The sequence below is a fragment of the Periophthalmus magnuspinnatus genome, chromosome 8 (assembly GCF_009829125.3).
Source record: "Periophthalmus magnuspinnatus isolate fPerMag1 chromosome 8, fPerMag1.2.pri, whole genome shotgun sequence".
NCBI lineage: Eukaryota > Metazoa > Chordata > Actinopteri > Gobiiformes > Gobiidae > Periophthalmus > Periophthalmus magnuspinnatus.
Window position 1 is genome coordinate 8,693,132 of NC_047133.1, and position 123,146 is coordinate 8,816,277.

A 123,146-nucleotide genomic window follows, 5' to 3' on the forward strand; every position below is an offset into this window, starting at 1 on the left:
AGAGGAAGAGAAATGAGGAGGGGGAAAGAGAAGGAAAAGAGAAGATAGGGGGCAAAAGAGAGAGATGAGAAAACGATGAGTGGACAGACTGAGAAAAGAAAGGAAGAAGAAAGAGAGGAAGAAACGAGAGAGCGAAAGGCCATGAGTCACCGGGACACAGAGAGAGGGTGAGAGAAAAGAGGGGAGAGGAAGAGAGGACGGTGAAGGAAGGAGAGAGAGAGGGGTAGAGTAGAGAGAGGAGGTGAGAAGGAGAGGAAGAGAGGAGAACAGAGGTGATGAAAAAGAGAGGAGGGAGGAGAGAAAGAGAGCAGGAGGTGAGAGGGAAGAGGAGAGAGAGGAAACTATGATAGAGAAGACAGGGGTCAAAAGAGAGAGAGGAGGAAACGATGAATGGACAGAACGAGAAAAGAAAGGGATGAGAGGAAAGAGAGAGAGGGGCCATGTACGAGTCAGCCCCCTGCAGCTCTGCGTGACATATACGAGCTCCGTTCCTCTGGTCTGACACAAACAAACACGCAGATCTCACATGTGCCGGAGAGGGAAATGTATGCTAACATATGCTAACGTATGCTAACGCTCATAACACGCAGGGCGCGACGTGTGCAGACGCATCCATGCATCCGCGCTAATGGCTACGTGCTCAGACTGGACAATAATAGACTTATATGGACACGGTGTAGCATGTGCATGGACACGTTTGGGTTATGCTAAGTCCACAACGGGGCTTTTTTTCAAAATCTGCTCAAAAATCTGATTCATTTGGTTAGATAAAGCTGCTGTACCTGATTTTTACTTTTCTTCACTTTCCGTATGCATTCTGAACATCCTAGTTATTCACCATGATGAGTTTATGAGCTCTTTTGACAACTTTCAGAGACCAGAGTGAAGTTTTGTCATATTCAAGCTAACTAGCATGCTAACTAGCTGCTTCTCGGACAATAAAATGCTTTCTAATTAGATGCAGACAGAACACATTGGACTTATTTTGACCTCCAGAGCTGCTTATACAATATATCTGTACTGCGGCAAGAACATTCTGCTCAAATACACGAGGAAACAAGTACAGGGGCTTTAACCACTTAGCGTTCCGACGGCCCATCGCGTTTACGTTACAACTTTACAGCAATGTACGTGTATTTCTGCGTCACCCACACAAACAATCTACACATCAAATGAAAGCTACAGCATTCATCTTTCTGAATATGTAAACCATTTACACCTTGAATCACCACAGTGCTGACAGGAAAGACGTTTTTACAGAGAAGTCAGAAATGTGGATTTGGACTTCACTTACCTTTGAGCGCTCTGGTTCTGTCAAACATCAACATATTCACACAAAGTTGGTCTCATTCGTTCCGTAAAGGTCCAGAGAATATAATCCAGTCAAGAAATTATGTCCACAAAAGAAGTTAGATCCTCCATGTCCAATCTGCTGCAGGAAAGTGAAATCTGTTCCGTCACTTCTCTGCATTTCTTTTGTCAGTTTCAGGCATAATAAACTTCTGACAGCGCCAACTTTGTTCCTCAGAGCAAAACAAACTTGTTAGCTTGTGATTGACACCAAAGTTGGCCAATAAGGTGGGGGCTGTGGGTTACTGGAGCCGCGGACAGTGAATGAGAGCTACAGATGACTGGAAGAGTACGCCCCACTCTCCCCCTTGTAGAATCAAGCTGTTACATTACACACGTTTAGTGATGTTTTCCCCTTAAAGCCCATGAACAGCGGAACACGCCGATGCGTGACATGCAGTGGTTTACTGTAAACAGACGGAGTTTGCTGCGCATGTAAAAAGACGAGACTGGAGATAAAGATCCACGCGTAAAATTACGCGCGCGTGTTGCGTAATTTTACGCAGCAGTTTTGCGTTTTAAACATGACGAAACGGACAAAACAAAGGAAGTACGCGACCGAGGACACTGTGGATGTTTGTACAAGTTAAACTAGAGGCATCTCGGACCCGGAGCGGTTCGTGGAACCGAGTGAAGATCTCATGGTGTAAGTGTGGTTTATTCTGCTAATAACTTAATTGTGGGTCAAATGTGTATTGTGTGTAATCATAATGCCAATCTACGCCCCCCCCCATGTTTTTTTTAATATGTGTTCCAAAGTGTATAAATGCTCAGAAGACAAACTTACAGTGATTCTGACACCTGTGGGTAAAACTATAGGGTGTTACCTTTACAAAGACCCCAAAGGTGTGCATTTACTACTGAGGGTTCAATAATGGTGATCATTTTAATTTGGAGAGGTCAGAACAAAGGCAATTTCACCAAAATGACCCGGAATGCTACTAAGTTATGTAATCATGTGTGTTTTTCTAGGGACTTGTGAAGCAAAATCCATTTTTGTAACGTTCTGTGGCTCCCTCAAAAACACGTCTGAAGAGGTTTTCGATGTCATCCATGCATGTTTGAGTAATTTAGCAATCTCTTCTGGGCCCTATTCGAACCCTCTTTACGTTTAGCTGTAAGATTCTGTGCAAGGCTCCGCCCACAAGCCTAAAACACTCATGCTCCCACACGACAATTCTCCATAAATATACAAAAACGTGACACAAAACTGTAAACAGCAATTTGACAAACCTGATGTGATGTGCAGCATTGATTGTGTTGTGATAGCGCTCTGAAGGGGGAGTGACTTAACACAGAGAGCAAAGGGAGGGGAGAAATGAAAGTGAAACTTATACAACATATTAATACGTCATTTTGGCTGAATATAACAATTTCAAAACCATAAACGGTAACATGGTGATCTAAATATGTGTTAGCAGTTAATGCCCCATAGAAGTAAAATACCCCTCTTTAATACCCCATACAAGTAAAATACCCCTTTTTAATACCCCATAGAAATAAAATACCCCATAGAAGTAAAATACTCCTTTTAATACCCCATAGAAGAAAATACTCCTCTTTAATACCCCATAGAAGTAAAATACCCCTCTTTAATACCCCATACAAGTAAAATACCCCTTTTTAATACCCCATAGAAATAAAATACCCCATAGAAGTAAAATACTCCTTTTAATACCCCATAGAAGAAAATACTCCTCTTTAATACCCCATAGAAGTAAAATACTCCTTTTAATACCCCATAGAAGAAAATACTCCTCTTTAATACCCCATAGAAGTAAAATACCCCTCTTTAATACCCCATAGAAGTAAAATACTCCTTTTTAATACCCCACAGAAGTAAAATACTCCTCTTTAATACCCCATAGAAGTAAAATACTCCACTTTAATACCCCATAGAAGTAAAATACTCCACTTTAATACCCCATAGAAGTAAAATACTCCTTTTAATACCCCATAGAAGTAAAATACTCCACTTTAACATAAACACTGAACAGCCTCTGCATTGAATTGTTCGGTAGCTGCACCTGACAAATCCTATAATGGACTAACATCATAACACAGAGGTCGTTTTTCACTCCACTGCGGGCTTTTCATCTTCGTGTCACAAGTCAGACCCTACATTACGAAGTCGGAAATATCCCCAGGAATCTATCGTGGAAAACAGAACAAACAAGTCATTTTGCCAGTACATTCTTCCCACACTCGCACCGGCACAGCTCCCAGGCTGACGTGTTCTGACAGGGTTCTCCTCATGTGTGTGCGGCGGCACTTTTGCACTGTTTCGGTCCCGTGTTAGCCGTACTTTGGGCCTGCGGCGGAGAGAGGGCGAGCGGGAGCGGGAGAGGAGGAGGTCAGGGGTCGCCCGGAGATGCCCTGGGGCGACCATAGCTGAAGCACTAAAAGGTTCTACATTTAAAATGTCTGTAAATACGAATGTACTAGAGAACAGGAGCAGACAGGAGCGGACAGGAGCAGACAGGTGTAGACAGGAGCAGACAGGAGCGGACAGGTGTAGACAGGAGCGGACAGGTGCAGACAGGAGCAGACAGGAGCAGACAGGACGGACAGGAGCGGACAGGAGCAGACAGGACGGACAGGAGCGGACAGGAGCAGACAGGACGGACAGGAGCGGACAGGAGCAGACAGGTGTGGACAGGAGAGGACAGGAGAGGACAGGAGCGGACAGGTGTAGACAGGAGAGGACAGGAGCAGACAGGTGTAGACAGGAGCGGACAGGTGTAGACAGGAGCAGACAGGAGAGGACAGGAGCAGACAGGTGTAGACAGGAGCGGACAGGTGTAGACAGGAGCAGACAGGTGTAGACAGGGGCAGACAGGTGTAGACAGGAGCAGACAGGTGTAGACAGGGAAAGTTTGAAGTTTGTGGAGCTTTAGGCTTCAATACATTTACATTGCCACACAAATCCACTCATTTTAAAGGTTCTATATTACAAAAAAACTACTTTTGTGAGCTTTAAGCCGTGTTATAATGTCGTTACCTCCTCAAAAACATACCTTGAGTTGTGTTTTGTTTCATTCACACATGTTTGAGTAATCTTTTATTATTAGTCTGTCTACATCTCCAAAGCTTAAGATGCTTTGTTCCACCTTGTGATGTCATGAAGTGGTAGTTTTCAAGTTAACAGCTCCTTTTACCTTTTTGTTCAGTAGAAATCATCAATTCCAAGGCTGAAATCATCCAAATTATTTTAGTGGGGGTGTGTGGAGTTTAAAAACACAGTGGAGCACTTCCTGTATTACCACGTGACATCACATGGTGGGACAGGGCGTTTTCTGTTTGAGAGAAGAACTCAGCCAAAATATGCAGGGTTTGTGTGTTAAACATGTGTGAATGAAGCAAAACACAACTCCAGGTCTGTTTGCGATGAGGAAACAACATTATAACATAGATCAGAAAATGGAGTAACGTGGGCCCTTTAAACTACACTGAACATTTCGGGTTTTTTGCAGTGCGGTGGTGACACTTTGGAAAATCAGCTTTAAAACTGGAGAACTAGTTTTTCTAACCAAACGAATAAATAGGTATGTAGTCTTTGCAGTATCAGCTATGGTTTTGTATTGCTTCTTACATAAATAGACAATTTTAATTTTGAAAAAAAAAACAAAAAACAAACATTTAAAGACTCAATATATATGTTACACAGTGGATTTTACAGTCACCATAGAGACAGTCCAAAGCCAGTGCAGCGTCTGAGGACAGGATGTTGATCATGAGGATTAACCTATTGATACTTTGACATCACACTGGAGTGTTCAGCAGTTACCATGGTGACACAATGCACACATTAGTAAACAGTGCCAAAAAAGATTAAAGACCGGCTGAAAACTCAAGAAAAAATACAAAATGGATTTAAACAGCACTTTTTCAGGAGCTTGTGATCAATACGAGTGTCCATGGTCCTGTTTAAGTGTTTGATTTTGAACAAAACGGTGACAGCGACTAAAAAAAAAGCTGTCGGCTAATGCTAGCTAGCTTGTGACTGTGATATTATATGAGCGGGACTTGTTTAATAGTACAACATCAGCTCGCCCATTGTAGTTTCAGCTAAATCAGTTCTTTATGGTCAGATTGTATTGAAATGAAGATTAAAGTCTAACAGAGCTGCTGACAGAGTAGTGCCTTCTGTTAGCAACACACTTCCAGGGAATGTTGATGACATCAGCTGCAAAGTATTAACTGTGCATATTTTATTGGTAATTTCAACTTACAGTATTTGAATAGTACTGACATGCACATTTTACCGTATTGATAATCGTTATGAATTAAGTCATCCTCTCTCCTCAGACAGAGCAGTGCCTCCAGGTAGCATCACACCTCCAGGGAATTTTGATGACACCCCCCCGCGAAGTATCAATACTGTATATATGTTTGTATATGTTGAAATAGAGTAGTTATTATGAAGTGTTCCCCCGTACATCAGATCCAGGAGAGTCTTTGCACCATTGACCACACATGAAATCGATAAGTCCCATAAAAGTGTATATGATATCGACCCGCGTTTACGGCTCTTTCATTTCGCAGTCGAAGCGAATTTGAATACAGTACAGAAATAGAAAGAGATTACGCGTCTCACCTCGCCGACCCAGACAGGAGTGCGACCTTTGACCCCCCGTGTAAAACATCAAACTCATTAGTATTAACCTCGGCGGTGTCTGCAGCGCTCCCGCCTAGTTCAAGGACACGGGAGGTAGTGGGTTAGTATTTTAACTAGAGGAGAGGGGCGGAAAGAGGAGGGAGACAAGAGGAGAGAAGCAGGTTTAAAAAAGGGGTAAGGAGAGAAAGAGAGAGAGAGAGAGAGAGATGGGGGTGGGAGGTGGGTGCAGACTCGGCAGTTCTTTTAATAGCTCCTACGGCAGCGTGAGCATGCACCACGGGGAAAAGAAAAATCACGGACAATGTATTTATGTTATGACTAGCTAATGAATATCTAATTTATGGTTAGGTATAATGTTATTTACGTTTCCCCTATTTTGACATTTTGACCGTATACTTATTAACTCAGGAGTCCCACATCAAATTAACATGTCAATCACGTGTACATTACGAGGTAGGATCCGTACGAGCCTTGATCTAAAAAAAAAAACAACAGTCATTGAATAAATAACCGTTGTATCGTTCTGTTGTTTCCGTGTATTTGAGCCCGATGTGTCTTACTCCAGACATATTATATAAGCAGCTCTAAATAAGTCTGCAGCGTCCTGTCTGAATATAACTAGACAGCATTTTATTGTTTGATTTTAAGGAAGTTTGTGTTAGCGTGCTAGCATTTGCCTCATATCAAACATAAAATACAGCGGTTCTTTGTTTATCGCAGGGGTTACGTTCTAAAAATAACCCGCAATAGGCGAAATCCGTGAAGTATCAACTTTATTTTTTACAATTATGTATGTTTTAAGGCTGTAAAACCCCTCACCACACACTTTATACACTTTTCTCACACAGGAATGAACATTTTCTCACATTTCTCTCAAAGTTTAAACCTTCGTAGGCGTCTTTGTCGGTGCAGAACGTTTCATCGACATTGTGGGTTTTGTCGGGGAGGAAACTTGCAAACGTACAGCACTTCAGAGTCACACTGCGATCCAACGTTTATGTAAATTTGTCTGAACACATTCTGCACTGTACAGGAGACACGGCACAGAGGAGACTGATGGACAATGGTCTACAGTCCCTCAGCCAATCAGGACGCAGAACACAATGCACGCTCATATGCTGTAAAGAATGTACAACTGCACAAAAAAAGGTGAACCGCGTTATAGCGAGGGACAACTGTAGACATAGGAAAAGAAAAAAATCAATTCTGTTACTGGATAAAGTTTTAAAGTGATGATATTTGGCTCCTCATGCAAGACACTTCTTCAGTTGTGGTCAGATCGCTGGTGAATACTGCCTCATCTTGTCAGGATTTGGGTTGTTTTGTGTGTTCTGTGCTCTTTTCCCCCCTCTCTTCTGTGTTTGAGCCTGGAACTGGGTGGAGACTCTGGCACCACCTCCACACACCTGCTTCTGTTCACGCAATCAAGCCTCCACCTTTGAGTACTAAAGGACTGAGGACCCGACACTCTGGGCCAGATCGTCTTGTCACCTTCCAGCATTTTCTTGTCATCTCCCGGTATTTCCCCTAGTGGTTCTTCATGTCACGCTCCGCTTTATTTCTTCATGTATCCACCGCAATCCCGCTCCTCGGAACCACTCTGCACCTCCGTCTCTGACCCAGCTTTCCATGACCGGTACGAACACCTCAGCCTCCGACCCTGCGACCCACGACCTGCTCCGAGACTACGGCCTACGACACCGCTCTCAACTGTCTGCTCTGTCTACCTTCATTCACATTCATGTATCTGCAAATAAACTTCAAACTGTTTCCCGAGTCTGTATCTTTGGTCCCTCCGTCAGTCTTTACGACATATCTGAAGGGAGGAGCCAAACACTGAAACTTACACACCCGTTTGTTTGCAGTTTCTGTTTGTGGCTAGGTCTATTGAGCTACACAAGTGTGACCTGTGCCCGAGTCATATTTTGTGTAATTATTCAGGCCCCTAATGGGGACTCTCACACCTATTAGCATACAGGCTAGCACTATTGTTTTCCTTGTTTAGGTTTGGGTCTGGCTGGAATAGTAAATAGGCGATAAATGATGTCTAAGGCTCCCATTTCTATTCACAAAGATGGATTGTCTTTCCTAACAAAAATTCCCTTTTTAACTCCCCTCTCAAACCATTTCTTTTCTTCGGCTAAGATCTGCACCTCACTATCTTCAAACGAGCGGTTAGTGGTTTATAACTGCGGGTTTGTGCTGCAGTGGATGGTGTGAATCGAAAAAACAGGACAACAGAGAATCATAACCAAGGAGACAAGGTGTAACTACTCCCTACTATATCTACTGTGTATTTGTATCAGGGCTGTAAACATAGACTGTATATATAAATGGACTTAGCTAACCTGCTAGCACTTCCAGCTCTAATCGACTCTGGCTGCAGTTCACTTTCGTCGGCTCTCTCTCTGTAACTGCTGCTGTCACACTCATTATCCTGACCTTAAAATGTTCGCATCAACCCGTCCTACACGATCCTGGTGTTTTTATGGAACTATTTTGTCCCTAAATTAAGATATGAACATTAATAACAGACCAATCTGGTGCCTGCTTTCCTCGAGGTTGCTCCCGGTAACGTTAGCAACAGGTTTGATTGACATTGTTGCTAAGTGGGATGGGGCGTTACCTTCAACAGCCTCACTCCACACTTCCTTAGTCCACTTCTTTATACAATCTATGCCGTACATAAATAGGACAAAATGGGACCTTTCCGGAAAACTCTTTTGGTTCTAGGACTTAGGATGATTATATTAAACAAATACCTATTTTGCATTGAAATATATATTCAAGTGTTACTTTCCTTGTAGAGTTTTCCCTGTTGTCTCTATGGAGATGTTTTCATGCCACAGTGTTGAATTAACCTTATCTATAACCACGGAGAGAAGCAGGTTACAGGTCAGATCTGTGGAGTGGCGACCCCGCGTAGCATCTATGGGCCTATGCATGAATATTAGTGTTTATATTCTTACACTGTGGCCTATATATAACCCATCCACGTGTATCAATAATGCAAAGAGCTGTCAGGAGCAGGACTCACACGGCTGAACTTAACCAGGACTGACTCTACGGGCCTGTCCATAAAAGTGTGCAGGGAACGAGTGTGGGATCAGAATATTTCACATTATAATTACTATTCAGGTGAATTGTAGTGCTTGCAGTGGTGGAAGAAGTTCTCCATTTTGTTACTTAAGTAAAAGTAGAGATACCAGATCAAAAAAATGCTCAAGTAAAAGTATCACGTGAAAAGATCTATTTAAAAAACTGTAAGTATCTGTTTAAAAATGTACTTAGAGTAAAAAGTAAAAGTATTTCACAGAGATTTTGAGATCTAATGAAGCTTCAGATGTAGTGATTTTGATACAGATTTGTGAAGTGAAGTAAAAGTAAAAAGTATCCATAGTAAAATGTGCTTAAGTGAAGTACAGATACCTAAAATGTGTACTTAAGTGTAGTACTTTACTCCATTACGTTTCACTACTGCTTGGATGTATGGAGTTTGTTGTATTGTTGTTGCCTTATCTGACCTGTAACTTGGCCTGTGTAAAGCCATAATATGTAATGTTCCAGGCTAAGCAATAGCATCTCCATGGCGACAAGCAGGTGGCATGCCCTTCACCTGAAAAGTTACATGCTAAATAACATGTTTTCCAGACTGTAGGTCACACTTCTTTTCATAGTTTGGCCAGGGGTGTGACTTATACTCAGATATGACTTCATGTGAATTTATTAAAATATATAATTTCACATCTGTTATTGTCAGAGTTGTTCAGAAGCGACACAGAGGATGAAGAATTCAATTGATTTAGTGATTTGGAGTGAGATCCAGAGTAAACGTGTTAGCTTGTTTTTTATGCTTTAGTTATTTGATAAACTATTAATATCTTATGTAAACATACCGGACACGTGTTCAGTTCAGTCTATGCTTCATGTCGCTGAATAAATATAATTGTGTTACGTTAGCGTGCTGTACTGATATTCAGCCTGTTGTTCTCCATTTTATTGTTAATATTATAATTTGCCTTTAAAGATAAAATGTCTGTTCTTGGTCTCGGATTTTGTAAAATAAATTTACCCCAAAAATGCAACTTACATATGTTTTTTTCTTCACTATTATGCATTTTTTGGCTGGTGCGACTTATACTCCAGAGCGACGTACAGTCCAGAAAATACAGTATATACAAATTAACGTTGACGGTTACATTGCACAAAATGGACTCTTGCGAACTTTAATCCATGTTATATTGCTGTTACCTCCTCAAAACACATCCAGGGTTTTGTTTCATTCACACACGTTTGAGTAATCTTTATTATGACTCTGTCTACATCTCCAAAATGCTCTGTTCCACCTTGTGATGTCATGAAGTGATAGTTTTCAAGTTAACAGCTACTTTTTACATTTAGTTCAGCAGAGATCGGCAATTCCAGGGCTGAAATGATCCAAATGATTCTAGCGAAGGAGTATAGAGTTTAAAAACACAGTGGAGCACTTCCTGTATTACCACATGATGACATCACAAGGTGGAACAGCTAATCTGGATAACAGCGAAATAAATAATAAAATAAAAATAAAACTAGCTCCCAGAATCCTCCATCCTAGACACTTTAGTACAATGTGAGAAATGCACCTTTGTTCCATTCTTTGCCATACACACTTTTGATATTTTAACCCGGCCTATACACTTAAATGTATTCATAAAAACCCCATACATTTTACTACCTCCTCCTAAAAACCGCCACTTTAAACCCATCGTTAAACTTAAGTCCAGAAGTCCCCAGCTCAGCGATTAGTGAAAGCTGCAGACGCACATTAAAAAACACTTATTCTCACACAACAGGTGCTAGCAGCTATTAGTATTAGCACGGCCGCGCCAAAACAATCAACACAATGGGAAGTGGCTGATAGACTGTTACACAAGGGACCGGGACTCTTCTGCGGTCTGCTTTAGAAGAAGTCCCTGGAGTTAGACAATAGTTATGTAAAATTCATTCTGTTTGCTTTGTGGAAATAAATAATAAAAACAAGATCCAGTTTTATGATTCAATTCGATGGGGAAAAAAAATGTACAGCTTCAGTTTTAAAGGTCCTATATTACACAGAATTGACTCTTGTGAGCTTTAAGACGTGTTATGATGTTGTTACGTCATCAAAAACATACCTGGAGTTGTGCACAAAATGCTCTGTTCCACCTTGTGATGTCATGAAGTGGTAGTTTTCAAGTTAACAGCTACATTTTACCGTTTGTTTAGTAGAAATGGGCAATTCCAGAGCTGAAATGATTGAAGTGAAGGTGTATGGAGTTTAAAAACACACTGGAGCACTTCCTGTATTGGCACATGATGACATCACAAGGTGGAACAGAGTGTTTTCTGTGTGAGAGAAGAACTCAGCCTAAATATACAGGGTTTGTGCGTTAACTCCAGGTCTGTTTGTGATGAGGAAACAACATTATAACATAGATCAGAAAACAGGGTAATATGGCCCCTTTAAGGATTTGATAATATAATGTACTGGTTGCCATAGAAACAAACCTTGGTGTGTTTTGTTTGATTTGCGGTGGTTTTCAGTAATATTGCATTTAGTATTGCATTTATTTTCTTGAAAGCGTTCACAGGCACCTCGTGATGTCGTCTAGTGGTAATTTAGAAGAGCTCCTCTGTGTTTTTAAAGTTTGATTCTTTTATATCGTGCTTTTTTTTGCTTTTGACTGTGTTTGGGTTTAACCTGAGAGTACTGTACATTTATCAGGTGAAATCATGATCACAGCAGGTTAGGGTCTTGGTTGGATTCTGAAAATGTTTTGTCTTGATGTTGCAAAAAAAGTGAAGTGAAATGAGTCTTACAGTAAAAACACGACAAATCTCAGATGTTCTGTGTTAGTAGGACACAATTTACTTTTCCTTGAAGTGAAAGACGAAGTTTAAATCTGTCAACTGGACAAGTCGTTGTAAGAGTGAAGACATTTCGCTGCTCATCCAAGCCGCTTCTTCATTTCTGGTCAGATTACTGGTGGACACTGCTTTATATCTGTCTGAAGGGAGGGACTAACTACACTGAAACTGGAAACAGCTATTGTCTCCAGTTTCATCCTTAACGACCGTGTTCAACCTTTAATGGCCCTACTATTGTTCTCATTTGTTTCTTTTTTTTTGCTTAAAGCTGAAACTGGAGACAATAGCTGTTTCCAGTTTCAATGTAGTTAGCCCCTCCCTTCAGACAGATATAAGGAAACGCAAAACGTCTTCACTCCTACACGATTTGTCCAGTTGACAGATTTAAACTTGGTCTTTTGTTTTAGATCAGACCTGGATGACTGAGAGATTACACAGACATTTTCCTTGAAGTATTTATTTCACTGTTCTGTCCTGCTGTATTGTTGTTATTATTAGTTTAATGTGAATCAGCTGCACATACAGACAGTATTTACACCTCTATTTCCTCCTTTAGTGATGAAAATGTGCCAGCTCCGCCTAATTTCAGTCAAATCCTCCATGTCACTTCCTGTTTTGGATCCTGTGGGCGGAGCCGCTTTGGAAATCCCTTTTTCCATGGAAGCTTTAAAATACTGCCCCCTGTAACCATTGCCCCGCCTTTAATTTAATGTCATACTTTTGAACATTTCAGGCAAAGCAATGACATCTCCATGGCGACAAGCAGGTGGCAGACCCTCCTCCAGAAAAGTTACACAGTGCACCTTTAACAATACGCATTCATTTTATTAACACTAAATAAAACTGAGCAAAAGGTTTGAGCTGTTGGGGAAAAAAACAACAAAAAAACAAAACATTTGCCTCAGTGTTTTCCACGAGTTTCAGAACGATGAGAAAGTAAGACTGTTGCCATAGCGATGAGCAATTTAAAAACTAAATATTTTATCTTTTGAATGGGAACAAAAGCCTCGAAAACGTTGTGTCTAACAAGAAGCTGAAACCCATGAATAAATACAAGTCCAAAGATAGATTAACCTCTTTTACATACACATTATTTCACGTTACAACACGAAGAACCGTGTCAAAACGAAAAAAAGTGTGCGTCGTATTCGCTCAAAGCCCACGCGGCTCGTCCTCTCTCCTGTCTGTATCCGATGACACCTCTGTTCTCTTTACTCTCACTGTCCTTTCTCTGCGTGTGACTCAGATCCTGCAGCAGACTCAGCCTCTGACACACTCGCAGTTAAACATGGCGTCATTCTATCCACTCAACACGCAACTACTTTTATCTGACCACAGTTACACGCTCCTGTTGTACTTTTAAATACTTTCACCTGCGTACTGTATTTTAAACATCCACTACAGGACTTTTCTAGGGGGAGGGCCTGCTGCTGCTGCCTGTCTGAATCCACAGAGAGGTTATTGCTTTGCCTGGAATATTCCACAGCATGGCATTGAACTTATATCTCCATGGAGACAAGCGGGTCTTAATTAAAGGAATTTGATTGTGTTTTTACTATGAGTGGGCGAGGCAGACAAGTTCAATGCCATGCTGTGGGACATTTCAGGCAGAGCAATAACATCTCCGTGGAAACAGACAGGGAACCTCAACTAGAAGTTACATAGTGCATCTTTAAGTTATTTTGTACTGTTAAAGGGCACATATTACGCTATTTTCTATGTTATAATGTTGTTTTCTCGACGCAAACAGACCTGGAGTTGTGTTTTTTGTTTCATTCACGTATAATCCTGCATATTTAGTCTGAGTTCTTCTCTTAAACACAAAACACTCTGTTCCACCTTGTGATGTCATCATGTGGTAATACAGGAAGTGCTCCAGTGTGTTTTTAAACTCCAGACACCTTCACTAGAATCATTTTTATGACTTCAGCCCTGGAATTGCCAATCTGTAGTTGAATTAAAGGTAAAAAAGCAGCTGTAAACTTGAAAACTACCACTTTATGACATCACAAGGTGGAACAGAGCATTTTTAGCTTGCTCAAACAGGTTTGTTTTTGAGGAGGTAACATTATTATAACATGACCTAAAACTCATGAGTCCATTTTGTGTAATATAGGACCTTTAAATGGGGGAATATGGGAGTTTTATTTGCGTATTCAGTTTATTTGCGTGTTAACTGTATTTGCGTGTTTTATATAATTGGGGTTGTTTGTGATGTCTTGTGAAAGCGGTGGCAGAGGCTGAGACTAGGGTGTGAGAGTAGTAGCGCCGCCTTCAGGGTTGTTTTAGTCTTTGCACTGCGTATAAAATATATCAGCACTGTTAAACTAAAAGAATACCTCATGAATATTCACAAACTTTCCCAGCGTCTACGCCAGTGTCAGTTCCTTTTCTCAGCATATGGTCCAAGTCTTCACCAGAAACACGCTCGAACAAATGAGGCACGCCCCATTAGCATGAACGCACAGCCCAAAACTCTCACCAGGATGAATAGTTTTACATGTAATCATTCATTTCTTATCCTATCTTCAGACACATGGAGTTTGTTTAAACAGTACAGATCCAAATCGGCAGCATCTCGCATGTTTCCAGTGAGTCAAATATATCAAACAGATTCATCCCGCTGCAGATATTTTCAATTCAATTCAATTCATTTATTTTTGTAACGCCCAAAATCACAACAACAGTTGTCTCGAAGGGCGTTCATGTTTTGGTTGATGGGGGAAACCGGAGTACCCGGAGGAAACCCATCCAGACACGGGGAGAAACATGAAAAACTCCACACAGAAAGGCCTGGTGACCCGGGGATCGAACCAACCTTCTTGCTGTGAGACATGAGTGATGGCACTCAGTCACCGTGCCGCCAAGACACAAAAAACAAAACAACAGGAAGAATCAGACACAACAAGAAAAATCAGACACAACAGGAAAAATCAGACACAACAGGAAAAATCAGACAACATAAGAAATCGGCCAGGAGACCAGACGAGGAGGAGGAGAGCCGGGCGAGGAGGAGGAGAGCCAGGCAAGGAGGAGGTCCAACTGTCATCGGGGCATCTGAAAGAGATACACTCCACAGGGGGAGTGGGACAGGGGACAACATGTGAATAGCATTGCTGATGAGAAAATAGGGCAAAGTAGAGGATAGTGCTCAGGTTGCCATACTTCCCCCAGCTAGTTACTCCTACTGCAGCTTATCTTATCCCGGGTTTTAATAACCCTAACTCCCTCACTAAGTAACCTGGTCATACGCTATACCGAAGAGGAAGGTTTTAAGCCTGGTCTTAAATACAGAGACTGTGGGGGCCTGTTTAACATCAGCAGGGAGTTGATTCCATAGCACAGGAGCTTGGTAACTGAATGCTCTCCCTCCCACTGTACTTTTGGACACTCTAGGAACCACTAATAGTCCTGCATTCTGAGAGCGGAGTGCTCTGTTTGGCTGGTACGGGACAATAGCATCTTGCAGATAGGATGGGGCCATACCGTTTAGGGCTTTGTATGTCAGGAGGAGGACTTTGAATTTGATTCTAAGCTCGACAGGAAGCCAGTGCAGATATTTTAGTACAGGACTGATGTGGTCTCTTCTTTTAGTTCCTGTTAGGACTCTGGCCGCTGCATTTTGGACCAACTGGAGGCTCCTTATAGTACTTTTGGGGCAGGCGGCAAGCAGGGAATTACAGTAATCAAGTCTGGAAGTAACAAATGCATGGATGAGTTTTTCAGCATCGTTTTTAGGTAAAATATTTCTAATTTTAGTTATATTTCGCAGGTGAAAGTATGCGGTTTTACAAGCTAGGTTTATATGGGCTGTGAATGAGAGATTTTGATCAAATAGGACTCCAAGATTTTTTACAGTAGGGCTAGAAGCTATATTCACATTGTCGAGTGAGAATATCTGGTCTGACAGAGAATCTCTTTGACCTTTGGGACCAACGACAATGACCTCTGTTTTTTCAGGATTTAAGAGCAGGTAATTCAAGGTCATCCAGGTTTTGATGTCCTTCACACAGGCACTGAGTTTATCTATTTGATCAGTCTGATTTGGTTTCATTGATAAGTACAGCGTAGCAGTGAAAATTAATGCCATGTTTTCTGATAATGTTACCCAATGGCAACATATACAGAGTAAATAGGATTGGACCAAGCACAGATCCTTGTGGAACACCACAGGCTACTTTAGAACAGGGAGAGGTGCTCTGGTTTATACTAACAAACTGGTACCTATCTGATAGATAGGATTTAAACCATTTGAGGGCGGTCCCTCTGATTCCAATGTCACATTCTAACCTCTGCAGTAGAATGTTGTGATCAATGGTGTCAAACGCTGCACTGAGGTCCAGTAGGACCAGGACTGAAGCCAGCCCGTTATCAGCAGCTAGTAGTAAATCATTTGTTACTTTAAGCAGTGCAGTCTCTGTGCTGTGGTGAGCTCTGAATCCAGATTGAAATTTTTCAAATATATTATTGTCCTGCAGGTGGCGGCAGAGCTGTTTCACCACAACTCGTTCTAGAATTTTTGAGAGGAAGGGAAGATTAGAGATAGGTCTATAGTTGACTAATTCATCAGGATTTAGGTTAGGTTTTTTCAAAAGGGGTTTAATCACAGCATACTTAAAGGACTGAGGAACGTAGCCATTTTCTAACGACATATTTAATATGTTATGGATGGAATCTATTATTAGGGGGAGGGCTTCTTTGAGGAGTCTGATTGGAATAGGGTCGAGCAAACAGGTTGATGGTTTTGACGACATGATGACTGAGGTAATCTCCACCTCATCAACAGGAGTAAATTTATCTAATATTATTAGAGGGTCCATATGGGATATTGGCATTACAGACTGGATTTGCTCAGAGCTGATTTTTGGAGTAGCTTTGTTAATTTTGTCTCTAATGGTTGTGATTTTGTAATCAAAGAAGTGAAGAAAGTCATCACAACTAATGTTCGAGGGGATAAGAGACTCATTGGCAGTGTGGGAGTTTGTCAGCCTGGCTACAGTGCTGAACAAAAATCTGGGGTTATTTTTGTTTACTTCTATTAGATTTGAATAGTATCTAGTTCGGGCTTTCCGCAGAGCGGCCTTATAAGTGAGCAGGCAGAGCTTCCATGCCTTCAGAGACTGCTCAGAGCGCGAGCGGCGCCAAAGCTTCTCTGTGCGTCTTACATGTTGTTTGAGTGTCCTGAGCTGTAACGTGTACCATGGAGCCGGAGGTCTTGGTTTAATGTTTTTCTGTTTTAGCGGAGCTACAACATCGAGAGCAGATTTTAAGGTGAGCATTGTTCTGTCAACCAATCGATCAGTGACAATTGGATTAAAATTATTGCCATTGTCACATGACATATCTTTCAGTAATGGCTCAATAATTTCTTTAAACTCTGTAACCGATTTATCTGATAATGTTCTTTTCATTATAGTTTTTTTCTGTGGGGCTGGATAGTCTTTTAGTATAAATTGAAAGGTAATTAAGAAATGGTCAGAGAGTATAGGGTTTTGAGGAAGGACAATTAGATCATTAATCTCAATACCATAGGTTAGAACGAGATCTAGAGTGTGATTGTGACAGTGAGTCGGCTTATTCACACTCTGGGTGAAACCGATCCCATCCAGGAGTGCACCAAAAGCATTACTGAGGCAATCACTGCCGTTATCTACATGAATGTTGAAATCTCCGACTATAACAATCCTTTCCCAGTTCAAGACTAAACTTGAGATGAAATCAGAAAACTCTGTCAGGAAGTCGGCATATGGACCAGGAGGTCGATAAATTATTATAAATATAACAGCTTTTTGGTTTTTCCAATTGGGGCACGTAATGGAGAGTGCGAGGCTTTCAAAGGAGAGGTAAGTATAGTTGGGTTTGGGGCTGAGAATTAGACTAGAATGAGAGATGACGGCCACACCACCACCTCGACCTGTGCTCCGGGCACTCTGAAAGTTCATGTGACTTGATGGTGTAGATTCGTTTAGTCTAACATAATCATTTTCCTGAAGCCATGTTTCAGTTAGGGCTAACAGATCAATATTAAGGTCGCCAATTAGTTCATTTATTAAAAGAGATTTGGAGGAAAGAGACCTGATGTTTAGCAGTCCACATTTTACACACTTATCATTTTGTTTATTCGCGGCACATTTATTTATTTTTGTTAAGTTATGAGATCTGACAGCTTCCTTGTCAGAGTTTAGGGGTGTTTTATTTGTGCTTTTTGTACGTGGGGCACACACAGTCTCTGTCTGTTTGGAGCTGTTCCCTCTGACTGAGTTGTGCTTCACTGGTCTAAACTGCTCCCTAACGTCACTATCACTGTCACTGTGCTTCCCTGAGCTATTCTGCGTGCTAGTCTTACCTGGTCAATCTAGACTAGCAATCATATTCTGAGCTAACAGGGCGGAGCCAGCCTGCGTGGGATGGATGCCGTCTCTACGTATAAGCCTAGGCTTCCCCTCAAATGCCCTCCAATTATCTATGAAGACGACACCATTCTGCGGGCACCAATTGGTCAACCACTGGTTGACTGCTGAAAAGCGGCTGTACATTTCACAATTGGTATAGGTTGGGAGGGGGCCAGAGAAGTACACGGACTCCGACATCGACTTAGCCAATTGACAGACTGCAGCTATCTGTAACTTAACCACCTCTGACTGACCGCGCCGAGTATCGTTACCCCCCGCGTGTATAACGATCCGGCGGTACCTATTCTTACTTTTCTTTAAAAGCCTAAGATTCCCCTCGATGTCACCCAGTCTGGCTCCAGGGTAACACCGCGTGGAAGCTGCAGGCAGTTCCACGTCCCTGACTATGGAGCTCCCTATGACTAAAGTGTCCCGGGTCCAGTTCAGGGGAGCAAACCTGTTCTGGACGGGGAGCTCTCTACTCTCAACCCTGTGTCCCTGGTCTGCTACAGTCCTATTCTCAGCCCTGTGTCCCTGGCCTGTCCTACGCTTTCTTCTAACCGTCACAAACCTGTCCTGGTCTGATCCCGGCTGCACGGGTTGCGCTGGGGGGCTAGTCTCACTAGTTACGCTAAAGCTACTGCGGTCCGCGGTCCCTACTGCTGCTACCTGACTGTAACTCGGGGTCAGAGCCTCCAATGAGCGGATCCGCGTTTCTAACTCTGAGACCCTGGCCTGCAGGGCTGCCACTACACTACACTTAACGCAACTGTCCCTATCATCATCAAATAAGCCAGGGTCATCACTCCACATATGGCAACCAGGGCAGGGAAAAGCGAGAGAAGAGGGGGAAGGTTTAGCCATGATGCTAGTCGGCTAGGCTAGTTCAGGCTGAACCGAGAGATAGAGGGGATTAATCCACGAAGTGCGGAGCAATAGATGCTGAATGAAACTTCGGTGGTTTAGCGAAGTATTCAGGCACTAGTGTAGATGTTAGAAACTGCTTTTTAAAATTGTAAAGATTCGTGGATTAACAATTTCAGGAGAGAGACGCTAGATACGCTAGATATACAACTCGCAAAACAGAATGCACTCACCCGGAAATGACGTCAGCCAAGCAGAGTCGTATATTTTTCCCCAGACTCAAATAAATGCACTTTTGATCTCAGTACCATTTTCTCTTTCATTTATAAATGTTTAGATGACCTCACTAAATGTCTAAGTTACAACATTTACACCTCTAAATAAACCGAAATAGGGACCATCTGCACCTCCCTCATGGTGAAGGGTCTTATCAGCGCCTCTCCCTCGGTGTTTGATCATTTCGGACGACACTCCCCCTTTGCAGGAACGCACAAAACCAAGTGGAAGTGCACGGGGAGGCGAGGAAGGTGCTGTTTGTGCGTACGTCTGACCCTGACTGCACTCACAAGACGACACCTGCACGAGTGTTCAGGCAAAAACAGCTATTTATGCAGGAAAAAAAAAGTAGGCCTGCTAGGAAACAGGTGGGTGAACTTTTAATTTGAGTGTTTGGTTGTGTGCAGTTGTGTTTAATTATAGATGTGTGTTTGCCCCCACCCCACTGTTACCGTGACGACATCCCAGAGCCTATCTGTTGGCGGGGCAGTCAGTACACCTGTGCGCTGGAGGGAAGAGACAGAGGTAAAAGTGAGACGAGGTGAGGATGGAGCCGCCAGAGGAACACAGCCGGAGGTCGTGGGTCGAGGGTCGGCGTCCGGAGAGGCGGGCGAGAGACGGATGGACGAGGCGCAGAAGAGAGCATCAGGGGGAGAGCGTCATGAAGCGGAATACGAGCAACGGCGGAGTGGGGACGCCCTGTTTCCTGTTTTGAGAGTAAGAACTGTGTACGAGGAAGTTAGTGCTCAAACGTGGCACGAGGAGTGTCGCAGAGGACGATCCCAGCAGCACTAGGACCATGAAGGAAGGAACGATCAGGTGGTTCTCCCTGCTGGACAACTGGACTTGGATGAAGAGCTCACAGTAGCTACTAAGGTTCAGACTGCTTGGGTATTTCTTTTACATTGCATTTTAAAATACCTTTTAGCTGGGCCTGGCTTTAGAATTAGTTTTAACCTGTTTTTTTTTTTACTTTTTACTGCATATTTCTGAAAATCTACTTCAACAAGCCTATATCAAATACTTAATGTGTTCCAGTGAGGATGTAAGTATGAATAAAGGTCTAGTGGTTCAGTCTAACTTGTAATAATAACGCAGATTTGAAGTATTTACCGTATTGGTGACCAGTCTATGGCCCTGAATCGGCCCTCAGCTTTGTCTGTGTTTTTATATGTGGCCCTTAATGAGAAAAGTTTGGACATTCCCGCTCTAGCCTATTTAAAATTGATTTAACCATCTATAATAAATTTGCTTTTGGTCTTTTACACATATTTTTAAGCTTTCACTCAAATTTGGTTTATAGTTAAATCTCATTTTGCTCACAGCCTCTCCATAACCACACCCCGTGACATATTTTTACATATAAATACAAAAACATATCAAGTCTTAGATAATGCACTCAGTAATTTCCCCTTTCTGCTGTTGTCCCAGATAAATCCTAATAATCTAAATAAATGCTAAGACATATTTTGGTCGCCTAAGACACCATCTACAGCCCTGGATCATAGTTTTTTCGAATCCTTCGGCCTTCTAAATAGTGTTTTAACAGCCCCTTATCAGTCAAGCATATGATCATTTGTGTGTTATTTGCACACAGCCAAATGAATATGTAGATGAGTGGAAAGGGGAAGCAGGATCCCTTGTGATGTTGGCGATATGGAAATGCTGGTTACAGTGTTAATCACAACACTGGGCTGAATTAATGGAGTGGTGAGCGGCTATGGTAATGAAATGCATAGGGGACGGCAGCATATTTAGTCTTATAAGCAAGAAGAGGGCTGCGGGTATATGAGAAAATGAGGAAATTATATGCAAAAATACTTCTGATTATCTTGACCAAAAACTGCGGAGCACATGTCGCTAAGTGATTAATTATCGGCCATTTTAGACGGTTGGGGTTGCTCCAGTTTCTTGTCACTCTGCAGGTAAATATTGACGGTAAATGCTGGAATTCAAAAATACTTAGATGGGATATTATGCAGAGTAGATTGTTTTTAGCTTTTTACCATGTTGTAACGTTCCGTCATCAAAAACATGCCAGTCTGTGGTGTATTAACTGCTAACACATAACATATTTAGATCACCGTGTTACCTTTTATTGTTTTAAAAATGCTATATTTTCCATTTTGTTTTTGACACTCTCCATGCTAAGTTGCTCCCCCTTCAGGGCACTAGCACAACACGATCAGCTGCATCCCGCTAATGAAACTACTGCACATCACATCAGGTTTGTCAAGTCGCTGTGTACAGTTTTGTATCACATTTTTGTATATTTATGGAGAATTGTCGTGTGGGAGCATGGGTGACGTAGGTTTGTGGGCGGAGCCTCGTGCAGAATCTTACAGCTAACAGTAAGGAGGGTTCGAATAGGGCCCGGGAGAGATCGCTAAATGACCGTAACATGCATGGATGACATCTAAAACAACTTCAGGCATGTTTTTGATGAGGGAATGTCATAACATGGTAGAAGCTCAACTAATACTCCCTCTTTAACAGAAAAAAAAACATACACATCCACCCAAAACTTTATCATATTACATCTTTATCATAGTATCACTCAGCCCAATCCGTTTGCATATATCGTTCGATTCTCAATCATAACAGCCCTTAAACCCTCCTCTGTTCCATTGTTCCAGAGCAGCATTAGGTAAGGTGCTGTAAGTCTTGCTGCAGCCATCTACTTAGCATTCGAAGCCCAAATCAAGGCGCTGTGATAAGGCCTGTCGCAGCGGCAACAGTTGCTATGGGAAACCTGAGGTAGGATGCTGAGGAGAAGGAGCGGGGAAGCGTCTGGGGAGAGGGAGGGGGAAGCGGCAGCGGCAGACAGACTATGCAGGGGACTGGAGGACAATTCTCTGGACTGAGTTGTCTTAAAATGACCTCTCTTTTGTTGGGTTTCAGATGACATCATGGCGCTCGGTCTACTGTGAAATTAGGATAACGGCAGACGTATTGTTCAGTTGGATCAGATTTTTTTTTTTTCCCCCATGTATTTGAGCATCTAATTAGAAAGCATTTTGAGAGAGAGTGAGAGAATCAGGAAGTGCACGTTAGCATGTGCTAGTTGTCGTTAGCTTTACAGTGATGGCAAAACTCTGCTCTGGGGAATTGCGGTTATCATGGTGAGTAATTAGCATGTTCTGAATGCGTAAGGTAAGTGAGGAATAACTTTGCAAACGGTTGAAAATGAACTAGTTTGTTTTTTCTTTTTTAAATAGATAAATAAATCAAACCAGGAAGTGCACGTTAGCATGTGTTAAACCTGTTTGTACTATAAATACTGCCCATTCTGGTGTATAATATAACCTTTTATAAGGGCCTGCGTGCCTCCGTGGAGATATTACTGCTTTACCCTGAATGTTCCACAGTACCAGTTCAAGTGACAGGTCAGATCTGTGGAGAGGCGCCCCCAGTCAAAGTAAGAATGCATGTTTTTTTAAGGTGTTTTTGAGCAACACCTGTAATAGACTAAACGCAGGACAAATTTAAGTAAGTGGTACATTTCAAGGAAAGCAGTAACATAAACATACCCTCCACTAGCAAAGTTACATAGTGCACCTTTAACGATATTTGTATTTCTCTAAATGCCCCTATGGATGCTGTGGTGTCACTTAAAGCAATGACAAAAGACAGATTTAAATTAAAAATATATGTATGGTGGGTTTTGATTGACAGGCGGCGACAGGAGCGGTGGAGAGAGGAGCTGATGAGGGGAGGAATGATCAACGCAGTGACGCAGGTGGGTTTGGGCCAAAGAGAGAGAGAGAGAGAGAGAGAAAGGAGGAGGGAGGGAAAGTGGAGAGGGAGAGGTGAGGAGGAGAGCGTCGCTATAGAAACGAGGTGTTGACTTAGCGCAGTTTCGAGAATCTAGTGACGTATGGGAGGAAGAGAGAGATGGAAGGGGGGGAGGGAGGGAAAGAAGAGATGAAGAAAGAGGATGAGGAGAGAGAGAGAGGAGAGGGTCAGTCGGATGTGTGAAGGTGCAGTATTATGAAACTGGAGAGAGAAGGAAAGAGATGAGGGGAGGAGAGAGGGTCAGTCGAATGTGTGAAGGTGCAGTGTTATGAAACGAGACACAGCGAGAGAAAGAGAATACATTTGGACAAATATTAACGCAATCGGGGAAGGCGATGAGGGAAGAACGTGTAAAGGCATAAAGCGGAGGTATTATAATGTATACGGAGGAGATAGAAGAGAGAACACAGACACAATGTTGCCGTGTCTGTGTTTTTAATGCAAAAATGTCATTCGTTGAAGTAACTTTTAATCTGAAAATGAATCTTGAATGAAGAGATGAGCAACAGGATATGGACAAATATGGATGTTGAGATATTTTGCCGGATTATCTCTTTAACTATGCATCAGGAGTGAGTTTAAACAGGCCTCAAACATGTTTCAGTGTCAGGCTGGTTCATGGTCCAGCGTAAAATCAACGTGGACGTCCCGCAAAGCTCCCTGACGCTCTTCACAGCCAATCAGAAAGCTTGCTGTGTATGTGTACTTTGACCGAAAAGTACCTATGCCTCGAATTTTCACCGAACGCAAAGGCTGTGATTGGACAACTGATTAAAAACAACTCGGAGAAGATCAAGTTTGGTACAGAAGTTTGGATTCCCACAATGCACCTGGACCTTAATTAGCGTCGGAGAAACTCGTCTGGACGGCGTCTGGACTATACATCAGCGTTTAGTTAAGGTTCAAGTATTGCACAAAACATAAATGGAGCATAAAAGTAAGAATATGTGCAGAAATATCACTGTATATAATATTTTGGCAAATTAGATTTTTAAAGAACTTTATAAACAGTATACTATCTCGATATACCATATAAAGCTTGAAAAAGTACACAGTCTCGTACCTTGGACATTGATTTTTACATGATCTTATTTGAGCCTCTGTGACTGAAAAAGGGGGAGCTCTAGTCTCCACTTGTCCCTTTTATAAATTTTTGTTTCGTTTTTAGTCAAGCACAATAACAGCTTTTAGTCATAGTTTTAGTCATCACGGATTTACTTTTTAATGTGTTTTTCAGAAAACACAATTAACACTGATGCATGGTCACTTTTTCTGTAGTGATTTTTTCAGACGTCAGATATGGCAGATATGGGAGTCCCTGCTTAGACTGCTGCCCCCGCGACCCGGCTCTGGATAAGTGGAAGAAAATGGATGGATGGAGATATGGCATTTTACTGTGTGTACTGTTTAAATAGGGTTTATTAAACAAAAAACATTTTTAAAGCTTTCTACCATATTACAACATTGATCCCTCATCAAAACTTGACTGAAGAGGTTTTAGATGTCATCCATGCATGTCTGAGTAATTTAGCGATCTCTCCCGGGCCCTATTCTCATTCCAACCCTCCGTACTGTTAGCTGTAAAATTCTGTACAAAGCTCCGCCCACAAGCCTACGTCACCCATGCTCCCACACGACAATTCTCCATAAATATACAAAAACATGATACAAAACTGTACACAGCAACTTGACAAACCTGATGTGATGTGCAGTAGTTTCATTAGTGGGATGCAGCTGATTGTGTTGTGATAGTGCTCTGAAGGGGGAGTGACTTAGAGCTGAGAGCAAAGGGAGGGGAGACTCAGAGCATCAAAAATGAAAGTGAAACTTATAAATTTATAAAGCATGTTAATATGTTGTTTATTATTTATTTGATTAGATTTTTATATGCCTCTCTTTATCTCATTATTTGTCTATTTTATGCCTTATTTATATATATATTTTTTGTTATATACTTTGGCATCCAGTGTGGGCAGCAAAGTAAGAATTTCATTGCATAGGGAAACATTTTTCTTACTGTGCATATGACAATAAAAGCTTTGAATCTCTTGAACCTCTTTTCGGCAAATATAGCATTTTTAAAACAATAAAAAATAACATAATGATCTAAATATGTTATGTCTTACTAGTTAATACACCATAGAAGTAAAATACCCAATTTTTAAGGACTGGAAAGAAACAAGTATTCAGCTGTTGAATCTAACATTATCGTGCGTAGCTAAAATAAATGTTAGCATTTAGCATTTACCCTGTACAGTCTAAAAGTATTCTCAAGAACTGCTCTAAAACCCACTCAAAGGCAACTGTGACACCCCTAAGCAGGATTATACTAAAATAAAAAAATAAATATACATAAATAAAAACTCAAGACAGCAGTTTTTCCACAGACTTTCACTGCCATTTTATGTGCCAGGTTTTTTAATGTTCATTGTGACCTCTCTAACAGAAAAGCTCTCATAATGATAACCAGTGTAGTGAGCTAATCATAATAACAATTACAATAAAGGTAACACTTGATTTGAAAATAAAAAATGAACAAAAATTAAATCCAAACTAGATAAAAATCCCCAAAAATAAAATAAAAAAACACTTAGAGTAGTTTAATTTTTTCAAAAGTGATCTATAAGTTTCTATATTTTTTCATTAACTTGTCTTCAGGATAAAAAATATTCACGACTGCACTTCAAGTCTCTCTGAAAAGCGAACGTTAGCTTACCTTCGTCAAAATGGCAATGTCTCTCTTCCTCCACACAGATCCAATCGCACACGAAAAACACGGAAATACAGCTGTGAATTATTCCTCTGTCAATGATAAGTCTTTGTCCAAAAGTTTTTCCTCAATCCAATTTCTGCGTGTTGAGGACAGAGGAAGCCATTTTGAATTTTATTTCCTGTTTTGCGGTGTGGAGTTCTGACAGCATCCTTTTTGTCCTTTGAGGTCCGTTAACTGCAAAACTCTATAAAACCATCTTTAACAATGAAAAGAGGTGGGTTTTCCAATCATTCATAGGCACTAGTGTTAACAATAGCAGCTAGCTTAACGCTAATAGTGGTAGCATTGTGTTGTTGTCTTGTCCAATTCGAATACTGATTTTATTGACGAAAACAGATAGCTTTCTGTACCGCTAGCTTTCTTTACTGCTAGCGTTCTGTACCGGTAGCTTCCCGTACCGCTAGCTTTCCATAGCGCTATTAGCTTTCCTTGCTATTATTAACACTAGCAAAGTTACATCCTGATTCAAAGTTGTATAATCCGTAATCCCATTTCTTCCTTGTCAACAGCAGACGAAAAACATTTTGCATGGCTACAAAATAGAACAAAATACTTTCACTCCCGTACGTTTACATATATATCCCGTATTATTTATTTTTTTTGTTTTAGCTTTTCCTCAATCCCCTGAAAATACTGTATGTCTTTAGCAGCACAGTCAGAGCGGCCATGTTGAAAAATCGCAAAGGCGGGCCACCACGTAATACCTCTCTTTTGTATATATTCTTCAGATGTCCCCAAAGCTCATTAAAGACTTTATAATTTTTTATAATTTACTTCTTTGAATGAAAATATATTTACGGTATATATAATATGTACTTTCTGTCCTTTTATATCAATATAGCTTTCCGTTGTCCATTGCATTTTCCATCAGAAGAAGACAGTAGCCACAAAATGGGTGAAAAAAGTTGAAAAAGTGATTTGTTGTCCTGTTATGAAAATCCAGGTCAGAAACGCATTCCTCGAAGCATCATTAGTTATGCAGTGTCCTTGCCAAAACATTATAGCAAACATTATTAAGTCTTTCTCCAAATATATACACTGAGTGGATATATTGTAATTCAGATAGCATCGCTCATAGCTTTTTCTTGATATTGTGGTCACAGATGATAAAAATTGGCTTGGTTTTCGTCCGACTTTGGCAAACAGTGATTGCAACAGATTGTACATGTAACTGAATGATTGTGGCGTTTACATAATACCCAAGCTGGTCTTACTTCCTCTTTCTGGTCGTTTCTTCTCATCAACAATTTAGTGATGGGAAAAATACACGTTGAATCCTTTTCAATTAGCTACAACCAGTCCCTCAAAAACATTTTTCGAATTTAGATTTGAGTCTCTTGTACATTTTCTTTCGAACCGCTTTTAAAAAGTAGTGGTTCGTTCTGGCCTTTACCCATGAGGCCTTTCAGCGAACTGTGTAGGCCCAGCTGAGGCAACGGGACCGGGGTGGGAAGGGTCCCGCAAGTGGGAATCCCTCCTCCCATCGAAGTTGGAATTTGGGTGCACGATATGGACTGTGCCTGCGAACAAGGGGATGGGTTGTTGTTGTTATTCAAACCAGAGCCCATCCCGAGGCTCATCATATTATTGTTAAAATGGTGCGTTTTGTAATAGTGATTCATATGCTCCGTTCGCGCCAGATTTGGTAAGTTGACGATTTCCGGATGGTGTAGCCTTAAACTCTGCCCACCTCCTATCCCGCTACTACCACTCTGCGATATGGTCGACCCCCCGGAAATGCCGCTACCCCTTCCGCTAGCTCCGGCCCCTAGCTCATCCTCAACATTGATAATTTCGATGGCTCTAGCCGGACCGTGGTGCTTATGTAGCTGATGTTGCTTTCTCAACTTGTAAAAAACCACTAGCATCACCGCAGCCATGAAGGTTATCGCGACAAAGCAACCGATTATTATTTTTGTGGTTTTCATAACGTCATCCAAGCCGGAATATCCCGGTTCTGTGATTGGGACGGTGAATGTAGGGCGCGTAGCTTTCGGGGATAAGGAGGACCAACCCGCGGATAGAGAAGAGACAGTAGTCGGGACGCCGTCTGGGATAAAATTTCCAGAAGATGTCGGACCAGGGTGTATGCGAATTAACGTTTCATTGATAACCACCCGCGCTGGTTCCTCCTCTCCGTTCGTCTCCATGGTTTCAACCGTTACCGTGGTGAAATATGTATAATTGACACTAGCATCCGCCGCGGTTACGTTGAGAACCGCGGTTGCCGTAGTGTTACCCGCGGCGTTGGTTACCATGCACGTGTACTGTCCGGTATCGCGTAGAGTAACATTCGTGAAGTTAAGCGTGCCATCGTGTAGGACGGATATCCGGACTTTATACGAACCGTGGGTCATTAGGGTACCGTTTGGCGTAATCCAGTTGACAGAAGTTGTCGACGTGCTTGTACGGCACTTTAGCTCGGCGGCCATCCCTTCGGTAACGTTTAGATCGGTTGGTGGTTCGACAATAACGGGAGCGTAGCATGTAAAGTGGCTCTGATCCAACTCGCCTATATACTTCCCCTTCAAAAATGGCGGCGCGTGACATCGTGCGCAACATGTGGTATTGCTCGGAACGGTTTCTTTAAGCCACCAGCTGAGCCAAAGTATGTCGCAGTTGCACACCCATGGATTGTGATTCAAATGTACACGCTCAAGTTGGTGTAACGGCGTGAAGAGATCGTGAGGCAAAGAATGCAAGGAATTATGGGATAGATTAAGCTCCTCCAGGTTTTTAAGATCATCAAATGCGTTGCGTTCTATGACAGAAACTTGTGAATGCATCAGCCACAGTTTACGCAAAGCAATCAAGCCTTGAAATGAACCAGGTCGGATAATTTCCAAGCGATTTCCAGAAAGCTCCAGCTCCTCCAGTCTCACCAGGGCGGTCAGTTTGGGAATGTCTTTTAGTCCGCACATTCCGAGATTCAGATACCGTAGATTGACCAGACCGACAAATGCGGCGTCTGAAATGAAATCCAGTTTTTTGAGTTCGCCCAAGTCTAGTCTGCGGAGGGAGGGCACGCGCTGGAAAGCGTAGCCGGGCAGTGTTTCGATCGGGTTGTTGCGTAGCCAGAGCTCACGGAGTTTGCTGAGGTACTCGAAGGCGTGGGAGGGCACCAGGGTGAGTCGGTTGTCGAAGAGCTCCAGCGTGTTGAGGTTGGGGAGGCCATTGAACGCGCCCACTTCAATCTGACGGATCTGGTTCTTGGACAGTTGAAGGATCTCCAGGTGCCGCAGGTGTTTGAATGTGTCCGACTTGATCACCTGCGACGAGAAACAGAAAACAGAGAGGTTGGTTAAAGATTGTTTATGATGCAAAATTGACTTTTGTGAGCTTTTACCCATGTTGGAATGTTATTACCTCATCAAAAACAAACTGGAGCTGTGTTTGTTTCATTCACACATGATTGAGTAACTCTTTATTATTAGTCTGTAACATCTCCAAAGCTTAAAATTCTCAGTTCCACATTTTCAGGTAATGAAGCAGTAGTTTTCAAGTTAACAGTTACGTTTTACCTTTTTATTCAGTAGAGACAGGCCATTCCAGAGCTAAAATCATCCAAATGATTCAAGTGGAAGTGTATGGAGTTTAAAAACCTGGTGGAGCACTTCCTGTATTACCACATGATGACATCACAAGGTGGAACAGAGTGTTTTCTGTTTGAGAGAAAGAGCCTAAATATGCAGGATTTGTGTGTTAAACATGTGTCAATGAAACAAAACACAGCTCCAGGTCTGTTTGTGATGAGGAAACTTTAAACAAATGTAGATCAGTAATATCTATAAAGGTTCACTATGCAACCTTTCTACTGTAGAGCACTGCTGAGAAGTTTGTCAAGGTATTTTTAGTGATGAAAAAACACTTTTAAATGAAGAGGTTACATAGGTAAGTTTAATGCCATTCTGTGTAACAATCCAGACAAAACAATAATATCTCCATAGAGACGAGCTTGAATGAATTACTATTTATATATTTTATAAATAATTATTGTTTTGATAAATGTACTAAACAGATGTACATTACTTGAACTACTCTGAAACATTTCCAACTAGTTTCAATGTTTTATTTCTTTTAATCTGCCAGTGGAGGAAGAAAACTGCACTTTCATCACCAGCAAGTGATTAGTAGTTACATGATTTATCTAAGTCAAATAAAGTAAAAAAAAAAAAAAAGAGGCACAATAACAAGATTCAATTTAATTTAAGCCCTGGGAGGGGGGAAGACCCAGGACACGCTGGAAGGACTATGTTTCTTGGCAGGAGTCCCACCAGAGGAGCTGGTGGAAGTGTTTCTTCTGCATTACTTCCTCAGTAGGAGCTGCACCATATCAGAGTCAGAGCGACAGCTGCTAGAGCGGAGCTAACACGAGCTCAGAGCGGGGCTAAAGTTTACAAAGCTAACTTTTAGGCACTTTGAAGATTTAAAATGTTTTAAATCTTCATGTTGTGAAAATAGAGAAGAATCTGTACAAATTCTGACCTTTGTGAAACCTGTCAGGACACGGGCAGTTTGAATTCCTAAAAATTGCATTGTGTCTTTGGGAGAATTCTTTGTGGGCCCAAGCTCCTGGGAGCTGCAGCACTTATGGAGCGGCCAGTAGTCGATCTACCCTGGGTCAGACGGGGAGTGTCATATCCAGTTATTATGATAGATCCATGCAGGTTTTAGATCGCATCTGTTGGAAAGGAGCCAAGAAAAGGATGATTTATTTTTTGTTTTTTCAGTTCATTCTAGTCACTTTTTAAAAGTTTAGCTTCCACTGTTGAGCTGTGTTCACTACTGTCCCTAGTGGTTAGCTCATGTACTGATCCTTCCATTCCACATGTTCTCCAGAGATGGACGGAAATACAGACAGAACAACAGACAGACAGAAGCCTCCGTGTGTTTCTATAGGTACTGCAGCTCCCAGGAGCTCCGGCCCAGAAAGAATTCTCCCATAGAGCACAATGCATGTTTGGGGGAATTCAAACTGCCCGTGTTCGGCTGACAGGGCATCCACGGCTCTCACTCTTCTGTATTTCTACAACATGAACATGAACACTTCCTCCATGCGCCTAAAATCCGACTTTGTAAGATTGAGCGTAGCCCTGCTCTGAGCCCACACTAGCTCAGCTCTGGCAGCTCCCGCTCTGATTGGTCAAACCTGATCACATGGTGTATGTTTCTGATGGTGCGCAGCGCTAGGCCAATCTCAGGAAGTGATGTGGAAGAAAAAATCTTTTGTAGCATTTTGCGCCAATGAGCTCAGGCCACTGAAACAACCCAACGCCATCTTTGTTCATCTTCCAGATTTTATTTTACTTCATGTACTCCATGTGTATCCAAATGTGTCGAGAACATAGATCATAAATGAGCCTTCAGTCTGCAGCATCTGCTACACCCAAGTGAATGTAAACTCCAAACAGGAGCTGAACAGCTGAAAACTTACCGTTTCAATTATTCAACACTTAAAAATCAAGAAAAGTGTGTTAAAAATAAACAAAGCATAAAGATGAATTATTCATTTTAAAGCTTGTAAAACTAGCATAACATTAGATAGCATCAGATGGTTCTCGCGGCTTCTCTAATTGTACTCGTTTACTATTTAGGCTCATTATGCAGTAAACCAGTCCCAGTCCTGCACTCTTATGTTTTTATGGCCCTCCTGACTCAGAACAGCTGCCTTCACCAGAATATTACACTTTAATGTCCTCAGATAAACTTCATTTGTGCAGGTCTGCGGAAAAGCGAGCTGTGCATGTTGGGTAATTTCAGTATCAAAATTAATATAGATAATCATATGGTTCAGAGGAAAATGAAACTAAAATAAATTCAACAATCTCGTACAAATGTGTCTGGCTTAGAGAAGAAGAAGACGTACTGCGCTTTTTCTGTTATCTAGTTATAGTCTATGCCAACAGGGGATCATTATATTATATTTTGGACATTTTAAAACCTAATATTGATCTAAAACAGTTTAATAAAAGAAATAAGTCTGGAAATTGCAGATTAAGAAAATAAAACTGAGGAACGAAGTTTTTATAACAGGTGATGGATTTGAACCCCGTCGCTGTTCTCTGTGGAAAAGTGGGTTGGCCGTCACAGTTTATTAGAAGAAAACAGCACTTTATGAAACGTTTCTATAAAAGACGACTTCAAAAACTGCAAGAATACCTCACCTGCTTGTTAATCATTGATATGGAAACATTTGATAACAGATCGAATGACCAAAACTGAGACAAGAAAGTGGCTTCACCAAAATGGGACCCCAAAGAAAAGCAAATTTTGGTGACACAATTGCAAATAATCTGGTAACAAACTTTTATACGCACACCTGCACCTGTTTGTGATGTTTTATATAGACTTGTTGGACTTGCTTTGCTCGTGTTTCTGCTTGTATTGTATTTTAAACAGGGCGCCCATAAAAAAAGAGCTCAAGTGCTCTCGTGGGGTTCCCCTGTATAAATAAAGATAAAGAAAAGAATGAAGTACACAGCAGTGGGCGTGTACCAACGGCGGTACTGGAGCATAGACGTTTTGAATGCAGGAGAATAAAGATCACTCAGACATAAGTGAATCACTGTCTGAGTGGGTAAATAAGAAACGATTATAACACGGTAACAAGTTTCTTTAAAGAACGGGTATTTTACTTCTACGGGGTGTTAACTGCTAAAACATGACATATTTAGATCACCATGTTTCCTTTTGTTGCTTTGAAAATGCAAAATTTATACGATAACATATACCTTTTTGTTTTTTAAGTTTCTATTTCGTTTTTGGCGCTCTGAGTTTGCCCTCTCTCTGCTCTCTGTGTTAAGTCACTTCCCCTTCAGAGCGCTATCACAACACAATCAGCGTGCAGCGGATAGGGCTCAGGAGAGATCGCTAAATTACTCAAACATGCATGGATGACGTCTAAAACTCTCTCCAGGCATGTTTTTGATGAGGGAACATAATTATAACATGGTAGAGAGCTAAAAAAAATTAATAAAAAAAAATAAAAAAATTGCATAAATCCCCCTCTTTAAATTTTGCAAACCAACCACTGCAGATGATTATTTATTTGTTTATTTATTTTGCACGTATATAACATGTAACAATAAAAAGGCCACAATAGATAAAAAGGAGGCGCAGGAACCTCCGGAGAGCTCCTTTCCGCCCGCTGTCAATCAAACCTGTTGCTAACGCTAGCGGGAGTGATCAAGGGGAAAGAAAGCACCTAATTTGTCTGATATTAATGCTCATATGTTGATTTACAGACACAATAGTGAAATAAAAACACCAGGATCATGTAGAGCGGGTTAATACAAACATTTTAAGAGCAAAATGACGAGTCTGACAGCAGCAGGTACAGAGAGAGGCGACAGTTTTTCAATAGAAAGTGAACTGGAGCCACAGTCGATGGAGCTGGAAGTGCACTCCTGATCACTTCCTATTTGGAACGCAGCGGTTAGCAGGTTAGCTATGTCCATTTATATATACAGTCTATGCTCAGTGCTGCCATCTTGAGATCGTGTCTATCTCTGGACACTAAGAGGCTCAGTGCGAATTCAAACTTTCCTTTTGGATGAGAGGACGGTGGAGGGAGATAGAACTATTTTCCAACAGTCACAAGACCACGTAATTTTAATTTAGCATTTTAATAACTGTTTTAATAACTCTTAATTGTACTTCTTGTATATTTATTAAAGGAAGGGAAAAAAACAGATTAGAAACAGATAACTTCTTCCTAACAGATGTGATATTGTATTAAAAACCTCAATTGTTCACTTGAAACGTGTATATATATAAAAAATAAAAATAAAAAAAAATTGAAAACTATAGAAATATATAAATTAAAATTGCAAACGATGAGTATGAGGAGAAAAAAAACAAAAAATAAAAAATAGACGTTTTGTCATATTGTTGGAAAATTGCCGTGGCAGATGGTTGTCTAATTATTACTGAGTGTGTCTTTCTTTCTCGGTTAAGGGGCATGTTTAATAAAACTAGGTCCTATTCCGAGATGTATTCAGATTGTTTTTTTCATGTTTGAACTCTTGGCAACACGGCTGAGACACGTGTAAGAATAAAAATACATTCACTGATTGTTCCTGTACCAGTTCCTGTTTTTTTCTATGTATTTGAGCAAAATGTGTCTTGCTCATAGACTGTATATATAAATAGACAAAGCTAACGTGCTAGCTGCCGCGTTACAAATAGGAAGTGATCATGGGCCCACTTCTTGCTCCATCGACTCTGGCTCCAATTCACTTTACATTGAAAAATTGTCGCCCCTTTTTCTGTAACTGCTGCTGTCAGCCTTGTCATTTTGCTCTTAAAATGTTTGTATTAACCCGCTCTACATGAACCTGGTGTTTTTATTTCACTATTTTGTCTGCGATTCAAGATATGAACATAGCAACAGGTTTGATTGACAGCGTCGCTAAGTATCCGCTTCATTCCTAACCAATGGTGCGGGCGGGAAGGGTTGTTACCTTCAACAGCCTCACTTTGGATTGGCTCTTTGGTTGCTATGATACTTGCGGTTGGACTTCCAAATATGACACTCGGCTCCAAATTCGCCCTGTAACCGCTAGCCTCAGTGAGCGTCATTTGGCTGGAGCTGAACGCCATGGGTGACGTCACACTCACTTAGTCCACGTCTTTATACAGTCTATGGTCTAGTACAGATGCATCGTATAAACAGCTCTTCACTATAAGAAATGTCCTTAAACAGAAAAAACAGAACTTTTTATTGTATATATTGAAGGATTTCGCTGTAATTTGCTTTTACTGTGAATTTCCATAAATCTACTGCACATACGCTTCATAATTCAGCTGGACTTGAAACTGTTATTATAAAGAACTGTTCTGTTTTTTTATTTTTATTTTACAGAATGTTCAGTATTTCCTGACATGGACGCATTGCAGAAACAGGAAACGCCTTTGAGCAGAGCCTTGCACCTGCACCAGGACGATCAAAGACTATTGATAAAACTAACCCTGCGTTAACGAATCACCGTCGCTTTAACTTTTAGCTGTAAAAGGTTTTCAGACTTTCAGATAATGCTCTTCTACGGTGCTCCTGATTATGCTTCTTTTCTCCTTTAATGTTAATTTTATGATGATTATTTGTGATAGTTTATGTTTTGATTTGTTGTATTGTGATTTTAACGTCTTTCTTATTCTGTAAAGCACTTTGAATTACCTTGTGTACGAATTGCGCTATACTGTACAAATAAACTTGCGTAGCCTTTAACTTGTTGCTAATGCTAACGGGCGCGACCTCAGGGAAAGAAGACGCCGGATTTGTCTGTTATTAATGTTCATATCTAGAGCGACAAACACAATAACGGTTAATACGAACATTTTAAGACCAAAATGACGAGTCTGACTGCAGTAGATACAGAGAGAGGGGCGATAGTTTTTCAATAGAAAGTGAATTGGAGCCAGAGTTGATAGAGCTGGAGGGGCGTTGCCTTCAACAACATGGCTCTAGATTGGCTCTTTGGTTGCTATGATACCACTAGCCTCAATGAACTTAATTTGACTGGAACTGAACAGTCTTATGTGTTTTACAAAAAAGGCAGTTTAAAGTTATTAGCGCTTAAGTTTTTCTCCTGAATGAAATTTGCAGAATACTTTAAAGAATTACAGAGATTTTGCTGTTCATTTTCTGCCAGATAATTTTGTGTTATTTTACCAAAAAAATGTAAAATAAATCCGCAGTGCACTGTCCGCATCTAATTATAATGCGTTTTATTGTCTGATAATCTGGAGTAAACAGTGAAAATCAAGTACTGTTGCTTTAAACCTGCTCACTGTACAGGAGTGACAGCAGTACAATAGAAATAGGAGTTGTTACTGTGTTTTTAGAAATGCAGGAGCAGACAACAGACGTATTTTGTATTATTTTAACTGATTACGTCCCTGTTTCCCTCTTTAAACAGAGTCCTGTACATATAAGGAGGCTGCAGGAACCAGCTGTGGACTCAGAGCTACTGTGTTATATCTGTCCATGATTTACACGCACCAGAGGAGACTACAGCTAAGTTATACATGTACGGTTAAATGTGAGAGTGTGCGCTCATGTTAGCAATGACACTTTTTATATTCAAATTTTCTAGTCTTATATTACACAAAATTGACTCTTGTGAGCTTTAAGTTGTTTCCTCGTCAAAAATATACCTAGAGTTGTGTTTTGTTTCATTCACACATGTTTAAAACGCACAAACCCTGCGTATTCAGGCTGAGTTTTTCTCTCAAACATAAAACACTCTGTTCCACCTTGTGATGTCATCAAGTGGTAATACAGGAAGTGCTCCACTGTGTTTTTATACGTCATACATCTTCACTAGAATCATTTTGATGATTTCAGCCCCTGGAGTCGCCTATATCTGCTGAACTAAAGGTAAAAGGTAGATGTTAACTTGAAAACTACCACCTCGTGACATCACAAGGTGGAACAGAGCAGCAAAGTGTTACTCAAACTCAAACGTGTGTGAATGAAACAAAAAACAACTGCAGGTTTTTCAAGAGGTAACAACATTATTGCATAAGTCTGTTTTGCATAATATAGGACCTTTAAGAGCAGGAAGGAGGGAAAAGAGTAGGATAGAGAGGGAGAGATGGGTGGAGGGATAGAAAGAAGGGTTTAGAGCGGGGAGAGCAAGAAAGAGAAAGGAGGAGAAAGAAACGAGGGAGACAGGGATAAGAAATTAGGGTCAAAAGATGGAGAGGGAGAGGACGGAGGGGTAAACAGAAGAGGGTAGAGAGAGACAAAGATGGGGAGGAAAAAGGATGGAGACAGGGGAAAGGAGTGAGAGAGAGAGAGAGGGGGTGGTGGAGATGGAGGGATAAACAGAAAAGGGTAATGAGGGAAGCGAGAGAGAGATTTAAGAACCAAGAGTAAGAGAGGGGAAAGGGAGAAGTACAAAGGATGTTAAAGAGACAAAGAGGAATCGAGGATGGTTAGAGGGAATGGAGGGATGGAGATATGGAGGGAGAGATAAAGAAAGAAGGAGGGTCATTGTTAAGGCTTTACTCAGAGGAGGTAAAAACATAAGAAATCTAGGATGCCTTCAGGTGATAAAACATTTTTAGATTTTCAATTATTCCAAGAGCGGTGGCAGCGGCGGCGGCAGATACACAGAGCTAATCAGAAGAGGCAGACGTTATTTTTATTTTGTCTCTTGAAGGCTTCCGTAGCTCTGTTTAGACTGAAGGGAGTCTGCACAGGCCAAGTCATGAGGCCTCTGGGGCCAGACCTGGTTTGACCCTGGTTCAGTTCTGATCTTGTGTTAAGTTTATTTTTGGATTTGAGAGATTATTGTTGTTTTAAAGGAGCTGTACCTGATTTTTTACCTTCTTAACGACGTGGAAAACAGAACTAGTTCATTTTAAACGGTTTATAGTGCTCGAAAGTTATTCCTCGTTTATCTTATGCATTCAGAGCATCCTAATGATTCACCATGATGACTTTTTAAGTGCTTTTCATAACTCTTAATGACCGGTCTAAGAACAACTAGCACGCTAACCACACACTCCCTGCTTATCAAACATTAAGACAGATTATAATTAGATGCAGACAACACACCGCAAGACCAGAGAGGAGTTTTGGCAAAAAAAAAATAGCATGCTAACCACTCACTTCCTGCTTATCAGACACTAAAACAGATTAAAATTAGATGCGAACAACACACCACGAGATCAGAGCATAGTTTTGGCTGAGAACAAATAGCATGCTAACCCCTCACTCCCTGCTTATCAGACAATAAAGCTGAACTGGCAACAACTAGCATGTGAACAACACACTCCCTGCTTATCAGACAGTAAAACATACACAGTAATTAGATGCAAACTGCACACCCTGAGACCAGCGCATAGTTTTGGCTAAACACAACTAGCATGCTAACCACTCACTCCCTGCTTATCAGACAATAAATCTGTACTGGCAATAACTAGCATGCTAACAACACACTCCCTGCTTATAAGACAGTAAAACATATATAGTAATTAGATGTAAACTGCACACCACAAGACCAGAGCAGAGTTTTGGCTAAGAAGAGCTAGCATACTAACCACGCATTTCCTGCTTATCAGACAATAAATCTGTACTGGGAATAACTAGCATGCTAACAACGCACTCCCTGCTTATCAGACAATAAAAAACTTAATAATTAGATGCAGAGAGAACACCACGAGATCAGAGCATTGTTTTGGCTGAGAACAACTAGTATGCTAACCACGCACTTTGCTTACCAGGCCATAAAACACACAGCGGTTTTATTTTGACCTCAGGAGCTAATTAATGAGCTAATACAATATATCTGTACTGGGGCAGGACACGTTTTGCTCAAATACAAGGAAAAATGTGGTAGAGGTCCTTTAATGTGGCGTTTCCTTAGAGGACATAAGGACACTGCTTTGACTCTGATCTAAGCTGATCTAACCACGTTTAGCAAACCTGCTCTCTGCATTCAACGCTCTCAAATGAATATGAAAAATGGCCCAAGAACAAAGCGCTGTCAGCATCACCAGGATAGATCCAATTACCGTAAAAAGCCAACGGTAAAATGAATCCTAGTGGTGGGTTTTTTACGGCGGCTCTTTGTGCGTTTAATACGGAGGATTGTGCTTAAATGATGCTCCCTTTCACAGGTAAGGCCTCAAACCTGCGCCGAGGGACCGCAGACGGAGCGCTAATGCAAAACGAAGCCAGCGCTCGGGTGAAAAATAACACACTTTGGTCTATAATATATACTTTAGTTGTTCCGGGGCCTGAGCCGTTGTCGACATTATCACTGCGCAACTGTGGTTCTTCCATATGAAAGTTACTATAGAGCTGCAGCAACAAGTGGCGTGTTCAGTCGAATGATAAAAACGAGGGCTGTTGTCGTAGCAACTAACAATTTAAAGGTGTGTTCTGTAACTTTTTGAGTGGAGGGGCTGTCATATTGCGCGCTCATACGGAGATGTCATTGCTTTGCTACTGTAATAATGGATTTTTGAGCGATGAAAATACCTGTAATTGAATAAATGCAGCATAGATCATTTTAACAACATGGAGAGAAGCATAAAAGTTACGTAGTGCAGCTTTAAATCAAAATATAGCTTTTAAATGGTTAAAAAAAAAATGTAAACGCGAGCTGAAATCCATGAATCAAAAGTGGAGTAGTCAATATGTGTAATAGTTTTAAGTCGTATTACTTAGAGGAGCACCATGTAGCTTTTCTGGGGGATGGTTTCCATGGAGACAAGCAGGCCACGGAAAGTTAAAAGGGCAGAAAGTTTAAATACGTGGAAAAAGTTATGAAGTGAAAGCAACTCTAGTACTATTTGACTAATTGAGTATATTTTTTTATGTTAATGTAAATTTTAAGACAGTTCGCATAACTTAAGTGTTCTATGCCATACTGTGGAACATTTCAGCCAAAATAACGGCCCCATGGAGACAAGTAGGCGCACTCGTTTTGAAAAGATACTTAATGCTCCTTTAAAAGTCCTATATTACACAAAATAGACCCCTGTGAGCTTTAAACCATGTTATAATATTGTTACGTCATCAAAAACAGACCTGGACTTGTGTTTTTTTCATTCACACATGTTTGAGTAACACTTTATTATTAGTCTGTCACATCTACAAAGCTCAAAATGCTCTGTTCCACCTTGTGAGGTCATGAAGTGGTAGTTTTCAAGTTAACAGCTATTTTTTTTTTTTATCTTTGTTTCAACAGAGATTGGCAATTCCAGGGCTGAAATATTCCAAATGATTCTAATGAAGATGTGTGGAGTTTAAAAACACAGTGGAGCACTTCCTGTATTACCACATGATGACATCACAAGGTGGAACAGAGTGTTTTCTGTTTGAGAGAAGAACTCAGCCTAAATATGAGTATTGTGTGTTAAACATGTGAGTGAAACAAAACACAACTCCAGGTCTGTTTGTGATGAGGAAACAACAATATTAATATAGATCAGAAAATTGTTATCAGTAAAAACAATATTTAATTTGATTATCTGGAGACACACTGTTGCCACATTTATGTCATTTAAAATCGAAAACAAACTCATCCTTTTGGTCTTAAAATATTCTACATGATCCTCATATTTTTACTTCACTATTTTATCCCTAAATTAAGATATGAACATGAATAATAGACCAATCCAGTGAATGTTTTCCCGCTAGCGTTAGCAACAGGTTGAGTGACAGCCACGTTGCTAGGCGCACACCCTTTGCCAAACCAAGTGTACAAACGGGAAGAGGCGGGAAGTACTTTCAACAGCCTCGCTCCTGATTGGCTCTTTGGTTTTTGCGCTCACATTTCCAAATATGGTCGCTGGTTGCAGATTAGCCGCTGTAACCGCTAGCGTCAATGAGCTTCGTTTGGCTAGCAGTTACAGCATTTTTCATCTTTGGTATTGCATTTTATATCAAAACGATGCCGTGTTTGATGGTCTAAACGTGATTTTGTGACGTGAATTTACCTGTATGGAGTTCTCCTGCAGGTTGAGGTATCTGGTGTTGACCGAGATGCTCTGCGGGACCTGGATCAAACTCTGGCGCGTGCAGATGACCCGGCTGGCCTGGTTTGAGCACGTGCACAAGGTGGGACACGACTGGCTCGACGCAGAGGGGGAGGAGCCTGTACCCCCCACCGACTCGGGACCGGGAAGCAGGAGGAGCCCCGAGAAGAGATGGGCCAGTAGAAATAGCAGGGGGGCGGGGCCGGGCAGGCAGGTCAACGTGCTGGTGCGCATGGTAAATGGAACATGTCCCTACCCTGTAATCCGAATGGACAGAAGAGGGCAGCACTGGGGCGAGAAAACAACACACTCCTAATGGGACGTCCAGTGAAGAAGAGGGGAGAGGTTTGAAAACATCCTCAAAAATAATCCAGGGATGAAATTAATCCACACGTCTGGGGAAAATCACAGGGAAGAGACGGTATTCCTGTTTGTAAGTCCGATGGTTGGGTTTGGAGCCGACGAGGAGTCCAGGAGTCGCTGTAAGAAACAAGGAAAGATGTTGATTAAAATATGACTTTTATAAATTTTCTTATAACTTATAACTTTTTAACCATGTCATAGTTGTTTTTACCCATCTGAAGTCGTATTTGGAGTGATTCGTGCACGTTTGAGGAATATTTAATCGCCATTTTCCCGATCAACACCAGTTTTCACCTCCACCTGTACACGCCCAATGTGACGTACTTACTTCCTTCTCCAATTTTATTTTCTTAAACTGTGATACGTGTAGGATTTGTCTCTGTCGGGTAGTTATTTTGGTACAAATGGAAAAAAAAATCAGCTAACTAGTGTAATGTGCAGCTACCCATAGGAGGCGCCAACACTGCAGTTTTCTAACGTGGAAGTCAGCGAGCGCGTTTCTTTTATTAAGTTGTTTTAGTTGCAAATAATAACATAATGATCCACGAGTGTCATAGATTATAGTTATAGAGCGACACACAAGCACAATAGATTTATTATAGAGGAATAAACGTAGAAATAGATTTTATTTTGATTTAAAGCAGAGGTTGCAATATCTGTCGTAGTAGTTTACCTTATACAATATGTAAAGTGAAAGAGAGCGATAAAGATTCAATTATTATCGTCCACCTATACACAAACTCATACACACACGTACATATACTCAACAAAAACACACATGTACACATACTCAACAAAGTACACACATGTACACATACCAAACAAAGTACACATACTCAACAAAGTACACACATGTACACATACTCAACAAATACACACATGTACACATACTCTACAATGTACATATACCCAACAAAGTACACATAATCCACAAAGTACACAGATGTCCACATACTCAACAAATACACATATGTATACATACTCAACAAACACACACATACTCAATAAATACACACATGTACATATACCAAAGTACACATATTCAATAAAGTAGACACATGTACATATACTCAACAAATACACAGATGTTCACATACTCAACAAATACACATATGTACACATACTCAACAAATACACACATACACATACTCAATAAATACACACATGTACGCATACTGAACAAAAGTGCACATGTCCAAATCATTACTTCACTTCTCCATTGTAAAAGCCGTGTACAAGTTTTTTTTTTTTTTCTGATGTATTCAAGCAAAATGTGTCTTACCCCCAACACATATATTGTCAAAGTCTGCATCTACTTATTGTGCTATAATCAAGAAGTGCACATTAGCATGCTAGTTGTTGTTACTGTTAGCATCACTGTACTACACCATAAATTACTCAAGTTAAAAAAATCCTGATTACATAAACCACTCGTGCTGCCCAGTCCCGTGTGCTCTCTCCTCCTTCATGTCCTCCACCTGCGAGGGTCTACGCACCACAGTCGATCTCTTTAATAATCGAGCCGCCCTCGTCGTCTCCTCGGTCTGTGTTTGACTGGTCTGATAAAACACAGACCCTAAAATAGTTCCTGAGCTTGTTATCTTCGGCTCTGATTGACAGGTCTGCGTCTCACACGTCACTGTCTCCGTGTAATCAACACAGCAGCTTTAATCTGCCAAATGAGCCGAACACAACGCACTATTATTAGACGTCTTTCACCGCGCCAGTCAATATGTTACAGAAAACATAGATATAAACCCGAGAAACTAGAACTGTTACTGCAGAGTCTCAAGTCTGTGTTACGACAAAGGCTACGGAGTACTTGGCCACTCCTTTTGTGAAGTAATAAAGAAAATAAACTATATAGCTTAAATTTTGGACTATTGAACGCACCTGAAATTAGGTTTTTTGAAAAGAAAATTCAGTTTGTGCATATATAAGTCGCACCTGCTAAATTTGAAAAGAGAATTAAGTTTGTAAATATATAAGTCGCACCTGAATATAAGTTGCACCTGAATATAAGTCGCACCAGCTAAATTTGAAAAGAGAATTAAGTTTGTAAATATATAAGTCGCACCTGAATATAAGTTGCACCTGAATATAAGTCGCACCAGCTAAATTTGAAAAGAGAATTAAGTTTGTAAATATATAAGTCGCACCTGAATATAAGTCACATGTTACAAATGCGCTGTAACACACTGCTTCTCATTTATCTTCTGTTATATCCCCCCAAGAAAAAACAAAAATTGCCCCTCCCACTCTCCGCTGCGACTATAATAGCACAATTTGTCTATAAAATTGTTAAAAGTACTACAAAACAACAAAACAAAAACAAATAAAAACAAAGAAATATAGATCAACATACAACAAAACATTACTTTAATAACATTGTTTTTTAATCTGTAACAAAAAATATGTAAAATGCATCAATTTCCTTGTAATTTGTATAAAAAAGAAGTGCATCCTTATTTAAACCAGACACATTTTTTTACCAACTGATGGACTGATTGTTGGGAATATTATAATATAATAATAATAATAATAATAATAATATATGTTGGGACTTTTGTTTATCTCATTACCTCCGTCTATCTGCACCTTTCTTTTCGTCCCTGTTAAATATTTTTCCATCGTGTCTCTTGAGGGTTTTGTTCACTGCTGTGTTCACGATCTTTGCTGTGTATGTGCGCAAAACCCACACTGTAGAGCTAATACTACCTGCGCACACTATGTCAATGTGAGCGCAACTGCCACCTACTGTAGTGGATGTGCAATTACGCTTTATTCTAGTACGACAAAAGAAAAGCCTGTTCCCTGTGGTTATGCGCAAAATGACAGTTCAAAATCAAAACTAGTGTATTCTTTAGCGCATAATCTTTCCCCACGTCTGTCTCACTTTTGCGTTTGCTGTTAGAGAGCGCCCCCCGGTGGTCGTTAGCCAGTAAAAATCTATAAATTAGCTGCACTGTTGTATAGGCAGCAGAGTTCAAAGCGTGGGGAAAAAAGTAGTGGCTTCTAGTCCGAAATTTACAGTATTTTAATAATAATTCTAACCTAGAGGATTAGCCTTTTTTGTCTGCATTGAGAGGTTTTTGCTTTGCTTGGAATGTTCCACAGTATGGCATTGAAAGTGATGTCACCCCATTTTTGAGGGTCACTTTTTGGCAGTAATGACACCTGTATTGGATTAAATGCAAGATTAAAAAGCGTCCTATGGAACACTGCAGACAAAGTAATAGCTTCTCCATGGAAACAAGCTGGTGAACCCCCACTAGAAATGTTACACAGTGCAGTTTTAAGTGAAAAACAAAGTGATCAGTCAAAGTAGTTCCACCAGCTTCAGTCTGGATAAAAGGAGAGGGTCGCTCCGGGGCATCTGGCGTAAAACCAATGCTTTCTCATTCTCTACTGTTAGCTTAGATATTAGACGTACTAGTTTATAGCGTAATATTTTAGACTGAGACAGGAGAAAAATCATGACAATCGTACGTATTTTCAATTAAATCTATGTGCTTATGACAGGTTGGACTACTCATTTTACTAAAACACACTTAAGATTATATTTTTTTATTTTTTTTATTTTATTATTATTTTTTATTTTATTTTTTTATTTATTATTATTATTATTATTATTTATTTTTTTTTAATTTATATTATATTTTACAAAAAAATTACAATTATTTTTCCAAGTTTGGCCATTACTTCCTGGTTGAAAATGATGACATCACACTTTAGGGAAATGCATAGCTGTTACCTAGCAACCATTGTACACTTGACCAAAACTCAACTTAACACAGAAATTGTGATTTTACAAATATAAATGTAAGAAAACACCTTTATTTTGTTGAAATCATGTTCAAAGTATCAGAAAAAAAACAGTTTCTTGTGCAAATTGTGTCAAAATTTTGCACCGAATTCTCCCAGCGTGATGTCATCAACGTGGGACGCTCTAAAACTGAACTCTCTACTTCCTGGATTTTTTCAACAATTTAAAAAAAATTTCTTTTACAAATTGCTTCTATAATTTATATTTACAACAGGTTTTATCCCACCAAATTGCGTAGAAATGAGAGAATCATCAGAACCTGCCATACGCTCGTCAAATCCACCTATAACGAACCAGCTTGGATCTTTTGAGTCTAAAGGTCCCCAGGAAATCCTCTGTCAGGAAACGCATGTGGTTTGGAGCAGACGTAAGACTTTGCAGGATGAAAAACAATATTGAAGTGATCTCAAAATGTGAGTTTCCGTAGCACGTCTGAGCGGAGGGTGTGGAGGGGCTCAGTGCGCTTATACGGGTGCGTTGTGGTGGTGGCGGTGTGGTAGTGTGGAGGTGTGGTGGAGACGGGGGTGCGGTGGAGACGGTGGGACTGAAATGCTAATGCGATCAGGCGCTCAGGGCTGGAGAAGGAGAAGAGAGGAGGGCGCAGTCTGCTTCACCAATAATACATGAGGCTTTATAACACTGTTTAGACTCTGTGTGGGACAGTGGAGGTACGGGGCTCGGGGGAGTTACCTCACAGCAAAAAATATCTATCAGTACTGTGGAACTTTTCTCATAAATACCGCACGGTGAAATAACAAAGATGCGCAGCTGTCCATAGGAGGGATCGACAGCTGCACAACTCTCGGACACCGCCATTTTCTAACGCGGAAATGAGCGAACTTGTTTCTTTTATTAAGTTGTGTTCAGGTGTCCTAGATTATAACTATAGAACAGACACGAGCACAATAGGTCAACAGTAAAGAGGGGGGTTGGAAACGGGTCTTACATCTTCCACCCGCTGGTAGAATAATCCAATAAAGTTACGGATTGTAGCTTTAAAAGACGTTGAAAAACTCTTTGACACTGTTGTTTGCGGAGGAATGCTGTTGTTGAGATGTTTTGCAATTTTATAAATGCGCCAGCTCAAATCCATCCATTTTCTTCCACTTATCCGGGGTCAGGTCACGGGGGCAGGAGTCTAAGCAGGGACGCCCAGACTTCCCTCACCCCAGACACCTCCTCCAGCCCCTACATTTGGGACTCCAAGGTGTTCCCAGGCCAGCCGAGAGACACAGTTCCTCCAGCGTGTCTTGGGTCTTCCCTGGTGGGACATGCCCGGAACACCTCCTCGCACAGATGCCCGAGTTGGCTCCTGTCGACGTGGAGGAGCAGCGGCTCTACTCCGAGCTCCTCACCCTATCTCTACGGGAGCGCCCGACCACCCTGCAGGTAAAACTCATTTCGATTGTTCGTGTCCACGATCTTGTTCTTTCGGTCGTTACTCAAAGCTCATGACCATAGGTAGGAACGTACATTGAGCGGTAAATCGAGAGTTTTGCCTTTCGACTCGGTGTTTTCGATACAACTGGTCAATGTGTGGGCAAACGCTCTACCCACTGAGCCACCGTCGCCTGGTATAGAGTGATATAGAGTGACTCTCGGTGGTGTTTGGGAGACGGCAGTAACAGGTTTGATTGTGTGAGCTGAACCAGACAGCGGGAGTCAGATCTACGAGAGCAGCTTTAGTGATGCCCATGCTAATGATGAGAGAGAGACTCGGAGGAGAGAAAGAAGGAGGAAGAGAGAAAGAGGGGAGGGCAGATGGAGGGAATAATAAAGGTAAGGGTGGGTCGAGAAGACATGAGAGTGAGACGGAGACAGAGGAAGAGGATGAGGAGCACAGAGAGCAGTGAAAGATGGGGAGGAGTTGAGAGAACCAGAGACGGAAAAGAGAAGGAGAGGAAAAAAGATGGGAAAGAAAGAGAGAGAGAGAGAGAGTATGAGGAGGATATTAATCTGATAGAGGAGTGTATGGCTGCGGGCAGAGAGGCGAATTATCAGGTCTACAGTAATGGATGAATACTGAGCAGAGAGAGAGGGACAGAAGGAGAGGTGGAGGAAAGAAAGAAAGAGAGGAGCTGAAGCACGCTCCCAAATCAAGACAAGACAGAGAGAGAGAGAGAGAAAAATGAGAGACAGAGAGCAGGAGAGGAGAGGAGCTGGAGGTGCGATCCCAAATCGAGCCGTACGTGAGCGGTTTGCTGAAGGAGCCGCTCTGTCGAATATAAACGTTTGGAGGAAAAGCGGTTACTGTAGAGCAGATCCGGGCTGTGGTGGGAGCGGCTTTCACAGGTGACTGGAGAGATGTAGAGCTGCTGGTTCAGTGCGCTCTTTATGTGGAGCGCTGTTGTGTCCTTAGGCAAGACACTTTTTCAACCCTGCCTTTGTGGACGATAACACAATAAAGTCACGGTCATGTTGTTATAAAGGTTTAATTAAGTTATTTGTATGTTTTTTTATGCATTTGTGAACTTTTATAGAACCAGGTAGTGATGAAGTGATGGATGAAGTACTCTTGTTACTTAAAAGTACAGATACTGGAGCAAAAAATACTCAAGTAAAAATAAAAATATCACATGAAAAAATGTACTTAAGTAAATGTATTAAAATGTATTAAAAATGTAAAGTGTTTTGTGCTGATTTTGAGGTCTAAAATAAAGCTTTAAATGCAATGATTTTTAAAAAGATTTGTGCTGAATTTTGTTCAACAGAATTTTTTTTCTGGCAGTTTTTTTTATTTAAATATGTTTGTTTTCTCGGGGAAAAAAACAAAAAAAAAACCTCAGCCTTTTCAGCAGGTCTCAAATGATAATAAAAAATACTTTTACTTTTCAGCTCACTTAAAAAAAATGTTGTGGATTAGAAAGTCGACAGAAACTGGGGGGGCTGGAGCAAAAAAACTCACATGGGCCCCCCCTCTAATATAAATTTATAAGAAAAAGGTCCAATTCTGGGCCCTTAAAACCCTGGGGCCCGGGACAACAGACCCCTTTGCCCCAACCCCCTGTTAGTAGTTCTGTACAGCGCATTTAATGTCTTTATAACTCATATTTTTACACACTCAGCAATTAATTTTGTTTTACTATTGTGAAATTATTATTATTATTATTATTATTATTATTATTATTATTATTATTATTATTAATGTATCTATTTATTTTATTTTAATTAATTAATTTATTTTTATTATTTATGGACCATGATAATTGTGCCACTAAATTTCAATATCGTCCCATACTTACACCCACCCCCACAAATAAGCCTATTCGTGGATTCTTACCATTCAAAACTTTTCATATTTTGCTTTAAATTGTCAATCGCTATGGCAACGCTCCTAATTCACCGTCACTCTGCTTCCCATGTTAAGGACACTACCAGCCAGCTTCAACTCAAGTCCCGATAACACAGTCGTCTTTCTCTGGCTGTCTCGGTATTCCAGGGAACGTCTTCGTCAAGTGTTCATATCTACAGCTACGGTTATGTATTCTGTGTCATTATTCACACGGAGCGGCTCGGGAATTCTGGGAGATTGAGTTGTGAGGGGAGAGATAGGGCTAAGGCTAAGTGCTGGAGTGTAACAGGCTAAAACCAGTGCATGGAGGAGATCTGCGCTCACAGCCAGATAAGGGAGCCAAATCAGCCATTACCACTTACATTAATATTAATAATTCTCCCACACGGAGAGATAGAGACAGAAGAGAGAGGAGAGAGAAGGAGGGAGGGACAGAGGGAGGGAACGGAATTTAAAATAGATGAAAAGGAGAAGAGAGGGCATATATGACAGAAGAGACAGAGCCATACGGGTGGACTGAAGTATTTGAGGAAAAAAATATATAAAATTATGATTGTGATTCTGTTCAAAAGTTCACATTTTTTAAACACGTCCAGAAAAATTGACAAAAATACTGAAAAATGAACTGAAAAACTAATACAAAAATCACATTTCAGAACATGTTTGTACAGATTTAATAGTTTTTTTTTTGTTTATACTTAAAACTGGGGAGGACAAAGGAGTCTCTTGTCCCGGGCCTCAGAATTGAACCCTCATCCTATTAATTTATATTCGAGGGGGGGGGCCCATTTGAGACATCTTGCCCCGGGCCCCTCAATTTCTTCTGACGGCCCTGCTCACAGTCTATGGTTAAAAAAAAGCATTAGCGACGTTAGCATCTTATGAATAATAAAGAAAATGTGAATACCGTAGCCAAAAATTTATACTTAAGCGAGAGTGCTGCTACTTTAAAATCATAATACTCGAGTAGAAGTACAAAGTAGTGGTTCAAGAAATTATTTGGGTAAAGAGTAACTGTCTGGAGGTAATATCTGATGTGTAATTTCAAGTTTTTTCAAATGGTAGATACAAAAATGAGACAAACTAAATCAGATCTGAAGGAGAGATGCAAGAATGTTCAAGTTTTATAATGTGGGAAGAGGAAGCTAAACTTTTACTTACAATATATTACACAGGAAGGAGTAAAAGTATCTGAGAAGTAGTTAGTCCAGTACTACACCTAAATCTAGCCTTGTTTTTGTTTGCAGTAGAACATGGAATACTGTAATACTTGAGGGACTTTAGGGTTATACATATTGGTCTGTCCTGGGGATTAGTAGTAGAAGTAGTTGTAAAGTAGTAGTAGTAGTAGTAATAGTAGTAGTAGTAACAGGCGAAGTAATAGCAGTACTAGTAGCAATAGTAGAAGTAATATTAGTAGTAGTGGTAGTAGTGTTGGTAGTAGCTGTAACAGAAGAAGAAACAGTAGTAGTAGTATAAGTAATATCAGCAATAGTAGTAGTAGCAGTAACACAAGAAGTAATAGGAATAGTAGTGGAAGTAATATTAGTAGTAGTAGGAAGTACTAACAGAAGAAGTAATAGTTGTAGTTGTAGAAGTAATATTAGTAGTAGCAACAGAAGAAGTAATAGTAGTGGCAATAGTAGAAGTAATATTAGTAGTAGTAGTAGTAGCAGAGTAGCAGGGGCAGTAGCTGTAGTATTTGAAGTAGTAGTTTTAGTGATACCTACTGTACACAGCCCTTTAATAGGAATCCAGGTCACAGGAAAGTGGAAACTGCTTCTCAACAAAACCAACACTTTATATGATGCGTAGTATTTTGTAGTATTTGATTCAGTACTAACAGAATACAAACTGTTAGTACTGGGTCAGATATGATTTTTATAACGTAATATATTATGCCATTTTCTGTTATAATGTTGTTTCCTCATCACAAACAGACCTGAAATTGTGTTTTGCTCTTCTTTCAAAACACTCTGTTCCACCTTGTGATGTCATCATGTTGTAATACAGGAAGTGCTCCACTGTGTTTTTAAACTCCACACACCTTCACTAGAATCATTTGGATGATTTCAGCTCTGGAATTTCCGATTTCTACTGAACAAAAGCTAAAACGTAGCTGTTAACTTGAAAACTACCACTTCATGACATCACAAGGTGGAACAGAGCAGTTTGAGCTTTGGGGATGTAGACAGAGTAATAATAAAACATTACTCTGACATGTGTGAATGAAACAAAACACAACTCCAGGTATGTTTTTGATGCGGTAACAACATTATAACACGGCTTTTGTAGAATTTGACAGAAAACAAAGCGTGTCGTTCCCCGTTTGTCAGATTAGATTTTCGTAGCTTAAGCCTGAACTCCAGCTCCACTCGTCTGCGTCTGGTTCCGCTGCAGGAGGAGAGGGGCTGATCAATAATGTAACAGCCAAGTACAGAGGCATTAAAGCAGACAGGGACAGTGCGTTTGATTATGAGAGCTGTGGGGACGGGGACATGACAGGGACAAGACCATAACCAAAACAAGCGCACCCTGCTCCTCCATATCACCTCCACAAACACAGAAAACATCATCCAGGCAAAAGTATCGAAACTAGATACTCATTTGAGCAGGTATCGATACTAAAAAGTCACATGATGAACCTTTCCAGCTTTAGAATGAATCGGTATCGAGTATCGAGTATCAAGTATCGAGTCTATTCCTTAGTATCATAGCAGCACTAATAAAAAAGTCTCCACAGCAAGTTTGAGTGTTTTAGACACTTTAAAAGTTCCTAAACAAGAATATTTTAATTTCTGGAGTGGAGGAAACTTTTGGCAAAAGTTAAATGGAACATCATGTAATTTTAAAGGGCTTGTACCCAAAGGCAGACTGGGAAAATAAAAAAAAAGAAAAAAGAAAAAGTGGCGCGGGAGTTTTTGACAGACTGGCCCACTTAAAGGTCCTATATTGCGTAAAATGAACTTTTGAGGTTTAAGCTGTGTTGTAATGTTGTTACCGCTTCAAAAACGTGCCTGGAGTTGTGTTTTGTTTCATTCACACATCTTGCGTTATTAGTTTGTACATCTGCAAAGCTCAAAACGCTCTGTTCCACCTTGTGATGTCATGAAGTGGTAGTTTTGGCCATGGTCACATTTTTATATAGCACTTTTACACCTTCAAGTCACTCACATCAAGGAACCGCTCACACAATCACACACACATTCATACACCACACACAGACACTGGGGGCGAGGTGGGTTAAGTGTCTTGCCCAAGGACACAACAACAGCGTTCATCTGTGGGAGCTGGAATCGCACCGGCAACTTGTGGATCAGTGGATCTGACCGCTCGACCAATGTTGTTTATGTCGAGATCAGGATTTGAAATGCTAAACTTCAGATCGGTGGACACACACTCCACCAACTGAGCCACTGTCGCCCTTTTCAAATGAGTATATACTGTATTTTTTGTAGTATAAGTCACACCCTCGGCCTTATAGTTCGGAAAATACGGTACATTTTAGCTTTTGTTCAGTAGAGATCGACAATTCCAGGGGCTGAAATTATCCAGATGATTCTAGTGAAGGTGTTTGAAGTTTAAAAACACAGTGGAGCACTTCCTGTATTACCACACGATGACATCACAAGGTGGAACAGAGTGTTTTCAGCTTGAGAGAAGAACTCTAAGAAGACTAATTATACAGGGTTTGTGTGTTAAATGTGTGTGAATGAAACAAAACACAACTCCAGGTCTGTTTGTGATGGGGAAACATTATGACACAGATCTTTTTTTCTTAACGCCTCCTTCACCCGAGACTCGCCACGGCCCCAGAGGAGCCGAGAGCCGAGAGCCGAGAGCCGTGACTCAGGAGCCATGAGGCCTGCTCTTAACAGTATTTTTGGAGCGGCTCTCACCTTATTTTAATTTGAACCACGTTTCCTCCAGTGACGAGGAGGTGTCAGCGCTATTTCTGGTATCAGAGAGAAGAAGGGAGGAAGGAAGGAAGGAAGGTAGAGAGGAGTGAGAGAGAGAGAGAGGGAGAGGGACGAAGAAAGATAGGGAGAGAGAGGAGAGATACAGGTAGGGGGAAAGAAAAGAGAGAGAAGAGATTAGAGGTAGGGAGATAGAAAGAAGAGAGGGAAGTGCAGATCAAGGGAGGAGAGGTGGAGAGAGGGAGAGAATAGGAGTGGGAGTGAGTGGGATGACAGAGAGACAGAGAGGAAGGAGAGGAGAGAGAAAGGAGAGGCAGAGAGAGGTAGAGAAGAGAGAGAAGGAGAAAAAGTGGAGGGATGAGGAAAGGTAGGGAAAGAGAGAGGAGACATACAGAAAGAAAAGAAATAGGAGAGGATTAGAGAGAGGGAGGGGAAAAGAAAGAATAGCGTGGGTGGCAGAGGGAGAGAGGGAAGGAGAGAGAGAGATAGGAAAGGAGATAGAGAGATTCGAGAGAGGGGGAGCGGATTGAAAGAGGAGAGATGGAGATAAAGGAGAGAGCGGGATGACAAAAGAGACAGAGAGAGAGAGAGCAATAAGAGAGAGGGAGGGAAAGTGTGGACAGAGGAAAAAGAGGAGAGAGAAAGAGAAAGGGAGAGAAGGGAGTTAAAGTGGAGGGATGAAGAAAGATAAGGAAAGAGAGAGGAGACATATAGGTTGAGAGAAAGAAAAGAAAGAGAAGAGGATTGGAGAGAGGAAGGGAAAAAGAGAGAGTATGGGGTGTGGCAGAGGGAGAGAGGGAAGGAGAGAGATAAGAAGGGAGATAGAGAGAAGAGAGGGCATGCAGATCGAGAGAGGAGAGATGAGATAAGGGAGAGAGTGGGATGACAAAAGAGAGAGAGCAATAAGAGAGAGGGAGGGAGCGAGGGAGGAAAAGAGAAAGTCTGGAGAGAGAGAGGAAAGTGTGGAGAGAGGAGAGAGAAAGGAGAGGCAGAGAAAGAGAGAGGGAGACAAGGAGATGAAGTGGAGAGAGGAAAGAGAGAGGAGACATACAGGGTGAGAGAAATAAAAAAAGAAAAGAGGATTAGAGAGAGGGAAGAAAAAAGAAAGAGTACGGGGAGTGTCAGAGGGAGAGAGGGAAGAAGAGAAAGATAGGAAGGGAGATTCGAGAGAGGAGAGATGGAGATAAGGGAGCGCGTGGGATGGCAAGAGACAGAGAGAGAGGGAGAGGGAAGGAGAAGAGAAAGTGTGGGAGAGAGAGGAAAGAGAGGAGAGAGAAAGGAGAGGCAGAGAAAGAGAGAGGGAGAAAAGGAAGAGAAGGCGACAGAGTGGAGGGATGAGGAAAGACAGGGAAAGAGAGGGGAAATACAGGGTGAGAGAAAGAAAAGAGAAGAGGAGTAGAGAGATAGGATGGGAGATAGAGTGAAGGCGAGACGGAGATAAAGGAAAGAACGTGATGAAAAGAGACAGAGAGAGAGAGGGAAAGAGGAAAGGAGAAGGGAGGGAGTGCGGAGCGAGAGAAAGGGGAACGAGGGGAGGAGAGAAGGGAGAGGGAGAGAGCAGGAGTGACAGGAGCGAGGCGCAGGCTGTGGGTGAGCGTGTGTCAGATCTAAAATGGCGGCGGGTGTTTGGTAGTCAGCGGGGGTCCACACAGCCGAGGTACACACAGCTCACACTCTCATAATCTCTGTCTCTCTTCAAACACTGTTATTATTTTTACTTTCACTTTTGTCTGAGCTCGTTCTGTTTCGTAACAAGTCTGAGTGTGTGGAGTTTGCATGTTCTGCCTGTGTCTGGGTGGATTTTCTCAGGGTTTTTGTTTATATTTAGTTTAATAATGTACTTCAAAGCAATTGTTACTCCAGATTTTATTAATGATATGTTTTCAAATCATCACATCTTTCAAAATCCATATAAGTCTTCCCTCTCTCCTTTTTGCCCTCTTCCTCTCTCTCTCTTCCTCCCTCCTCTCCCTCGCTCTCATGAAGGGCACTTCCATCTTTCTTGTCCTCCTCTGCTCTGACCAGATCATGAGGTAAACGGCGGATTGACCTCGTCCCGTTTTGCACATTTCTTTTTACGTGACAAGTGAAACAGAATAATGCTGTTGAAAGTCAAAACGTCTCCTCCTCTTCCCCTCTTTTTCTTCTCTCTCTCTTCCCCTCCTCCTTCCTCCTTCTCCTCCTCCTCTCCTCTTCCCTTTCTCTCTCATGGGGTAAACAGCGGATTGACCTCCTTTCTCCCCCCTCCCTCTCCTCCTGTCCTGTCCTTCACCTCCTCCTCCTCTCTCTCCTCCCCTCTTCTTCTTCTCTCTCCCTCTCTCCTCCTTTTCCCCTCTCCTCCTTCTCACCTTCCTCTCTCTCTACTCTTTTACTCCCCCTCTCCTCCTTCTCTCTCCCCTCTCCTTCCTCTCTCTCTTCTCCTCTTCCTTCTCTCCCCCTCTCCTCTCCCCCTCTCCTCCTTTTCTCCCCCACTCCTTTCTCTCTCTCTCTTTCTCTCCTCTTCTCTTCCCCTCTCCTCCTTCTCTCTCCCCTCTCCTTCCTCTCTCTCTCTTCTCCTCTTCCCTTCTCTTCCTTCTCTCCCTCAGTCCTTCCTCTCTCTCTCCTCTTCTCCTCCCCCTCTCCTCCTTCTCCCTCTCTCTTCTCCCTCTCTCCCTCCCCCTCTCCTTCTTTTCTCCCCCTCTCCTTTCTCTCTCTCTCTTTCTCTCCTTTTCTCTTCCCCTCACTTTCTCTCTCTCCCCTCTCCTTCCTCTCTCTCTCCTCCTCACCTCCCCTCACCTCTTCCCTCTCTCTTTTGTGAGGTAAACAGAAGAGTGACCTTGGGTTTGATGAGTCATTAACCTTTTGCAGAGCCACATTTGAACCCCACCACCTCTCCTTCTCTCATCCCCTCGTCCTCTCCTCCTCTCCCGCTCCCATCCTCTCTTCCTCTGCCCCTCTTGTCCTGTCTTCCTCTCATCTGCTCCTTCTCTCCTCCTCCGATCCTCTCCTCCTCTCCTGCTCTCCCCCATCTCGTCCGCTCCTCTTCTCATCCGCTCCTCTTCTCCCCCACCCGTCCTCTCCTCCTCTCATCCTCTCCCCCTGTCAAACTCTCCTCCTCTCCTGCTCTCCCCCATCTCATCCGCTCCTCTTCTCATCCACTCCTCTTCTCCCCCACCTGTCCTCTCCTCCTCTCCCCCCTCCCATCCTCTCCTCCTCACATCCTCTCCTCTTCTTCTGGATCTGACCCCTCTACCAATGATGTTGACGACTACACTGTAATTAGTCTTAATGCGGAACTTTACCTTCATGATTCCATGGAAACAGAAAGTTAAAACCCGTTGGCACATTCTCCACAGAGGTAGGTATGTTTAATGCCATACTGTGGAATATTATAGACAAAAAGAACAAGATTTCCATGGAAACGATCAGGAAGAGGCCCTCCTCCAGGCCAAAAGAGTCACATTTTAAGTCTATTGGCTACAAAAGTTACATACAGCGGCTTTAAGGGGTGGTTATTATACACAATTAAGGCCTTTATATGTACTAAGACGAATGAACGGACTGTTGCCACGGCGATTAACCATTTAAAACGAAATACTATAACCTTTGATTGAGGGGAAAAAGTCCTCAAAATGTCGCCTATAACAGAACGCCGAACCCCATGAATAGTTTCAAACACTCACTTCCTCTTCCTCTTTTCTCACTCCGGCTTTGCATTCAAATCTTGTCCGGCAGCGTTTCCATGGTTACCTATTCACCGCCGCCGCCGCCACCACAGAGCCGGTCCAGCTGTAGCCCCCTCCTCCCCTCTCCCCCTCCCTCTTCCCAGCCGCTTCATCCTCCTCTTCCTCCTCCTCCTCCTCCCTCATTAGGAGCCTATACATTTACACTGTGTGGTAATAGAGTTCTTTTGTGGTCCTAGACAAAAGTGTAGAAAAGCCCAGGTGGAGGAGAGGTGGAGGCGAGGTGGAGGAGAGGTGGAGGAGAGGTGGAGGAGAGGTGGAGGAGAGGTGGAGGAGAGGTGGAGGCGGACATGTTTGGAGTGAGGACAGAACAAGGACACAGATGTAAAGGCAAAAACATACACAGATGTAGATAAGAAGATACAACTCGCCCGGGGAAGGTTCAAAACGACGTATTGTGTTTGCGTGCGCTGTATAGTTAGCATACGCCGGTCTATGAAGGCGACAGTGGCTCAGTTGGTAGAGCGTTTGCCCCACTGATCCGAAGGTTGGAGAATCGAGCTCTCTTGACATGGGTGTTATGCAAAATTAATTTATATTTTTTGCTTTTTGCCATCTTATAATGTTGCCCTCTCATCAAAAACCTGCCTGAAGAAGTTTTAGGTGTTTTGACCATGTTTGAGTAATTTAGTGATCTCTCCCAGGCCCTATTCGAACCCTCCTTACGTTTAGCTGTAAGATTCTGTACGAGGCTCCGCCCACAAGTCTACCTCACCCATGCTCCCACGACAATTCTCCATAAATATACAAAAACATGATACAAAACTGTACACAGCGACTTGACAAACCTGATGAGATGTGCAGTAGCTTCATTAGCGGGATGTACGCTAATTGTGTTTGTGATAAAGCTCTGAAGGAGGAGTGACTTAGCACGGAGAGCAAAAATTTAACTAAAACTTATGAAGCATGTTAATATGTTGTTTTTGGCAAATATAACATTTTCAAAACAGTAAAAGGAAACATGGTGATCTAAGTATGTTATGTGTTTGCAGTTAATACCCCATAGAAGTAAAATACCCCTCTTTAATACCCCATAGAAGTAAAATCCACTCTATTTAATACCCCATTGAAGTAAAATACTCTGCTTTAATACCCCATAGAAATAAAATACCCATGCTTAATGCCCCATAGAAGTAAAATACCCCTCTTTAATACCCCATAGAAGTAAAATACCCCTCTTTAATACCCCATAGAAGTAAAATCCACTCTATTTAATACCCCATTGAAGTAAAATACTCTGCTTTAATACCCCATAGAAATAAAATACCCATGCTTAATGCCCCATAGAAGTAAAATACCCCTCTTTAATACCCCATAGAAGTAAAATACCCCTCTTTAATACCCCATAGAAGTAAAATACCCCTCTTTAATACCCCATAGAAGTAAAATACTCCTCTTTAATACCCCATAGAAGTAAAATACTCCTCTTTAATACCCCATAGAAGTAAAATACCCCTCTTTAATGCCCCATAGAAGTAAAATACCCCTCTTTAATGCCCCATAGAAGTAAAATACTCCTCTTTAATACCCCATAGAAGCAAAATACCCCTCTTTAATGCCCCATAGAAGTAAAATACCCCTCTTTAATACCCCATAGAAGCAAAATACCCCTCTTTAATGCCCCATAGAAGTAAAATACCCCTCTTTAATACCCCATAGAAGCAAAATACCCCTCTTTAATACCCCATAGAAGTAAAATACCCATCTTTAATACCCCATAGAAGTAAAATACCTCTCTTTAATACCCCGTAGAAGTAAATACCCCTCTTTAATACCCCATAGAAGTAAAATACCCCTCTTTAATACCCTGCTCTAAAGTCTTCTGTTCTTTGATGTGTTTAAAATTGGCCTCAAAAAACTGATCTCAAATCCACAAATCTCTAAATCAAAATGAAATATTTATGTTCTTTATATTTATGTTCCCAAAAGCCTCAAAAAATTGTCCTCAGCTCTGATCCCACTCACACACTCTACTTATACTTATACTTATACTTATACTTATACTTATACTTATACTTAAGCAGTCCTCAGGAAGTATTTGAGAGAAACCATGAAAGTGACATTTTCCAAACAAAGGATCAACATCTCCATGACGACAAGCAAACAGCAGACTCTTGACCCAGAAAAGTCACGTAGTGCATCTTTAAGCACTTGACGCTGACATATTTCATAATGGCTGCACAAAAAGGAAACAAGAAATAGACAAATGCACAAAAATGAGAATATTAAATTTGGTTAATAAAACACATTTGTTCTTAAATGTTTGTACTTGTGAGACGGAACAAAAGCCTCACGCTGCTGTTAATGAGGACGTGTGCAGAGGTAGAAGTGCTGCTCTGTTCTGTTTCAGATGAAATTTATATTATGCAAAGAACAAAATGCTTCAAATGCATTTTTACATCGCCTAGCAACAAATGAAGATCTGCACTGAGGCTGTGTTCAAATGTGGAGATACCACCTCGAAACAGGGACTAAACCAGGACTAGACCAGGATGAGACCAGGACGAGACCAGGACGAGACCAGGACGAGACCAGGACGAGACCAGGACGAGACCAGGACGAGACCAGGACTAGACCAGGACGAGACCAGGACGAGACCAGGACGAGACCAGGACGAGACCAGGACGAGACCAGGACTAGACCAGGACTAGACCAGGACTAGACCAAGACTAGACCAGGACTAGACCAGGACGAGACCAGGACGAGACCAAGACTAGACCAGGACTAGACCAGGACTAGACCAGGACTAGACCAGGACTAGACCAGGACGAGACCAGGACTAGACCAGGACTACATCAGGACTAAACCAGGACTAGACCAAGACGAGACCAGGACTAGACCAGGACTAGACCAGGACTAGACCAGGACGAGACCAGGACGAGACCAAGACTAGACCAGGACTAGACCAGGACTAGACCAGGACTAGACCAGGACTAGACCAGGACGAGACCAGGACTAGACCAGGACTAAACCAGAACTAGACCAAGACTACACCAGGACTAGACCAGGACTACACCAGGACTAAACCAGAACTAGACCAAGACTACACCAGGACTAGACCAGGACGAGACCAGGACTAGAACAGGACTACACCAGGACTAAACCAGAACTAGACCAAGACTAGACCAGGACTAGACCAGGACTAGACCAAGACTAGACCAAGACCAGACCAGGACTAGACCAGGACTAAACCAGGACTAGACCAAGACTAGACCAGGACTAGACCAGGACTAAACCAGGACGAGACCAAGAATAGACCAGGACGAGACCAGGACTAGACCAAGACTAGACCAGGACTAGACCAAGACTAGACCAGGACTAGACCAAGACTAGACCAGGACTAAACCAGGACTAGACCAAGAATAGACCAGGACGAGACCAGGACTAAACCAGGACGAGTCCAGGACTAAACCAGGACTAGACCAAGACTAGACCAGGACTAGACCAGGGCTGAACCAGGACTAGACCAAAACTAGACCAAGACTAGACCAGGACGAGACCAGGACTAAATCAGGACTAAACCAAGACTAAACTGGGACTAAACCAGGACTAGATCAAGACTAGACTAGGACTCACCCATTCACACACACATTCACACATCAGTGCACACAGACACTGGGGGTGACGGGGGTTAAGCGACTCGCCCAAGGACACAACAACATCATTCATCTGCGGGAGCCGGAGTCGCACCGCCGACCTGTGGATCAGTGGATCTGGACCGACAAGTTTCCTGAGCCTGTGTTACCGGAGCTTTAACCTGCAGACGGAGGACACACCTCAGCAGACGGACGGACCATGCGCTCGTGTTTCGTGTTTAGATAAAATTGTCCAAACCCGGTTACGCTTTAGTGGAGGGAAGACTCAGTTCTCAAGGAAATTAAGTGTTAGTCAGAGCTATCAGACCCACAGCCTCTGCACAGATAAAACCATAGACCTGCAGTTTAACCCCATCACGCCCGGAAGCACTACACCATGAAAAATTCAACCAGGAAATCACCACTACGCTCTCATCCAACAAACTCCATTTCACATTCCCTCCCTGATCCTCAAGTTATCAAGTATGTCGGACTTAATCTCACATTTTTCCGAAGACAGACTGCGGCGCGTTCACATTTTTCTGTAGTAAAAGCGGGAGCGTCGGATGGTATTAAAATATGAAGGGGCTCATGGGGCGTTTTTTTTTTTTTTACTACAGAGGTGTAGAGGTGTCAAATGTGAGGTTTGACTTTAAACTCGAATGACTGCTCAGGCTGGAGAAATATTCAGACGTGTTTATGATCTTTACGACTGCGGTGGTCGTAATCCGGTCCAAGACTCATTTCAAAAACGGTAGAGCTTTTCCAACTTCGAGGCGCTCAAAAACGATTTACATCAAGGAACCGCTCGCCCCGTTCATACGCCAGTGTACGCAGAGACACAGGGGGTGAGGTCGGGTGGACTAAGTGTCTTGCCCAAGGACACAACAACAGCGTTCATCGTAACTAACAGCATTTGAACGTAACAAAATCTGAAACTAAACCCGGGCTGGACGCAAACTAGACCAGGACTAAACAAGGACTATATCTGAACCAAACCAAGTGAACTACAACGACAAAAACGCACTCAGTTTAGAACCAAAGATGGGAGATGTTATTGCATTGCTAGTAATGTTTCACAGTATGACATTAAACGTGGTTACAAGTTACTCACAGTAAGCCATAAAACACCTTTAATTAATTTATTATTATTTTTATTTGTCTTTATTTATACAAGGAGACCCGCTGAGAGCCTGCAGACTCTATTTTTCACGAGTGCCCCGTTCAAAATGCAATGCAAACATAAAACAAAACAAATGTGCACACAGTTGTCCCTCGTTACATCGTGGTTCACCTTTCTCGTCCTCGCTGTTTCGTAATTTTTTTTTGTTAAATTTTACATGTTTTTTTTTTTTACAGCGTGCGTTGTGTTCTGCGTCCTGATTGGCTAAATGTCCGTAGACCGTTGTCCATCAGTCTCCTCTGTGCCGTGTCTCCTGTACAGTACAAAATGTGTTCAGCCAAATTTACATAAACGTTCGATCGCAGTGTGACTCTGAAGTGCTGTACGTTTGCAATTTGTTTTCTCCCCGACAAAACCCACAATGTCGATGAAACGCTCTGCACCGACAAAGACGCCTACGAAGGTTTGAACTTTGAGAGAGTTTAAACGAGAGAGAAATGTGAGAAAATGTTAATGCCTGTCTGCCTAAAAAAAAATAAAGCTGATACGGATTTCGCCTATTGCGGGTTATTTTTAGAACATAACCTCCGCGATAAACGAGGGACAAACGGTGAACCAGACGACTGTATAATAGTACACATCTAGACTGAATAATAGCAGCAGTAGCTCAAAACGAAAGCCAACAGGAAAGGCCGTTATTCGAGTTTTCCACATTATGATCTATCAAAAGGGCCATATTACGCTATTTTCTGATTTATGTTATAACCACAGACTGTATAAAGAAGTGGACTAAGTCAATGTGACGTCACTCACAGCGTTCGGCTCCAGTCAAACGAAGCTCATCGAGGCTAACGGTTATGGGGGCGAAACCGGAGCCACTTCGATATTTGCGAGTATCATAGCAACCAAAGAGCCAATCTGGAGCGAAGCTGTTGAAGGTAACGCCCCTTCCCTTTCCGTACTTAGCAACGCTGTCAATCAAACCTGTTGCTAACGCTAACGGGAGCCACGTCAGGGAAAGAAGGCAGCTGATTTGTTCATAGTTTGATATCTTGCGAAATAAAAACACCAGGATCGTGTAGCGCGGGTCGATACGAACATTTAAGACCAAAATCACGAGACTCACTGCTGCAGTTTCGACGGCGCAGGAATCGCACCCATAATCACTTTGTATATATAACGCGGCGGCTAGCGGGTTAGCTCCGTCCCTTTATATATATACAGTCTATGATTATAATGTTTCCTCGTTAAAAACACACCTGGAGTTGTGCTTTTGTTTGAACTCTGCTCCAAACCAAACGCTTTTACCGACAGAGGATTGGCTGCAAACTTGTTCATTAAAAACACCCAAGCTGAACATTAACGATTTTAAACAATTCAATAAAGATTTGATCCAAATTCGATTAACTGCCCAAGCGTATGCAACCCCACTTCTTCTATCTCCTTTGTATAACTCAAACCTCCCAGCTGTTTATCTGCGCACCGCCATTCAAATGCACGAGCCCTCCTCCACCTCATCACCGCGTTTATATGGTGAGTAATCTGGAGTAATAGGAAGGAGCCAGAGACTTTAAATGGATTCTGCTCCATCACTGCTGTGTAAAGCGCCGCAGCATCTGGGCCTGTGTTTTATACAGATGAGATTCTTTGTGCTAACAGCTCCTTAATAAAAGTGAAACCAGGAGTAAACTCGCCCTCGGCCTCACCTTGGCGATCCGCTGCTCCTCGTGTGAATCGCTCTGCCTGGACTTTTGAACAAACTCACTTGTGGAATCAGCGATAAAATTATTACCGGGGCTGACGTCGAGTAAAGAAAATACATTTTTGTTGGACTAAAGGTGTGTGCTGCAAGACTGATTGGCTGATTTAAAAGGGGGCGTGGCCAAAGCGCTCAAAAATTGTTACGTATCTCGGTGTATCAGACCCAAACTGCACTCACAGGACCACGCCTGCAGGGGGAGCTCATGCACAGACAGATATTTATACAGAGAAACGCTGGTAAGCAATGTGTTTATGTAAAGACAAAGGAAGAGATCCTCAGTCCTAAACCAGGACTAGACCAAGACTAGACCAGGATTAGCCCAAGACTAAACTAAGATGAGACCAGGTCTAAAACAAGACTAGACCAGGACTGGGCCAGAACTAGACCAAGACCAGAGAAGGACTAGACCAAGACTATACCGGGACTAGACCAGGACTAAACTAAGACTAGACTAGGACTAAAACAAGACTAGACCAGGACTAGACCAAGACTAGACCAGGATTAGACCAAGACTAAACTAAAACTAGACTAGGACTAAAACAAGACTAGACCAGGATTAAAACAAGACTAGACCAGGACTAAACCAAGACTAGACCAGGATAAGACCAAGACTTTACCAGGACTAGACCAGGATTAAAACAAGACTAGGACTAAACCAAGACTAGACCAAGACTTTACAGGGACTAGACCAGGATTAAACTGATACTAGACCAGGACTAGACCAGGACTAAACCAAGACTAGATTAGGACTAACCAAGACTAGACCAGGATAAGACCAAGACTTTACCAGGACTAGACCAGGACTAAAACAAGACTAGACTAGGACTAAACCAAGACTAGACCAAGACTTTACAGGGACTAGACCAGGATTAAAACAAGACTAGGACTAAACCAAGACTAGACCAAGACTTTACAGGGACTAGACCAGGATTAAACTGATACTAGACCAGGACTAGACCAGGACTAAACCAAGACTAGATTAGGACTAAACCAAGACTAGACCAGGATAAGACCAAGACTTTACCAGGACTAGACCAGGAGTAAAACAAGACTAGACTAGGACTAAACCAAGACTAGACCAAGACTTTACAGGGACTAGACCAGGATTAAACTGATACTAGACCAGGACTAGACCAGGACTAAACCAAGACTAGATTAGGACTAAACCAAGACTAGACCAGGATAAGACCAAGACTTTACCAGGACTAGACTAGGACTAAACAAGACTAGACTGGTCAAAACAAACTGCACTCCCAACACTACACCTGTGGGTACAGCTAATTACACAGAGAAAAAGTACAAGCAAACAATGTAATTATATAAAAACAAAGGAAGAGGGTATAATTCTGTGCCCCGTAAGACCCTGGTGCCCGGGACAACAGACCCCTTTGTCCCCCCATGTCAACTCCCCTGATCAGCAGAAGTAACTTTCAAACACAAACCTGCCGTCCTCTAACCTTATCTCAGTTTACACCATAACATAAAACACAAAACATTCAAAAAGTATAACATTTTAGGCCTGTTTATAGCTACAGATGCTAGCACGCACATTTCCATGGCAACCCGAGCGCACTTCCATCTATCCAGCATTAACCACTGACAAATCCCAACACTTCCTTATGGGTTATGATTCAATATAACTTTATTTATACACCAGGGGCACTTAAAGCACAGTGGATAATAGATAACACTGTTGATAATACATAACAAACAGCTAGCTAACCAACAGCACGCAGCAGTCTATGTTTTTACAAGCTGTAGAACTAGAGCTGGGTAATACAGCACAAAATAATGACATTTTTTCCCCATATTGGTGATTTTTTAATTTCATTTAGTTTCACTTTTCAAAAAAAAAAAAAAAAAAATCATCGTCATAGTTAAAGAGCGGGTATTTTAGTTCTACGGGGTATTAGCCGCTAACACGTAACACATTTAAATCACCGTGTTACCTTTTATTGTTCTGAAAATACCATATTCACTGAAAACAATGTATTAACTTGCTTTATGAGGGTCGTTTTTGACGTTCTGACTCTCCCCTCCCTTTGCTCTCTGTGCTAAGTCACTCCCCCTTCAGAGCGCTACCACAACACAATCAGCGTGATGAAAACTACTGCACATCACATCAGGTTTGTCACGTCACTGTGTACAGTTTTGCATCACGTTTTTGTATATTTATGGAGAGTTGTCGCGCGGGAGCATGGGTGATGTAAGCTTGTGGGCGGAGCCTCGTACATAATCTCAGAGCTGACTGTAAAGAGGGTTCTTATAGGGCCCGGGAGAGATTATTAATTACTCAAACATGCTAACAAGCTCAAAACATCTAAAAACACCTTCAAGCATGATTTTGATGACGAAACAACATTATAACATGGTATAAAACTAAAAAATAAACAAATAAATCTAAACCAACTCTTTGAATTTCTTCCTCCAAATTCCAAACTCTGCTCCAGACCAAGATTGTCTGGGGTCCTCTCCATTAAAATATAATATAACTGACCATTAGGCCTGACTGAATCTTGATCTTGATTAAAATTTAATTACTTGTTCAGCACTAATGTTACTTTACTGCAAAAAAGTTACGTACTTGAGCTTTAATGATATGTCATAATAGAGCCGAAAGTTAACTGGATGGGCACAATTAGCAAATCGCAAAGGCTGCCATTTTGAAGTACCATCAAAATTTGTCTTGTTCTGCATAAAAACTGCTAACCCACCATGTTCTGAAGTCTCCCTGTGTGTCAGATGCCCTCCCCGTGTGCGTCTCGGAGTGTCACTGTTCACTCCTTTGCGTTGTTGTCGTGGGTTGAAGTCAAGGTCAAATGTAAAATTTCCCAGTTTCCCTGAATGCCCCACTGCCCCTGCTCCGTCTGTCTCTTCTGCCTGAGCACCCATCCCGGATCTGACAGGCCCGGCACCTTAAGGCGACGCCTGAGGGGAAGCGGGGAGGGGGGTAGAGTCTCACGGGACGTCCCAGTATATACTACTACAAACTCTGCCACTTCTCACCATCTTCACGCCCTCTTTAAAGGTGCACTATGGAACCTTCTGGAGGCAGCGTGTCACCTTCATGATTCTATGGAAGCAGAAATTTAAAACCATATTCCGGATAATACGCTTCATGCCGTATTGTGGAATATTACAGCTTCCATGGAAACAAGCAGGCCCTCCTCCAAGTCAGAAAAGAGTCAGGTTTGTGGAGATGCAAGTCCGCTCAGAGTAGGTAAGGAAGCGTGTTTTTGTACGTTATTTGGTGCAATAAAAACACCAAAATGAAAAAAACCAAACCAACATGCTTTTATTTTACATCCTTTTTTTGCTAAAAAGTTACATAATGTGGCTTTAAGATTTTGAGATTTTAAGATTTTTTTTTTAAATTTAGATTAAATTTATAATTATATATATTAAGTATAAAGGGTCACATTTTTATATAGCGTGTTTCCACCTCCCCTCACATTCATACACTGGTGTACTCAGACTCTGGGGGCGAGGAGGGTTAAGTGTCTTGCCCAAGGACACAACAACAGCATTCAACTGTGGGAGCTGGAATCGCACCGCCAAACTGTGCGTCATTGGATACGAGCGCTCTCCCAATCACGTTTACGCCAGGAACGGGATCTGAACCACCCACCTTCGCCCAATTTTACTTCCTGGTTGGACACGGGCAGCAGATGTGTCGTACGTAGAGGTAAAACCATAACTGTTACCTAGCAACTATAAGGTAAACAAGCACCAAAACTAGTATAAATTGCATAGTTATGATTAGACAAATTATAAAAAATAAATTATAATACCTTTATTTTGTATAGTCCCTATATAGTCCCTGTATTTCGGAAGGAATTCACCGCAGGTACGATCCCACCAAAGTCATAATTAGAAAAACCATCATATTTAACTGTATCTGAATCAGTCTAGTGCCTCTTCACGGACTCATTTACCAGGTCAGTAACTGCACAAAATGGCCCCTAAAGCTCTCCATGTGTGTCCCTCTGACCGGCGCAATATCTAAATACGAGTTATTTCTAAATGACACTGGATGTATAAGAGCAGAGAGCGTGGTGGAGGCGGTGGTGGTGGTGGTGGTGACGGTAATGGGGGGGACTTTCAATTTTCACAAGCTCAGAAAATGAACCGCCGCCAGATCAGATCTAACCCCAGACTGCATTAACGCTACAGAGCCGTTTTCCACACACTCAAACACTTCATTTCCATGCATTTGTAAAGTCACTTCTCACAGTTGGTTGTGGAGAGGCAGTCGCGGTCGCCCTGGGGTGGACTGACGGAGATGTGGCAGCTAATCTGAGCCCATAAAAAAATAAAAATATACGAAATCACGTGTCTTGCCCCAGGAAACAACAACAGTATGCGTGTATCATAGCTAGTATTGAACCTGCAACCTCGTAGTTTGTAAACACCGTGGCGTTTCAAACCTCCAACGATTACACTGCTATATTTATACAAGATAAATATATGAGGCGTCTTGCTCAAGGGCACATGGACAGTACAAATATATTTTATAAACACAGCTTGAGGTGAAAATAAGTCAGCTTTGTTCTGTCCGTGATCTAATTTTAAAGTGTTTTACTGTCCAAGAACAGGAATTGCGCGTTAGTATGCTAATTGTTGTTGGCTTTACCATCACGGCAAAACTGCTCTGGTCTCTGAGAATTCTGAAAAGCACTTATAAACTCATCACTGTGAATAATTAGGATAATCGGAATGCATAAGTTAAGTGAAGAATACTCAGTTTTTCAGTTTTAAGAGAGTAAAAATCAGGTGCTGTGCCTTTAATGGGGAGGAAAACCAGGTCTAAACCCGGGATTAAACCTGGACCAGGCCGGATCCCAGATGGAAGAGTCCTGCGTGTTCAGACGAGGCAGTGCTTCTAGTTGTGCAGAGCGACAGAGAGAGAAGGCGTGAGATGGAGCCGGGTCTGAATGAGCTCGAGGACGATGATCTCAGATTAGTCACACAGCTACAGAATGTGAATGTGTGGGGCCGTGACGTCAAGACTCCATTCAGCAGAGTGAAGAGGAGGAGAGGAAGAGGAGAGAGGAGGAGAGAGGAGGGAGGCATTCAGCACACAGTGAAGAGGAGGACGAGGAGAGGAAGAGGAGAGAGGAGAGGAAGAGGAGAGAGGAGGAGAGAGGAGGGAGGCATTCAGCACACAGTGAAGAGGAGGAGAGGGAGAGGAGAGGAGAGAAGAGGAGAGAGGAGGGAGGCATTCAGCACACAGTGAAGAGGAGGAGGAGGGGAGGAAGAGGAGAGGAAGAGGAGGAGAGAGGAGGAGAGAGGAGGGAGGCATTCAGCACACAGTGAAGAGGAGGAGGAGGAGAGGAAGAGGAGAGAGGAGGAGAGAGGAGGGAGGCATTCAGCACACAGTGAAGAGGAGGAAGAGGAGAGAGGAGGAGAGAGGAGGGAGGCATTCAGCACACAGTGAAGAAGAGGAGGAGGAGAGGGAGAGGGGCAAGAGAGAGAGGAGGAGAGAGGAGGGAGGCATTCAGCACAGAGTGAAGAGGAGGAGGAGGAGAGGAAGAGGAGAGAAGAGGAGAGAGGAGGGAGGCATTCAGCACACAGTGAAGAAGAGGAGGAGGAGAGAGGAGGAGAGAGGGATTCAGCACACAGTGAAGAGGAGGAGGAGGAGAGGGAGAGGAGCAAGAGAGAGAGAGGAGGAGAGAGGAGGGACGCATTCAGCACACAGTGAAGAGGAGGAGGAGGAGAGGAAGAGGAGAGAAGAGGAGAGAGGAGGAGAGAGGAGGGAGGCATTCAGCACAGAGTGAAGAGGAGGAGGAGAGGAAGAGAGAGGAGGAGAGAGGAGGGAGGCATTCAACACACAGTGAAGAAGAGGAGGAGGAGAGAGGAGAGAGGAGGAGAGAGGGATTCAGTACACAGTGAAGAGGAGGAGGAGAGGAAGATGAGGAGAGAGGAGGGAGGCATTCAACACAGTGAAGAGGAGGAGGAGAGAAAGGAAGAGGAGGAAGAGAGGAGAGAGACAGAGGAGAGAGGGAGGAGGGGGAGAGAGGAGGAGAGAGGCATTCAATACCCACTGAAGAGGAGGAGGAGAGGAGGAGGAGGAAGAGAGGAGAGAGACAGAGGAGGAGAGGGGGAGGAAGGGAGGAGAGGGGAGAAGGAGAGGAGGAGAGAGGAGGGAGGCATTTAACACAGTGAAGAGGAGGAGGAGAGAGGAGGAGAAAAGAGGAGGGAGGCATTCAACACATGATGCAACACAGAAGAGGAGGAGAAGCGGAGGACAGAGAAATGAGGGGGAAGAAAAGGGGAGAGAAGAGGAGGAAAGGAGTAGGAGGGACATTCAACAGGATGCAGCACTGAAGAGGAGGAAGAGGAGTAGAGGAAGGAGGAGGTTTAAGAGGAGGAAAAGAGGTGGACAAAACAGAGAGAGGGGGGGATAGAAGAGGAGAGAGGGAAGAGAGAGTGGAGCAGAAAAGAGAGGAGGGAGAAAGGAAAGGAGTAAGAGAGGGGGGAGGAGACAGTGGCACTGAGGAAAAGGAGGAGGAGAGGGAGAGGGGAAAGTGTTAGAGAGGGGGATGTAGAGGAAAAAAGAGAGGGTATTCAACAGACAGGACACCAGCGGCAAGGAGGAGGAGAAGAGGAAGAGAAGGAGAGAGAGAAAAAGAGAAGGGATCATTCAACAGCAAGGACACAGTGCCAATGAGCAAGAGGAGAGAGAGAGGAAGGAGAGGAGGAGGAGAGGAAGAGGGAAGAGAAATAGGAAAGAACTTGAAAAGAGAGTGGGTGAGGAGAGGGGAAGAGAAATGACAGAGACAAGAAGAGGAGGAGGAGGCCAAGAAGAGAGAAGAGGGAAAGTAGAAAGTGCAGAGGAGAGAGAGAGGCTTCCTGTTCTTTACAAACAGCTCAAATCTGAACTGTGAAAAGTCATTCACCCAGACCTCCTGCCACTCCTCCTCCCTCTCTCCCCCCAACCTCCTCAAACTTTCACAACAAATATCAGGCTTGAGTTAAGACTTTAAACGAGGTCTAAACCAGGACTAAACCAGGTCTAGACCAGGACTAAACCAGGACTAAACCAGGACATAACTTGGTCTAATCCAGGTTTAAACCAGGATTAAACAAGGTCAAAAACAAGTCTAAACTAGGACTAAACCAGGTCTAGACCAGGACTAAACCAGGACTAAACCAGGACTAAACCGGAACTAAACCAGGAATAAACCAGGACTAAACAAGGACCAGCCCAGTCACAGTAAACCATCCACTAAGCCAAGACTATACTGACTAAAACTGAGGCTGTAACCATAGCAATAAACAATAAAAAACAAAATATCATCTTTTGAACTGCGAAAAAGTTTTGCCTGTAAAGTCCAGAATGGGGTCTCAGTATTTTTTATACAGATGGATCAGTCTGGTCACCATTCCCTCCGTTGCATCTTCATCCAGGCTCAAACACGACCGTCCAATCGGATTTGTTTATTTCAGTGAAACAATGGCGCATTTTGCAACTAAGCAGATGTTTTTATGTCCCCTGTGATATTTTTTTTCCTTTCTTTTTTCCTCATAAGCAGCCACATTTGTTTTGATACAGGCAGACCGTGCATACCCCTGATTGGCTAACCCACCTGTCAATCACACCCATTTGAATTCAGTGAAAATGAGTGTGTATTTTGGACCCCGGCCAACAAAACTCGTCTGAACACATCCAAACCCATGTCCTTCTGTCTACTGTCCATAGCTCAAACTCGTCCCTGGCTCAGTGCTGTAGACTGCAGACATAATCACATTAGCACGGCCTTATCTGTCCCTAAATTCCCTGTTTCTGGAGATGGGGGCGATAGAGACCTCATTCCGACGATGTTCCGGGACGAGCTGTGACTATGGGAAAGAGATTGGACTGTGGAGTTATTAGAAATACTACTACTACTACTACTACTATATCTACTCTATATACATCTATACAGGGTTATTACTCTATTTTCTGATGTTATAATGTCGTTTCCTCATCACAAAAATATCTGGAGTTGTGTTTTGTTTCATTCACACATGTTTAACACACAAATCCTGCATATTTAAGGCTGATTTCTTCTCTCACTAGACAGATTAATTATAAAGTGTTACTAAAACATGTGAATGAAAGAAAACACAGCTCCAGGTATTTTTTTGATGAGGTAGCAACATTAAAACAAGAGTCAATTTTGCATAATATAGGACCCTTAAATTAAAGATACATTATGTAACCTTAAGAGCCAAAAAAGGAAACATGTTTGAGTTTTTAACTGCTTATCTCCATGGTGATGTTTAAACCAGCGTAAAGTAGACTGAAATCAAAGCTTTTTTTAATTTTTTTTTATTTATTTATTTTTTTATAAATTGGACGTTTTTATGGCTCTGAAAATCAAAGATAAACATGTGTCCTCAGTGTGAGCAGGCTGCACTTCCACAAACCTGACTCTTATCTGCTTATTTCCACGATCTGGTTCCAAACATGCATGTTCCACCTCGAGAAAGTTACAGGTTGCTGCATTAACTTTTATATACCCATGGAGACTAGCAGAGTCACAAGTCAGATCTAAACTAGGTCTAAACCAGGACTAAACCAGGACTAAACCAGGTCTAAACCAGGACTAAACCAGGACTAAACCAGGTCTAAACCAGGACTAAACCAGGTCTAAACCAGGTCTAAACCAGGACTAAACCAGGGCAGGACTAAACCAGGACTAAACCAGGACTAAACCAGGGCAGGACTAAACCAGGTCTAAATCAGGTCTAAACCAGCTCTAAACCAGCTCTAAACCAGCTCTAAACCAGGTCTAAACCAGCTCTAAACCAGGTCTAAACAAGGATTAATCAAGGTAAAAAACAAGTCTAAACCAGGACTAAACCAAATTTAAACCAGGACCAAATCAAGTCTAAACCAGGTCTAAACCAGGTCTAAAGCAGGACTAAACCAGGTCTAAACCAGGACTAAACCAGGTATAAACCAGGTCTAAACAAGGATTAATCAAGGTCAAAAACAAGTCTAAACCAGGACTAAACCAAATTTAAACCAGGTCTAAGCCAGGTCTAAACCAGGTCCAAACCAAGTCCAAACTAGTTCTGTGAAGAAGCGACTGAACAGTAAAAATCCATGCTTTTTCCAACACACATTTTCAAAAGAGAAACAAAAAACAAGCTAGATAAGTCCAATGCCATACTGTGGAACATCCTACAAAACAAAAACATCGCCATGGAGACCAGCAAATGGCCAACCCCCGCCAGAAAAGTGACACGATAAACGTAATAACCCGTAGCCTCCTGTTTTTCCTTGTCTTTTTCTCATTACCCAGTCCCACATCCCACCTCCAGCTGTACCTGTCAGACTTATTGAAATGTTATGAGATCTTCCATGTTTGTGCAGGTAAATCAATGGGGCGGGTCAATAAAGCTCCACTGTGGGACTTTTAAGGACAGGTGTATGAGGCAAAGTTCACATTCTCGCATTGTTCCTGATATCGATCCTGTCTGAAGGCTCCGCTGTGTAGTCCCTGTTTCCCTTTCCAACATATTTGTACATACTGAGCGGGATTGAATCGGGCTTTTACCGAACGAGTTATTCCTCACTTACCATATCCATACAGTATTTACTCACAGTGATGAGTTCTTAAGCACTACTTCATAATTAAATACCAGACAGCACGCAGCCATCTCATTTTAAAGAAGACGTATTGTGCTTGTGTCTAATCTATGACCCCCCCGTGGATCATTACGTTATAATTTGCACATTTTAAATCACAATATTGATCTAAAACGACTTATTAAAAAAAAATAAAAGTGGCGCTGATTTCCGTGTTAGAAAACCGGGGAGCTGATGTCGCCGTAAACGAACTGTGGACGCCTCTGATGGATAGCTGCAGATCACACGAGCAACGCTGCCAATTAAGAAGAAGAAAAAGAATATAAAATTGGAGAAAGACGTCAGTACAGAGCAGTGGGCATGTGCTGGGGGCTGATCAGGAAAATAGTGTCTTGAAAATGAGATGTTAAAGATCGCTCAAACATTCACAAATCACTCTAAGCAAACTACAACTTCCAGAGGGTTAGTGGTGAAGGGAAACGAAACTATGATGTGGTTAAAAGTCTCTGAAAAGTCCATTTTGCAGAATAGGTCTGATTTAAGACTGAGAGCTGCAGATATAATATAAGTCCTGGATTCAGTTTTGTTTAGACGTGGTTCAGTCCTGTTTTTCTCGTCACCTTCTGTTCTTTTCCTTATCCGCATTACTGTAAAGGGTTAGTCCTGGTTTAGTCCTGGTTTAGTTATAGTTTAGTCCTGGTTTAGTTATTGTTTTAGTCCTGGTTTAATCCTGGTGAAGTCCCAGTTTTGTCCTGGTTCCATCCTGGTTTATTTCTGGTGTAATCCGTGTGGGATAGTCCTCGATTAGTCCTGGTTTAGTTCATGTTTTAGTCCTTGTGGTATAGTCCTGGATTACTCCTGGTTTAGTCCTTGTTCAGTTCTAGTTTAATCCTAGTTAAATCCCAATATAGTCCCTGTTTAGAGTTTGTTTTATACTGGTTGGCACATGTATAGTCCTTGTTCAGAAATGACTTAGTCCTGATTTAGTCCTGGTTTAAATCTGGTTTAAACTGGGTTTATTCTGAGTTTAACCCTATTCTGGTTTTGTTTTGGTTTAGTCTTTGTGGTATAGTCCTGGATTAGTCCTGCTTTAATCCTTGCCTAGTCCTGGTTTTCACTCCTGGCATTGTCCCAGTTGAGTCCTGTTCAGTCCTGCCTTAGACCTGGTTTAATCTTGATTTATTCTAGACCTTATTTTAGACCTGGATTAGTCTTGGTTTAGTCCAATCTTAGTCCTGGTTGTTAAATCTTGATGTAGTCACTTGTTAAAACCTAATTTAGTCCTGATTTGGCCTTGTTTTGTTCTTGTTTCAACCTTACACCTGGTTCAGTCCTGGATTAGACCTGTTTTAGTCCTATATTAGACCTGGTGTAGTCCTGAATTAGACCTGGTTTAGTCCTGGATTAGACATGGTTTAGCCCTGGATTAAACCTGGTTTAGCCCTGGATTAGACCTGGTTTAGCCCTGGATTAGATTTGAGTTAGTCCTGGATTAGAATTTGTTTAGCCCTGGATTAGACCTGCTTTATTTCTGGATTAGATCTGGTTTAACCCTGGATTAGACCTGGTTTAGCCCTGGATTAGACCAAATTTAACCTTGGATTAGATCTGGTTTAGCCCTGGATTACACCTGGATTAGACCTGGTTTACTTCTGGATAAAATCTGGTTTAGCCCTGGATTAGACCTGGTTTATTTCTGGATTAGACCTTGTTTACTTCTGGATTACACCTGGTTTAGCCCTGGATTAGACCTGGTTTACTTCTGGATTAGACCACGTTTAGCCCTGGATTACACCTGGATTAGACCTGGTTTACTTCTGGATTAGACCTGGTTTACTTCTGGATTAGACCTGGTTTATTTCTGAATTAGACCTGGTTTAGCCCTGGATTAGACCTGGTTTATTTCTGGATTAGACCTGGTTTACTTCTGGATTAGACCTGGTTTAGCCCTGGATTAGACCTGGTTTATTTCTGGATTAGACCTGGTTTACTTCTGGATTAGATCTGGTTTAGCCCTGGATTAGACCTGGTTTATTTCTGGATTAGACCTGGTTTAGCCCTGGATTAGACCTGGTTTATTTCTGGATTAGACCTGGTTTAGCCCTGGATTAGACCTGGTTTATTTCTGGATTAGATCTGGTTTAGCCCTGGATTAGACCTGGTTTATTTCTGGATTAGACCTGGTTTATTTCTGGATTAGACCTGGTTTACTTCTGGATTAGACCTGGATCAGACCACGTTTAGCCCTGGTTCATTCATACAAACTGACTGTAGTACTATTGCTGTATCTATTGCTGTATTTTCCATAGTAACACACAGCCGTGAGTCAGCCCTGTTTTATTATTGGCTCTTGTGATGCATGGGACAGATTGAACAGAGGGAGTGAAGGGGAGGTGTGGGGCCTAAATATGAACGCATGAACACGAAGGATGAGTAAACGCAGTCTGCAGTTTACATTGAGTCACCAGAGTGTAAATGTCAAACAATATGGCCGCCTCATTAAGGAAAGGACGACAAATGTAAATAAATATATACAAGTGTAGAGAAGTGGCAGTATGGGAAAAAGTATAGATATTAAAACTATTATCAGAACTAGATACTTATTTGAGCAGGTATTGATACAAAACACACATACTTTCATATAGAGCACTTTTGGATTATTGAAAACTGGTTTTAGTTTTAGGCTCTGGCAATCTAAAGCAGTTGAGAGACTAAAGTTCATTGGATTTGTTTGTTTTCAGTCAAATCAATTCTTTCAAAGGACTACTTTTTATACAAGGACACAGTAATGTTTACACATTTTTAAGAAATCCTCCAGCTCCTCTCTATAATCTTTCTTTCCCCCCTCTCTCTGTCTTCCACTCTCATTTCTCTTTCTCTCTCTGCTCATTTCTCTTCCCTCTCCCTTTCCCTACTCTCTTCTTTCCCTCTCTCTTCCTTCCCTCCCTCTCTTTCTCCACTCTCCTCCCCTCTCTCTTTCTCCACTCTCTCCCTCCTATTTCTCTCCCTCCTCTTTCTCTCTCTCCTCTCTCTCTCTCTCTCTCTCTCTCTTTTTCACTCTCCTCCGCCCTCTCTCTTGCTCTCTCTCTCCACTCTCCTCCCCTCTCTCTCTCCACTCTCTCCTTCCTCTCTCCCTCCTCTCTCTCTCTTTCTCTACCTCCTCTCTCTTTCTCCACTCCTCCCCCTCTCTCCTCTCTCCCCTCTCTCTTTCTCCACTGCTCCCCTTCTCTCTTCTCTCTCTATCTCTTTCCCCACTTCCCCTCATCTCCCCTCTCTCCATCCTCTCCTTCTCTTTCTCCACTCCTCCCCTCTCTCTCTCTTCCTCCACTCTCTTCCACCCCTCTCTCTTTCTCCACTCCTCCCCCCCTCTCTCTTTCTCCACTCCTCTCCCTCCCCTCTCTCTCTCTTCCTCCACTCTCTTCCACCCCTCTCTCTTTCTCCACTCCTCCCCCTCTCTCTCTTCTCAGCTCAATGTCGCGGGGTCGTGGGAGCTTATGATTAAACCTCCATCTTTCCTGCTCCTCCCTGTTTGCTCCTTGTTTACAAATTAAGACTTAAGACTAATAAGATGATGACCCTGACACTTTGCACTGTTTGAACTGCAGCAGACTCGTACATAAGCCCCATGCTACAGCTAATGCTAATGCTAATGTGTATGTTACAGCTAATATGTTACAGATAATACATAAGTTACAGTTAATGCTAATCTACATGTCACAGTTACTGCCAGTGCATATGTTTAATCCACACTCGAGGACTAAGTGACCGAGCAGGAAAGTGAAAGGGCTTAAATCAGCTCATCCTCAGCCCCATTATACATCTGACTCTAACTCTATAGTCCTCAAAATCTCATTTATTCTTGTGGATGTTCTTTAGAGAGAGACTTTTACTATTATTATTTACCATTATTTACTATTATTTTTTACTTTTACTGTTATTTTTGCTCCTATACTGTAACAAAATTGAGTATCCTCAGTCTACATCTTCACACTATGTGTTAAGGGGCTGGTATCAGTATCAGTGAGTACATTAAGGTCAAGTATCGGTACTGGGAGGAAAAAAGGAACAACACTAATATTTATATAATGTTATATTATCCATCAAACAGCAGGTGGTGCTGTCTCAAAAAAGGAAATGGCAGTGTGATTCTGCTGATGGTGTGTGGTGTGAGAGAGCTGCTGGTGTGAGAGTGCTGCTGGTGTGAGAGTGCTGATGGTGTGAGAGTGTGAGAATGCTGATGGTGTGAGAGAGTGAGAGTGCTGATGGTGTGAGAGAGTGAGAGTGTGAGAATGCTGATGGTGTGAGAGTGTGAGAGTGTGAGAGTGCTGATGGTGTGAGAGAGTGAGAGTGTGAGAGTGTGAGAGTGTGAGAGTGTGAGAGTGTGAGAATGCTGATGGTGTGAGAGTGTGAGAGTGTGAGAGTGCTGATGGTGTGAGAGTGTGAGAGTGTGAGAATGCTGATGGTGTGAGAGAGTGAGAGTGTGAGAGTGTGAGAATGCTGATGGTGTGAGAGTGTGAGAGTGCTGATGGTGTGAGAGAGTGAGAGTGTGAGAGTGTGAGAATGCTGATGGTGTGAGAGTGTGAGAGAGTGAGAGTGCTGATGGTGTGAGAGTGTGAGAGTGTGAGAATGCTGATGGTGTGAGAGTGTGAGAGTGTGAGAATGCTGATGGTGTGAGAGTGTGAGAGTGAGAATGCTGATGGTGTGAGAGTGTGAGAGTGCTGATGGTGTGAGAGTGTGAGAATGCTGATGGTGTGAGAGAGTGAGAGTGCTGATGGTGTGAGAGAGTGAGAGTGTGAGAATGCTGATGGTGTGAGAGTGTGAGAGTGCTGATGGTGTGAGAGAGTGAGAGTGTGAGAGTGTGAGAGTGTGAGAGTGTGAGAATGCTGATGGTGTGAGAGTGTGAGAGTGCTGATGGTGTGAGAGTGTGAGAGTGTGAGAATGCTGATGGTGTGAGAGAGTGAGAGTGTGAGAGTGTGAGAATGCTGATGGTGTGAGAGTGTGAGAGTGTGAGAGTGCTGATGGTGTGAGAGAGTGAGAGTGTGAGAGTGTGAGAATGCTGATGGTGTGAGAGTGTGAGAGTGTGAGAGAGTGAGAGTGCTGATGGTGTGAGAGTGTGAGAGTGTGAGAATGCTGATGGTGTGAGAGTGTGAGAGTGTGAGAGTGCTGATGGTGTGAGAGTGTGAGAGTGTTGCTGGTGTGTGATGTGAGAGTGTTGCTGGTGTGAGATCGTCCTTCAGATCGTCCTTCGGCCTCAGTTTCAAAGTATTGCGTTCGCTGGAACTGGACATGTTTAACTATAGGTTACCATGGCAATGATCTTTGTCGTTTCTTATTTATATCTCATTGATACGACCCATAGAGACGACACAGTTTTTCCTCTGCTGAGAAAAATCACGTACATTTGTGACCATTTCAATTACAATTTTGATTAATCTGTGTTAAATGTTTCAGCCGTCCACCCACACATGTCCAAACACGGGCCACTCGTCCTCCACTCCACGCCGGGATGAAAGTCTCTCTCGTGTTCCCTTCTTCAGACCTCTCTTCCCTCTGTCTGCTTTCTCTCTCTCGCCTCTCTCACTCCTCTCTCTCTACTCCTATTTCTCCCTTCTCTCTGCTCCTCTCTTCTCCTTCTACCTCTCCCTTTCCTCTCTCTCTTACTCCCCTCTCTCTGCTCCTCTTTCTTCCCACTTTGTCTTCCCCACTCCTCTGTCCTCCCTCCCTCCCTCTCTCTTTCTATCTGCTCCTCCTCTGCTCCACGCTGGGATAAAAGTGTCTCTCATGTTCCCTCTCTGCTTCACTCTCACTCTCTCTTCCCCCTTCCTTCTCTGCTCCTCCTTCCCTCTCTGCTCCCTTTTTCGATCTCCTCCCTCTTTCCCTCCCTCTCTCCACTCCTCTACTCCACACTGGGATAAAAGTATCTCTCAAGTCCTCATCTTCAGACCTTCCTCCCGCTCTCTCTTTTCCCTCCTTCCCTTTCTCTATCTGCTTCTCTCTTCTTCTTCTTCTTCCCCCTCTCTCTCCTTCTTCTTTCCCTCCCTCCCTCCTTCCTTCCCTCCACTCCATGCTGGGATAAAAGTGTCTCTCATGTTTCTTTCTTCAGACCTCCAACCTGCTCTGCTCCTTTCTCTCTCTCACTCTCTCCCTCGCTGGTCCTCTCTCCTCCCCTTCCCTCTCTCTCCTCTCTCCTCCCTCTCTCTCCTCTCTCTCCCTCCTTCTCTCCTCCCTCTCTCACGCTGGGATAAAAGTGTCTCTCATGTTCCCTTCGTCAGACCTCCTCCCTCTCTCCAGCTCAGTCCAATTAATGAAGTGTCTGTAGCCTGCAGATTCCATGTGGGGCGGCCATATTGTGAACATTTCATGTGCGTTTAACCAAAGGGATTTGCAGCTAAATGTCTTCTGTAGTTTTCACAGCACGGTCTAGGACGAGGGCTTCCAAAGAGGAGCCAAAACTCCTCTGCTCCATTTGACCCTCTCCTCTGCAACCTCTCCTCCATTTGACCCTCTCCTCTGCTCCATTTGACCCCCCCCCTCTCTCTCTGACCCCTCCTCTGCATCTTCTGTTCCTCTGACCCTCTCCTCTGCATCTTCTGTCCCTCTGACCCTCTCCTCTGCATCCTTTGCTCATTCTAGCCCTCTGCTCTGCATCATCTACATCATCTGCTCCATCTGACCCTCCTTTCTGCATTTTCTCCTCCATCTGACGCTCTCTCTCTCTCTGACCTTCTCCTCTGCATCCTCTACTTCATCTGACCCTCTCTCTCTCTCTCTCTGACCCCTTCCTCTGCATCCTCTGCTCCATCTGACCCTCTCTCTCTTTCTCTGACCCCGTCCTCTACATCCTCTGCTCAATCTGACCCCCTCCTCTGCTCCATCTGACCCCATCCTCTACATCCTCTGCTTCTCTGACCCCCTCCTCTGCTCCATCTGACACTCTCTCTCTTTCTCTGACCCCATCCTCTGCATCTTCTGCTCCATCTGACCCTCTCTCTCTTTCTCTGACCCCATCCTCTACATCCTCTGCTCAATCTGACCCCCTCCTCTGCTCCATCTGACCCCATCCTCTACATCCTCTGCTTCTCTGACCCCCTCCTCTGCTCCATCTGACACTCTCTCTCTTTCTCTGACCCCCTCCTCTGCCTCTTCTGCTCCATCTGACCCTCTCTTCTCTCTGACCCTGTCTTTCTCGTTGACCCTCTGCTCCTCTGACCCTCTGCTCCTCTGACCCTCTCATCCGTTGCGATTTAAATGTGCACTTTTGTTTGTTTACACTGACAGAAAACACACTGAACTTCGTGTCAGTTTTTGTTTCACGTGGACAGCCGCAGTAATTACAGAGATATTAACCACAAACCAGGTCAACGAGTCTGTAATCTGATACTCGCACACGAACACCACCCCAGAACTCTGACTTGTCCAGCTCCATGTTATACACAAATTAATCACATTTAATGCAGCGATGTGACGTGAACGCACACACGTACACACACACACGGGCTAAAACGGCTTACGCTAACGGCACAGGCTAACGCTGCAGCTAAAGAACACATCCCTGAGCGGTTTGCGTTAGCTTAAACTGTTTGAGCCCGTTCAGAGCAGAGAGCAGAGAGCAGAGCGCCGCGGTGGAGGCTGCAGACTGGAGCCGTGTAGCTTTTGGCTGTTTGTGAAGCACATCCTGACTCAGAGTTTGTGCGTTGGCCTTTCCTCCGCTCGGCTCCTGTGGGAAACGTCAGGCCTCGGGTTAGACAATGGTACCGCTAATATATCTCGACTAGCTAAAGCCGCACTGTGTCACTTTTCTTATGCGTGTGTGTTCTAAATACCCTCCAAAGAATGTAATTACTCGACATTTCTGCATATATGTTTGCCGTTCATTGGAGATATTATTGCTTTGCCTAGAATGTTTCATAATATGGCATTAATTAAATAAATAATAAATTAAATTACTGGGGTTTATATTGCAGAAAAACATGCACGTGTGAGCAGGGTCGCCTCTCTGCAGATCTGACCTGTAGCTCCTCTAGAAATTTGAACGCCATACTGTGGAACATTCAAGGTAAAGTAAAAAAAAACAATCTCCATGGAGACAGAAGCCATAGAAGTTACATAATGCACCTTTAAAATGGTTTACCTTCTGAATCTTGTTTGTGCAGTGTTGATTAAAATAGTTATTGTGGAATATTTAAGGTAAAGCAAAAAAAAAAAACAACCCAATCTCCATGGAGACAGAAATCAGAAAAGTTACAAAATGCACCTTTAAAATGGCCTACGTTCTAAATCTTGTTTTGGCAACGTTAATTAATGCAGAATTATTGTGGAACATTTAAGGTAAAACGAAAAAATCTCCATGGAACCAAGCAGATGCGGACCCTACCAGAAAAGTTACGTAATGCACCTTTAAAATGGCCTACGTTCTGAATCTTGTTTGGGCAACGTTGATTGAAAAAATTACTGTGGAACATTTAAGGTAAAGGAAAATAATCTCCATGGAGACATGCAGATGGCGCACCCTCTACCAGAAAAGTTACGTAATGCACCTTTAAAATGTCCCACGTTCTGAATCTTGTTTGGGGAAAGTGGATTAAAACCATTTTATTAATCTGCCTTTTCTTTCCTTTTGCACGTGGGATTCAAGTGATGTAAAATTAGCACGGTTGCCATAGCGATGATCATTACAAAACACTTATAGCATAGTAGCAGTCGTAGTATTTTTGGCTGAATCGGGTATCGGTTCCGTAGTTTTGGTTCAGTCGATGTTGTGGTTGGGGCTTTAATTTGATGTAACATTATTTGCAGGTAGATTTTGTTCTAGAAAGTTTCAGAATATTTGAACTTCTATCCATACAAAGAGTACGTGAAGAGTAAGTAACAGTTAAATAACACAGATCAGTGTTTTCATACTACTGTCTACTGTCCCAAGTCTCTTTTCACTGTTTTAGCGCAAACTAGGACAATTTGCAGCTTTGTGTTAAAAAAAAAGTCACGTGTGCTCCCTCCTGTGGCCTCTGCAATTTCAAGTACTACGTGACATCACACAGGACTGCTCTGATTACAGCCAGGTGTTTTTGATTACAACTGGTGGCAGGGGCGGAGTTTGAGTTTGGGGATACCCGTTGGACCAATCACACTAGTCCTTATACCCTCAAACTCCGCCCCTCATATTTTTGACCATGTTCGTAGTAACATCCGGACTAAAGTTTTCATGTTCGAGTTTGAGCAAACAAAAATAAAAACACAAAATTCATAAGAAAAATGAACAATCGATTCTTATTGCTGCCGTTGACCAAAATGTGAAATTAATATCTGTACATTTAAGAAATTAAGAACACTTGGGTGAAATACTTTTATACAGAAACCCAAAGATGACGGAAAGGAGAAGAAGAATGTTTACTAAATAAAAAAAAAAAAAAAAATTAATAAATATAAATATAGATATTAACTTAAAGGAATGAGATATTAACTTGAGGGAACATAATCATTTCTATACATATATTTTGACGAGCGCATAAGATATTTAACTTAAAAAATAAAAATAATATCTCGTTTCCTCGTGATAATTAAGTCATTCCTTCGTGTGGGAAGATAATATCGCACGCACTATTATTATATTTTGCAAATGTCCTACACCAGGCTCTGTACTTTTACTGTTTACGATTAAAGTACATTTTTAAACAGGTACCTAAATACTTTTACTTAAGTAGATTTTTCACATGATATTTTTACTTTTACTGGAGTAACTTTTTACCTCTGTACCTGTACTTTTACAAAACTGAGCACTCCATCCACCACTTTAGTCTTGAATCTTTACCTAAGAACAAGATCTTTCATATTTCCCTGCATAAATCCGTGGTTGTGCAGGCGTCGCCACGGAGACGGCGAGGCTCCAGAGTGATGCCTTGAGTGATGTAAGCTACAGTGGCGGAGGTGGCCCACAGACTGGTTCAGATCCAGGCCTGAGTGACAGCGCACTAACCCACACACGGATAAACACGACCGCTGACAAACGCGATAAGACCCCTCCACACAGCTCCAACAAGTGATGGACATCGCCACGGAAACCACTGACTCGGCTCGCATCTCCCCAAACCTGACTCCTGTTCGTCATGCTCGTTTCCATGGAAATGTCGGTTATAATCTTACACAGTTTGGCGTAAAACGTATTTATATCCACGGAGATGTACGGTTTCCATGGAATCCTGCAGGTGACGTGGCTCCTCCGGGAAGTTCCATACTGTTTAAAGAGCTGATTAAGGGCGCTATGGCAACCGTCAGAACAACAGAGCTTATTCGTAACCCAACTTTTCAAATATCACAAAACATGAGGATGCTGCAGGGAATTCTACACAATAATATACTGTAAAAATGGTGCTGCTCTGAATTCACTTTTTGCCTAAAGAGAAAAAACACATTTATAATTCTTGTTTTTTTTTATTTCCTGGTAGAAAATGAGTCTGTGGCCTAGATCTGTTCTCACCACATCAGCATCACACACCTCTGTCACTCCTCCTCCTCCCTCGTTCATACACCCTCCTCTCCTCCTTTCCCTTCCTTGTTTCCTAGTCTGCTTGTTTTCTTTTCTTGTTTCCTTTCCTTGTCTCCTTGTTTCCTTTCCTTGTCTCCTTGTTTCCTTTCCTTGTCTCCTTGTTTCCTTTCCTTGTTAACTTTCATCCACTCCTTGTTTCCTTGTTTCCTCTCCTTGTTTCTCCCTTTCCTTGTTTCCTCCTCTCCCTGTTTGCTTTCCTTGTTTCTTCCGCTCCTTGTTTAATTTTCCTGTTTCCTTGTTTCCTCCTCTCCTTGTCTTCTTCTTGCATTGTTTTCTTGTCTCCTTGATTCCTTCTCGTCTTGTTTTCTTGTTTCCTTGTATCTTTGTTTCCTTGTCTCCTTCTCATCGTGTTTCCTTGTCTACTTCTTTCCTTCCCTTCTCTCCTTATTTTCTTGTCTCCTTGTTTCCCTGTTTCCTCTCCTTGTCTCCTTGTCTCCTTGTTTCCTTCTGGCAGCAGTTTGTAAGACACAGACAGGGGCGCTGTAACAAAGTACAGTTCTCCTTGTTTCCTTCCTTTGTCTCCTTGTTTCCTTGTCTCCCTGTTTCCTTCTCTCCTTGTCTCCTTGTCTCCTTGCCTCCTTCCCTCCTCTGGCAGTAGTTTGTCAGACACATGCAGAGGTGCTGTATTGAAGTACAGTTCTCCTTGTTTCCTTGTCTCCTTGCTTCCCTCCCTTGTCTCCTTGTCTCCTTGTTACCTTCCCTTGTCTCCTTGTCTCCTTGCCTCCTTGTCTCCTTGCCTCCTTCCCTCCTCTGGCAGTTTGTCAGACACATGCAGAGGTGCTGTATTGAAGTATAGTTCTCCTTGTTTCCTTGTCTCCTTGCTTCCCTCCCTTGTCTCCTTGTTTCCTTGTCTCCTTGTCTCCTTGTTACCTTCCCTTCTCTCCTTGTCTCCTTGTCTCCTTGCTTCCTTCCCTCCTGGGGCAGTAGTTTGTCAGACACATGCAGAGGCGCTGTATTGAAGTACAGTTCTCCTTGCTTCCCTCCCTTGTCTCCTTGTCTCCTTGTTACCTTCCCTTGTCTCCTTGCCTCCTTGCCTCCTTGCCTCCTTCCCTCCTCTGGCAGTTTGTCAGACACATGCAGAGGCGCTGTATTGAAGTACAGTTCTCCTTGTTTCCTTGTCTCCTTGCTTCCCTCCCTTGTCTCCTTGTCTCCTTGTTTCCTTGTCTCCTTGTCTCCTTGTTACCTTCCCTTGTCTCCTTGCCTCCTTGTCTCCTTGCCTCCTTCCCTCCTCTGGCAGTTTGTCAGACACATGCAGAGGCGCTGTAATGAAGCTCACACCTCATGTGCAGACGGCCTGTGGAGACGTGGTGCGTTCAGGAAAGTGGGACAAATCTGAATTATGGGTCTGAATTAAAGACCCTGTACACAGTGTTTCCCCATGTACCCTCGCCCCAGCACAGATCTGTCACGTAAGCAGCTCTTGAGGTCAGAATATGTGTGCAATGTGTGCTGTCTACATCTAAGCAAAGCATTTCAGTGTCAAATAATCAGGAAGTGTGCATTAGCATGTTAGTTTTTGTTAGCTTAACTGTCACTGGTGTCTGAGAGCTGTGAAAAGAGCTTATAAACTCATCATGGTGAATAATTAGGATGTTCTGAATGCACAAAGTAAGTGAACGGTTTAAAATGAACTAACTCTGTTTTTTTTTGTTTTTTTTTTTGTTTTTTTTAAATCAAGTACAGTACCAAAAAAATAAATAAATAATAATAATAATAATTTAAAAATACCAAATAGATATTTTCTTCAAATTGTTCAGCCCCAAATCCAAATCAATTTTTTTTTTTTTTCAATTATACCATCGTTGTTTATTCAGTTTGTTTGCTAGTACATGATAACATTTTGAAAGGGCCGGCCAATCAAAAGATAACTTCTTTTAATTTTTTTATTTCTATGGCAACTGTCCTAACGTTGCATCACTCTGAAACCCATGGACAGCCTGATGCGATAATTCAATTGTGATGAGGACTGCCACTCCACAGATGTGACCTATAACTTGGCCTAGTGGCGTCACCTGCTGGTCCCTGTTGGCATAGATACGTTTAATGCCATTCTGTGGAATTTTCCAGCCAATGAAGATAATTTAAAGGTTGAACAAACAGACCTGGAGTTGTGTTTTGTTTCATTCACACAAGTTTAACACACAAACCCTGAATATGACTGAAGACTGAGCTCTTCTCTCAAACAGAAAACACTCTGTTCCACCTTGTGATGTCATCATGTGGTAATACAGGAAGTGCTCCACTGTGTTTTTAAACTCCATACACCTTCACTAGAAATACTTGGATAATTTCAGCCCTGGAATTGCCAATCTGTACAGAACGTAAGTTAAATAATAGCTGTTAACTTTAAAACTACCACTTCATGACATCACAAGGTGGGACAGACGTAGCTGAAGACTTTTGTCAGCTCCCAATGGGCACCGCATTTTTCTGACATGGAAGTCAGTGAACTTGTTTATTTTATTAAGTCGATTTAGATAAATATTGTGACAAATTGTAACATAATGATCCTAAGGTCTGATTTAAAAACATGAAAAACACAACTAGTTTATTTTTAACGGTTTGCAGTGGGCCAAAGTTATTCCTCACTTACCTTATGTATTCAGAGCATCCTAATTATTCACCATGATGAATTTATAAGTGTTTACTAATAATGCTAACAGTGCAGTTCCTGATTACCTGTCATTAAAGCTCTTTGTAATTACACAGACAGCACACAGCGGACTTATTTTGACCTCAAGAGCTGCTTATACAATATATCAGGACTCACTTTGCCCAAACACATGGATAAAAATGTGTACAGGCCTTTAAAGCCAAACTTCGGAATATTCTCCCTGGAGATTGATCAGTTTTATAGTTGAGAAAAGTCACAGCATCATCATGGAGACCTGCTTTCACGAGAAAAGTTACAAGTCAGGTTTGCGGAGAGACGAGTGCGCATGCTCTTTGTAGGTTTCCAGTGCTATTTAAACACTACGCGGCTTTACTTCAGTCTATTTTCTGACAGAAATTTTCCACGGTGGGGCTTTAATCAAAGATAATCTTATTGTAAATGAGTTTTAAACATGTCTGCCTCCACACCTCCTCCTTGTCTCTCTCTTTCTCTCTCTCGCTCTCTCCTCGCTCTCTCTTTTCTCCCACGCTGATGCGAAATGGAGGCTCTGTAGTCGAGACCTGGGGTTGCCATAGTAACCCGCCATAGTAACCGCGCAGCATCAGCACCCGCGTCTCCGTCGGCTTCATCAGCATCATCCGCATGTACCCATCGTCACATCACAGAGAGAGGAGAGAGGAGAAGAGAGGAAGAGAAAGAGAAAGGAGGAGAGAGACAAAGAGAGAGAGAGAGAAGGGAGGTGAGAAAATGAAGAGAAAGACAAGAAGAGGAGGAGTAGAAAGAGAAGAGGGGAGAGAGAGGAGAAGGAGAGAGACAGAGGTGGGAAGAGAAAGGGAGGAGGTAAGCGAGGAAGAGAGGGGGAGGAAAATGAATGATGAGGAATAGTGAGAGAGAGGGAGGAGGAAAAGAAAGAAAGAAAGAAAAGAGGGAGAGCGGTGGACACATGGAGGAAGAGAGATCGAGGGAGAGATTGAAGGAGATAGAGAAAATAGAGTCAAGGTGAAAGGGAGGAAGGCTGGCTGACAGAGAGGGAGAAAGAAGGAAAGACAGATAGATTTGTGGATAGCAGAGACAGACCGATACACTGTCCGATATTTGCACTTCAAAGCCTATCAGGTATCGGCTTCAAATCTCCAGCACAGGCCGATACGTTGCTACGGGCGACCTGCTGCTGAAAGAATAACTATGAGGTTTGATTCGAGCACTTCAGTCCAAAGAGGTCGGCAGAAATCTGCTCTTTTTTAGCATATCGGCTGTCGGCCTTAAATCTCCAGCAGATGCCTGTTGTTACGGGCGACCGGCTGCCTAAAAGAACACGCATAAAGCTTTATTTGGAGACTTTAGTGCAGAGAGATAACAGCACAAAACGTGACTACACAGCTCTCTTTAAAGCTTGTGGTAAAACAGGGCCGTGGGGGAGTTTGGAGTTCGTTTCAAAGGCAGAATTACGGGGAAATAATTTAAATCGGAGCCACATTTGAGCGCTGGGATGGTTGATAACAGAAATATTGTAGTTAGGGCTGTGCAAAAAATGATTAATATTGAGATTAAGTTATTTAGATCAGCTTGTGTCGTTATAACGGGGAATTTTAGAACCATTTTTAACGAGACGAAATAAAACCGAATCAAAACTTCCAGGATTATCGACGCAAAATGCTAAAACTTTCTACCATGTTATAACTTTGTTCCATCATAAAAACATGTCTGAAGAGGTTTTAGATGTCGTCCATGCACGTTTAAGTAATTTAGCGATCTCTCCCGGGGTTTATTCAAGCTCACTTTACAGTTAACAGTACGTTTCTGTGCAAAGCTCCGCCCACAAGCCTACGTCACCCATGCTCCCGCACGTCAATTCTCCATAAATATACAAAAACATGACGCAAATCTGTACACGGCGACTTGACAAACCTGATGTGATGTGCAGTCGTTTCATTACGCTGATTGCGCTCTGAAGGGGGAGAGACTTAGCAAGGAGAGCAAAGGGAGGGGAGAGACAGAGCATCATAAATTACGTCGTTTCGGGCAAATATAGCATTTTCAAAACAATAAAAGGCAACACGGAGATCTAAATATGTTACGTGTTACAGTTAATAGCCCATAAAATTAAAATACCGCCTCTTTAAACTTGAACAGAAACAGTGGGACCTCACATAAGTCATTTCAAATAACAGCAGTTTTGTTCTAAAACACAACATTTATTGATTTGTCTGTAATATTTATTTCCCTCGTGTCTGCTCAGAGATAAAGTTAACAAGTTCAAGTCGAATATTTTTAACAATTACACAAATGTCTGACTGTGAAAAACCAGTTTGCCATGAATCCAAAAGGTTCTAATTATAGCTAAATCCCGGGGAACCTATTAATACTACGCAATGACACCACACTGGGGGAAGGTGTTCAGCAGTTACCATGGTGACACAATGCACACATAAACACACGCTGCCAAAAAAAGTTTAAAATAAATATGAAAACAAAGGAAAAAATGCACAAAATGGATTTAAACAGCGCATTTACAGGAGGTTGTGATGAACACGAGCGTTTATCGTCCTGTTTAGGTGTTCGATTTTCAATAAAAAAGGTGACTAAACTGTTTAACTTGAACACCAAAGCCTCAGACAGAGCAGTCCCTACAGTTAGCATCACATCCTCAGGTAATGTTGACGCGATATGAGCTGCAAAGTATCGATTGTGTGCGTTTAGGTTGATGGATTAAACAGGGAGAAACGTGCAAACTCCACACATAAAGACCCAGGACTCGAACCAGAAACCTTGTCACTGCGAGGCGAAGGCGCGGTCTACTCAGCCAACTGCACCACCCAAATGAGAAACATGTTTGTAGAACCAAAAGAGTCATGGAATCGCTGCTGTAAACGAAACGCAGAAGGGTTTGAAGAGCTGAACGGAGTCTGACAGAATCTAAAACAGTGATATTTCTGGGTTAGAAATCAGCGTGAGCCCAGAGCTGCTCCGAGGCCAGTCCAACTACAACCGCTCCACAGGATTTTGTCGTTTTACAATATTTTAAAACTATTATTTATTTCACGTGAAGTACAGAAACGCAAATCCCTTCTTACCTGATTTTTACCGTCTTCAAAACGTGTCAAAAAGATTCACTTTAAAGCTCCTATGTTACACAAAATGGACTCCTGTGAGCTTTAAGTCATGTTATAATCTAAAAAACATACCTGGAGTTGTGTTTTGTTTCATTCACACATGTTTGAGTAACACTTTATTATTATTCTGTCACATCTCCAAAGCTCAAAACGCTCTGTTCCACCTTGTGATGTCATGAAGTGGTAGTTTTCAAATTAACAGCTACGTTTTGACCTTTAGTTCAGTAGAGATGGACAATTCCAGAGCTGAAATCATCCAAATGATTCTAGTGAAGGTGTGTGGAGTTTAAAAACACAGTGGAGCACTTCCTGTATTACCACACGATGACATCACAAGGTGGAACAGAGTGTTTACAGTTTGAGAGAAGACCTGAATGAAACAAAACGCAACTCCAGGTTTGTTTGTGATGCGGAAACATTATAACATAGATCAGAAAACAGCGTAATATGAACCTTTAAACCACATGTGTCAAACTCAAGGCCCCCGGGCGAAATGTGGCCCTCCACATCATTTTATGTGGCCCTCGACAGGGTAAATGAAAAGGTTTGACGGACTTAACATGTTATTTTATCAAGATACACCGATACACAGCTATACTTTTACATCTATGCAAATGAATATGCAACATTTGTAAGTTGAATAAGTAATAAATACAGAAACAGTTAATTAAAAAGTAAAAGTAGTTTGATTTATTTTACATCTGGCCCTTTGAGCGCAGCCATTTTGCTGATGTGGCCCTCGGTGAAAATGTGTTTGACACCGCTGCTTTAAACAGTTTGCAGTGGTCCAAAGTTATTCCTCACTTACCTTATGCATTCAGACCATCCTAACTACTCACCACGATGAGTTTATAATCTCTTTCCACAACTCTCAGAGACCAGAGGGAGTTTTGCTGTCACTGTAAAGCTAACAACAACTCTGAACAAATGCTTTCTAATTAGACGAAGACAATACACAGCGGACCTACTTTGTGCAACTAAGCAACGCTGTCAATCAAACCTGTTGCTAACGGTAACGGGAGCGACCTCAGGGAAAGATGACGCTTGATTTGTCGATTATTAATGTTCACGTGTTAATTTACGGACGCAATAGTGAAATAAAAAACACCAGGATCACGTAGAGCGGGTTAATATGGGCATTTTCAGGTCAGGATATGTCCGTTTAAATATACAGTCTATGGGAATACACACTTTTTTCCTGAAATACGTGGGAAAAATGGTGTACCGGCCCTTTAACAATCTATTTACGCAGTAGTACATATATATTTGAACCTGGCGTCCTTTGCTATAGTGAGGGAAGCACAATACAGTTGAGCTAAACAAAGAAACCCTGAGTCAACACTTTCCACATGTGGGTCGAGGGAGCAAACATGCAAAGGATCATGGGAAACACAAGAGTAATGTCTGCCTGCTGGTTCATTTATAACTCCTCTGTGCTCAGGCGGCGTATGTGGCCCCGGTCTGCGGTCCTCTCCTGGGGACGGTCCCGGGACAGTCCGAGCTCATCTCTTTAGTTTAGATCTAGTACCTCCACTCAGGATAAAAAAAAAAACTAAAAAAAAACAAAACCTGCATCAAATTTCAAAATGGAGGAGTAGAGATGGGCCGATGTCGATACCGATTACCATATTTTCCGGACTACACATAGTTTGGCCAGGGGTGCGACTTATACTCAGACGCGATTTATATGTGAAATATGTTTTTTTTTCTTCATTATTCTGCATTTTTTTGGCTGGTGCGACTTATACTCCAGTGCGACTTATACTCCCGAAAATACATACATTTAGAATCCAAAGGAACCAATATTTTTGGGCTGATATCTAAGGCCAATTTTGGTTATTTTATTTTATTTTACGTCATTTAAATTTAGTACAAACTCCCTCCAAGAACTTTTTTTTCACCACAGTCCAATAAGAGAGCTGTGTAGTCACGTTTAGTGCAGTTATCTCTTTGTATTTAAGAGTTAAAATAAAGCTTTGTGTGGATTTCCTAAGCAGCAGATTGAAATATCGCCCTCTGCTGGAGATTTAAGGCTAATAGTCCAAATATCGGCTTATCTTTCTCTATTAAATCGACGTTTTGAAGCTTTCTACCATGTTGTAAATTCGTTTTCTCATCTAAAACAAGCCGGAAGTGTTTTGTTTTTTTTGTTTTCCATGCATGTTTGAGTAATTTAGGGATCTCTCTTAAAGAAATACGCTGATTTCAATGCCACTATTATAATAACAGAGTGTCATTTTCGACTAGGCTACAGAGAAATACTGCGATAAATGATAATATTGAAACTACTCTATAGCACTGACGGAAAAACAAAGAAGAAGAATGATCCCAGTGAACAGATGTTTATACAGACAGTGTCATTAAAAGGCCCAAGCAGCATGAAATAAACAGCAGAATGAAGCACGACTGGCCGTAGAAGTGGCTTTTTCAACACGCTACAGCTTAAATCAGCAAAAAATAACAAAAATCTACCCATTTTTGTAAAGAAAATGTATAAAGATTATCATGATAAGCCCTAGTTTCAACATAAAGTAATGGCTGTTTTATAAAACTTATATAAAACTAAAAATCCCAGAGCTAAAACTGGACTAGACCAGGACTAAAGACTAGAACAGGACCAAACCGAGACTACATCAGGACTAAACAGGGATCGAACCAGGACTAAACCAAGACTACATCAGGACTAAACCAGGACTAAACCAGGAACAAACCAGGACTAAACCAGGACTAAACCAGGACTAAACCAGGACTAAACCAGGACTAAACCAGGACTAAACCAGGACCAAACCAAGTCTACATCAGGACTAAACCAGGACTAAACCAGGACTAAACCAGGACCAAACCAAGTCTACGTCAGGACTAAACCAGGACCAAACCAAGTCTACATCAGGACTAAACCAGGACTAAACCACGACCAAACCAAGTCTACATCAGGACTAAACCAGGACTAAACCAGGACTAAACCAGGACTAAACCAGGACTAAACCAGGACTAAACCAGGACTAAACCAGGACCAAACCAAGTCTACATCAGGACTAAACCAGGACTAAACCAGGACTAAACCAGGACTAAACCAGGACCAAACCAAGTCTACGTCAGGACTAAACCAGGACCAAACCAAGTCTACATCAGGACTAAACGAGGACTAAACCAGAACCAAGTGAAGTACTGGTAGCTGTTCAAATGTTTGACAAACTTAGACTTTAAAACATCAGATAAAATTATGAGTCTCTGCAGTTTTTCCTGTGCATTTGACCCTTTCCTGGGTACCCCCTTGAGATCTGGAGGTAAGTTCAGGGTCAGGAGTACCTAGCAGAAGGATTAGACTATTGTGCCTATTCTTAGCGTAACCCAACACCCCCGGACCAGCACGGGAATCAAACCAGAGACCACGCGCTGGAGGCTAACCACTCTGCCACCTCTTCAGGCTATTAGCAGTCGTGGAAGAAGCACTCAATTTTGTTCCTTCAGTAAAACTACAAATACAACAGCAACAAAATACTCAAGTAAAAGTAAAAGTATCACATGACAAGTCTATTTAACTAAAAGTATTAAAGTACCAGCTTAAAAATGTAATTAAAGAGTAAAAAAAGTAAAATTTTGCGGTCTTATAAACCTTCAAATGTAAAGATTTTGATACAGATTTGTGCTGAATTTTGTTCAAAAGAAACAACTGAAAAGTAAAAGTACTGCTTTCAAATGCAGTGAAGTACAGATATTGAAAAAATGTTTACTTAAATACAGCACTTTACGACTTTTACTTTGTTAATTTCCACCTCTGGCAGATCACACTTTCAACATGAAGTTTATTTCTCTCTCAGTATCTACATTTTTTTGACTAAATTGTGTCTGAAATCCAAAAAACACATAAAACTGCGGCGTCTGATCCTTATTACCGCGCGTTTGAAGTTTATCGATGCGTCTCTTCCTCATTCCTGTGGGTAATTAATAATCGTTGATGTCGTCGTACAGTGGGAGGTGCACTTTAACGTGTGGGCAGAGCGATCGATCACATGACCTTAAAGGAGACACACGCAGACGCCGCCAACACGCATGTACAGCGCCGACACTTACGCGCGCCGCTCTAATGATACATCTATATCTATTATCTGTCTGTTTAAACAATATCATGGTTAATCGCCACGACGACCATCTTCGTTTTTTCCTCGATTTGAAATCCACGGATAGGCCTGAATGTCCGGGGTGAAGTCAAAGGGCCCGAAAGACGCAAAAAAACAGACCCGGAGTTGCCGTTTTGTTTCATTCACACACATTTAACACGTAAAACCCTGTCACGTTTACGCTGCGTGCGACTCTAAAACAGTGCGTTCCACCTTGTGATGTCACGCGGTAATACAGGAAGTGCTCCATAAACCTTCACTAGAATCATTCTGCATCGTTTTCAGACCTGGAATTGACAATCTTCACTGAACAAAAGGTAAAAGGAGCTGTTAAACTAGCTTGAAAATGACCACTTCATGACATCACAAGGTGGAACGGAGCATTTTGAGTAATAACACTACTCAATGCTAATGCTAATGCTGATTTTGAGGCATAATAAGTATCAAAACAACACCATAAGCTAAATATTTATATATACAGTGGTCCCTCATTTATCGCGGAGGTTACGTTCTAAAAATAACCCGTAATAGACGAAATCTGCGAAGTATCAGCTTTATTTTTGTTTGTTTTGTATCTGTAAAACCCCTCACCACACACTTTACACACATTTCTCACACAGGCATTAACATTTTCTCACATTTCTCTCTCATTTAAACTCTCTCAAAGTTCAAACCTTCGTAGGCGCCTTTGTCGGTGCAGAACGTTTCATCGACATTGTGGGTTTTGTCGGGGAGAAAACAAATTGCAAACGTACAGCACTTCAGAGTCACACTGCGATCAGACGTTTATGTAAATTTGTCTGAACACATTCTGTACTGTACAGGAGACACGGCACGGAGGAGACTGATGGACAATGGTCTACAGTCCAACAGCCAATCAGGACGCAGAACACAATGTGCATTCATACGCTGTAAAAAAGCGTGAAAAATCACCCAAAAAAATCCACGAAACAGCGAAACCGTGAAAGGTGAACCGCGATACAGCGAGGGACAACTGTACTCTACATATAAAAACATTTAGGTAATCTTTACTTTAATTAAATTGGATTTTAACAGTTGTTTATTTTATGTTTTCAGATTTGAATAAAAGTCTATGCATGTATGTATTGTCTAGGCCCAGCAAATCTTTTTTTTCCCCCATTTGTGTGTTTTTTTGTTATTTTTATGTTATCTTACAGACTCCGAAAGAGCGCCCGCCTCTGAAGTCCAAACTGTCCCTAAACGTCTCCATCTCTTGCATTCACTCTGTCTGTTTCTGCTTGTCATAACTGCATCAATATTCATGTTTATGCAGCTGCCCGGAGCTTCAGTCACTCAAGCAGCGGCAGAGTGGTTAGCCCTGCTTAGACTCACCGCGCTGGACTCTATCCGCTTCTACACCACTGACCCGAAGTAAACTCCCCCGTGACGGAAGAGGACCCATGGGTGCAAGGCATGCCGGTCACTCAACCCTGCACTGCTGTTGTTAACCCACTGCTAAAAATATATATAGAAAAAAACCCACTGAAAACACAAATAATGTCCATACGTATATATATTATTATTATAAATGTGGAGTCAATTTTTTAAATGCAACTAAAACAAATCTAGTTGGATGAAATTGAAATTTTTGTGTCTTTTTTCTAGCAAAGTTATGTCAAAAACTGGAAGAAGTGACTGTTCTATGCAATGTTGTCAAATCACATAATTCAAGAACAATAAAAATATGTCTAAACCAGGGAAACAAGTTTTTACATTTGAATTCAAGGCATTTCCATGAATAGATAATCCTCCTCTGTACAGCTGCATGGTTTGTCCTCTTTATATGTGTGGGTTTTGGGTTAGGATTTGGTCTGGACGGCTGCATGGTGCGTCCTCATAAGATTCATAAAATGTCTTCTTCGCATGAGCAGACCCTGGATTACGGTCTGTACAGCTGCATGGTGTATCCTCCTCACATGACCGGTGTTTGGGCTTACATTCTGGACGACTGCATGGCGTGTCCTCTTCAACTGTGTGGTTCTGGACAGCTGCATGGTTTGTCCTCTTCACATGTGTGCGTTTTGGGTTAGGATTTGGTCTGGACGGCTGCATGGTGCGTCCTCATAAGATTCATAAAATGTCTTCTTCCCATGAGCAGACCCTGGATTACGGTCTGTACAGCTGCATGGTGTATCCTATCCCTGTCACATGACCAGTGTTTGGGTTACATTCTGGACAACTGCATGACGTGTCCTCTTCACATTTGTGGTTTTTGGGTTAGGATCTGGTCTGGACGGCTGCATAGTGTGTCCTTGTAAGACTCATAAAATGTCTGCCTCACATGACCCTGGATGGCGCTTTGTACTGCTCCTCGTCACATGACCAGCATTTGGCTTGCATTCTGGATGGCTGTATGGTGTGTTCTCCTCACATAAGCTCATCCAGCTCATGCTCTGGTCTGGATGACTCTGTGATGTGTCGCGCTCACATTAGCTTTGTGTTAGGCTCTGGTCCCTGCGTTAGGCTCTGTACAGCTGCGTGGTGCATCTCCGTCTCATTAAGCACACTCTCTGCTTTGGTTTGCGCTCTGGACAGCTGCATGAAGCCCAGTGTTAGGATCTGGTCTGGACCGCTGCATAATGTGTGTCCATTTCACACATGATGCAGTCGTCGCAATTTTGGGTCAGGCTCTGGACAGCTGCCTGGTTTATCCTCCTCACCTTAGAAGACTTTGGATTAGGCTCTGGACCCTGTGTTGTGCTCTGTGCAGCTGCATCTGTTCTAATGAGTAGATTTTAGCCTCAGTTAAGCTCTGGTCTGTACAGGTGCATCCTCCACAGACCCTGGTTTATTCTTTCGTCTGTACAGCCGCATGGTGTGTCCTCATGAGTGGACACTGGTTTAGTCTCTCATCTGTACAGCTGCATGGTGTATCCTCCTCCGACCTTGGGTTATGATTAGGTCTGTACAGCTGCATGGTGTGTCCTCATGAGTGGACACTGGTTTAGGCTCTTGTCTGTACAACTGCATGGTGTGTCCTCCTCCGACCTTGGGTTATGATTGGGTCTGTACAGCTGCATGGTGTGCCCTCCTCAGACCTTGGGTTATGATTGGGTCTGTACAGCTGCATGGTGTGTCCTCATGACTGGACTCTGGTTTAGCCTCTGGTCTGGACGGCTGCATGGTGCATGCGAGGACCAGGCTGATTCCGTCACTCAGCGCTCACTCACACATTATCTATGGGCCACTTCTTCATGACTCAAGTTTATCAATTGGACACGACGGATATTGTCATGCCACGAGCCTCAGCCCGCATTAGCGTCAGCCATGTTTCTGTGTGTGAGTGTGCAGTTTGGAGAAGAACACAGCGGCGATGCCATAGGGACTGAAGCATGTGCGGTAAAACAGTATATATGCTGTGTAAAGGTCAGATCTGTGAGTTTTAGCATAATAAAACATGAACAGCGTTGTCATGGCAATAGCAAACTTAAAAGAAAATACATTTTAGTGGTGGTGCAAGTGTCCAACCAGGATTTAAAAGCAAAAATTTTCCTAATTGCAGTTATTTAAAGCTCGCAGTTATCATTTTTAGCATAATTTTAACTGCGTTTCTCCTTAGTGCAAAGCCAGCACCAAACAGTACAACGTTTAGATGTCAGATTTTGTACGAAGCTCCGCCCACACGCCTACGTCACCCATGCTCCCACGCGACAATTCTCCATAAATATACAAAAACGTGACACAAAACCGTACAGCACAACTTGACAAACCTGACACGACGTGCAGTAGTTTCATTGTGTTTCATGCACGCTGATTGTGTTGTGATAGCGCTCTGAAGGGGAAGTGACTTAGCGCCGAGAGCAAAGGAGCAAAGGAGACGAGACTACCAACCGTATTGTTACTCAGAGTCACAGGTGTAGGTGTGTTCTTTGCTGTTTTGACATCAGCGAACGAAATAAATATAATTACGAAAATGAAATGTTGTTGATGTTTTATTAGCGTAATGGCTCTTAGATTGCCCGGGTCACTCCTCCCTCCTTCCCCTCTTCCTCCTCTCCCTCCGTTCCCCTTCCTCCCCTCCTCTCCCCTCTCATGCGCAGCCACTTGTGTCGGCCACAGCCCAGCGACCCACACCAGATAAGCAGAACTGAAATGAATGAACGCGGGCAGATAAAGCACGATCTCAGTGGAATACCCATAATAAATAATGCATGCATATGAATCCTTCCAAAAGAGCGTTAAAACTCCCCTATGGACGATTTAAATACAAACAGCTCCTGGAATCAAAGACGCAGAGTACTGTTCTTATGTGGAAAACTCAGTAATTAGTGTTGTTAACGAGGATTCTCACACGGGGACGGGGTCTACGTGTTTCCATGGAGACAGGCAGGTGACATTTTTCAAGGTGTTTTTAAAGCGTCTTAAACTTTTTAGAGCTTTTAATCATGTTATATTTGTGTCCGCTTCTCATTTAGCTTCTCGTCGCGTCGTCACAAATGAAAATCTCCTTGTTGTGGTGACGTTTACGCCGACGTCAGCTTCCATTGGACCCCATCGTTTTCTAACACGGAAGTCAGCTGTTTTGTTTCTTTTATTAAGTCGTTTTCGGTGAATATTGCGATTTAAAATGTCCAAATTATGACGTAGAGATCCACGGGTGTCATGGATTATAACTGAAAAATAAAAAAAATACCTAACCCCAGTCTTGAATCTGCAAACGCCCCATTACGAAACTATTCTAACACCACTGATTAAACCGATTAAACCATTTTGCACCACGTTGTTCCGCTGTGGTCACTTTAATAGACCCCACACATTCAAAATCCCATGAAGAAGACGACGCGGTGGGAGGAAACATGTCCGCTGTCCGTTCTCCTCCTGCACTTTGGCTCCTCTCTGGGACGGGAGCCTCGGGGAAATCTCCTCACTTGCTCCTAATTATGTGAATGCAGTGGGTCTGAGCGTTCATTTGGGGTCATTAGCCGTGGTCCCTCTACGGCTCAATAATGAATGTCAGGGCAGAGACGGCGCCCCCCGAAGGCCGACACAGGGGCCGGCGCTCGCTCGGACCAATCACGGATGATAATGTGAACCGCCCCGTCAAGGAAGCAGAGGACAGAGATGGAGACGGGAGGCGTGATGTAGAGTTAAAGGTTCTACGCAAAATTGACTCTTCTGAGCTTTAAGTCATGTTTTAATGTTGTGATCTTCTCAAAAACACACCTGGAGTTGTGTTTTGTCTCATTCACACATGTTTGAGTAACGCTGCATTATTAGTCTGTCTGCGTCTCCAAAGCTCAAAATGATCTGTTCCACCTTGTGATGTCATGAAGTGGTAGTTTTCAAGTTAACAGCTACGTTTTACCTTTTGTTCATTACAGATAGATGATTCCAGAGCTGAAATTATCCAAATGATTCTAGTGAAGGTGCAGAGTTTAAAAACACAGTGGAGCAGTTCCTGTATTACCCCATGATGATGTCACAAGGTGGAACAGAGTGTTTTCAGTTGGAGATAAGCCTAAATATGCAGGGTTTGTGCGTTAAACATGTGTGAATGAAACAAAACACAACTCCAGGTCTGTTTGTGATGAGGAACATTGTAACATAGATCAGAAAACAAAGTAATATGGGCCCTTTAACTTTATGACACAAAAAAATCCACAAAAAAAGCTTTGTTAAAATCTTCTCCGACGTCGCTGTTTTGAACATGAAGAAAGATGCCAATTCTTGTGGATTTTATGGATATACATCGCTATTTGTTGAATCTTTTATGACGGAGTACACAGCGCGAGAGACACGTGTGTTCGGGGTTTACGGATTTGCCAGAACCTTCTACACGCAACATGGTAACGCCACACTAACATTAAACTTTCATATCGTCCTGCAGGCCACAAAATATCGTCTCAGGGGCCGCAATTGGACCCCGGGCCACAGGTTTGAGACTCCTGTTCTACATTATCCACCTGAAGATTTTTGGAGACTGTTCCCATTCAATCAAGTTCCGAATTGATCAAGAAGGTCCAAACGCTCTGTTCCACCTTGTGATGTCATGAAGTGGTAGTTTTCAAGTTAACAGCTGCCGTTTACTTTTTGTTCAGCAGAGATTGACAATTCCAGGGCTGAAATGATCCAAATGATTCTAGTGAAGGTGTGTGGAGTTTAAAAACACAAGGCTGTGCGGAGTCATACGAGGTGGTTGCCATAGCGATTAACAATTTAAAGCAAAACACTGTATCTTTTGAATGGTGATAGAACAGGGAGCTGACACCACACCACAGACTGGGGTTTAGCCGGGGCGTGATTCTCGGACGATATAACGAGAATCAGTGTGTGGACGGAGCACGGCGGGCTTATTTTGACCTCCAGAGCGGCGTGTTTAATGTACGCACTGGGGCGAGATGCGTTTGGCTCAAATACACAGAAATACAGCAAGTCCAGAGCCTTTAAAACCTGTTTTTGTTTCACTTCAATTATTTAATGACACTTTGATTCTCCGGACCCTAAAAAGCACCGCACGGCTCTTTTGTTTGGCTGGTAAAGGCACACAGCTACATAATGTCTCTCCCTCTCTGTCGCTTTCTCCCTACCTCCCCCTCTTTCTCTCTCTATGTCACTCTTCCTCTCTTTCTTTTGTTTTCTCTCCACCCCCTCCTCTCTCTCCTTCTTCTCTCTCTCTCTCTCCCTATCTCTGTCTCGCCCTCCACCTCTCTATCTCTCTCTCCCACCCCCTCTCTCTGGCTCTCTCTTTTTTCTCTCTCTATCAGTCTTTCTCTCTCCCTCCCCCTCTCTCTCACCTGTTTGAACCTCCATCTCTCTCCTTCTGTCTCTCTCTGTCTTTACCTCCCCCTTTATCTCTCCCTCTCTCTAACTTACGCCCCCTCTTCCTCTCCCTTTTCTCTCTCTCTCCCTTCCTCCCTCCCTCTTTGTATGTCTTTCTCTCACCTGTTTGAACCTCTATATCTCTCTCCCTCTCTTTCTTTCTCTGTGTCTACCTCCCCCTTATTCTTTTCCTCTCATTCACTCCCCCTCTTCCTCTCCGTTTCCTCTCTCCCTCCCTCTCTCTCTGTGTCTCTCTCGCACCTGTTCTCCCTCTCTCTCACTCCCCCTCTCTGTCTCTTTCACTCTCCCTCTGTCTGTACTTCTCTCTCCTGCTCTCTTCCTATTTATCCCCCCTCTCTCCATTTCTCCCTCCCCCTCTCTCTCAACTGTTTGAACGTCTATCTCTCTCCCACACTCTCTTTCTCTCTGTCTCTCACTCTCCCCCTCCACATCTCTCCCTCTCTCCCTCCATCCCTCTCTGTCTCTACCTTCCCCTCTATTTATGCCTCTCTCTCTCTCACTCCCCCTCTGTTTCTCTCTTTCCCTCTCTCCCTGTGTGTGTCCTACTCTCACCTGTTTGAACCTCTATCTCTCCCTCTCTGTCTCTACACCTCTATCTCTCCCTCTCTCACTCCCCCTCTGTTTCTCTCTCTCCCTCTGTCTCTTTCTCTCTCACACCTGTTTGAACCTCTATCTCTCCCTGTCTGTCTCCCTCTGTCTCTACCCCTCTATCTCTCCGTCTCTCTCACCCCCTCTGTTTCTCTCTCTCCCCGTTGCTCCCTCTGTCTCTTTCTCTCTCTCTCACCTGTTTGAACCTCTATCGCTCTCCCTCTCTGTCCCTCTCTCTCTGCCTCTACCTCCACCTCTATCTCTCCCTCTCTCACCCCTTCTGTTTCTCCCTCTCTCCCTCTGTCTCTTTCTCTCTCTCACCTGTTTGAACCTCTATCGCTCTCCCTCTCTGTTCCTCTCTCTCTGCCTCTACCTCCAGCTCTCTGTTCCTCTCCCCCGTCTCTCCCTCCATCTCTCTCTGTAGCTCTTTCTCTCACCTGTTTGAACCTTTCTCTCTCCCTCTCTGTCTCTACCTCCCCCTCTCCCTCTCCCTCACTCCCCCTCTCTGTTTCTCTCCCTCCCTGTCCCCCTCCATCCCCCCCTCAGTCTCTCTCTCCTCTGTTCTCCCCTCCGGCGCCTGCAGGAGGACTTCAGTTTAACCGTAGAACAAAGTCTCAGTGCACATCTCCCCGTGAGGCGCCTCAGCTCGTCTCAAACATCATCAGTGACGACCCGGCGCCCCTGAGCTTTGGGCTTTAGGTGGAACAGAGAGAAACCAGGAGCCAGTGAATTTGACTTATTAAAAAAATAAAAATAAAATTAAGTTGACGTAAGAAGCCTGAGCTCTTTAAAAATGTACAACAATCACATCTGAACCTGGGTCATCAGGGCTGTAGTCGACTAAAGAAACTCTTGTCCCGCTGATCAATTCGTCAACTAAAAAAGAGGGCGGGGCAAAAGTTCTCAAAACTATTACGTATCTTTGTGTATCTGATCCAAACCGCACTCACACGGGAGTCATGTAAAAACTACTATTTATACAGAAAAAAGTACTAGGAAACAATGTATTTATATAAAGATTGAAGTTTGAATGATGAGTTTACTGTGTCTTTAAATGACAAACTGCACTTTTATAGCACTATAGCGCTTTTCGGGAGCACGGGATTTGAACCACCAACCTTCAGATCAGTGGACAAACCCTCTACCATCTGAGCTACTGTCGCCCCCGGAAAGGAGAAACAGGGGGAGGGGCCTCAACTGAACGGCTGCCCCGGGGTAATCTGTCTTCTGCCAAGAGACTCCATAAATAAATAAATAAATAAAAATGTGTGTGAATATGAACAGCTCACATCAACTGAGTGTTTGAAGTTACTATAACGGACTCCTCCTTCTCTCTTTGCTATTCCAATCTCTCTCTCTCCTCCCTCTATCCTCCTCGCCCTCTCTCTCCCTTTCTGTCCTCGCTCTCCTCCTTCTCTCCACCTCTCTCCTCCCTCTCCCCTCTTTGTCTTTTCTCTCCCTCTCTTCTCTTTGCTCCCTCCCTCTCCTCTTTCTCTCCTTCTCTCTACTCTCTCTCTTTCCTCTCTGCTCCCTCTATCCTCACTCTCTCCTCTTCGTCTTCTCTCTCTCTCTCTTCTCTTTGCTCCCTCTCTCCTCTTTCTCTCCTTCTCTCTACTCTCTCTCTTTCCTCTCTGCTCCTTCTATCCTCACTCTCTCCTCCTCTCCCTCTTTTCTCTCTCTCCTCCCTCTCCCTTTCCTCCCTCTCTCCTTCTCTTTGCTCCCTTTGTCCTCACTCTCTCCTCACTCCTCCCTCTCTCTCCTCCCTCTATCCTCTCCCTCTCTTCTCTCTACCTTCCCTCACTTTCTTCTCTGCTCCCTCTATACTCACTCTGTCCTTCTCTCCCTATCTTCTTTCTCTACTTTCTCCTCCCCACCTCCTCCCTCTCTTCTTCTCTTTACTCCCTCTCCTCACTCTCCTGTCTCTCCTCTCTTCTCACACTTTCCTCTGTCCTCCTCTCTCTCTCTCCTCCCTCTCATCTTCTCTTTACTCTCTCTCCTCTCCCCCTCTTCTCTCTCTCCTTTCTAATTATTATCTCATTATTGGAATTAGAGGAGAGAGCTCCAATTCTCTCCCTTTCCTCCCTCTCTTCTTCTCTTTACTCCCTCTCTCCTCATTCTCTTCTCTCACCTCCCTCTGTCCTCCTCTCTTTCTCCTGCCTCTATCCTCTCTCTCTCTTCCTCTCCTCTTTTATCCATAATATATCTTGTTTTGTGTAGTTCATCGCTGATAATGGTGATGTCCAACACTTGAGGATCACATCATGACATCACAACTCTGTAAACACAACCCATCCACCAGGGAACATCTTTGACCCCCTGTCCCTCTCTCCTCTCTCTCCCTCCCTCTCTCATCTCCTCCTCTCCTCTCTTCCTCAAACCTGCGGACGTCAGCACCCTGCGTATCCATCCGTCTCTGCCTCTGCTCCCGATGAAGAGATGTGCCGTGGCCTGCTCCGATTAGCGCCGATCGGGGTCATCTATAACGCCTGTCCCCCTGCTCTCCCTCCTTCTCTTCATCTCCCTCCTCCTCTTCTTCCTCCTTCTGCTTCTGCCTCCTCCACTGCCTCTCCCTAATGCTCTCCTTCCACCTTTCCCTCCTCATCTTCCTCTCTCGACCTCTGCCTCCTCTTCTTCCCCTCCTCCTCCTCTGCCTCCTCCTCTCCCTCCTCTCTTCTCTCTCATTGTCCTCCTCTCCTTCCTTCTCCCCCCTCCTCTCTTCTTCCTCCTCTCCTTCTCAGTCCTCCTCTCCTTCTCAGTCCTCCTCTCCCTCCTCCTCCTCTGACTCATCCTTCTCCTTCTCCTATCCTTCCTTCTCCCTCTTCCTGCTATTCTCCTTCCTTCTCACTCTTCCTGCTATTCTCCTTCCTTCTCACTCTTCCTTCTCTCTTCTCTCTCCTCCTGTGCCCCATTCTCTCCTTCCTTCTCCCTCCTCCCTCTCTCTTCTCTCTCTGCTCCCTCCTGTCCTTCCTTCTCCCTCCACCTCACTTCTCTCTCCTTCCTCCTTCTCTCTTCTCCCTCTTCTTCCTCCTCTCCCTCTTGCTCCTCCATCTCTCTCTTCTCTCTCTGCCCCCTCCTCTCCTTCCTTCTCTCTCTCCCTCCCTCCTCCTCTCCCTCTTGCTCCTCCTCTGTCCTTCTCCATCTCTCTCCTCTCTCTCTGCCCCCTCCTCTCCTTCCTTCTCCCTCCTCTCCTCTCTTCTCTCTCCCTCCTCCTCCTCCTCTCCTCCTGTTCCTCCTCCTCAAGCATATTTAGGACACCTCTCTCTTCTCTCTCTGCCCCCTCCTCTCCTTCCTTCTCTCTCTCCCTCCTCCTCCTCCTCACTCCCTCACCCTCACCCCTCTCTTCTCCCTCCTCTTCCTCCTCCTCGAGCAGATTTAGGGCATCTTTCTCTTCTCTCTCTGCCCCATCCTCTCTTTCCTTCTCTCTCTCCCTCCTCCTCCTCCTCACTCCCTCACCCTCACCCCTTTCTTCTCCCTCCTCTTCCTCCTCCTCGAGCAGATTTAGGACACCTCTCTCTTCTCTCCCTGCCCCCTCCTCTCCTTCCTTCTCCCTCCTCTCCTCTCTTCTCTCTCTCCCTCCTCCTCCTCTCCTCCTGTTCCTCCTCCTCGAGCAGATTTAGGGCATCTCTCTCTTCTCTCTCTGCCCCCTCCTCTCCTTCCTTCTCTCTCCTCTCCTCTCTTCTCTCTCTCCCTCCTCCTCCTCTCCTCCTGTTCCTCCTCCTCGAGCAGATTTAGGGCATCTCTCTCTTCTCTCTCTGCCCCCTCCTCTCCTTCCTTCTCCCTCCTCCTCCTCCTCCTCACTCCCCCACCCCCACCCCTCTCTTCTCCCTCTTCTCCCTCCTCTTCCTCCTCCTCGGGCAGATTTAGGACACCTCTCTCTTCTCTCTCTGCCCCCTCCTCTCCTTCCTTCTCCCTCCTCTCCTCTCTTCTCTCTCTCCCTCCTCCTCCTCTCCTCCTCCTCTCCTCCTCGGGCAGATTTAGGGCACTTCCCTCTGATGCTCACGTGGTGGTGTCCCTGTGTCCTCTGTGGCGGTGCAGAGGTGAGGTGGAGCAGTTGGAGCTTTAATACAGGAGATGGACTCAGGTGACACTGGGGGGAGCTGTGGGGGATTGTAATGCCCTTTATCCCAGAATATTTTAAAATGATAAATACTGGGTCTGTGGGGTTAGAGTCAGAGATGAGGGGTTTTTTTTTTAAATCACTATTGTGTGTTTGCAGGTATTGTTTACAGTTTCAGCCTTTAATGGCCCTCCTGGCTCGCTTTACTGTTCTCTTTGTTCCCTTTGTTTTCTTTGGGTCTAAGGGTCGAGTTGTATATGGGGGTAATTTGTTTCCAAGGCCCCCATTCCTGCTCAAAGAAGGATTGTCTTTCCTAGCAAAAAATAGCTTCTTTAAACTCCCCTCTCAAAATGTAGGCCATTAAAGCTGAAACTGTAAACAAAAGCTGTTTACAGTTTCAGTGCAGTTAATCGCTCCCTTCAGACAGATATAAGGCAGCGTCCAGCAGTAATCTGGCCAGAACCGAAGAAGCGGCTTGGATGAGGAGCAAAACGTCTTCACTCCTACAACGTTTTGTCCAGTTGACAGATTTAACTTTTGCTTTTACTGTGGATCAGACCTGGACGACTGAGGGATAACACAGATAACTGAAATGAACTGTGGATTTGAAATGATAACGTGCATTGGAGCGGCCAAAGAAATGTATGCTCATATATCAGTCAATACTAAAACTAGAAAATCAATTGAGAACATAGTATGGACTGTATAAAGACGTGGATTAAGTGAGTGTGACGTCACCTACAGCGCTCAGCTAAAGTCAAATGACGCTAACTGAGGCTAGCGGTTATAGAGGCGAATTTGGAGTCAAGTTACATATTTGGAATTCCGACCACAAGTATCATAGCAACCAACGAGCCAATCAGGAGTGAGGCTGCTGAAGGTAATGACGGTTTCCGCACGCACCGCTGGTTTAGCAGGGAGCAGGCGCTTAGCAACGCTGTCAATCAAACCTGTTGCTAACGTTATCGGGGAAAGAAGGTGCTTGATTTGTCTGGTTTTATTGTTCAAATGTTGATTTATGGAAACAATAACGAAATAAAAACGGCAGGATCACGTAGAGCGGGTTAATACGAACATTTTAAGACAAAAATGACAAGTCTGACAGCAGCAGTTACAGAGAGAGAGGCCACAGTTTTTCAATAGAAAGCGAACTGGAGCCAGAGTCGATGAAGCGGGAAGTGCGCCCATGAGCACTTCCTATTTCTAAGTTAATTTTTAAGTTACTTCCCATTTATATATAACAGTTTATGTCCTATCCACATGAAACCAAATCTGGTGCAAAGTTGAGCGTCTTCTCTGTCAGTGTAAATAAACAAAAGTGAAACTATTTTTTCACAACAGCTTCCAAAAGTGATGTCGTTATTCAACCAAAAACAAATGTGATTGTTGTCAGTTGAAAGGACTTTAACCACAAGATTAATACGACAATTTTGTGGAGCCAATCTCACAACCAAATAATATTATGATAACGTTCAACATTTGAGAATCGTACGGAGATTTCATATCAGTTACATAAGCCCCTCCCCCCCATCTGAAATTACGACATCATCAAATTATAAAAACATATTAAGTAACTTCCCAACAATCTGTCTGTCCGGTCCATCAGTTTGAAACATCCTTGGCTCTCGGTTGTCCAAACGTGTATCCGTGTGTGTGTGTTCTGCGCTCACCACATAAACTCCGCCCACGTCGACACCCTCTGCGGCGCGGCATGTCGGCCCGTTAACTTGTATTGTCTGTGTTTATTACGGTGCTTACCCATAATCCTCCAGTGCATGCAGTTTGGCTGAGCTGGACGACGCCGCAGCGATCACTCACGGTCTGTGCATCCCACTTACGTCCACTGCCAACGGATACCGGGAGTGTGGAAGCCAAACGGGAACGATGAGATAGACCTAATTGCATTTTTAGCCATGTAATCCGGAAGTGTGCGTTAGCATGCTAGGTGTTGTTAGCCGTATTGTCAAGGCAAAACGCCGGTCGATCTCTGAAAGTTGTAAAACGTGCTCATTGAGGTGAATAATTAGGATGCTCAGAATGGATAAAGTGAGGAATAACTTTGGAAAACCAGTAAAAAAACGTTAAAAATCCGAACGGTCGTGTAAATGTTTAAGATTTGTCATGAAACTAGATCTCGCTGTGTGTTCTTCGGTGCCTCTTTAAGTTCAAATGTCAATATACATCCATGTCATTAAAGAGTAATAGTTAACCTTTCCCTCTCTGCCCTCACGTACTTCATAACAACACACACACACACACACACACACAACTATGCAAATCCACACACATATACACGTATGTTGGGTTTCCGTGCTTCTTGGGGACATTACATTGACTTACATTCATTTCCTGCAGGATCCTAACCTTAAGTATAGTCACTACTTGTATTACTTTAACCTAACTAGGGCTGGGTATCGTTAAGAAAGTGCCGATACGATATATATCTCGATACATAGGTCACGATACGATACAGTGCACTGTCGATTCAATGCAATATATTTCAAATTGATTCAGTACAATTCAGTGAAAAATAAAAGCTTTTGGGACACTTAATGGTCAACCGCATTTGCACAAAAAATACACATTATTTTTATTTATTTTTTTAAATTTTGCTGAAATTTTTTGAAGATGAATGAACATAACAGTGCATTTTGTTTTGTGCATTTTACCAACTAGAAAAACACATCAGACTGTCACATTGGTCAGTGTTACTCACCCACAGTTTAACGGCTCTGAAGGATCACAACATATTTACTAAAAGTCTCCGTTAAATCTAAATTAATATGGAATAAGCCAAAATTTTTATGAGCAAAATAGTGAATCAAATGTCAAATGTTCTGCATAAATGAGTTCCTTTCCTTTAAACAAGCCACACAAATGTAGCACTGTGACAGAAAACTTTGGTAAAATGTACAACAAAAATACTCTTGGCGATATATCGATCCAGCAGCTCACGATATCGACGCAGTATCATTAAATTAAACAATATGATATATCGATATTTTGATATTTTTGCACACACTTAAACCTAACTCCTAACCGCAACCTATTTTAATCCATATCTGAACTTTAAAGAGGACGCAACGTAAAAAATCAACTTTTATGAGCGTTTTCCCTCATCATTATCTCACATTTGTATTCAGATTGAGTCATGTATGTTTGAGTAACCCTGTATATATGTATATCTTAGTTTTGACTGTTGCGTTAGCGAATATTCACCTGCCTCACACCTGATCAACATGTGTAAATCTCACTTTTGTTAAATCCAGTTAAGAGAAAAGCACATACAGACAGAAGAAAGACTCTGTGGTTTAGGTGAGTTGGCAGAAGTGGAAAGTGAAGCTCATTTTTTTGTTGTATTGTCCATTTTATGATGAATTTAGAAATCCTTTATCTGATGAAATGTTCACCCAATGCCCTGATAAGTTCTGGTGTAATGACGACAACAAGATGAAATGTTTGGATGAAATGTTTGTTTTATTCTAACGTTTATAAGTTTGCATCATTTCTCTGTAAAACCTGGAAGAAGCGGGAAAGGAGTTTGTTTAAATGAGTGTATTGGTGTTTGTTACACACGTCTGGCAACTGTCTATTGTATTTTATTGTGTTTTGTTTAATTGTGTCTTATAAGGCTATTAAAGGGCTCATTTTTTAGTATACAAGACACAATAATAAATAGATTAATTCATTCACTCATACAGACGTCTTCCCTGTTCCAGAAATGCACAAAACGCTCACCCTTTCCACGTTTTTCCCAAACAAAATCATCTGTATTTGCTCTAAAACAGACTGAAGTTCATCTGTCAGCGTCGCCGCGTTTGCTTTGATTTGTGTTCGTGCTTCGCCCAAACCTCCACCAACCAGCAGCCAGGCCGGAGAGAGAGCGCGCACGCCAACACGGATCCTCGTGAGTCCGTGAACTCTCAAACATCGCGAGAATCCATCTTGCCGCAAGGTTCAGCAAATATTGTGATATCAACACTTTCACACATTTTTTTTTCCCCTCATTGGACAGCAGATCCCCATAGTGTGATAAATACCTGCCCACACAAACAGACCCCACATACCCCACCCCACCCCCACCCCCCTTGTTTTTGGTAGTTACCGAGGCAGCGTGCCGTGTCCCCGAATCCATTTTGCTGCCACCAAATTCCCCAGACAGAGCCGTGCCGGGTTCACAGTCTCCCAGCCATAAAATCACATCACAGTTGTTGAATAAATCACTTACTTGTTTTTTCCTCCCTTCCTCTCGCTTTCTCCCCCTTTTTCTACCCTTTGCTCTTCTCTTCTCGCGCTCTACGTCTCTCCGTCTCTCTCCCTCCTCCCTCGCACTCTCTGCACACTCATAAATAGACGCCTTGGCTAACCTGGCCCACTTTAAACATTTGGACAGAAACAACGCTCCGTAAAAGGAAATGGAAGTCCAGCAAAAACCAGAGATGTGTTCGCGCTTACACTGTGAAGGGGGGGGCACTTTTACAAGAACACACATTCAAAAAAATAAACCGCATTATTGTTTTAGATACATGCATTAGTTTATAGATTATACGACGCATCTATAGACAGGAGGATTTACCACGTCTTCGTCACCATGGAGATGTGATGTGAACTCACTGTCGGTTAATTTAACTATTTTGTTCAGCTCTTTGCCGCGACTGCTCTTGTGATATCGGGCTACGCAAAAACAAATTCAGCTTTTCTATCTCTACGGAGACAAGCGGGCGATGCCGACAAGCGAAGTAACAGGTCAGATCTGCGGAGAGGCGAACCCGCTCAGTAAGAAAGAACGCACGTTTTTTTGAGCTATTACTGATATTATATGATAACACCTGTAGAATTAATGCAAAATCGATTAGTTTAATGACATATTGCGGATTATTCCAAGTGATCTACGTAGTGCCGGACGCTAACCAGGAAAGTTACGTATTGCACCTTTATAAATAACACAAATTTGCAGTTTAAAGCTTCAAAAAAAGGGCGTAATCACTCGGATCACAACGTTAACGCAGTGACGAGTTACAGAACAGAGCTGAGACGATTTGTTCAGTGTAAACCAAAGTGCGTTTATTTCTAACACCATGAATATTGACAAAAAATAACCACAAAATTTAAAATCAGCAACATCCTGTACACGCAGCAGCCACACAGCACCCGTCACCCTGAGCAGACTGAGTTTTGCTCCTTTTACAGAGCACCTCCTTTAATTGGATGTGCCCAACTGCAGCACAGATAAGTTTCAGCACATTCAATAATATCGTTAAAAGTTATCTTAAACAAAACGGTGTAAATCTTTATTCAATCAAATCTGTTGTTAAAAATAGAGCTCTACCTTAATTTACCACTGTCAGCTGTGGAAAGCTCAAATATTTGGACAACCCCTCCTCCTCAGCGCACCGTTGTCTGTCCCGAAATCTGCTTAACCCTATAGCGTCGGATGCTATCGCCGCAGATTGACTCGTGGTTGCGGACTTTCCATTACTGTAACTCTGCAACAAATTGTGCTATCGTGCAAATTCAAACAGCGTCTCAAAGCAGAGGCATGTGGCTCTTTAAATATGTTACTGTCATTACGGTGATGTGTTTAACGTTGTCTCTCGAAGACGACCAATCAGAGCGCAGGTGCGGTGTGGGAAAAATAAGGATGGATATGTAAAATAGAGGTAGTTGTGTGAAAAACCGCAAAAGTACATGCTGATACTTCCTTTAGCGTGATTTTTATGGCTAAAAAAAGAAAAAAAAAAGTCTAAACGAGCTATACTGGTCTATAATGTGCTCAGTCCTTAAAGAGCCCCATGCCTCTCCCTTGAGACGGCGTTTGAATTTACATGATCGCACAATTGGTTGCGGAGTTACACTAATGGAAAGTCCGCAATCGCGAGTCTATCGGCGGCGATAACATCCGACTCCCTGGGGACTCATTTGGCCGTAACACCTAAGACGGTAGACAACATGGGTAAGTCGAAACTGCAAACAATTCAACTGCAATCAATTAGCCGATGCACTTATACCGGGTCTTTATGTCTTTTGTTACAGGTCGACTTTAACTGCACCCACTTCAATCAATAAACATTTAAACGTCTTTGTGTACTGTCCTTTTTACCTGTTGGCTTTAAGGTTAGGTCTATGTAATGGACTCGCTACATTACAAAAGGAATAAGGTCATTCTGCAGGTTTGTTTTGAACCTGGACCGTATAAATTTGATGCTTAATACTGATTTTGATACAATTTTCATAAACAAATTTAAAGTGACTGCGTGATCTTTTACTAGTTCCATTATCAATCGAATGAATATATCCAGTAAAGGTCAAAATTATTCCTGTTTATGTAATTCTTGAGCGTATATTTACTTGTTAAGACAACGATCTAGTTTCGATACTGGTTTTAGCGTTCATTAATATTTATTTGGCAGATCTAGATTGAAGTGTGAGCGTCGCAGTCCTCCGTCAGATTTAAGTGTCAGTGACGGACGGGTCAGAGGTTGAGAACGCATTTCCATAACAACCGTGAAGTTGGCTTTCACCTTAAGGTCAACGGGTCAAAACTGGGGTTAATGCATTTGACCCAGACCAATGAAACGGGAATAAGACTGCGTTCTAGTCCATTATTGCACAAAATCGAATCAGACTTTTTGTACGAGCTTTACACAGCATGGATGGGGTTTGAATGAGAAGAGCTGAGTTATAAGTATGACAAGGCAATATGAAAAAAAATGTAACTGCATTATTTATGTATTTATTTATGCCGTTAAAATATTAGAAAATTAAATTAAAAAATGCAACTGTATTATTTATTTATTTATGTTGTTGTTAAAATATTAGAAAATTAAATTAAAAAATGCAACTGTATTATTTATTTATGTTGTTAAAATATTATAAAATTAAATAAAAAAATGTAACTGTATTATTTATTTATTTGTTATTTATGTTAAAATATTATAAAATTTAATTAAAAAATGCAACTGTATTATTTATTTATTTATTTATTTATGTTGTTAAAATATTAGAAAATTAAATAAAAAAAATGCAACTGTATAATTTATTTATGTTGTTAAAATATTATAAAATTAAAAAAAAATTAACTGTATTATTTATTTATTTGTTATTTATGTTAAAATATTATAAAATTTAATTTAAAAATGCAACTGTATTATTTATTTATTTATTTATCAATGTTGTTAAAATATTATAAAATTAAATTAAAAATAGTCAAATTTCTGAATTCTGCATCAATAACAAGCTCAGAGCACAGTCATTTTTATTAAAATCGCAAAAAACATAACGCAAACTACCTATTAAAATTCAAATTAATTAAAATAAAGACTACCCAGTTATTTTTACATGTAGAATACAACGTGTGTGGTGTTGTTTTAATGTTTATTAGGCCTCATACCATTGAGACTAACATCTCTTTCCAAACACAGAATAGTCTTTAATTTGATTTGTGTTTAACATGTTGTCAGTGACATCCACCCACAGCGCTCTGTCCACGTCCTGACCTTTAAATATTTATTCATTTTAGCATGACTCTCCAAAAACCTCATGGAGATACAACTGGACAGGAAGTAGTGACGCTAACAGTGAAGCTGCCGCGCGCTAATGTCCACAGAGCTAACAGTCTTTAGTGTTGCATTTGCTTTGAGCCGTGTGTCCTTAAACCTCTCAGATCCATCTATAATCAGGCAGTAAAGACACTCGATAAAAAAAAAAAAACGTCCTTATCACCGCTGTAATATCCTAAGTAAATACAAAATGTTTAGTTACGACGATTTAATTTTGTATTTATTAAACAAAAAGATCCTCGGCCTTTGCACAGTCGGCCTTTTCTTTTCAAACCATCAGACAGTGGAATCAACTCCAGACAGGTTGAAATCGTCTGTAGATTTGAATAATTTTACTGGAAATGTGAAAAAGTACATTTTAGATCAGTTTAGTTCATTTGTTCTGTTTCACTGTAAAAACCTGCACATAATGATTTTTTATATTGTTTGGACTGTAGGAAACATCATGTATTGGACTTTTATTGGACATTTATTGAATTTTCCTGCTAATGTTAATTCTAAACTGTTAGTCTTATAATGTAATTGTAATGAAATGTGTATTTGAATGTGTTTTCACCTCAGGGACCAAACATGGAAAACAGCAGCAGCTAAATCTGGTACAAATCATCTTTTCTTTTGTAAGATTCATGAATTTGTACATGTTCCCTGACAAACAAAGAAGAAAGAAGGAAAAAAAAGAGCTTGGTTTCTGTTCATTTTTACTGTAGTGCAAAGGTTTGATTTGCTCAACATATAAATGATTCTAAGTTAAAGCTGCACTGTGTAACTTTCTGGTAGAGAGTCTGCAACTTGTTTGTCTCAATGGAAAATACTCAGTTACTTTGTGTGGAATGTTTCTCCAAAATGGCACTGAACTTATCAATCTCCAGAGAGACAAGAAGGGCCAAGCTACAAGTCAGATCTGTGGAGAGGCGACACCGTTTACAAAAATAATACTTGTTTTTTTATTTATTTTTGAGCCATAAAAACATGTGTAGTTGAATAAAAGCAAAACAGATATACTTAACGCTGTACCGTGGAACAATTCAACCAAAGCAATAACATCACCATGGAAACAAGCGACTAAACACATTAAAAACACAAAATTTTATAAAACGATCCACTGGACTGAACCAGGACTTAGACCAGGACTAGGACCAGGTCTGGATTCAGGTCAGGTAACACATTATGCAGTAGTGAGCAGTGAGCTAACCTAGCGTGGCATTTTGGCTGCAGTTTAAAAACAGGGGTAATTCTTGATATTTTAGTGTTGCCGCAGGCTGTGGAACCGTCCCTTTAAATGTGATATCAGGAGACAAGCTGAACCTGAACCAGACCTCGGCATTTGTGAGGCCCTTTAATGGGATTTGTGCTCGGGGAATATATTGTTTTAAATCTTATATTAAATGTTACTGGGTCCTATAGTCACCAGCGTTTTGCTTTTCTTTTTTTTTTTTTGTTTGCATATTTTTATCCAAACATATGATTCATGTGGTGTAGACTTTTAACATTTTTGGTTTATTTAGTAATTTGGGGGATTAAGGGAATGCAGAATAACTAGCCAGGACTAAAGCAAGTTTAAAGGTTCATTACGTAACTTTTCCAGTGTGAGGTCTGCCACTCGCTTGATTCCATGGAGATAATTCACTGCCTTTAATTGGAATGTTCAACAGTACGGCATTAAACATATCTGTCTTGCGTTTATCAACCTTTTGAGCATGTATTCTTACTGAGAATTGGCTCGCCTCTCCGTGGATCTGACTTGGAGGTACATAAAAGGGGGTATTTCACTTCTACATGGTATTAACTGCTAACACATAACATTACTGTTTTGAAAAAGCGAAGTTTGCCAAAAAACAATGTCTTAACATGTTTTATCATTTTAACTTTTCATTTTTGACGCTCTGCCCGACTTTGCTCTCTGTGCTAAGTCACCCCCCTTCAGAGCGCTATCACAAGACAATCAGCTGCATCCCGCGAATAAAACTACTGCACAACACATCAGGTTTGTCAAGTTGCTCTGTACAGTTTTGTATATTTTTTTTGTATATTTATGGAGAATTGTTGTGTGGGAGCATAGGTGATGTAGGCTTGTGATGGGTGATGTAGACTTGTGGGCGGAGCTTTGCACAGAATCTTACAGCTAACCGTAAGGAGGGTTCGAATAGAGCCCAGGAGAGATCACTAGATTACTCAAACATGCATGGACGACATCTAAAACCTCTTCAGAGATGTTTTTGATGAGGGAACAACGTTATAACGTTATAACATACGTTACATGGTAGAAAGCAAAAAAAAAACACACAAAAAAACGCCTTACTTCTCCATTCTCCATTCAGACAAGCAGGCAGCCAACCCTCCAACAGAAAAGTTACACAGTTCATCATTAAACCAATTCTCAAGTTCAGGTCATGGTGGAGTAGTTAGAGTAGTTAGCACAACAAAAGGGTCCTGGGTTCAATTCCTGGACTGGGTACTTGTCCTGTTCTCCATTCTGTGTGTGTGGGGGGGGGGGGGAGGGGGGAGGGTGTGTGTGTGTGTGTGGGGGTGTGTGTGTGTGCGTGTGTGGGGGTGTGCGTGTGTGCGTGCGTGTGTGAGTGACTTCACTTTGCACAAAAGCCCAATCCAAAACTTAAATGTGCAAGGCAAGGCAAGTTTATTTGTATAGCACAGTCCTTACACAAGGTAATTCAAAGTGCTTTACAGAATAAGAAAGACATTAAATCACAATTTAAAAACCCTATATCATTTTTTTTTTTTTTTTGCAAATTCAGCAAATTCTTCAGCAAAATGTGTTTTGCCCCAGTACAGATATACTGTATAAGCAGCTTGAGGTCAAAATAAGTCGGCTGTGTAATGTCTGCATCTAAATCGAAAGCATTTTATTGTCTCATAATCAGAAAGTGCACGTTAGCATACTAGTTGTTGGCTTTACCATCACGGCAAGACTCTAACCTGGTCTCTGAAAGTTCATAACCACTCGCTGCAGCGAATAATTAGGAGGCTCAGAATGCAGTTTGGACACAGCAGACCATAAAGATTAACTAGTTCTGTTTTACACTTTTTTAAAACAGTAAAAATCAGGTGCAACAGTTTTAAAGGTCCCGTCTCATTCAACTCTTGTGAGCTTTAAGTCATGTTATAAGGCTGTTACCTCCTCAAAAACATACTAGAGTTGTGTTTTGTTTCATTCACACATGTTTGACTAATCATTTATTATATCTATCTACATCTCCAAAGCTCAAAATGCTCTGTTCCACTTTGTGATGTCGTGAAGTGGTAGTTTTCAAAGTTAACATCTACCTTTTACCTTTAGTTCAGTAGAGATTGGCAATTCCAGGGCTGAAATCATCCAAATGGAGCACTTCCTGTATTGCACCTTAACATCACAAGGTGGAACAGAGTGTTTTCTGTTTGAGAGAGTTTGTGTGTTAAACATGTGAATGAAATAAAACACAACTCCAGGCATGTTTGTGATGAGGAAACGACATTATAACAGAAGAGAAAACATAACATGGGTCCTTTAAGTGGATGACTTTGAACCTTTGTGCCTCGGTTGATCTGCTAAAAGCCCCGTGTTTGTCTCTCAAAGCTGCCGTTTCAGTGGGAGTCAGATTAAAGTGATGTCAGTGGGTTGTACACATGATTGTGACAGAAGTCTGTAATCTCCCACTAAAACAACAACAACAAGCCAAATCTGGAGTAAGACATCACCAGTGTCAGCGTGAACTACAGTCATATCACTGTGTGGTAACAAACTTAACCCGAACACGTTTGGCTGTTACTGCTGATGACCTGGTCTAAAAGTGACAAATATTTTTTTTATGGTCGATGTGAAACCTGTCGTGTTCCCCCCTCCCTCTCCCATCATCTGGCCCCTCCCCCTCCTGTCACCTGGCCCATCCTCCCTCCTCTCACCTGGCCCCTCCCTCTTCTCTTACCTGGCCCCTCCCCTCCTCTCACCTGCCCACTTCTCCTTCCCCTCATCTGTCCCCTTCTCCCTCCTTCCACCTGGCCCCTCCTTCTCCCTTCACCTGCCCCCTCCCCCTTCCTCTCATCTGGCCCCTCCCCCTTCCCTTCACCTGGCCCCTCCTCCCTCCTCTCTTGCTAAATCTGGTGCAGCCATCTATTTAATGTATCTGCACATTGTCCTTCAAATAAATAAAAATAAAAATAAAACAAATAAAATGTGAGAATACAACACGGGAGGGTCAGCTAATCTAATGACAGATGGTAGCTTTAAGTCGAGACACTGCAGGAGAATATATAGGAAGAACTTATTTTTTTACTCTTTACGGTTTGGAAAAGAATCCTAATTTCTGAAGTTGTGGAAAATGTTATGTTTTAAATTTTTTTGGTGTAAAAATCTAAAGTTGGAAGTGGAAATGTGTTATGTGTGTTGTGTGTGTTATGGTTCATTTTGTTGACATAGTAGATATAAAAAAAACATTAATTACGGAAGATAATTTTCACATCTTGGTAAGTATTTGAATACATTTGATTTAGCTGAAAAAACATCTAAAAATTCCAACTTGACCATATGCAATGACCAAAAAAGAGGGAAAAAATCCAAATAGCACCATTATAAAAAACAAGAAAAATGAAATCAAAACCAAATCAGCAACATGAGCATCAAACCAACGCTTAAACATATGAAAACAGATCAGTGTAAATCCAACGCCCCAAAGGCAGTGCAGTCCTGTGTCCCTGGCGCTGTACATGCCCCCATCTGCCCAACCCCCTCACCCCTCCTCTGCCCTACTTCCCCATTTCCCCCTCCAAACCCACATTAATTATAACTCATCTCATCTCTATCTGACCCAAACTGCACTCACAAGACTACACCTGCAGGGGGAGTTCATGCAAAAACTACTATTTGTGCAGAAAAAAGTACAAGGGAACATTTTTATATTGCGCTTTTGCAGCACTCGAAGCATTTTACATCAAGGAACCACTCACGCATTCACTTTACCAACTCTACCAATGGACGAAACCAGGACTAAGCCAAGACTAAACCAGGACTAAGCCAGGACTAAACCAGGACTAAACCAGGATGAAACCAGGACTAAAGCAGGATGAAAGCAGGACTAAACCAGGACTAAACCACGACGAAACCAGGACAAAATCAGGACGAAACCCGAACGAAACCAGGACTAAACAAGGACGAAACCAGGACTAAACTACAAGAACTAAACCAGGAGGAAACCAGGACAAAACCAGGATAAAACCAGGATGAAAGCAGGACTAAACCAGGATGAAACCAGGACAAAATCAGGATGAAACCAGGACGAAACCCGAACGAAACAAGGACTAAACAAGGACTAAACCAGAACGAAACCAGGACTAAACTACTAGAACTAAACCAGGATGAAACCAGGACAAAACCAGTACGACACCAGCACTAAACAGGACTAAACCAGCAGTAAATCAGGATAAAACAGGACGAAACCAGCACTAAACAGGACTAAAACTTGCATTACCAACCATCAAGGAACCACTCACCCATTCACTCTACCAACTGAGCCACCCAACAATTATTTCAAACTTGTGAATTGTGAGTTTAATCTGACTTTGTACAAATAAATATCAACGCAAATCTTCAGCTAACTCACTCACTCACTCACTCTCTAACCTCGTTTCTGCTGTTGCCCCATATAAATCCCTACAACCTAAGTAAAAATAATTGGTAAACTAACTAACTAACTCCACTGACCGATTAATCGACTAAACGACTAAAAGCCCCACAGCCCAACTTATTACAGAGCTCCATCACCACGGTAACCATCCAAAGAAAATACCATCGGAGGAGACGCAGCATTTGAATGGCGTTACATTTGCATTTAAATCCCCTCATAAGGCCCCATTGTGTCAAAGAGAGAGAAGTGGATCCCTATGTATCACTGTTATAATCGCCCTGTACAGCTTAGGGTTGTCAAAAGTATCGAAAAACACACACAAATCGATGCTAAAACTAGAATCGAAACTAGGTACTCATTTGAGCAGGTATCGATACAGAAATGAACCTTTCCTGAATAACTTTAGAATGATCTTGAGCTGTATCAGAACAAGTATAAAACACACGGACCACTATGGGAATATAAAAGAAAGTACTACAATTTAACATTAAAAATCACATTCTATTGTCTAAAGAAAGTGTTTTTTATTATCATTAGTATCGAAATTGATTTTTTTTCCGTAATATAATGTGGTATAGATGGGGTCAAGAACAAAAATGTGTCTGTTGGATGCTGGAAAATGGTAATGGGTGGCCACATAGATTACATGTGAAACCAGAACTAAACCAGGATTAAACAAGGACTAAGAGGGTCTAAAATCTGCATTAGGACTAAATCAGTACCAAACCAGCAACTGTGCATGCATTGTATTGGGTATTTTTTCTAATAATAAGGTCTAAATCTGGTATGTACAAGGCTCTAACTAAACCAAACCAAGATAACATCAAGTCTGTAATCCAAAATACCAAACCAGGACTGAATCAGGGTTAAACATGGACTATACAAGGACTAAACTAAATGTGGATTATACACTTTGTAAACTAGGACCAAACCAGCACTGAACCAGGACTAATTCAGGATTAAATCGGGACTAGATCAACTTTAAACCAGGACTTAATTCTAACTAGAACCAGAATCACAGTAAGCCTATATGAAAGGTTTAAACTAGGACTAAACCAAGCCTTAACCAGGACTATATTGGGTAACCATGGCTACATAAGGCTAACCCAGGTCTAAACCAGGACTATTACACAAGGAATACATAACCAAGTAACCGAGATGAGACTCCATCCATGAGCCTTCAACTAGAAACAAACTAAGTCTTAAATAGGACAGAACCAGTTCTTAAGACTTAATCAGGTCTCAACTTGGACTACACCAAGACAAGGGGACTAAACCAGGACTTAACCAGGACTAAACCGGGACGAAACCAGGACTAAACCAGGACTAAACCAGGACTAAACCAGGACTAAACCAGGACTAAACCAGGACTAAACTAGGACTAAACCAGAACGAAACCAGGTCTAAACTAGGACTAAACCAGGACCAAACCAGGACCAAACCAGGACTAAACCAGGACTAAATCAGGACTAAACCAGGGCTAAACCAGGGCTAAACTAGGATGAAACCAGGACTAAACCAGGACTAAATCAGGACTAAACCAGGGCTAAACCAGGGCTAAACTAGGATGAAACCAGGACTAAACCAGGACCAAACCAGGACCAAACCAGGACTAAACCAGGACTAAATCAGGACTAAACCAGGACTAAACCAGGGCTAAACTAGGACTAAACCGGGACGAAACCAGGTCTAAACCAGGATGAAACCAGGACTAAACCAGGACTAAACCAGGGCAAAACTAGGACTAAACCAGGGCAAAACTAGGACTAAACCAGGACTAAACCAGGACTAAACCAGGACTAAACCAGGATTAAACCAGGGTTAAACCAGGGCTAAACCAGGACAAAACCAGGACTAAACCAGGACGAAATGAGGACCAAAGCAGGACCAAACCTCAAACGAAAACTTGCATTATTGACCTCAGTATTCCAGAAACTGTGTGATCGGCCCTGCTCCTGAGCTCTTCAAACGGACACAACGGGGACGGTTAGAAATAGGCAGAGTCGTGTCAACAGATGATCCAGATCGGTTGCATAAAAATCACCCCGGGAACAGATGCCGAGACACTAAAAAAAAGTTCCGTAATGTGACAACGGTGATGTGATAAATGAACGTGCATGTGTTTTAGATGTGTCATCCTCCGAAGCAGGGCTGCACGATATCGGGACAGAATATGACAATATGGCTGTTCAAGAACTGTTATATCGGCATTATTGCGATATTTCAATTTTTTTTGTCGCAATTAAAACGCAAAGTCGGCTACATGCTTTACTTTCCAAGTCCAATTTTTTTTTTAACTTAACAGAGACAAAACCAAGGTTCATCTTAGACTTAAATATTTAATAAAATCACCCTTTTTAATGTTTTGTCATGTGGAAAAACACTGGCGTTATTGCCATTGCACTTTATTTGCGACATTAATTGCGTTATACAAGTTAACAGCGCCAAAACCAAGACTACACCAAGGTTAATAATGCACTTCATGAGGAACCACGAATCAAATCACACCTTTTTAACGTTTCAACTCAAGAAAACCAGAAAATTGCCATCATTACAGCCTGTTATAGTTTGTTGCGACATTAACGCTTCAGCCGATATTGCGTTATTGATACTTTTGCGATAGACTGTGCAGCCGTACTCCCAAGGTAATCGGGGGGTCGGTTCATTTCGGATCGTGAATGCGCATCCGTGGTTTGGTCCAGCAAAAAAAAAAAAAAAAAAAAAAAGAGATGCGCAGACAGAGACGCTTCTTGTTCTCACATTCGCTCTAACGCGTGCATCCAAATGAGCCCCAGCGCCACACACATTACGCACGCACTCACACACACATACGCACGTTAAAACCGAACAGGAAAAACCGAACGGACGTCTTACCTTGAGCTACATCGACTCACATTTTCCCCCGATCCAAAAAGATACGTCTCCACGGCTCCACGGCTCCACGGCTCCACGGCGCACGGTAAAAGTCCCGAGACAAAGCGCAACAACGTGTCCGAAATCCCGCCGTATCCCACTGCAGAGCTGCCGCCGACGCTGTCTCCTCTCCAGCTTCTTTCTCTCTCTCCTCTCTCTCTCTCTCTCCTCTCTTTCTCTATAGCTCTCACCCCTCCTCTCTTCTTCCTCCTCCTCCTCCTCCTTACTGCCTCTTCTTGATTGATTCGGCCCGCTAATGGGAACAGTCTCCAAAAATCTTCAGGTGGATGGTGTAAAAACTACTGATGCGTCCTTAAATATGACTGCATACTGTAGCTTTGCCATGTAATCCCTTAAAAAATCACACAAGGTAAACAACCTCGTCTCTTTTAGTGATTTAAAAAAAAAAATTCAAGGTCTTCCTGTTGCAATTTAGACCCGCAGGTTTATATATTTATTTATCTAGTGTCATAAACTTAAAGGGATCGTATTACTCTATTTCTTGATCTATGTTATAATGTCGTTTCCTCATCACAAACATACCCGGAGTTGAGTTTTGCTTCGTTCACGCATGTTTAACGAACAAACCGGTCGTATTCAAGCGCTTTAAGTTCTTTTCTCAAATGGAAAACGCTCAGTTCCACCTTGTGATGTCATCATGTGGTAATACAGGAAGTGGTTCACTGTGGTTGTGAACTTCATGCAACTTCACTAGAATCATTTGGATGATTTCTGAGCCGAGGTTGTCAATTGCTGCTGAACTAAACGTAAAAGGTAGATGAAAACTACCACTTCATGACATCACAAGGTGGAACTGAGCATTTTTGAGCTTTCAAGGTGAAAGACTAATAATAAATGGATACTAAAACATGCGTGAATGAAACAAAACGCAACCCCAGGTGTGTTTTTGAGGAGGTAACAACATTGGTTCCCACTGGAGGGACTATGTGTCTCTCGGCTGGCTTTGGAACAGCCTGAGGTCCCACCGGAGGAGCTGGAGGACGTGTCTGGGGTGAGGGAAGTCTGGGAGTCCCTGCTTAGACTGCTACGCCCAGGACCCAGCCCCGGATAAGTGTAAGAAAATGGATGGATGGATGGATGGATGGAACAACATTATAACATGACTTAAAGCTCACAAGAGTGTATTTTGTATGTGGTGTAATGTAGGACCTGCTACAAAAACAGCATTTGTTTGTGTATATTGGCCCCTTTTGTAGAGAATACATTAACACTGATAGTACACACATACATATTAGCAGAACAACAAAAGAAAGATGCAAATCGTGCTCTTTACTCCTCACAATAAACACAGAAAAATAGATAACATAGACTCGTAAATAGCCCTGACTCTGGACTGACTGTAAGAGGTTGTGTTCACGTCACCTTAGATATACAATATTCTCAGTGGTGGAAGGTAACAAAGTGAAATTAGTAAAGTACTACACTGGATACTTTTTACTTTTACTTCACTACATTTGAGAGCAGGTATCTGTACGCTCTACTCCATGAAATTTTTGAACTGGACTGACCCGCTGAAAAGGCTGAGGCGCTTATTTTTAACACGTTTGTAGTTGGAGAAAACAAAAATATACAGATAAAAACAGCTAGAAATGATTGAGTTGTTTCTGTTGAACAAAATTCAGCACAAATCTGTATCAAAATCACTACATTTGAAGCTTTATAAGACATCAAAATATGCACAAAATACGTTTAATCTTGAAGTCAATTTTTTAAGTAGCGTTTTTCGGATGATACGTTGACTTGAGTATTTCTTTGCCCTGGTATCTGTACTTTTACTTAAGTAACAAAACTGAGTACTTCTTCCACCACTGAATAGCTATGAAATGTGTGTTTGGTCAATGTATGCATGGATCAGGACTGGATGCCTTTTATGCAGTCTATGTAGTGTCTATGTGATGTCTCCTTTGTAGTCTATGTGGTGTCTGTGTGGTGCTTTTTATGCACTCTATGTAGTGTCTATGCAGTGCCTTTTATGTAGTCTATGTAGTGTCTATGTGATGTCTCCTTTGTAGTCTATGTGGTGTCTGTGTGGTGCTTTTTATGCAGTCTATGTAGTGTCTATGCAGTGCCTTTTATGTAGTCTATGCAGTGTCTATGTGGCGCTTTCTATGTACGTTATGCAGTGTCTATATGGTGCCTTCTATGTAGTCTATGTAGGATCTATTTAGTACCTTCTATATAGTCTATGTAGTGCTTTCTATGTAGTCTATGTAGTGCCTTAAATGTATTCTATGTAGTGTGTATTTAGTGCCTTCTCTGTAATCTAAGTAGTGTCTATGTGATGCTTCTATGTAGTCCATGTAGTATCTATGTAGTGTCTATTTAGTGTCTTCTGTGTAGTGTATGTAGTGTCTGTGGTGCCTTCTATGTAGACTATGTAGTATCTGTGTGGTGTCCTTTGTAGGCTATGTGGTGGCTGTGTGCCTTTTATGCAGCGTCTGTATAGTGTCTCTGCCGTGCCTTCTATGTACTCTAAGTAGTGTCTATGTGATGCCTTCTATGTAGTCAATGTAGTGTCTATGTAGTGCCTTTTGTGTAGTCTATGTAGTGTCTATGTAATACCTTCTATGTAGTCTATGTATTATCTGTGTTTTGTCTCCTATATAGTCTATGTGGTGTCTATGTGATGCCTTCTATGTAGTCTATGTAGTATCTATGTGGTGTTTCCTTTGTAGTCGATGTGGTTGCTGTGTGGTGCCTTCTGTGTAGTCTATGTAGTGTCTATTTAGTGCCTTCTATGTAGTGTCTATTCAGTTCTCTCTGTGTAATCTATGTACTGTATTGTCTATATGATGCCTTCTATGTAGTCTATGTAGTGTCCATGTGGTACTTTCTATGTAGTCTATGTAGTGTCCATGTGGTACTTTCTATGTAGTCTATGTAGTGTCCATGTGGTACTTTCTATGTAGTCTATGTAGTGTCCATGTGGTACTTTCTATGTAGTCTATGTAGTGTCCACGTGGTACTTTCTATGTAGTCTATGTAGTGTCCACGTGGTACTTTCTATGTAGTCTATGTAGTGTCCACGTGGTACTTTCTATGTAGTCTATGTAGTGTCTCTGTGATGCAGTCTATGTAGTCTATGTCGTGTTGCCATAGATACCAATGAAACACACAGGTTTATATCAGCTCCGTAGTGCTGATAGAATCTGGACACATTACCAAGCGCACATGACCTGTTCACCTTAAAGAGGCACTGTGTAACTTTTTCTGGGAGGGTGTCCAACCTATCGTCTACCCATCTCCACATAAATATCATTGCTTTGCCTGGAATGTTCCACAGTACAGCATTATTATTATTATTATTATTATTATTATTATTATTATTATTATTATTATTATTATTATTATTATTATTATTATTATTATTATTATTATTATTATTATTATTATTATTATTATTATTATTATTATCTCTTGCATTTACAGATGTTTATATTGCTTTAAAAACATGCATTCTAATCTGTAACTTCACTGCGGAACATTCCAGGCAAAGCAATATCTCCACATCACCATGGAAACACGCAGGAGAAAAGTTACACACTGCACCTTAAACTTTAACTTTGACATGGCGGCGTATAGACTGACGTT

The 123,146-nt window shown here is 42.2% G+C and overlaps 1 protein-coding gene across 1 annotated transcript; it reads right to left on the minus strand.

Moving 5' to 3' along the window:
- Window positions 1-25,565: 25,565 nt before the first annotated feature.
- On the minus strand, window positions 25,566-119,703 carry lrrc4ba (leucine rich repeat containing 4Ba). Its single transcript, XM_033971589.2, has 3 exons — window positions 119,496-119,703; window positions 40,412-40,930; window positions 25,566-29,226 (listed from the first exon to the last, which is right to left on the minus strand). The coding sequence occupies exons 2-3, from the start codon at window positions 40,682-40,684 to the stop codon at window positions 27,280-27,282; spliced, it is 2,220 nt and encodes a 739-aa protein (XP_033827480.1). The 5' UTR covers window positions 40,685-40,930; window positions 119,496-119,703; the 3' UTR covers window positions 25,566-27,279.
- Window positions 119,704-123,146: the final 3,443 nt, after the last annotated feature.

Bases quoted from the DNA above. Each gene is read 5' to 3' on its own strand.
- lrrc4ba (XM_033971589.2), bottom strand. From the start codon at position 40,684: ATGCGCACCAGCACGTTGACCTGCCTGCCCGGCCCCGCCCCCCTGCTA. The intron at 29,227-40,411 runs GTAAATTCACGT...TTCTCGTCGCAG, and splicing joins TGCAGGAGAACTCCATACAG to GTGATCAAGTCGGACACATT.